The sequence below is a fragment of the Mauremys reevesii genome, linkage group 15 (genome assembly GCF_016161935.1).
Source record: "Mauremys reevesii isolate NIE-2019 linkage group 15, ASM1616193v1, whole genome shotgun sequence".
NCBI lineage: Eukaryota > Metazoa > Chordata > Testudines > Geoemydidae > Mauremys > Mauremys reevesii.
Window position 1 is genome coordinate 42187215 of NC_052637.1, and position 139089 is coordinate 42326303.

Here is a 139089-nt window from a genome sequence, read left to right on the forward strand (position 1 = left end):
GCACGGCAAGGCACCAGGGGCAGTCGGGAGGGTGGGGTTCATTGTGGCTCTGCCGCAGTGCGCTGCGGTCACACTAGTGAGGGGTGTGACCCCACAAAGCTCCCGTAACGGTTTCCACCACCCAGCTGACTGATCCGGGAGCTTCCTGGGCTGCATATTTGCCCTGGTGGGGAGGAAGTGAAGGGCATAATGGGGGCCCTATTGAGTACTCCCCATTGCATGCCCGCCCTGTGCACCACTGAGCTGCCTGCAGAGCGTGCACCCTGCCAGCAGGCAGGGTTGTGGGGGGAAGGGCAGCTGCGGAGAGTCCTCCCCCTAGCTAGGAAGCCGAGGGCACTGTGCCCAGCTGGCAGGTCTCCCCCTTGCCCAGCCTGTTGCCCTTGTGAGTGAGGCTGGCTCTGTCCTGCTAGGAGCTCCTTGGCTTGCGCTGGCTTTCTGGGGGCTCCGGCTGGGCCAAGGACGTGCTGCCGCCCAGGTGCTGGCTGAGCCCTGGGTCACGGCTTGCCACCGTGAGTCCCCCTGGTCTGTGGCACTGAGGGCCCCTCGCAGGCTCCGAGGGGGTCTCTGCACCATCTGCCCGTGGACCCGGCCCTTCTGCACCCGCCTCCATTGCTCTCCCCGGAGCACCCTGCTGGTTCCCCAGCTCCGGGAGCAGCCACTGGATCCCAGGCAGTGCCCTGCCCTGCGGGGGGCTGGCGCGGGGCTGCCTTCGCCCCAGGAGCACGTGCTAGTCCCGGGGCTCCCTGGCACTGCCCGCGCCCCCTGGAGGACGGCGGCTCCCCCGGACCAGCCTGCGGGGAGGGAAGGGTTAACTGCACCAGGGTGGCGAGAACAAAAGGGAGCCCCGCTGGCCAATGGGCGCGCAGAGCTGCGTTTTGACACTCTCTGGTTGGCTGCCGCGGGGCCAATGGCAGGCGGGCGCTGGCCGCCCGTCCTGCCCCACGTGGGGGAAGGAGCCGCGAGTCGGGTCTCCATTGGCTGGCTAGGGGCCCGTCCATCGCTCAGCCCTGCGCACGTCACCTCGCGTCAATGAGCCGCGTGCGCGATGGCGGGACCCCGTGGGCGGGGCCCGATGCCCCGGGGATGGGCGGGGCAGGGCCGGGAGGCCGGTCCCCAGCTGGGCCCTGGGCGCGGGATCCCCGCCCCCCCATGCGCTGGTGGGGAAACTGAGGCAGGGAAGGGCGCGTCGCAGGAGGCGGGTTCCCGAGCCTGGCCGGGGCGTTCCCGGCTCAGCGCCTCCCGCCTGCGGGTGGGAACGGGGAGAGCCGGGGGGCACGGGCCGCCGCCCCGGGGCTCGGGGGTCTTGTTTAACCCCTTGGCTGCTGGAGGAGGCCCGGCTGCACTCACCCTTCCTGCGCCCAGGGCAGCAGCTGGAGGGAGCCCCCGGACACGGGCCCCCAGTGCAGTATGTGGGGGGTGGCTGCAGCCTTGCGTGTGGGGCTCTGCTCAGGCCCGAGCCAGCCGCTCACGGGGTGGGGTGGGGATGGGCAGCGTCTGCCCTGGCCCCATCTCCCAGCTGCTCCGAGGCCTGCAGCTAAACGTGCTTGAGAAACTCTTCCCTGCGCTGGTGTTGGGCTCCTCCGGCCCTCGCCCCTGGGGGTCTGCAGGCCCCGGCTTGCCCCTCAGCACAGCATGGCAAAGCTGGCGCTGCCAGGCTCTGGGGATGGCCTGCTGATTGCGGGTCTGTCCCTGGGGAGTCCCAGGTGCCAGCGCTCTGGTCTGCCCCAGCTGCCCACAAGGTGGGATTTCCTCTCGCCCTTGGTTGGCTCCGAATCTGCAGGTTTGCCCCAGCCTGGTCCTCAAGCTATACCGCACTGCTGGGGGGCTGTGCTTTCCCTGCCCCCACCCTGGCCCTCCGGGGCCACCTCCTCCCCAGCTCAACCCATGGTGCCCCCGCCCTGGCGGCTGCACTGGTAGCAGCTGTGGGGTAGTCCACAGAGCAGGGGCCCAAGCTCTGGGGAAGGGGGATCTGTGGGTTCCTGGTTCAGGAGTCCCCCCGGAGCGGCTCAGCCTGGTGAATTCCTCTCCCCTCTGAGGCCTGGTGAGCTCTTCATCTGAGCGCAGACAACGAGGCTCTTTAATCTAAAATCCCCTGTAGCTTCTCGCTGCCTTCACTTTTGATCCTATAAGCGAAACCAGCCTGGATCTGCTCTCCAGGCCCCTCCAAGCTGCTGGCAGCTCCCCCTGCTTGGAGGGGGCTTTGTAGGGGTCACTTCCCGCTCCTGCTGGCCCCTGACCCAGCTTCTCAGATGGCTCCGTGATCAGACCCCGAAGGCAGCGCTTCTTCCTGGTCTGCAAGCCGGCCTTCCTCAGCGCAGGCTGGAGCAACCCCCCCCCCCCACACACACACACCTTGTGCCATTGGATCATTATGGCTTTGACTCAAGGAAGGTGACACTGGGGGGGTTGTGGGTCAGGACAGAGGGGCCATGGCAGAGATGTGGGGAGGGGGGAGCCCATGGCTAGTCTAGCAGGGGGCTGCAGGTTGGGGTTGAGGGGCACCGGCAGAGCTGGGGAGGGGCAGGCCTGGGCTAAGCAGGGGCTGCGGGTTGGGGTTGAGGGGCACCGGCAGAGCTTGGGAGGGCGGGGCAGGGCTGGGTTAGCAGGGGCTGCAGGATGGGAGTGAGGGGCACCGGCAGAGCTGGGGCGGGGCTAGCAGGGGCTGTGGGTCGGGGTTGAGGGGCACCGGCAGAGCTGGGGGCTAGGCCTGGACTAGCAGGGGCTGTGGGTCGGGGTTGAGGGGCACTGGCAGAGCTGGGGGCAGGGTGGGGCTAGCAGGGGCTGCGGGTCGGGGTTGAGGGGCACCGGCAGAGCTGGGGCAGGGCGGGGCTAGCAGGGGCTGCAGGTCGGGGTTGAGGGGCACCGGCAGAGCTGGGGGCAGGGTGGGGCTAGCAGGGGTCTGCGGGTCGCGGTTGAGGGGCACCGGCAGAGCTGGGGGCAGGGGGCTAGCAGGGGCTGCGGGTCGCGGTTGAGGGGCACCGCAGAGCTGGGGGCAGGGCGGGGCTAGCAGGGGCTGTGGGTCGGGGTTGAGGGGCACCGGCAGAGCTGGGGCAGGGGGCTAGCAGGGGCTGCGGGTCGGGGTTGAGGGGCACCGGCAGAGCTGGGGGCAGGGTGGGGCTAGCAGGGGCTGCGGGTCGGGGTTGAGGGGCACCGGCAGAGCTGGGGGGGGCAGGGCGGGGCTAGCAGGGGCGGCGGGTCGGGAGTGGGGGGCACCGGCAGAGCTGGGGTGGGGGCGGGGCTGGCTGGGGATGCGGGTCGGGGGTGAGGGGCACCGGCAGAGCTGGGGGGGCAGGGCGGGGCTAGCAGGGGGCTGCGGGTCGGGGTTGAGGGGCACCGGCAGGCTTGTTGGAGTTGAAACGCGCACAGCGATGCTGGACTAACCCCTTGCTCTGAGCCCCAGCGCGTTCTCTGCCGGTTGGGGCTGGGTCCCAGCTGCCTGGAGTCACCCGGCTCTGTCCTGCTGAAGGAGCAGGGGGAGGTGAAGGGCTAAGGCTGGAGTTTGCTGTGGTTCCCCTCCACGAGTGGGTTCCTGGGGGCGCCTGTGACCCCTGAGCCAGGCCTGTGAGGGGGGAAGGGGGCTGGGTGCCCTGGGGGAGGGAGGAGCGAGGCTGCCACCCAGTGCTGTCCCCAGAGCCAGGCCTGCCCAGGCACCTGGGGGGGGGAGGGGGATCCCAGCCCCAGCCCTTGGCCATAGCTTGTGGTGCCAACACTCCAGCATGTTTAAGGGCCATGGTGGGCTGCCCGGTGCTGGCCATTCCAGGGGAGCCCAGCCAGACCCATGAGGGAGGGGTGGGGGAGCCCTGCCATCCCCGTGACACTGGGCGATTTTTGGCAGGTTCCAGGGCCGGTTAAATAAATATAATATCTGGAGCTAGACCTGTCTCAGAGCTGGAAGGGATCCTGTAAGGTCATTGAGTCCAGCCCCTGCCTTCACTAGCAGGACCAAGTACTGATTTTGCCCCAGATCCCTAAGTGGCTCCCTCAAGGATTGAACTCACAACCCTGGGTTTAGCAGGCTGGTACTCAAACCACTGAGCTCTCTCTTCCCCTGCTGGTATCCCCCACTGGCATCCCTGCTCTGTGCCGGCACATCCCACCACCCCACCCCACCAGGTCGGTGGACAGGGAGATGTTCAGGGCTGACTCGTTCCTTTGCAGGTCCCAGGCCTGTCTCTCTCCGGTTTGCAGCAGCCTTCTTCAGCCCTCCCCAGAGCAGAGGGGCCCTGGCCGGTCTCTGCCTGAGCCCCTCTGTGGGTGGGCGGGAGATGGATCAGGGTCTCCTGGGAAAGGGGTTTTGGGCCTCAGGCCTCATCCCAGCTCCAAGCTGTTGGCCGGGGCTCTGTTTGCAGCACCCCGGGCATCGTGCACCAGAGCTTGCCCAGTGTGGAGCCCCATTAACGGCTGAGGGAATGGCACAGCCTGGCTCCCCCAGCGGCCCTGGCCTGTGCGCCAGCCAGCCCTGCTGTGGCTGATTCAGTGTTACGGGGCACAAGCGAGAAATCCACTGGGGCTGAGGCAGGCTGGGGGGCTGCAGTGGGACCTTGGGGGGGTCCTGTGTGGAGAGCTCCCAGCGGTGCAGCCCCTTGATCTTCCCCAGTCTGCGTGCAGACACCAGAGCCAGCGGCTGGCCTGTGCCCCGTTTGGGGGAGCCGCTCAGTGAAAGGGGTAAGCTAGGCTGGGAACCAGAGACACCTTCCCTCTGCTGCTACAGGCAGGGTTGTCTGTGTCTGTCTCCAGCTGTAGCCTGTTGCCCTACTGGGGGCAGAGAGGGAGACCCCCCCCCCCCAGGGCCCAATCCACTTCACTGGGCTGTGCGGAGAACAGGAGCTGGACCATAGCATGGGGTCAGCCCAGCCCAGCCAGTGGGGTGGGGAGCAACAGCTCTCCTGGGTCCCTGTGAGAGTGGGAATTTTCTGTAATATTTTTAATCCTGCGTGCCTCAGTTTCCCCTGGGCTGTATTGTTACCCAGTGGGCTGTTTGCTCTGAGGTGGCCTCAGACCTGAGATCAATAGAGCATCTCTGAAGACCGCGGCAAAGCCAGTCACCAGGATGTGGACACCTACCAGCGGATGCCCCAGGGAGCTGGATTTCCCTGCGTCTGCTTACGGCTGAGCGAGGATCCCCCGCTCGAGCGCAGAGGACGGAGGGGACGAGCTGGCTGCTGCAAGGAGTCGGGGTCTCCCCTGGGGTCTGGCCAGGCAGAGATGGAGCCAGAACACGGGTTCACTGCCCCTTAGTCGGGCTCTGGGCTGAGCAGGAGGGTCTGTGCTTTCACCGTTCTCTGTGCCACCCTGGGGGTTTCCTGGGCGGTGCCAAGTGACTAATAAACTGACTTCTGCCAAGGCCGTGTGTCGCTGCTGTTCCGGGTGAGGGGCGTTAGTCCTGCAGAGGGGCCAGGTCTCACCCGGGGCCTGCACTCGCTGTAGGGAGCGCAGGGGGGACAGCGGACCCCGAGGTGCTAGCTGAGGAGTGAGACCCAGAGGGGCTCTGCTCACTGAAGGGCTCCTTCCTCCTAGAGGCTGTTCCAAGGCTGGGTCCATCGCCCCGTGACGGACCCTAAACAGACCCGTCCGGCCGGGCCCTAGCGTCCGTGCTCACGTCAGTGGGGGTGCGATAGCGCCGGCCGGAGCGATGCAAGCTTCCCTGATGCCCCTCAGTCCTGACCCGCAGCCCCCTGCTAGCCCAGCCCTGCCCCCCAGCCCTGAGAGGCTAGTCCCGGTTGGGCTGCTGGGCCAGCTCCCGCCATCCTGCACCGCTGCTCCTTGGCACGCCCCGGCCCCCGGGTGGGAGGAGCAGCCCCTCAACGTGCTCGCTGGGTCTTTCCTGTAGAGCAGCTCTGCTGCTGATGCCTCCAGCCAACCCCTGGCACTGTGCCCGGGAGGTGCCTGCAGCCAGGCCTGGCCAGCCACAGTCACCCTTTGCTCTGACTCCCCTGGCCATGGCCGGCAGCCCTTCCCCTTCGGCTCCTGGTGCCCTTCAGGGCCCTCTGCTCGCTGGCCTGGCTCGGGGGGCCTCTGGCAGGGTCTCCTGGGCAACTGGCTCGGGTTTGGTGCCAGGCCGTGGTCACAGGGAGCTGCTGCCCCTGCCTCAGGCCCCTGCTCCCAGGAGTGTCCCCTACCCTGAGCTGGCTGCATGGGGCCTGCTCCCAGGTGCCCGGGAAGCCAGAAGTGCCTGCGGGACTCCCCTCTGAGCTGCTGGGAGCCTGGGGCTAGCCGTGGGTCCGAAGGGATCGCGCCCCCTTCCCGGGACAGCCCCAGCCTGGCCTAGAGCAAGGGAGGCAGGAGGGGCCCCATGGGCGCGCAGAGCTCTGCAGAACATTGCTCACCGTGGTTCTAGATGGGGCATCACCCCTTGTGGGGCCCCCGGCGCGCTGGGGGTGGAAGCCAGGAATCCCGGCTCCCTGCCCTGTGGCTGCAGCCGGTGCTGCGGGGGTCCCGCGCCCCGGGGAGAGCTTGTGGCCAGTTCCTGCCCCATGGAGTGAACCTCTTGGTGCTGCCTCCTGGGGCCTCTGATGGCTGCTCGGCGCCGTCTCGGCTGAGCGTGGCTGGGGTTTAACCCCCGTCCCTCGGCTGCCCCAGAGCCAGCTGGGCTGCAGCAGGGCCTTCCCCTACTCTAGCCTCACAGCTCCTTGGAGCAGGGCCCCCCCCCCGCCTGGCAGCACCTGCACCAGCTCCTGGTGGAACATGATGCCCTCTGGGGGCCAGGCGGCCAAGGGAGTTAGGAGCCTAAAGGTGCAGACAGGCACCAAGGGTGATTTTCAAATGTGCCTGGCAGTCTCTGTAGCTTGGGGGCCTAATTCCCTTGGACAAGCTGGACCCTGGTGCCTGCTGCCCGCGCTGGGACTTTCAGGCTCTTTGTCTCCAGAATAAAACCACACTCTGCTCTCCCCTCCCCCTCTCGTGCCTCTTCATGTCCCATCCCCCCCTCTGTGCCCCCCCACCAGGCTTAGCATCGCCCCTCGCCCCCCCCACCTGACCCGGAGGAAGGGTGGCCACTGGGGTCCATTAGAGCTAGTCCTGGCAGGGCCGGGCCCGTTGCCTTTGTCCCCGTGGGGGTGGCCCGGGAAGGGGCCGCTTGCCCTGGGGGTGCAGGGGCCGCAATGGCGGTTGTGGGGCGCTGGGGCAGCAGCTGGCATGTGACAAGAGGGTCTGGGTGCATGGGGCTGCCAGCCCCCGAACGGGATTGGCGCCGGCCTTGCCAGCCAGAGGGGACGGGGGCAGAGAGGAGATGTGGGTGGCTTCATCAGCCTGTGCTCGTCATGGGCTGGGGGTGGGGCGGCTCCTGCTGTGCCCATCAGCTCCCCTGGGAGACGCTCTGTCCATCAGCCAAGATGCCTCCCAAGGGATCCCCAGACCAGCTCTGGCATCCCTGTGTGCCCCCCTCCCGTGGCTGTGGGGCACCGGCCAGGGGTGCCTGCTGCTCTCTGGCCCGGCCCCCGCAGCTCCCTAGGAGAGGCCAGTGCTTGGCGGATGAATAATTAACGTGCACTCGTCCCTGATTGGTTTGTGGTATTAAAAACGAATTGCGCCCGGCCCGGCTTCTCATCGCTCCCTGCGCCAACGTCCCATTTATTGATCAAAGTCACCCAGGGCCACCATTTATCTCGCTGTGGTGGGGCCCACAGCGCCTCCTTTGTCTGGGTCACAGGCCAGGTGCTTCGTTTTAACCCCGTGTGTGCTGGGCGCTGCCCCCCGACACAGCACGGGCCCTGCTCTGGGGCCCTTCCGGGGGGGGGGGGGGTGTCACCTGGCCATGGCGGGTGGGGAAAGGAATTTGCTCCTGTGGTACCTGGGATGGGGGCAGTAGGGCTGGAGACCTCAAGCCCTGCCCCCCGGGGGCTGGGGGCCCTGGCTGGGATGGGGGCGCATGGGAGAGGTGACGCGGTCCCTGGAGCTGGCTGGCCCCGTGCCTGCTCTAGGCTGCTGAGGCAGTGGCCGGCTGCCCCTGGAGGTCTCTGCCGGGGGGGCTGCACGGCCCCTTGTGCCCACCTGTGATGGGGGCGGCTCGCCCCGGGGGGCCTGTCCCCCGTAACAGAATCCCACCCCCAGCCTGCGGCTGGGCGGCTCCGCGCCAGGCCGGCTCCTGTTTAATTTCGTCTCTTCGGCTGGGCAGAACTAAGCCAGGCCGGCTGTCAGGGCGGAGGCGCTGGCGTGGGGCCTGCCGCTGACCTCCCTCGGGGGGGCTCACTTGCCACACAGCGCGGAGAGACACGAAGCACCGACCTGGAGCAGCTGGGCCAGTACCGGGGTGTGGGGGAAGGGGAGGGCGAGGCATTTGGGGCGCTCTGGCTGCGAGGAGACAGAACGTTGGCCCCCTGCCCCAGCAACATGGCCCCACGTCTGGGTGGTGCTTGCTGCCCTGGGGACTGGTAATCAATGGTCGTGCTGGGGCCTGGGGGACAGCCAGGGCTCCCTGGGGGGTTGAGTGTGGGACTGGCAGTTAGGGCTCCTGGGAGCTGTGACTGGTCTGCCACTGAAGTGTGACCATGGGAAGTCAGGTCCCAGCTAGATGCCTCAGTTTCCCTGTCTGGAGAATGGGGGTTGGACCTGAGAGCACCCCAACATTTCACCTGTGCCCCCCTTTGCCTGTCGTCAGTGCACCCATTAATCTCACTGCGCCAGCCAGTGTCTCGATTTATCCAAGCCCCGTGTCTGTTTGTTGAGCCCGGGGGAGCAGACGTGTTTGCCATGGCTGCTGCAGGAGGACTAGGGCCAGCAAAACCCTGCTTGCCCTGGGCATCTGGACCACCCTGTGCCAGCAGCCGCTCCAGCGCCCTTCCTGAGCGTGGCACTGGAGCCGGGCCCGGCGGGCAGTAATTGCATTGGCTGCTAATTACACCTCTCTGTCTGCGCTTGGGAGGAGGGCAATAAAATTGTGAATTAAGATATAAAACAAAGTCATTAGCCAGCAGCTGCGGGGGGGCCGCGCTGGGATTTACAGCCCCCTCCCCGTGCTGCGAGTGGCTCGGCTGGGAGGGGGCCTGGCCCGCAGTCAGGCCATGGGGTGACCCTGACCCCACACTGCTGGAGAACGGGGTGGGCTGCACCAGGCCAGCCAGAGTCTGAACCCAGAGAGCGCTCAGCCTTCCTGGCTCTGCCAAGGATCTCAAAGCACAGCCCCGCGTGAGTCCCAGACTCTCCCCTGGGGAGGCCACTGAGACCCCTCAGGCAGAAGGGGAAACTGAGGCACAGAGCCACCCACCCCTCCACAAGGGATTTGTCTGAAGCAGCAGAGGGCATCAGTGGCAGAACTGGGGACTAGAACCTAAGTGCTCTGGTGGCCTGTTCTGAGAAGTGCTAAGGCAAAGCGGGTCACATGGAGACGTGTCCTGGCTCCAGCTTTCCCCAGTGCCACACTTAGCCCTTGGGTGCACAACACCCCCAATCCTCCCCTCTGATCCTCACCCAACACCCCTCAAAGGCAGGGCACCCCCCAGTCCTCCCCTCTGAGCCTCACCCAACACCCCTCAAAGGCAGGGCACCCCCAATCCTCCCCTCTGATCCTCACCCAACACCCCTCAAAGGCAGGGCACCCCCAGTCCTCCCCTCTGAGCCTCACCCAACACCCCTCAAAGGCAGGGCACCCCCAGTCCTCCCCTCTGAGCCTCACCCAACACCCCTCAAAGGCAGGGCACCCCCAGTCCTCCCCTCTGATCCTCACCCAACACCCCTCAAAGGCAGGGCACCCCCACTCCACCCCACTGATCCTCACCCCACACCCCACAAAGGCAGGGCACCCCCAGTCCTCCCCTCTGATCCTCACCCAACACCCCTCAAAGGCAGGACACCCCCAATCCTCCCCTCTGATCCTCACCCCAACACCCCTCAAAGGCAGGACACCCCCAGTCCTCTCCTCTGATCCTCACCCCAACACCCCTCAAAGGCAGGACACCCCCAGTCCTCCCCTCTGATCCTCACCCCAACACCCCTCAAAGGCAGGACACCCCCAATCCTCTCCTCTGATCCTCATCCCAACACCCCTCAAAGGCAGGGCACCCCCAGTCCTCCCCTCTGATCCTCACCCAACACCCCTCAAAGGCAGGACACCCCCAATCCTCTCCTCTGATCCTCATCCCAACACCCCTCAAAGGCAGGACACCCCCAATCCTCTCCTCTGATCCTCACCCAACACCCCTCAAAGGCAGGGCACCCCCAATCCTCTCCTCTGATCCTCACCCCAACACCCCTCAAAGGCAGGGCACCCCCAATCCTCTCCTCTGATCCTCATCCCAACACCCCTCAAAGGCAGGGCACCCCCAGTCCTCCCCTCTGATCCTCACCCAACACCCCTCAAAGGCCGGGCACCCCCCGTCCGCCCCTCTGATCCTCACCCAACACCCCTCAAAGGCAGGACACCCCCAGTCCTCCCCTCTGATCCTCACCCAACACCCCTCAAAGGCAGGGCACCCCCAATCCTCCCTCTGATGCCCCCCCCCGTTCCCTGGACGGCCCCCCCCCAAGGCTTGGCACCCGCAGTACATAGGCCAGAGCCCTGGCCCGGTGCCTGTCTGCCCCGAGGGGCTGGTTCCATGCCACATCCCACGAGGGACTGAACACCCACTGCCCAGCAAGGTTTCATATATTTATTCATAAGCCAAGTTATCGATAGAAAAGTTCCATACTAAAAGGCCTTTACATCGTCTGCTGTTCAGAAAACCGGGGTTTTGCCCCCTTTTTTTGTTGTAGTTTTTTAGTGTTTACATTGAAAAAACCCCTCCCCTCGGCGCAGAACGTCCCTTTACACATTTACAGCATAGCGCGGCCACGGGGAGGGGGGGCACGGCCGCTCGGGGGGGGGCTGGGGGGCGTCTCGCGCGCTCATCAGGAATCTGGGTTACTCTGAGACCACCGGGGGGGAGGGGAGGCTCCTTTCTCTTCTATCTAGAGCTTTGCGGGGGCTGGGACGGGCCAGCGTCCCCCTGCCCCAGTGAGGGCGTGGGCAGAAACCACAGATAGCAAAGTACTGGGCGTGTGGGGGCTGCGGGGGCACCTCCGAACACATTACATCAGCCCCTGCTGCGGCCCTGGGAGCTGGGGCGACTGCCAGGGCCTGGGGCAGCACGGGGGCTTGGGGACGTCTGGTCCATGGGTGGGGGTGCCCGCTCAGTGGGGCCATGCTATGCCGAGCCCAGTGTTGTGCCCAGCGGGTGCCACCTCCCTGTGGGGCAGGGCTGTCAGACGTGCTGGGATGTCACCCCCACAGAGCAGGTGCAGGGGCCGGCCAGGGCAGGGCCTGCTCCCGCGTGTCCCTGCTGGTTCCCCACACAGCCCCCGGGGGGGCGGGAGCAGGGGGGATGGTGCTTTGGTTTGTCTGCAGAAAGCCACCCACTGCCCCTCTGGCAATGGGATCTAAGCACTTTGTCCTTTCAGCGCCTGTGCACCCCTCCGCGTGCCCATGTCCACCTGCGAATGCCCCCCCCCCCCGTCTGCACGAATCCACCCACGTCCTTTAACTGGGGTCCTGGTGCGGCTGGGAGCCACAGGGAGACGCCCAGCCTGGCCCTGTCTCCTGCTTGTGCGGGGCGTGGGTGCATGCAGGAGCGGCAGGGCTGCGCGTAGCAGGCGTTTGGTTCCTGCGGGAAGCTGGCTCTGGCTGCGTGCTCCCTGCCCTAGTTTATAATAATATATATACTCTCTCTCTTCCCCCGTCCCAGGGCACGTGCCCCCCGACAGAGCGCGGGGTCACTAGCATCAGAATAATAATAATAATAATAATACACCGAAGGACCGAGGGAGCGCGCCGCGGGGGTCTATATTACACAGCCGGCCAGGCGGGCGCCGTCCCGTCAGCGGGGTGAGCGCGCCAGGGGCCCTCCCTGCTCCCTCCCTATGTACAGAAAACCCCAGCTGTCCTCGGCTGCAGCCAGGCTGAGGGCAAACAGTGCATTGCAACCCCCCCTCCCCCCATTTGTCTGTCGGCTTCTCTGTTTCCATAAAACTTCCCGGAAGAAATACAATATTTACACGAGAAATAAATAGAATAATACACCTGATTTCTGCTTTACCTGCTGGCAAACAGTCCGAGGTACTAGGGACAGTATGGCTTGAATTCAAATCTCTCCACGCCTGCCAACGGGAAGGAGAGCTCTGTGTGCGGGTCTCCGGCAAGCCAGGCTGGCTCTGCCCCGTGGCCGGCATCTGGGCCGCTGCTCCGCGGGAGCCGCCGGGGTTGTGCCGCCGGGCGGGGTTTGCATAATTACCGGGCCTGGCTCCAACCGGCAGAGATGGTGCTGCTGGGGGAGCTGCCCCGGTGTCAGCACAGCCCCTTCGTCGGCCAGCCCACCCAGAGAGAGGCAAAAGGCCCCAGGGTGCCCGGCCATTCCCTGCCCCGGTTCCCAGCGTGTTTGCCGGTGGGTGGCCGGGGGTGGGTGGTTCGCCCCTGGCAGGGTCAGCACAGGATGGGGACGCCGTCGGCAGTCACCAGCCGGCCCGTGGTGGGGTCGTAGGTCCCCGCTAGGTAATAGAGGTCCTGGCGGTCCTGGTACTTCTTGTTCCTGGTCAGTTGCTCGTAGTGCTCCCGCCCCACCACCTGGCACTTGTGCGAGATGGTCTGCACGTCGTTCTCGTCCTCGTGGCACGACTGGTACAGCGCGTTCTGTGGGCAGAAGGCAGGTGAGGGTCCCCGGCAGGCTCCACTGGACGGGCTGCCCGCCTGGCCCAATGCAGACACTGGGCCCTCCGTGGCCATCCTGCTCGGAGCGCAGCCCGTGGGCTCTCCTGGGCTTGGGAAAGGGGCCATCTCGTGCCTGGCTGCCCAGTGCCCCTCCGCCCAGCACCCCCGTTCTGTGCCCATCTGCCCAGTGCCCCGTCCCACGCCCGGCAGCCCAATGCCCCATCCCATGACCATCCACCCAGCACCCCTGTTCTGTGCCCATCTGCCCAGTGCCCCATCCCGTGCCCCTCCGCCCAGTGCCCCCATCTTGTGCCCCTCCGCCCAGCACCCCTGTCCTGTGCCCATCTGCCCAGCACCCCTGTTCTGTGCCCATCTGCCCAGTGCCCCATCCCACGCCCGGCAGCCCAATGCCCCATCCCGTGACCATCCGCCCAATGCCCCCATCCTGTGCCCCTCTGCCCAGTGCCCCCATCTTGTGCCCCTCCGCCCAGCACCCCTGTCCTGTGCCCCTCTGCCCAGCACCCCTGTCCTGTGCCCATCTGCCCAGTGCCCCTGTCCTGTGCCCATCTGCCCAGTGCCCCCATCTTGTGCCCCTCCACCCAGCACCCCTGCCCTGTGCCCCTCTGCCCAGCACCCCTGTTCTGTGCCCATCTGCCCAGTGCCCCGTTCTGTGCCCGTGTGCCCAGCAACCCCCATCTCACACCTGTCACCCCCATCCCAGGTCTCTCCGCCCGGCCACCCCTGTCCTGCCCCCGTCTGCCCCCTTCCACGGTCCACGCCCAGCCGCCCACCCCCTCACCTTGCCGTCGCTCTGCCGCTTGCCCAGCTTGGTCTCCTCGGGGTGGTAGAACCACTTCACCTTCACCACCATGTTGCTGCCCCAGGACTCCCACATGCTCTCGATGCGCCCGATGTAGGGCAGGTTGGGCCGGCCGGCCGAGAGGAACACGGCGCAGTCGCCGACGCGCAGCGTCTCCTTGCCCCGCACAATGGCCTTGTAGAACAACTTCCGGGCCTTGCCTTTCATGCCCCTTCTCTGCGGGGGGTGGAGATGCCGTCAGGGCCCAGCTCGCGACCCTCCAGCCCCACACTGGGCTGTCCTGCTGGGCTTGGGGGTGGGGGGTGGTCGCGAGGCAGCGGTTCCAGGCCCCCTCAGCGAGTCCATGGGCTCCCAGAAGGACAGGGCAGGCCCAGGGCTAGCGGCCGGGCCGGGGTGCCCCTGGCGGGGGTGGGGAGGTTCTGCCTGGATCGGAGCTAAGGGGGACCAAGAACTGCAAACCATGGAGGGAATGGGCTGGGGGAGACCCTTGATGTGCCAAGCCGGTGCCCCCTCGGGCAGTGACTGTGCCTCCATGGCAGGGGGCTGCTTGTGGAGGTGCCGGCATCTCCCCGACCCAAGACATCCCTGTTAAGGGCCTGCCCTGCCCTGCCCCTCATCCCATCTGCTGGCAGGGCCCAACCAAGCTGACAAGCCAGGGACAATCACATGGGAGGCCTCTACCTGCCCTGCCCCGAGGCTCCCCGGGGGCGGGGCTGCACGTACCTGCGTGGGGTTCCCCGACCACTTCCAGAGCTGCCGCGCGGGCAGGAAAGCGGAGATCTTTGGCCGATTTTCCACCGACGGCAGCCGCTGCCTCCGGGAGAACTCTTTGGCTTTGGAAAAGCTCAGGGCCTCCTTGCGCTTCAGCTTGGCCTTGGCGCTGGCGGCGGCGGCCTTGGCGATGAAGCACCTCTGCGGGGCGCTGCTCTTGGAGCGCAGGGCCTGGGACTGTGCCAGCAGGGTGGGCACGGGGTGGGTGAGGCAGGTCTGCAGCAGCAGGGTGGAGTCCTCGTCGTCGGAGCTGTAGGAGGAGTCCTCGTTGTCGGAGGAGCACAGGCTGGAGGTGGAGATGGAGCCGGAGGAGGAGGAGGTGGAGGAGCCGGAGGAGGAGGAGGAGACCGAGAGGCGCGTCATGAAGCGCGAGGGCACGTTGGCACCCAGCCCGCCGGCCCCCTCGTCCTCGTCCATGTCGGAGTAGGAGCTGTGGCAGTCGCTGTCACAGGTCAGGGCGTAGTCGGCCTGGCCCGAGTACTTGCGCAGCGCCAGCCCCATGGGCAGCTGGTGCATGGGGGCCCGCCCCTTTTTGTCCTTGCCCAGCAGAGCTGGGTGGGCGTAGCCATGGCTGGGCAGGGGCCTCTCCAGCTTGGGCCCAAAGCTCTTGTCGCTCATCAGCAGGGCCTTGCAGGTCTTGTTCTTGGGGGACGTCACGCCCTCGTGGTCCAGCTTGACCAGGTACTCGCTGCCCGACTTCCTCCTGCCCCCCTTGCCCACCTCCGCCTCCAGCCTCTCCACCTTCTTGGCCCGCAGGAGCTTCTGGGCGCCGGGCAGCACCAGGCCGGCGCCGGCGCCGAAGGAGGCGTACGAGCTGGCGATCCTGCTGAAGGAGTCGGCACCGAAGCCGTTGCCGAAGATGGGGGCGGCCACGCTGTGCACGGGGAAGAGCGCCTCTTTGGCCCGCAGTTTCTTGCTGCTGCCGTTGAGCTGGAAGAGGTTCTGCAGCACGGCCGGGTTCTTGCTGGCTGCCTTCCGCTTGGTCTGGGCCACCGCTGACCAGCTCAGCAGGGGGCTGCCACGCCGGGCCAGGAAGTGATCGGCCGGCGGCAGCGCCTTGGCACCCAGGGCCAGCACATCGGCTTTACCTGTCGGGGAGGGAACCAGCCGAGTCAGGGCGACGGCTGTGGCTGGGACACCTCCGGGCTCCGCCAGGCTCCTGCTCCACAGCCAGAGCCTCCCAGCTGTGCCCCCGCACACGTGGGTCCCCAGGCACGGCTGTGCTAGTTCAGCGCTCGAGTCGGGCACCAATGCGCTGGCTGGAGAGGAGCACAATGCCAGCCCCCCGCTACCCAACCCTGGGCTCCACCACCCTCCCTCCTGACCTGCAGCCCCCCGCTAGGTCAGTCCCAGGCCCCTGTGGAGTTTCCCCTCCAGGGAAGGGCACAGCTCTGCTGGCTGGCTGCAGCCGCGCCGGGGAGGGACCCTTGGCCTATTGGGAGGCTAATTCTACCTACCGGCTTTCTCTTTGCTAGTGGCCTTCCTGCTGGCGTTCTTGGCTGGCTCGGCGCTGTCGCGCCCATCCACACACAGGCTGGGGAGCGCCTCGCTGGGCGGGGGGGCATCGCTGGAGGACCGCTTCGTCCGCCGGCATGTGCTGGATACCAGCAGGGCGGGGGAGGGCTCCGTGCCTGTAACCACAGCGAGCGTCAGGGCAGGGGAGGAGACTCGTGCCCATAGCCAGATGGGCCGGCAGACCTGGCTGAGTCCCGGCCCGGCCCCCCAGCAGTGCGAGGCCAGTACTCTGGCCCTGGCCCTGCACACCCAATCTGTGCCTCTGTGCGGGGCTCCCCCTCAGCCCCAGGCAGGGCACGGCCCCCCGCTCCCCGCCCCCCGCCGGGCGGCTCACACTGGATCTGGTAGTCCGGTGGCAGCAAGCGGATGTTGGACACCGAGATGTGGCCTGTGTCCCCGTCGTCAAACTCCACCACCACCGAGTCCAGCTCCTCCTCCTCCTCCTCCTCCTCGCTGGAGGGACCTGGGGGGACATGCTGTCAGTGCGCACAGAGGGGGGGAGTGAGGGGGCCACCCCACTGCCAGCGCAGGGCGTCCCTGAGGAGAAGACCCTGAGCAGGTGAGGCTGCGCCAGAGCCAGCCGGCCGGGGAGGGACGCGCTGATGGCAGGGGCATCTCTGGGCCACAGTCGCATGCGCATGCGGCAGAATGAGAGTCCTCTTCCAGCCAGGCCCATCCCCAGCTCCCCCGCCCTGCACTCACTCTGCGCGCCCGTCTGCCCAGGCCTGCCAGCAGGGCAGTGTGCCAGGGAGGTGCCAGCCCTGCTGCCCGGGGACCCCTGCCTGGCACCTGAGCACCAGCCTCAGTTCTGCAGCCCAGCGGTGCTCACGCTGCCCCACGGCCCGAATCACCCTGCAGGCTCCTCACCGCGCACAACGTTCCCCGGGTAGAGGCAGCGGGACTTCTGGCTCCAGTACGCGCACACCCTGGCGCCTGGCGGGAGGTGGTGGCTGGACTGGGGTCTGATGTCCAGCACCTGGAAGGAGACAAGAGCATGGGTCACCGGAGGCTCCTCGGCAGGGCTGGGGCCTCTGCCCCCAAGGGAGGGGGGTGTCTGTCGCAGCCACGTGGGGGGAGCTCTGCCTGGGAAGTGCACAGAGGGCGGGAACCAGTGGGGTTCTGGGTCAGCTAGTCCTTCTGGTGTGCTCCAGCCGCTGCCCGGGGTGCTGTGACGCTGGCCTGGCCTGGCTCCTGGCCCCAGCCCATTGTGCGCGTCTGGCCTTGTTTGCCTTGGCTGGGTGCTTGCCAGCCCCTCCCTTCCTGCCCGCGCTTTGAAGGCTGCCCTGCCTGCCCTGCACAGATGGCTGGGACCTTCCGATTGTCTGAGGCAGGTTGTTTCCCTCCCGGGGCGCCGGGCCAAGCTCTGTGTTTACCCAGGGTGAGCAGAGCACTCACGGCTTCCTGCAGGAGCTGCTCCAGGGAGTAGATCCGCTGGCGGTTTCCTCTCTCCCCCTCGATCACAACGCTGTAGCTGCATGGGGGATTGAGCGAACAAAGGGTCAGGCCAGCGCCACGGGAGGAAGGGGCCCCTCTGCTTTCGGAGCTCCCCCAGAAGGGGGAAGGTGGGATGTCCGGCCCAGTGAGGGGCTCTGCTGGATGGCAGTCAGTGGGCACAGGGGCAGCCCGCAGCCCAGCGCTGCCGGGAGAGGGGAAGGCCAGGGTGCAGGGGGATGGGCAGAGACAGGACTCCCAAGAGCGGTCCCAGAGAGCCAGCGCTTTCATTGGCCTCTCCAGGGGAGAACGGCTGGGAAATCCAAAGGGGCCAACCCACCCTCATGCCCGGGGGCATCAGGGTAGCTCCTCCGTGCTGGGGTTGTCTGTCCATCTAGCCGTCTCCTTCCTTGTGGGTCCCCCCGCCCCTCGTCTCTCCCCCACCCCAGCGTGGCCCTTACATGTCCGGAGGCTGCAGGGTCTTGACGCTGGCGGCGTACAGCAGACTGTCCTCCTTGGGGATGAGCACCCGCAGGCCGTCCCGCAGGTCCTCCTTGCGGATAGTACAGGAGTGCGCTGGGGGAGAAGCTGGGGCATGAGTCCCCCAGGGGCCAGCACCTGCCCCCCTGCCCACACCGTGCCCGCACCACGGGTCGCTCGCATGCCTCACAGCCCGTCCCGTGGCTTAGGGATCCCGGAGCTTAGGGATCCGGGATGCTGGCTCTCGTTACCGAGCATTGAAACGAGCCGTGGGGTGCGCTGTGCCCCCTGGGATCCTGCCCCGCCACTCTGTGGCCCCACCTCGCTCCAGGGATCCCAAAGTGCTGCAAGACGTGACTGGATTGAGCCCCACAGCCCCACTCTTGAGAGCCCCATGGGGAAACTGAGGCACAGAATGGGGCAGTCACACACAAAGCCAGGCGAGGACCCAGGGGTCCTGACTCTGGTGCCTTAGCACCGACTCCTCTGCCCTGGACCCCCCTGATGTGTCCATTGGTCCCATTCCCCAGTGGCCTGGCAGCCCTGGCTCTGCCTGGGGGGCGGAGCTCACCGTGGGCTGCGCCCTGCTCAGCCCCCAGCCGAGGACTCTCCTCCTCTTCTGAGAAGCTGCTGTTGTCATCAAACTCAAAGTCGTCCTCCACGGTGAAGCTCTCCAGCAGCTTGCTGACTGCCCGCCCCTTGCACTGTGGGGACAGAGTGCCGGCCGGCCGGGGGCAGTGAGCAGCCAGCCCCTTGTGGGCTGGGGGCCGCCAGGGAGCCCCTCACCCAGCCCCCGGCCAGGCCTTGAACCCGGGTCTCTCCCGACAGCACCAGCGGCCTGGCCAGCGAACGTCTAGGGGGCCCGGGGACGCCTGGGAGCGTCTGGAGGGAGGAATGGCCCCACCAGGGACAGATTCCTGCTACTCCTCCCAACCCCCACCGCCCCCTGGCTGGGACTCCAGCCCCCCGTGCGCAGGTCTCTCCAGGCGGCTCTGCGCCCACAGGCCCCTGGCCAGCCCCTTAGCTCTGGACGGTGGCTGTGATTAGTCAGGGGGCCGCTGGCCTCAGCGTCTCTTTCCAGCTGGGGCAGGTGGGGCAGGGTGTGGTTCAGGGCTCGGCTCCTGTGCCACAGACTAGGGGCCATGGGGGCTGCTGCCATGGGTGGAGGGGGGACAGATGGCACAGGTGGGGGAGGGGTTGCTGCAGCGGGGCGGGGGCAGGGGCAGGGGCAGGACTGGTGGGGAGGGGTTGCAGCAGGGGCAGGGGCAGGGCTGGCAGAGGTGGGGAGGGGTTGCAGCAGGGGCGGGGCAGGGCTGGCGGAGGTGGGGAGGGGTTGCAGCAGGGGCAGGGGCAGGGCTGGCGGAGGTGGGGAGGGGTTGCTGCAGCGGGGCAGGGGCAGGGCTGGTGGAGGTGGGGAGGGGTTGCAGCGGGGCGGGGCAGGGCTGGTGGAGGTGGGGAGGGGTTGCAGCAGGGGCGGGGCAGGGCTGGCGGAGGTGGGGGAGGGGTGGCAGCTGGGGCGGGGGCCGGGCGGGCGGAGGTGGGGGAGGGGTTGCAGCAGGGGCAGGGCTGGTGGAGGTGGGGAGGGGTTGTTGCAGCAGGGCGGGGCAGGGCTGGCGGAGGTGGGGAGGGGTTGCAGCAGGGGCGGGGCAGGGCTGGCGGAGGTGGGGAGGGTTGCAGCGGGGCGGGGCAGGGCTGGCAGAGGTGGGGAGGGGTTGCAGCAGGGGCGGGGGCAGGGCTGGCGGAGGTGGGGAGGTTGCAGCGGGGCGGGGCAGGGCTGGCAGAGGTGGGGAGGGGTTGCAGCAGGGGCGGGGCAGGGCTGGCGGAGGTGGGGGAGGGGTTGCAGCAGGGGCGGGGGCAGGGCTGGTGGAGGTGGGGGAGGGGTTGCAGCAGGGGCGGGGGCAGGGCTGGCGGAGGTGGGGGAGGGGTTGCAGCGGGGCGGGGCAGGGCTGGCAGAGGTGGGAGGAGTTGCAGCAGGGGCGGGGCAGGGCTGGCGGAGGTGGGGAGGGGTTGCAGCGGGGCGGGGCAGGGCTGGCGGAGGTGGGGGAGGGGTTGCAGCGGGGGCGGGGGCAGGGCTGCGAGGCTCCCTTACCTGTTTGGTGGCCACCTTGCTCTTGACCTTGCCCAGCTTCTTGCCTTTGCTGAGGATGGTCTTGGCAGTCCTGGGCGAGAGGGCCAGGGCCAGCGCCCCGTTCTTCCGCTGTCGGGGGGAGACCACTGGGGTTTGCCCACCGACCGTGCACGGCGCTGGCCTGGAGACCCCTCTGCCCTGCACCATGCAACACGTCCCCCCCAGGAGCCCCTGCCCCCAGCACTCGCCCGCACGAGCCCCCTACCCCCCCAGGAGCTCCTGCCCCCCAGCACTCGCCCGCACGAGCCCCCTACCCCCCCCGGTGACCCTGCCCCCCAGCACTCGCCCGCACGAGCCCCCTGCCCCCAGGTGACCCTGCCCCCAGCACTCACCCGCACGAGCCCCTACTCCCCAGGAGCCCTGCCCCCAGCACTCACCCCACGAGCCCCACCCCCCAGGTGACCCTGCCCCAGCACTCATCCGCACGAGCCCCTACCCCCAGGAGCCTCTGCCCCAGCACTCACCCCACGAGCCCCTACCCCCAGGTGACCCTGCCCCCCAGCACTCATCCGCACGAGCCCCTACCCCCCCCAGGAGCCTCTGCCCCCCAGCACTCACCCCACGAGCCCCCTACCCCCCAGGTGACCCTGCCCCAGCACTCATCCGCACGAGCCCCTACCCCCCAGGAGCCTCTGTCCCCAGCACGCCCCCGCACGAGCCCCCTACCCCCAGGTGACCCTGCCCCCAGCACTCACCCGCACGAGCCCCTACCCCCAGGTGACCCTGCCCCCAGCACTCACCCGCACGAGCCCCTGCCCCCAGGTGACCCTGCCCCCAGCACGAGCCCCCTACCCCCAGGAGCCCCTGCCCCCAGCACTCGCCCGCACGAGCCCCTGCCCCCAGGAGCCCCTGCCCCAGCACTCGCCCGCACGAGCCCCTACCCCCAGGAGCCCCTGCCCCAGCACTTGCCCGCACGAGCCTCCTGCCCCCCAGGTGACCCTGCCCCCCCAGCACTCACCCGCACGAGCCTCCTGCCCCCCAGGTGACCCTGCCCCCCCAGCACTCACCCGCAGGGCTGACTGCAGCACCTTGCTCTTGCGGGTGGCTTTCTTCAGGCGCTCGCTGGAGAGCTTGGCCCCCTCCTCCCTGGGCGCGCAGTGCCTGGCGGCGGGGCCGGGGAAGGGGCTGGGGCTGGCTGCCAGGCTGCCCGCGCCCGATTGCACCAGCTGCCGCAGGCTCTGCTTGGGCTTCCCCTTCAGCTTCTTCTTGGCGGCCCCCTGGCAGGCCCCCGCCTTCCTCCGGGCGGGCACCTTCTCCAGCGCCCCTGCGCCGGGCTTCCCCGGGCGCCGCTTGATCTTGACTTCGCCCTCTGGGCTGGAGATTCGACACGGCCCTGCAGGGAGAGAGGGGAGGGACGGGCTGCTTAGGCCAGGGGGCCTGGCGGCTGCCAGCCTGTGCCCGTCCTGAGCCCGCCACGTGGGCCAGCGGCCGGGGGTGCTCTCCCGGCACTGACTCTGAACCACGTTCCCACCAGGAGCAAAGCGTCTGGCTTCGCCGGGTGCCTCTGGAGCTGGGCGGACGGGGCCGGCGTGAGCCCCTCCAGCGTGCCGCCCCTGCGCCAGGCAAAGGCAGCTGTGCCTCCATGGCCTGCCCCCCGCTCAGGAGGGTGTGTGCCAGGGGCCCCCTGCCAATCCCCGGTACCCCCGGCCTGCCTTTCCCGTTACCTAGCAACCCCTGCCTTTCCTTTTTCTTCTTTGCCTTCTGATTGGCCTCCATCTTCACCACCGAGGATGGCGAGGGCCCGACCACGGCGGGGGGCACCGAGGGGGGCAGGGGCTCGTCGGGCGACAGGGCGGCACCGTCCTCGCTCTCGTAGTCTGCGTCTGCAGGGAGGCCAGGCCGGGAGGGGTGAGGAAGAGACGGGGGAGGTGGGCGTGAGGCTGAGCGCTGGCCGGAGAGCACGTGGGTGCAGGAGGGCCCGTTCCTACCTAGCCCCCTCTCCCCACACTGCCCTGCCCGGCCCTGGGGGCAGCCGCAGGGGACTCAGCATGTCCCACCTGTCCCAGCCCGAGAGTGGCTGGGGGGGGTCTCTGGAAGCCATCCTGGGGCTCGCTGGGGGATACCCCCACAAGGGCAGGGGGCAGGGCTGGGATCCCCCTTCTCTGGCCAGTTGGCAGGCAGGACCCCTCCTGCCGGGAGCAGAGCCAGGCTGTGCAGGGCCGGGCACCCGGGAGAGGTTTGCTGCAGCCAGACACGACCAGGGCCGGCACAAAGAGCCCTGGATTTCCTCGTCTTATCTGCCCTTCCCACTTCTCTGCCCCTTCACCCGGGGCACGGGGAGGGCGCTCCCCAGGGATGGCACCTCCTGCACCTTGGCAGCAAGCGCTTCCTGCTGCAGCTTCCTCCTTCCTGCCGCCTGCCCAGGCGGGCCCCTCTCTTTGTTCTGCCGGACCACAGGGCTTTTGGGGAGAGGAAGCTGAGGCTGTTTCCCAGTCTTGTGTGTCAGGGCCTGGCTGCCCGATAACCCTGCCCGGCAGCTGCGGGGTCGCCCCCGGGGCCTCAGGAACCAGCCCTGGGCCAGGCAGACAGAGCTATTTTTAAATTCCTTGTCCCACAGAGCTTTCTCCATCTGTCGGCCTCCCTTCCTCTCCCCCAGTAGCTGCAGCTAGCGCTCCCCTCTGCACAGCCCCCAGCCCTGGGGAACCCCCTGCCCCTCAATCGGAGCCGGCACCCCAGGGAGCCCGCAGGGAGCCTGGCAGAGCAGCAGCAGCAGCCAGGAACGGCTCGCTGCCAAGGCAGCCCTGCCCTGCCCGCTGCCCTGTGCCCAGGGACAGACGCCCCTTCCCTCTCCCGTGGAGCAGAGTCGTGCCCAGGCCTGCCTGGAGCAGCAAGGGCCTCCCTGCAGCAGTACGAAGGGGGGGCAGCCCTGGGGCCGGGGTACCATGGCTGTGCCGTGGCCCCACACCTTCGGCCCGCGCCCTCTCCCACTCCCATACCTGCGCCGGCTGCCCCCGGGCTGGGCGTGGCTTTGAAGTGAGCAGACTCCCGGCTGGCTGGGTCCTGCTGCGGGTACTTGGTGGAGGCCGCAGCTTTGGTGTTCTTGGCCCTGGAGAGTTTCTTCTGGATCCTGCTGCCGGGGCTGGGCTCTTTCCTGCGGAAGGGGCTGATGCCCGCCGGGAGCCCTTTGCTCTTCACCTTCTGCTTCAGCTGGGAGACCTTGTGAGCCGCCTTGGCGGCGAGTTTGCTCTGGGAGCTGCTTTTCTTGCACCGCACCTTGTCCTGTGTGGGCCGCAGACAGCACAGCCCTGAGCGGCCCCCAGCCACCCCAGCGCGCTCTGCCCTGCTGCCCGGCCCCGCAGCAATGGCTTCTCCCGCCCCCATTGCCAGAAGAGGAGCCGGGCTTCCCATCACGACCCCCACCCCCGCTCCTCCCAGCTGGGGCTGTCGGGTGGGGCCCATGTGTGGAACAGCCAAGGCCCCCCAGAGACCCCCGGGCACCGTGCCCTCACCCATCATCCAGCTGGAGGCTCCTCTCTGGGGCAGGGGGCGCGGCCGCTCCAGGCTCTGCACTGGGCTTGGCACCAGGTCGTCCCCTCGCCTCCCCCAGCCAGCCCGGCAGGGCCATTCCCGGCACGGGCACTCACCTGGGCGCCCTTGAGGCTGCTGTAGGCCACCTCGGCCATCCTGCTCCGCTTCGTCTTGGGCTCCCCGTCGCTCCGCAGCTCCGCGCACAGGAGAGACAGGCTGGTCTTCACGGCCCTACGAGCGGGGGAGAGCGGCCTTCAGTGCACCTGGCATGCGGAGCCTTATCCTGCTGCCAGCCTGCCTGCCCCGCCGTCAGCCCCAGCCTGCCAGGAACCCTGCCTGCCCTGCCGTCAGCCCCACCCTGCCACCAGCCCCACCCCAGGAACCCTGCCTGCCCCGCCACCAGCCCCACCCACCACCAGCCCCACCCCAGGAACCCTGCCTGCCCCGCCGTCAGCCCCACCGCGCCACCAGCCCCACCCCAGGAACCCTGCCTGCCCTGCCGTCAGCCCCAGCCTGCCAGGAACCCTGCCTACCCCGCCGTCAGCCCCACCGCGCCACCAGCCCCACCCCAGGAACCCAGCCTGCCCCACCCTGCCACGTCAGCCCCACCCCAGGAACCCTGCCTGCCCCGCCGTCAGCCCCACCCTGCCACCAGCCCCACCCCAGGAACCCTGCCTGCCCCGCCGTCAGCCCCAGCCTGCCAGGAACCCTGCCTGCCCTGCCGTCAGCCCCACCGCGCCACCAGCCCCACCCCAGGAACCCTGCCTGCCCCGCCGTCAGCCCCACCCCGGGAACCCTGCCTGCCCTGCCGTCAGCCCCACCCTGCCACCAGCCCCACCCCCGGAACCCTGCCTGCCCCGCCGTCAGCCCCACCCTGCCACCAGCCCCACCCCAGGAACCCTGCCTGCCCTGCCATCAGCCCCACCCGCCACCAGCCCCACCCCAGGAACCCTGCCTGCCCCGCCATCAGCCCCACCCACCACCAGCCCCACCCCAGGAACCTGTCCTGCCCTGCCGTCAGCCCCACCCACCACCAGCCCCACCCCAGGAACCTGTCCTGCCGCCCACTCGGCTGCCCCAGGAATCCCAGCCTGCTGCCAGCCTCCACGCCGATGTCAGCCCACTGCCAGAGCCTGATCCCCCAGCCAAGCACCCTCCCAGGGACGCTCCCAGCCCAGGAGCACCAGTCCCCACAGCCACTGAGCCCGGGGCCCTGAGCAGCACTGGGAACCGCACCCGGCACCGGGCAGCCTAGTGGGATCTTGCCCCCACCCGGCCCTTTGCCCAGAGCCATATTCCATGGAGCCAAGGCTGGTGACAAACAGGTGGGGATGAGCCAGGTCCATGCTGGAGCAGAGAACCAGAGTGGCTCCGAACTCCCACCCTAGCCTGGCGCTGGGTTCTTGCCCCAGCGATGTGACTGGGGGCAAGTTGCCAGATCGCCCCATGCCTCAGTTTCCCACTGTTTAAAATGGGGCCATTGAGACTTCTCTGCACCACTAGAGGGGAACTGGGAGGCAAAAATCCATTGTGGTGCTTTGAGATCCTTGGGGTAGAGGCTGCACAATGCAAAGAGTTACTGCCCTTCAGCCCCCCTGACACCGGCCCTGCGCCCCCTTCCTTCCCTGGCAGGTGTATTATGGGGGGGGGATGGGCTGCGTTGGGATCTCCCCACCCAACAATGGACACAATGCAGGACACAGCTGGGGCAGGCAGATCCCCCCCCCAACCCCCGCATCTGCTCCCTTGTGTGTGTGGGGGGGTCCTCTCCCTGGGACATTCCTGGGCTTTCCTGCCACATTCCTCCAGAGAGCCCGCGAGGCGGCTGCTGCTGGAGCTAATTACTACAGGGGGGGGTGGGGGGCGGGAACAGACCCGCTCCACGGACAATCGCCTCTTTCACCAAACATGAATAGCCAGCCCCAGCTGTCAGGGCGCTTTCTGGGCACAGGGCTGGCAGGGGAGGCAGCTCCCACGTGGGGCTGGCCTGTCCCGTCCGAGAGGAGGTCAGTGCTGCCACTGGCGAATGGGGGAGACACCCCCCCAGACTGAGGGGGATGCACAGGTGCTGCCCTCCGGGGCTGAGGGCAGTTATTACTGACTAATTGCTTTAGTCATTAGAGTGCAGAAAAACCCAGCAGCGCCTGGGAGTGGCAGCTGGGCCCAAGGGAGTGGGGGATGGGAGAGGGGGGTCCCCCACCCCAGCACTCAGATCACAGCACCTCGGGGAGCGGCGCACAGAGACGCTGTGGGTCAGAGTGCCAGAACCAGCCACGTCCCCCCATCCCCACTGTGCACCCAGCGGGGCACACCACCAGTGCCCGCCCTGGCACTTCCACAGCCCTGCCTGCGGCTCTGTGGGCACTGCCCGTGCATCTGGGCGCTCACCGGAGCAGCCACCCCACAGGGAGAATGCCCCCCCACCCCGGGCTCCCTGAAGGGGGCTCATTTACCCTCCCTGTTCATTCCTTCCCAGCACTGCTGCCCACCCCGAACCAGGGCATCTCACTGCTCCAAGGCCTGGCCGTGCCGGGAGCCCCTCCATGCCAGGAGCGCTGCTGCCCACCCCGAACCAGGGCATCTCACTGCTCCAAGGCCTGGCCGTGCCGGGAGCCCCTCCGTGCCGGGAGCGCTGCTGCCCACCCCGAACCAGGGCATCTCACTGCTCCAAGGCCTGGCCGTGCCGGGAGCCCCTCCGTGCCAGGAGCGCTGCTGCCCACCCCGAACCAGGGCATCTCACTGCTCCAAGGCCTGGCCGTGCCGGGAGCCCCTCCGTGCCGGGAGCGCTGCTGCCCACCCCAAACCAGGGCATCTCGCTGCTCCAAGGCCTGGCCCTGCCGGGAGCCCCTCCGTGCCGGGAGCGCTGCTGCCCACCCCGAACCAGGGCATCTCACTGCTCCAAGGCCTGGCCGTGCCGGGAGCCCCTCCGTGCCAGGAGCGCAGCTGCTCACCCCGAACCAGGGCATCTCACTGCTCCAAGGCCTGGCCGTGCCGGGAGCCCCTCCGTGCCAGGAGCGCTGCTGCCCACCCCGAACCAGGGCATCTCACTGCTCCAAGGCCTGGCCGTGCCGGGAGCCCCTCCGTGCCGGGAGCGCTGCTGAGCCCCAAGCTCCAGGGAAGCCGACTTTGCTCCCCTGCCCTGGAACTCCAGGCTGGGGTCTGAGGCTGCAAGGCAGGTCCCATTCACACCCCTCTGGCAGGGCCGGACGCTTTCACTCAACCTTTCGACCCGGCGCCCTTGGGCGACCCTGGCACCCAGTGTCAGCTTGGGGCGGCAGGGAGGGAATCCCTGGGTAACCAGAGAGCCAGGAGGGGAGGCAGGGAGGTTCCCAGCTCCCCAGGTCACCGGCCGGGGCCCTTGGGCCAGCCAGGGAGGACCGGGGCCCTGCGAGGAGATTCCATGGTCCAAGGCCACAGCTTTGCTCCAGGGGAGTGTCTGGCTTTGGGAGGCGTCTCTGCTCACACAGCTCCGCGCCCTTGGGGAGCTTGAGGAGGCAGGAATGTTAGTGATAGGACGGCAGCCAAAGGGCCGGAGCTGCAGCTGCTGGAGGAGCCTTTACCGCATGGCTGTGGCCAAGATCCAGCATGTGGCGCATGGGGAGGGGCAGGGCCTGCGTGTGGGGCTGCGGGCTCACAGCCTGGGGTGCAGGGCCAGGGCATGTGCTAAGACGTGTGTGCGCACAGGGTCACAAGCAGTGTGTGTGTCAGCACGATGGATGCAGGGGTGTGAGCACGGGGAGCCTGCCGGCTGTGTGCAGCGGGCGGGTCAGGCCAAGTGGAGGGCTGTGTGGTGGTGCATTTGTGTGTGGACTGGAGCACAGACGTATCCGTGCGAGGATAAGCGCATGCATGGATATGCATTGGAGCACACGTACATGAGTGTGCTGGTCTGTGTGGCTGCATCTGTGGAGGAAGGTATGTGCATGAGCACACGTGTGCACCAGCATGGCTGCGTGATTGCATGTGCACACGAGCAGCAGGAACACGCCTTAGTCTGGCCACCGCCCGGGTAAATGGCACAGACCCACCCGAGGTTCTTGTTGGGTCCTTTATCAGCAACGCCAGGAAAGCAGAAGCTCCAGTGACTCTGACCCACGCACCATGGGGGGAAGTGGCCAGATCTGGAGCTGGGAAGGAATTTCCAGGTATGCCAGTCCCCTGGCCTGGGCCCCACCATGGCATTTTCTGCCCCTCCTTCCCCACCAGAGAGCTGGCAGCTCGGGCAGCCCTGGCCTGGCTCCTCACGCGAGGGTGGTTGTCTGCGGAGGAGCCTGGAAGCCCTTTTCTCAGTCACTAGAGGAGCCAGACCTGCTCCGGGCAGTGGAGGGCAGCGCAGGGTGTCTCTGGGTGGGACTCTCCTCCCGGGGACAGGGGCTGTTTTGCTGAGGGCTGCAGAGCTTTGAGGATGGGGGTGGGGGAGGTTTCTCCTCTTTCCCCTGGACTGGGGGGAGGGAGAAAAACCAGTTGTCCCAATAGCCCAGGAGAATTCCCACCAGCCATATGGTCGAGCCACGTTGCAGCCCTAAGCCAACACTAACCGCTTTTTTTTTAACTCTAACCTTCACTCCATTTGCTAATGTTTTGTGACATAAAACCTCGAGATTAATTTTTTTCCTCTGTCTTAATTGAAGGAACCATTTAGTACAGATTTAACTATTATTACCAAATCATCAGGATTGATGCACTGCGCACACACACTCCAATCATGTTTGGACTAGCTCGGAGGATTTATGCAAATGGGCCTGCCGGGAGAGGCAATTTGTAGCAGAGAAGGACAATTATACAGGGCCCGTGAGTGCGAGAATGACTGCGCCGGGCGGCTAATGGATAATAATAAAGCGCCGGCAGCAATGAACAGCACTGCAGCGTGACCAATGACTTTATACAGCACAGATAAAGAGGCTTTTATGCAATGCTGCCTTCCCCTTCGGGGGGGGGAGGGGGCTCCCCGAACAGAGCAGGCAAGTCGGAACCGCTCGACGATGGGCTGGGGAGGGAGCACGCTGTACCGAGAGGCAGGAGGAAGCCAGCGTTGCAGCCAGCCGGCCCTTTCTCCAGCCCCATGTGGAGCCTGGCGTGCTCTGCCGCTTGCACACGGGGACTGCGTCTCCTGCCCCCGACATGCCGCCGGTTCTGGGGCAGGGGAGCCGTGAGGCGGGCTGTGCCACGCAGAAGCAGGAAGCAGAGCAAGGACACCAGGACATGCTCCTGTAATCGGCTTGCCAAGTGCAGGGGGCTGCAGGTTTCCAGTCCCAGCTGAGGCCCAGTGCCCCGGCGTGCCACCCGCCGGGCCCTGAAGGGCTCTCTGCCCTGTGGGCTTGAGCCGGGGCCTGCTAGGACAGCCAAGCAGGGGCGCCCGGAGTGCCGGGGATGGGGAATGAGCCCCCACCCTCCCATGCCGCAAGGCAATGTATGCAGCACACCCCTGGAGCCGGAGCACGGGCCTTCCTGGGGCCAAGCGACCTCCCAGCTGCTGGCCTAGCGCCCCAATGCACCACACGCAGCGTCACTCACTTGACTTTCCTGCTGTCAGCCCTGCTGAGCGCGTTGTTCTGCCGCAGGGTGCTGAGCATGCTGGAGTGCTTCCGTTTCCTCGGCCGCCCCGGGCCGCGCCGCGCCGGACTCCGCGAGCTCTCGTCGTGCCTGCAGGCACCAGCCCCAACAAAACCAGAGTGACGCCAGGAGACCCCCTGGGAACTCGCCCCCCACCTGCCCTCTGCCCTGGGCTCCTGCGTCTTCTCCACTGACTGGCTCAGTGCGTGAACTAGGCTGAGATCGGCCTCAGACTCAGCACACCAGTGACTTTTCACCTGCCTTGTTTTTCTCCCTGGGGCTCTGACCCCTCCTGGGACACTGGGCAGAGACCTCGGGGGGCTCCCTCCTCTTTCCTTTGTGGCAGTTCTCCCCCACCTACCCCCCACTCCATCCCTCCGTCCCCTGCCCCTTTCACAGACTGGCTGCCTGCCCCATGCCCTGTGTGTGTGTGTGTGGGGGGGCTCCGAAAGGCCAATGGGCAGGGGTGCGTCGAGGGGGACGTACTCATGGTCATGCCGTCGCTGCAGTTTCACCAGCTCCCGCTGCTTCTCCTTGTAGCGGCGCTGCAGCTCTGCCAGCCGCAGCCGCATCTCCACCTCCTGCGTGTCCAGCTGCTCAATGGCGGCCTTCAGGGGGCAGACCTGGGGGGGCAGGCCCAGGGTCAGCGTGAGGGAGCAGAGCCAAGGGCCTGCACGCTGGGCTGCCGAGCACTGTGTCCTCAGCTGCTCCCTTCATTGGCGTCACCAGCCTGGCCCCCCTTCTCTGCCTGAACTGGCCTTTGGAGCCCAGCAAAGGGCAGCGGCAGCCTGGGCGCAGGCCCCTTCCGGCTGGGACGGCCCCTCTCTCCAGGATCCCAGGTGCAATGGGGGATCCATCTGTCGGGAACGGGCCACCCCACCCAGCCACCAGGTCCCCACGGCTCCAGTTCCCATTGTCCCAACAGGGCGAGGCATCCGGGCCCCTTGGGGAGCTGCCCGATGGATGACCCTGGCGAGACGGGAGTGGCCTGGAGTCCCCATGTGCCAGGGAATGCGCTTAGCTCTGGGGTGTGGCAGGAGCCAGGCAGGGCCCTGGGCAACCCACACACTAAAGTTGGGGTGGGCTCAGGGCTCCCGAGGCCAAAGGGGGAGAGAGCATGGGGCTCCCAGGAGTGGCGAGAGATGCCGCCATGGGGCCCTGGGGCTCAGGGTTGGAATCCAGGCCGGCGGGTGGCTGGGGGAGCGCGCAGGCAGGGCGGCGAGGCTGGCACTCACAGGTTTGGTTTTGGGGGTCCAGGTGTATTTCCGTCGCAGGCCCCGTGCGCGGGGAGCCAGGGGGGGCACCATGGGGCTGAGGCAGGGTGGGCTGCTCTCTTCGCTGGCTGCCTCCAGCAGGGCAGCGATGGTCGCCAGGTTCCGCAGGTTAACGGCCACCAAGTCTTCATCCTCCGCTGTGGGGAGCAGAGAGGTCAGGGGAGGCAGAGCTGCCCCCAGCCCCCCCATCTCAGAGGCACTCAGCTCATTAGCTAACGACCCCCCAGCCTTGTCTCACAGCACCAAGCGGGGAAGAGCACAGACGGGGGGCCAGCCCCCGAGGGCCTTTTGTAGCCCCGAATGCCAGCGCCCGCTGGCAGGCCCAGCCACTTGGTACAGATGGGTGCTGGGCCGGGGCAGCAGGCTCCAGAACCCCTGCCGTGGGCATCGGCTTCCTCCCCTCCCACAGCTGCCCCCTGCCTAGCTCCCTGCCCCAGCCACGCCCGGCACTTGGCGCCTGTTTATTTCTGGCATGTCGAGCAGCAACCCGGCCCAGGGGCATTTACAGGGACACCAAACACCTTGTCCTGAGGGTCCTGGCAGCCACCGGAGTGGGGGTGGGGCTCTTCCAGGCAGGGGTCAGGGCTGGCTATGGGAGGGAGAGGGGGAGGCAGAATGAGGGGGAGAGCAGCCAGCCCAGGCCTCATCCAGGACAGGCTCCGGGGGCAGGATCCCATGGGGGTGGCTGGGGGGGCTTGGGGGCTCCGGCTCTTCCGTGGCACTGAAGGACCCGCTGCCGAAATGCCGCCCAAGCCCCGGAGCGAGTGAAGGACCCGCCGCCGAAATGCCGCCCAAGCCCCGGAGCGAGTGAAGGACCCACTGCTGAAATGCCGCCGAAGCCCCGGAGCGAGTGAAGGACCCACCGCTGAAATGCCGCCCAAGCCCCGGAGCGAGTGAAGGACCCACCGCTGAAATGCCACCCAAGCCCCAGAACGAGTGAAGGACCCACCGCTGAAATGCCGCCCAAGCCCCAGAACGAGTGAAAGACCCACCACTGAAATGCCACCCAAGCCCCAGAACGAGTGAAGGACCCACCACTGAAATGCCGCCGAAGCCCCGGAGCGAGTGAAGGACCCACCGCTGAAATGCCACCCAAGCCCCAGAACGAGTGAAGGACCCACCACTGAAATGCCGCCGAAGCCCCGGAGCGAGTGAAGGACCCACCGCTGAAATGCCGCCCAAGTCCAGGAGCAAGTGAAGGACCCGCTGCAGAAATGCCGCCCAAGCCCCGGAGCGAGTGAAGGACCCACCGCTGAAATGCCGCCCAAGCCCCGGAGCGAGTGAAGGCCCCACCGCTGAAATGCCGCCGAAGCCCCGGAGCGAGTGAAGGAGCGAGTGAAGGACCCACCGCTGAAATGCCACCCAAGCCCCAGAACGAGTGAAGGACCCACCACTGAAATGCCGCCGAAGCCCCGGAGCGAGTGAAGGACCCACCGCTGAAATGCCACCCAAGACCTGGAGCGAGTGAAGGACCCGCTGCCGAAATGCCGCCCAAGCCCCGGAGCGAGTGAAGGACCCACCGCTGAAATGCCGCCCAAGCCCCGGAGCGAGTGAAGGACCCACCGCCGAAATGCCGCCCAAGCCCCGGAGCGAGTGAAGGACCCACCGCTGAAATGCCGCCCAAGCCCCGGAGCGAGTGAAGGACCCACCGCTGAAATGCCGCCCAAGCCCCGGAGCGAGTGAAGGACCCGCCGCCGAAATGCCGCCGAAGCCCCGGACCGCCGCCGGGTGAGTACAAATTAAAAAGTTAGGCTCTTCTTTAGGGTGCGGGGCCCGATGGGGGAATCGGCCTAAAGCCGGCCCTGCCCGGGTCCCCGTGCTGGTCCGTCATGGCTCACCGGAACAACAAGGCCCCGGGATGGTGTGATGCCGGAGGGAGGGGGCTCAGCACCAGGATCCGGCCCATGGACCGGGCTCAGCAGCCAGGCTCAGTGAGAACAGCTGCGCACATGCGTGTGCTTGGCATGTGCTGTGTACGAGAGAGGCGAGTGCACACACGGCTGGCAGCACGGGTGAAGCTGTGCGCTCAGTGCATGGCTGGACGAGCGACGCTGGCTTTGGCCATGCCTGTGTAAGGCGTGTACTGCCGAGGGCCCGTGCACACGTGTGCAGGGGTTTGCTGGCCTGGCACGCTGGGCACGCGGCGGCGTGGGCTTGTCGGGGGAGGGCGCGTGTGCATGGCGTGGCAGTGGCGGCGGGCAGGAATGCCTGCGTGTGGTTTCCGTTTCGTTGCGGGTTCTGGGACGCTCAGATGGTTACTTTGCTTGGCCGAAGGCCTGCGGGGGCAGGAGAACCGTCAGGGTGCAGCAGGGGGTTGTTGGGCGAGGAGGGCCCGTGGCGTGTGAGCGGGACGACGGGGCCAGGCTGGCTGGGGGGCCATGTCAGGGTGTGGAGCCCCCAGTGACCTCAGCCGCTGGCGGCACCCAAAGCCCTGGGGTGGGGATCTGGTGACCCAGGCCTGGCCCACCTGCGCTCTCCGGGAATCCTGTGTGGAGCAGGGCCGGGCCAGACCCGGCTGGGGGGAGGGGGCAGGGGAAGTGGGGGCGATGCCGGGTGGCTGCTTTTCCAGGGTGCAGCAATAAATCAGCTGGGGGATTTTCTGCCTCTAGAATTTAAGGAAATAAACAACTCGATCCCGGAGACAAAGTCCCGGCAAGTTTCTGCACCCTGAGCGCTGCGCCCCGCGGCCAAGCCCCCGTGTGCTGGGCCAGGCCCCGGGCAGGAGTGTGCCCATTTCCTGCCCTCCGATGCCCCTTCCCTGCCCTCCGACGCCCCATTTCCGGCCCTCAGCCCCCCATTCCCTGCCCTCCGATGCCCCATTCCCACTCCAGTGCCCCATTCCCTGCCCTCCGACGCCCCTTCCCTGCCCTCCGACGCCCCATTCCCTGCCCTCCGACGCCCCATGTCCTGCCCTCCGACGCCCCGTTCCCTGCCCTCCGACGCCCATTCCCTGCCCTCCGACGCCCCATTCCCTGCCCTCCGATGCCCCATTTCCTGCCCTCCAACGCCCCTTCCCTGCCCTCCGATGCCCCATTTCCTGCCCTCCAACGCCCATTCCCTGCCCTCCGACGCCCCATTCCCTGCCCTCCGACGCCCATTCCCTGCCCTCCGACGCCCCATTCCCTGCCCTCCGCTCCCCATTCCCTCTCCAGTGCCCATTCCCTGACCCGGCTCTTGCTGCAGTGGGGTTTTGGGTTTCCTTGTTCCTGCCAGGACACCCTGGTCCCCCCAAAGAGCCCCAGCCCCCCCAGTCTGCTCCCTGGTGCTTGGAGATGGGAAGGGCTTTGGGGGGCCACCTGCTCCCTTTCCAGGGGCTTTTTTTCATGTAAATGGGGCTGTGCCCGGGGGGTTCCTCCCTCAGCTCAGAGCCGGGTGCCCCTCCTCAGCTCCTCCTCCCAGAGCCTGGCTCAGGAACCCCCCGGCCTCGCAGGAATCTCCGGTGTCGAGGGAGGAGGCAGGCTGGGCCCGAAGACTGGCACCCCACCACCTTCCCAACGCCTGCTCCCAGGAGACGTCCCCGGTGCGCCGCGCCTGTGCCCACTGCGAGCGGGGCGGGGTGAACTCCCCTTTCTGGTGGCTGGTGAGCGACCTGAGCGTTTGCCCGTCTCCAAACAGCCTGCAGCTCACCCGGGCCAGGCAGGCCCCACTCTGCAGGGGGGTTTCCTATGCACAGAGCCCCCTGGCATCTGGCAGGGCAACCACCCGCCTGCTCCGCTGCGGGCCCGAGGGGCATTCCCGGGACCCAGCCGCGTCCTGCCTGGGTGGGACATGGAGCCTCTCGGCCTGTCTGCACTGGGCCAGGGCACCCTGGTGGCCACCCTGATACCCCATGCAGCCGCCCCACCCGATGCCAACCCCACACTGCGGGGGGCGGGGCTCAGAGAGCAGAGGGGCTGCAATGGGGGGGCTCCCAGCCCAGCAAGGGGTCCGGTGTGAGGCCCAGGGGGAGGGTGGCAGCTCCTTACCTCCCACCGTCGCGTCGCACCTCTGCCGCTGGAGCTCCAGGTCGGCCAGTTCGCTGAGCAGGGTGATCCCTGAGCTGCACGGGCAGGGCGAGGGGACAGCCGCTGGGGGGGCCGCGCTGGGCGGGCTCAGGGCAGGGAGGTCTCCCAGGTCAATGCCTGCGATGATCAGTGCGTCCAGCCCACTCAGAGGGCCCTGGAGGCCGCTGCCCGCCCGCAGGAGGCTCAGGGAGTCACCTTCCTGCTCCTCTGCGCAGCCGACCTCCCGCCCTGCCGCCTGCTCCTCCCCGGCTGCGCCCTCCGAGGCCTTCAGGGGGGAGCCTGCCGGTGCCCCTGTGAGCTGCGCTGCCCCCGGCCGCTCCTCCAGGCCCCCGCTCTCCTCCGGAGCTCCCTGAGCCGAGGCCAAGCCGGGCCCCCCCAGCATTGGGCCATAGGGCGTCTCTCCCAGCTCCTCAGCCAGGTCCCGGCCCGTCGCGGCCCCCACCAGCTCCCCCGAGGCCTGCCCCAGGGGGAGGAGGAGGTGGTGGTGGTGGTGGAGATGCTGGCCCATGGCAGCCTGGGCCGTGGGCTCGGCCGTGGCACTCTGAGCCGCCCGCCCGGCCTCCTCCAGCACGGCCGCGGCGCTGGCACGGCACGGCTCCTCCGTGGGAGGGAACGTCCGGGACTGCTCGGGCTCGGCCGCCGGGGAGACGCTTTGCATAGTGTCGGGGTCGGCCGGCTCGGCGGCGTGCACGGCCAGCGGCGAGGAGTAGCCCATGCTGACGGCGGGGTAGCTGTATCCAGGCGGCAGGTCTGCGGGGCAAGGCAGCGCAGTCAGTGAGGGCAGGGGAGGGGACCATGCGCCCCACGGCACCAGGGGCCAGCCCCAACCCTACCCCCTGACGCTCTCCAGGAGGGGGCTCTGACCTCTGCTACCCTACTCAGTGTCTGGGGGTCTCCCTCCCTTGTTCTCCCCGGCCTCTCCCAGGAGCCTCGTGGGCCTGCCAGCTGGTCAGAGGCGCCTGGTGTCTGCCCGCCTGGGGATCCCCAGCCCCGAGCCAGCAGGGGCCCAGGGGACGTGTCTAACTGGCCCACGCGTTTGCCAGGTCTGTGCCTCCCCGGCTGGGACAAGGGGGGTGCGTGGGATGACTCCCAGGCGGGCCAGGCCACCCCCTGCTCAGCCTGCCCCCCCCATCCTCCGGCTCGGCAGGCAGGCCTTAGCTGGTGCTGGGGAAGGGGAGCTGGCTCGGCACAGGCACCGTGCCCCATTAACCCTGCTGGCGGGCATCCCCGTGGCAACCCTGGGACCAGATGCTACGTCCAACACATGGTTCCAATGTAAACGCTGGCGGCGATGCCAGCGGAGTTAAATGCCCTTGACTGAGGGCTGGCAGGGCCAGCGGGCAGCTCGGCTGGCACAGGGAGGAGCTCAGGCAGTGGGACGCGCATACGGCCCCACAAGCGCCTGGTGGATTCCTGGAGCCAGATCCCCAGCGGATGCCTATTGGCTCCAGCCCCTGTGCCTGCCCTGGCACTGGGTCACCCCATGGCAGGCCGCACGGGACAGGGAGGCTCTGGCCTCGCTGACGCCCCACGTGCCCCCTTCGGCTTCTCTCCCACAAACAGGGCTGACTGCCAACCCTCCCCCCCAATCCCAGCATGGAGAGCCAGGGCCACCCAGGCGCCTCAACCTGCCCCCGGTGGCCCTGAGCTCCCCTCAGCCCACTGGCCTCGTCACCACGGTGCCCAGCTGCTGTCCTGGCAAGGCTGGATCCTTCTGCCCAGGGCTGGGGCAGGCCCTCAGCATGGCCTCCCGCCGCCCCACAGCCAGAGACCCCAGCTCCCCACCCCACAGGACCGCCCTGAGACACACGAATGGGGGGCTGGCCCCACGGTCTGTCTCAGGGCTCAGGCCCCGGCACTCCTATGGCTCCCATCCAGCCCAGCCCCGGCGCGATCCCCACCTGGCTCCAGCGACTTGGGGTAGCCCCGGGGCGGCTGCCCCTCCACCCGCTTGTCTTCGGCTTCGTTGCCCTTGGAGCTGGGCGAGGGGCTGGGGCTGGCGGGCGGGGAGCGCGGGGCAATGGCCGAGCTGGGCGCCGGGCAGACGGGTAAAGTGCAGGGGGTGGCAGGATGCGCCGAGGGGCATTTGGATGGGTGCCGCAGGGCGGGCGAGTGGCAGCAGGGTGAGAGCTTGGCAGGGCAGGGGGCCGGCGAGGAGAGGCCCTTGGTGGGGGGCGTTAAGGCAACTGGTTTGTGGGACGGCTTGAGGGGCTTCTCGGGGCCTGGCTCCTCCAGCTCGGCAGGCTGCTCCTCCGCCTTCCGCTGTGGGGCAAGGACACAGACAGGTCAGCCCCACGGCCCAGCCCTGGACAGGTCACCCAGGGCCCAGCCCCACGCCCCAGACAGATCAGCCCCAGGGCCCAGCCCCAGACAGATCAGCCCCAGGGCCCTGCCCCACACCCCAGACAGGTCAGCTTCAGGGCCCTGCCCCACACCCCAGACAGGTCAGCCCCACGGCCCTGCCCCATACCCCAGACAGGTCAGCCCCACGGCCCTGCCCCATACCCCAGACAGGTCAGCCCCACGGCCCAGCCCCACACCCCGGAGAGGTCAGCCCCCAGGGCCCTGCCCCACACCCCAGACAGGTCAGCCCCATGGCCCAACCCCAGAGAGGTCAGCCCCCAGGGCCCTGCCCCACACCCCAGAGAGGTCAGCCCCAGGGCCCAGCCCCACACCCCAGACAAACTGGCCTCATGCCCTAGCCCGACACCCACCGTGGAGAGACCGGATGGCCCCAGCCCGGCTTGCCCAGTGCCGGCGCCCCAGGTGTGAGGCTGCCAGGGGCTAGGAGAGGCCGTGTACCGGCACCACCCTCCTCTGAACCCCCCCTTGCCCCCGGCCCCCTGCCCCTGACCTGGATCTGCGACTGCCTCTGCAGCTCCAGCGCCTGGGCCGCCCGCTGCTGCTGCTGCAGGGCGTAGAGCTCCTGCTGCCGGAGGAACTGCGAGCGCGAGTAGACGGGGAGCTGGCCCGTGTGCTGCAGGTGGGAGCTGGGACCCCGGCCCGGGTACATGGGCGGCCACAGCGAGGCCTGGTCCATAACATCAGCTGCCGAAGAGAGAGCAGGGGGTCAGCTCAGCAGCCGCAGCCCCTCGCCCGGGGCCATGCCCCCCTCCCTGACAAGCCTTTGCCGAGGGAATCCAGGCGAGAGGGACAAAGCCAGCCAGGGGGCCAGGCGCTGGGCCCACCCTCCGCAGGGGGCAGCGTCTCCCCTGGCAGCTGCCCTTACCCAGCGTGTGCGGGGCGCCGTGGGCTGACGGCTCCGTGGGCAGGATGACGAGCTGCGCTGGGGGGTCCTGGGGAAGGGGGAACACGGACTGCATGGTGCTGGGCATGGACGCTGGGAAGCCGGGCGGCAGGTTCTGATGCAAGGCCGGGTGGCTGATGCCTGCGGAGGGAACAAACACACAAGGGTCACGGGGGCTGGCGTCGCCGGAGGCACCTTCCCAGCACTGGCTCCGTGGCCAGACCCAGGGACTTGTCAGTGACAGAGCCGGGCTGGGCAGCGAGCCCACGGGCCACGCGCCAGGCTTCGTGCAGCAGCTGGGACGCCCAGACCACGGCTGCTGGGAGCAGAGTTAAGAGCAGCAGCCGGAGGAGTCTGGAGGCGTCTAACCCCAGCGAGCCCTGGCGCCGATCCACAGTGCCTGAGTACGGGAGGCCAGGGCGGGTGCAGTAGGGGACTGAGGGGCTCCACCAGAGGTGCGTGGCTGGCAGCATGCCCAGCCCCTGTGATGCCCGGGCCCAGACGGGCCCAATCCTGTTCATAGATTCACCCAAAGAGCTGGAGCGAAGCCCGGGGCCGGCCGCCGCAGCAGCTGGAGCTGTGATTTCCTGGGGCCCCGTCTCCCCAGCAGCAGCCAGCCGGCCACACCCTGCACTGACCGTAAGAGTGCCCCCCCATCCAGATGGAGGGGCTGCGCGTCCGGGGCAGCCAGTGCGCGTGGGCTGGGTGTGCGTGGGCTGCGGGGTCCCCTCCCAACTGGCCGGCCTGGAGGGAGGAGCCGCCTGCGATCATGAGGTGGGGGGTGAGGTCACCCGGGCAGCCACTGGATGGGTGGATCCTGGCAAAGTCCACGAGGTCCTTGTTCTCCCTGCAAAGCGAAGGGGAGACGCAGATCAGGGTGAGCCGTCTCTACTGACCGTGCCCATTGCTCCCCACCTCTGCCCACCGCTGGAAACAGCGACAAGGTGCCTGGTGACAACGCGGGCACCTGGCTGCCCCCAGGCCTGGTTCCAGGCACACACCACAGCGGCCACTTCTCCAGCCGGCTCTGGGCTCCCTCCGCCTCGTCAGCCAGGCCGGGCCCAGCTGGGCCCTGAGCCAGGGGCATGCGCTGGGCTCCATGCACATCCCAGGGAGGGGCCACCCCACCCCCACTCTACAGGTGGGATATGGGGGGACCGACAGATGCCTGCCCAGGGCCACACCCATGGCAGAGCTGGGACAGAACCCAGGTGTCCTGGTGCCCTGCGCTGCCCGGCCCTGGAGCTGCAGGATCTGGGAGTGACAGGGTTTGCGTCCAGCTCCAAGATTGCTGCCTCCTCCCCTTGTTCCTCGGAGCTGCGACCGGGCCCAATCCTGGGGGGCTGGGCACCCTTGGGCCCCAGCAAGAGCTGCCAGCGCTCTGCACCATTCAGAATTGGGCCTGAGGTTTGTCGAATGACGCTAGACTTTGGTGCAGCCTGGCCCCCCTCCGGCACCCACCCAGCCCATTATTGGCCCCGCTCCAGCCAGGACCCGGAGGCCTCGGGGGCCCGTTTAAGACCCAGGGCAGAGAAATACCGGGGACGTGGGATCCGGGCAGCCCCGGAGGGGGTGGGGGAGGCCAGCCAGCCTGACTCTCCTGCCGGCGTGTGCCAGAGCGCGCTGGCTCCTTACTGGAGAAGAAGCTCTCGGCCCGTGATCCCCAGCCGCTCCTCGCACAGGCGGCTCCGCTCCTCCTCCGCCTCCAGGTCGATGACGTGCATGGGTCGTGCTGAGCCGGCTACAGGACGCCCCGCGGGAGGGAGACGAGAGAGAGAGACGTGAGGGACGGGATCCCGAATCTCCCCACTCATGGGGGCGGGCCGGGCACCCGCCTGTCGCCCTGGGCTCCCAGGTTCATCCCGTGGGTCTCAGCCTGCCCCAGCCTGTGCCCATCTCACCCCCCAGCTGGGGCTGATGTGCGCTCTCCACAGGACACTGCACAGGGCTGGGAAACTGAGGGTGGGGCTGAAGGATGGGACTGAGGGGCACCGGCAGCGCTGTGGGGGGCAGCGCTGGGCTAGCAGGGCTGTGGGTCAGGACCGAGGGGCACTGGCAGGGCTGTGGGGGGCAGCGCTGGGCTAGCAGGGCTGTGGGTCGGGACCGAGGGGCACTGGCAGGGCTGTGGGTCGGGACCGAGGGGCACTGGCAGGGCTGTGGGTCGGGATGGCGGGGCACTGGCCGGGCTGTGGGTCGGGACCGAGGGGCACTGGCAGGGCTGTGGGGGGCAGGGCTGGGATGGGGGTGCTGCGGGTTGGGACAGAGGGGCACCGGCAGAGTTGGGGGGCAGGCAGGGCTGTGGGGGCAGCGCTAGCAGGGCTGTGGGTGGGGTCCGCGGGGGTCTGGCAGGGCTGTGGGTCGGGACCGAGGGGCACTGGCAGGGCTGTGGGGGGCAGGGCTGGGCTGGGGTGCTGCGGGTTGGGACAGAGGGGCACCGGCAGAGTTGGGGGGCAGGCAGGGCTGTGGGGGCCAGCGCTGGGCTAGCAGGGCTGTGGGTCGGGACCGAGGGGCACTGGCAGGGCTGTGGGTCGGGACCGAGGGGCACTGGCAGGGCTGTGGGGGCAGGGCTGGGATGGGGTGCTGCGGGTTGGGACAGAGGGGCACCGGCAGAGTTGGGGGGCAGGCAGGGCTGTCGGGGGCAGCGCTGGGCTAGCAGGGCTGTGGGTCGGGACCGAGGGGCACCGGCAGGGCTGTGGGTCGGGACCGAGGGGCACTGGCAGGGCTGTGGGGGGCAGGGCTGGGATGGGGGTGCTGCGGGTTGGGACAGAGGGGCACCGGCAGAGTTGGGGGGCAGGCAGGGCTGTGGGTCGGGGTTGAGGGGCACTGGCAGGGCTGTGGGGGGCAGGGCTGGGCTGGCAGGGCTGTGGGTCGGGACCGAGGGGCACCGGCAGGGCTGTGGGTCGGGACCGAGGGGCACTGGCAGGGCTGTGGGGGGCAGCGCTGGGATGGGGGTGCTGCGGGTTGGGACAGAGGGGCACCGGCAGAGTTGGGGGGCAGGCAGGGCTGTGGGTGGCATCGCTGGGCTAGCGGGGCTGTGGGTGGGGACCGAGTGGGACCGGCAGGGCTGTGGGTCGGGACCGAGGGCACCGGCAGGGCTGTGGGTCGGGACCGAGGGGCACCGGCAGGGCTGTGGGTCGGGACCGAGGGGCACTGGAGGGGCTGGGGGGGGCAGGGGTGGGCTGGCAGGGCTGGGGGTCGGGACCGAGGGGCACCGGCAGGGCTGTGGGTCGGGACCGAGGGGCACTGGCTGGGCTGTGGGTCGGGTCGGCGGGGCTCTGGCTGGGCTGGGGGGGGCCGCGCTGGGATGGGGGTGCTGCGGGTTGGGACAGAGGGGCACCGGCAGAGTTGGGGGGCAGGCCGGGCGGTGGGGGGCAGCGCTGGGCTAGCAGGGCTGTGGGTGGGGCCCGAGGGGCACCGGCAGGGCTGTGGGTCGGGACCGAGGGGCACTGGCAGGGCTGTGGGGGGCAGGGCTGGGATGGGGGTGGCTGGGACAGAGGGGCACCGCAGAGTTGGGGGCAGGCAGGGCTGTGGGTCGGGGTTGAGGGGCACTGGCAGGGCTGTGGGGGGCAGGGCTGGGCTCGCAGGGCTGTGGGTCGGGACCGAGGGGCACTGGCAGGGCTGTGGGTCGGGACCGTGGGGCACTGGCAGGGCTGTGGGGGGCAGCGCTGGGGTGGGGTGCGGGCTGGGACAGAGGGCACCGGCAGAGTTGGGGGGCAGGCAGGGCTGTGGGGGGCAGCGCTGGGCTAGCAGGGCTGTGGGTTGGGACCGAGAGGCACCGGCAGGGCTGTGGGTCGGGACCGAGGGGCACCGGCAGGGCTGTGGGTCGGGACCGAGGGGCACCGGCAGGGCTGTGGGTCAGGACCGAGGGGCACTGGCAGGGCTGTGGGGGGCAGGGCTGGGCTAGCAGGGCTGTGGGTCGGGACCGAGGGGCACCGGCAGGGCTGTGGGTCGGGACCGAGGGGCACTGGCAGGGCTGTGGGTCGGGACCGAGGGGCACTGGCAGGGCTGTGGGGGGCAGGGCTGGGCTGGCAGGGCTGTGGGTCGGGACCGAGAGGCACCGGCAGGGCTGTGGGTCGGGACCGAGGGGCACTGGCAGGGCTGTGGGTCGGGACCGAGGGGCACCGGCAGGGCTGTGGGTCGGGACGGAGGGGCACCGGCAGGGCTGTGGGTCGGGACGGAGGGGCACGCACTGACTGGCAGAGCTGTGGTGGGTAGGGCTCAGGATGGAATAGCGCTCAGGAGGGAAGCCTACAGAGAGGGGCTGATGGGTGGGGCCCAGGGGACGGTGCAGCCCGTGGGGGGCAGCAGACGTGAGTGTGGGGTTCCCTGGCCGGTCAGTGCTTTCCCCCAGGGCCGGCCGCGCCCCTCTCCAGCGGGGCTCCGGGCAGAGGCACTGGGGCCGTGATGCCGGCTGGCCATGAGACCCGGACGCTCGTGGGTTCTGGGAAGCGCCCTCCCCCCGCCAGCCCTGCGGACGCCACCCACCGCTGCTGCTCCGCCCGGGCACGGGGCTGCCCATCCCCACAGACGCCTCCTGCCCGGGGTGGCGCGGCCGGCCTGGCCCCGTTACCTTTCAGGCCCATGGTCGCCCGGCTCTGCCGGCTGGAGTTGGGGCCGTACGAGGGCTCCGGCCGGCTCAGCGTGTCCTTCTGTCGCGCCACTGCCACGGCGATTCCCACGGGCGGCTGCCGCACCTCGCCCTCCCCGTGGGCCAGCTCGTGGTCTCTGCTGCGGGCGCAGTCCGGCCGCTCCAGCTCCTGCTGCCCTTTGCCTGCCTGGAACTTGCCGTCCTGCTGGGCGCAGCTGCCCTTGATGGCGCCGAGCCCCACGAAGGGGGCCTTCTGGCCCACGATAAGTGCTTGGTTGCTGTATTTCAGCAGGTTCTTCATGGCCGACACCTCGTCGGGGGGGCTCTGCATGTCCTGGCTCAAAACCGAGCCCTGAGTCATCAGCGCAGCCTGCTGCAAACTGGTGCTGAAGGGGTCGAGGTAGGAGCTCTTCCTCTCCTCGCCCATGGGCATGGGGGCACCCTGCCCCTGCACGCCCCAGGGGGCCAGGGGGGCTCCATTGTAGCCCATCGCCTTCCTCCTCGCCTCGGAGCCGCTCCCCGCCAGTTCCAGCTCTGCGGGGACGTGCTGCTGGTGCCGTATCCGCGCCACCTTCTGCCCGCTCTGGCCCTGGCACTCCTTGGAGCCCTTGTCTAAAGTGCAGCAGGACTGGCTGAGTTTGACGCACAGGGCGTCCTGGTGGCTGGCACGGGAGCAGTCCTGGGATGGCGCCATCTCGAAGTAGCTGCCCTTCTCCAGGCCGCCCTTGGGCGCCGGGGGCAGGCTGGGGAAGGGGGCCTCGGAGCCGGCACTGTTCAGGTACTCCAGGCCTTTCAGCCGGGCGTTGCAGCTCTGCGCCCACTCCAGCCTCCGCTCCGCCTTGCCCTCCGCCTTGAGCTGGTGGAAGGAGTTCCCGTAGGCAGCCGTGTGCTCCGAGCCCATCTCCTGCCTTTCCTTGGCCTCGCCGCGCTCCAGGCTGCAGGCCTCGGACGCCACCTGGAACGACCTGCTCTTGTCAGTCAGGTGTCCCACCGACGGCACGAACGTGGCCCCGCTGAGCTTCAGCTCCCGCCCGGCTTTGTCCTGCAAGGGGCACAGCCCGTCGGGGCTGGAGTGGAGCTGCAGGCAGGGGAAGGTGGCGGCCGAGGTGCTGAGCGGGGGCGGGATGGCGGGCAGGCTGGACGGGACAGTGTAGGAGACCGAGTGGTGCAGCATCTGGCGCCGCTCCAGGCACTCGCTGTAGGGCTGGGGCGACTCGTGGGGAGCCAGCTCCCGCTCCGCCCGCAGCATGTCCTTGGGGCAGCGGCTCTGGGCCATGCCGGCGTGGCGGGGCAGGGCGCCACCCGTGCAGCTGGGCAGCACGGCCTTGTGGGCGTCGCCATTGAGCATTTTGGAGTTCAGCAGGCAGGAGTTGAGGTGCTTGACCCGGTTCTCGCACGAGCTCCTCTGGTGGACCCCGTCCTTGCAGTGCCCCTCGGGCGTCATGGGCAGCACCAGCTTGTGACGCTCCTTCACGTCCTCCTCCGCCGGCCTCTCCCTGGCCTCCCCCTTGCCCGCCTTCTCCTTGGCCAGCAGGTAGCGGTCGTACTCCTTGTGGCTCTTCTGCGCGTGGCTGGCCTCGCGGTCACGGCTGCAGGACCCGATGGGGTGGCCGGGGGCGGCCCGGGCAATGGTGGGGAAGTTGTGGTTGGCTGACAGCAGGGTGGGCTGGGCCGGCAGGTTCCGCAGGTAGAAGTTATCTGGGGGGGCAAACGCAGCCGGTGAGCGCGGGGCCTTCTGCAGCGACGGGCGCCTGCCTCCCCGCAGGGCCCGGGACACGGCCCCGGCTGGGCCGGACGCTGGCTCCCTCCCCAGCACTCGCCCACCACCAGGCCCTGCTGACCCTGCTCTGCGCACCAGCCCCCGGCGTCGCCCACGGGAGGCACCTGACGTCTCAGCGCCATGACAGTCGCCTCAGGAATGCTACAGCCCACTGCGGCAGCACCCCCGTTCCGCAGCCTCCTGTCCCCCGTCCCCCTGATCCCAGCCCCCCAATCCTCCCCGCCCCAGGACCCTTCATCCCAGACCCCCAGTCCTCCCTATTCCAGTCCCCCTGATCCCAGCCCCCCAATCCTCCCCGCCCCAGGACCCTTCATCCCAGACCCCCAGTCCTCCCTATTCCAGTCCCCCTGATCCCAGCCCCCCAATCCTCCCCGCCCCAGGACCCTTCATCCCAGACCCCCAGTCCTCCCTATTCCAGTCCCCCTGATCCCAGCCCCCAGCCCTTCCTTTGCCACGTGGCGGGGCAGGCCTCTCCAGACGGACCGGGGGCGTCTCCCCATCAGCTGGGGTAACCAGCCCCACTCCACCGTTGTCAACAGCCCAAATCCCCAGCAGGAAGCTCTCGCGGGGCACAGGTTTGTGCCAAGAACTGCAGGTGGCTTCCTGCCTCTTCCCTCCTGGGCTCGGCTGCTCCCCTCCCCGCCCATTGCCTTGGGGGCCAGGAGCCCGGCCGCTGGGGTGCAGACTCCAGGCTGGGGGCCCTGCCCCAGCCCCTCCTGGTACCTGCTTTCTGGCTTTCGTAGAACCGATGCTGGCCGTAGAGGACGTTGCTGTTTCCATGGTGATCCAAATGGCTCATGGGCAGGAAGGTGGAGGCCAGACTCCCCGAGAACCTGGGGTACCCCGGAGCTGGAGAGAGAGAGGGAGCGAGTGAGCCGGCCCCACGGGGGGGCAGACGCACAGGCAGATCACGAGCACAGCACAGGTGCCAGGTAAATGGTACCACCCCCCCGCACACAGGGGCACTCTTCTGTGGAAAGGCTTCATAGAATCTCAGGGCTGGAAGGGACCTCAAGAGACCATCTAGTCCAACCCCCTGCTCAAAGCAGGACCACTCCCCAAATGGCCCCGCAAGGATTGAACTCGCAACCCTGGGTTTAGCAGGCCAATGCTCAAACCACTGAGCTATCCCTCCCCCTACGACCCGGCTGCCCATCCCCCTAGCCTCTGGGCACCTCCCCCAGCCAGGCCACAGGAACACCAAAGCCTGCATGGACAAGCCAGGCTCCTGGCCCTTCTCCCTTGGCAGGTTGCTGCTGTCTGGGCTCTGAACGGGGGGCCCAGAGCCAGCAGTCAGACAGCCCCTCCCCACCCAGCTTCGCGCTCCGGTGCCATGAGGCCCTTCCCCGCCATTCGCACCTGGGCCCCTGCGTGCGAACCCCTGTCCCCACGGGGGGTTCACCCCACTGTGCGCAGGCGCTGGGGTGACACAGGGGCAAGGCAGGAGTAGCGGAGAGGACACAGCCCCATTGTGTTTCAATCAACCCCCCACACACCAGTCTTGCAGCGAGGGCAGATCTGGTCAGCGCACCTGCAATGGCACAATGCCCCCCTGCGCCAGCCTGTCCGATCCCCCCGGCAGCCCTCACAAGAGGGGGCGTGAGCCGGCCTGGCACGTGAGTGCTCAGCTCGCTGGCTTCTGTGCGCTTGCCCCTGCAAGCACCAACTGAGGTGCACCTCCCCCGTGCTCTCAAGGGGCCAGCATGGGGCACCTGGTATTTCTCCATGCACCAGGACCTGTGCCCACCACTCAAGCCCTGCCATAGCCCTCAGCTGGCCCTGGCACGGGGGCTGTCTGATCTGCCAAGGCATCTGGGCAGTTCTCGTTAGACTTTGGGCACACAGCAGGGCTCACTGCTAGGCCAGGAGCACCCCCTCTCCCCGCGTGGTGACAGCCCCATTGCCCAGGGAGGAACGGGGATCTCAGCCGTTACACCCCGAGAGCAGCGGCTGGCTAGCCCGGCCCGCACCCAGACCTGGGCAGCGCAGAGCCAAACGGCAATGGAAGGGCTGCCCAGCCTGCACAGGGCGCGAACGGCGACGCTGCTTTTCTGCGGCGCGGCTCCAGCCTGAGGCCTGTGAGCCCCTGGCTGACCCCCGGCCGCTCTTCCCTTTGGCCCCCGTCAGACCAGAACGACCCTCGATAGCATCCAGTACTGCGTGGTCAGCGACACTCTTCTGCCCGCTGCGATGGCACCTTCCCCCTGCGCTGCACCCGCGGTGCCGTGGGGCTGTGCACAGGGCGGGGCGGGGCGGGGCACACCGGCAGCTGAACCTCTGTCATCAGCACCTGGTAGAAGTTTTACTGGCCCTCATTTCAGTCACAGAAGTCTGTAAATTCCTGCTGTCACCCCACGTCTCTCCCCACCCCAGCAGTCCGGCCAAGCTTCTGTGCTGTGTCAGGCCCTGAATCTCTGCATCCCCCAGGGATGCCCTGCTGCAATGGGGGAGGGGGCACCAGCTCTGGCCAGGTCTGCCCCCCACGCTGGCCGGGTCCGTCCCCCACGCTGGCCGGGTCTGTCCCCCACCCTGGCCAGGTCTGCCCCCCACGCTGGCCGGGTCTGCCCCCCACTGGCCAGGTCTGTCCCCACGCTGGCTGGGTCCGTCCCCCACGCTGGCCGGGTCTGCCCCCCACACTGGCCGGGTCTGCCCCCCACTGGCCAGGTCTGTCCCCACGCTGGCTGGGTCCGTCCCCCACGCTGGCCGGGTCTGCCCCCCACACTGGCCGGGTCCATCCCCCACACTGGCCAGGTCTGCCCCCCACGCTGGCCGGGTCTGCCCCCCACTGGCCAGGTCTGTCCCCCACGCTGGCCGGGTCCGTCCCCCACACTCTCCCGGGAGGCAGGCAGGGGAGCGGCTGAGGTGGCAGGTGCAGCGGTGAGGGAGGGGGTCTGGGGTCTGAGCTCCGGCTCACCAAGCCCCACGGGGCCTCAGCCAGGCACTCTCCAGTTACCCAGAATCCCTTGCTGCTGGCAGCAGTGCCTGTCTCGGGACACCTGTGCGCCCATCTCTGCCCACAGGTGAAGGGGGCACTGGGGCAGTCGAGGAACCAGGAGATCCAGACAGAGCTTCTGCCAGCCTGGCCCAGCCCAGCCTCAGCCAGTTGACTCCTGCACTGGGCACTGAGGGGTCAAATCCAGCCCTCCCCCCCAGTCACACTTTCCAGCCCCAGCGAGTGGCCCAGGGCAGCACCCCAGGCTGGGCTGCAGCTCAGAGGGGCCGTGGGTGTGAGTGGCAGAGGTCTTGGCTCAGGCTGGGGGGGAGGGGGCAGCACACACACAACTGCGGGGGAGGGGAGGGGTTTCCCTGCAGCATGCAGCTCAGAGCTCCCATCTTTGGCACCTGCTTCAAAGGCGGCCGAGGTATGAACCGAAACCTGAGCGCGCAGCCCTGCCAGGGAGCTCCCCCAGCTGCGCGTGGCACCGGGGGCACCGCAGCAAGTGTGGAAACATGCCTAAAAGCACACGCGTGAGCACACCCTCGCACAGAGATTTACACGCACGAGCACACAGGCATATGCACAGTCGTGCAGCCCACACCCAGCCATGGCCGAGCACACGAGGATGGACACGGACACGTGTACAGACACACAGTGATGTGAGCACAGCCACAATCCACACACATCAGCCTGGCACCGCCCAGCAGCCCGGGCACGGGAACTTCCCTGCTCCTGCTTGCCCTGCCCAGGAGCTCCTGGCGTGCGAGGGGAGCCCCGGGCACTGCTCACACTGGGCTGGGGCTGAGACGCTGCTGCAGGCCTGGAGGGGCCCAGCCTGTCCTCACCAGGCTGCCAGGCGAGCGGGGCTGAGTGAGCCAGTGTCTGGCAAAGGGCCCAGAGACGCAGACCCAAGCCCTGGGCACAGAGGGGGACTGGGAGGCACAATGCACACTGGCCCCAAGCCCTCGGCTGGGACGCTGAGCTGTGCAGGGTCGTCCCTCCCAGGGGCAGCAAACCAGGAAGCCTGAGGTCATTCAACCTCCACCTGAGCCAAGGAGTCAGATCCCAGCGGGGCAATTCCATCCTGCTGCCCCAAGCTCACCCGCAGCTTCAGCTCCCTCACTCCTTGTCCTGGCTGTGTTGCTGTGAGCGGTTAAACAGCAGCTGCGTGGCAGCCCAGAAGTGGCTGCATTTCAGTGGCAGGTGAGGCAATTTCCCTGTACAGTCGTAAAGCGCTTCAGCAAATGTCTGACAGTGGCAGCAGGGCCCCGGGTGATTCCCCTGCCTCTGGTGGGATGAGGAGCTGGTGTGGGGGCTGCCAGGTTACGGATGGCTCCTAACAGGCAGTTGTAGTGGGAGCGGGGGGCAGATGATGCCAGCACTAGATCCCGGGGCTCTCTGTGCAGAGGGTGCCCCGCTGGGGCAACACCCTAGAATGGGGCTCCCCCTCCCCCTGCCCCCCCAGCTCTGCACTCTGAGCCAGAGACCAGGCTGCTTTCCCTTTAAGAACTGACCCCCCCGTCCCAGGCCCCCGCCCGTCCCCCGAACACGCTGGGTTGGGGGCAATGCAGACAGCCCCCCACACAGCCTGCTGTGGGGCAGGGCAGCTGCTGCTGCTCAGGTGCCCCTCACCCCCTTCCAGCCCCCAGGGACCCAGAGCTGCTGATGGGGCTGGACCCAGTGAATTTGCTGCATTCCCTCCCCGGGCGGCTGACCCCTCCCGTCCGAATGGAGCACCCGCCAACCAGCCAACAAGTGACATGAACTGCCAAGGTCTCAGCTTCCGGCTCTTGGTAACAACCGCGCTCGACACCCAGGGGTCTGAGTGGGACAGGGCACTGCCCGTGGGAGTGCAGCCTGCAGCCTCACGGGGACGAGGTGTCCTGAGCCCGAACCCCGAGGGCAGGTCAGTGTCCCCATCCCAGGCCCCCAGCACACAGCACGGAGCAGGAGCTCTGGCCCGGCCCCCACCTGGACCCCTCCCCCCACCTTTTTAGATGTTTCCTATGGGGTGTCCTGTGGACTCACTCTTACCCTTGGGGTCACCAGCCCCACCTGCCTCCGCCGGGGGCGGGCATCCGGCACACACCCTGGCCAGCCCATCATCTCCCCATTACTGCTGCTGGTGGCTCCCCGGCTCCACACCCCACCCCTCTAGCCCAGGGCTCGGGGCCTTCCAGGGAAGCTGGCGCAGTGGGGCCCAGCAGGGGGGTCTGGGCCCAGGCCCAGGTCTGTGCGGAGCAGGAAATTCCCACAAGCCGGGGCTGGGATGCAGCGCTCAGCCGAGATCCAGGGGCCCCATCCTGCCCCTGGGGCTGCCGAGAGAGAACGACCGATGCCAGCCCCATCGCACACCTCCGCCCACACCCCGCTACCACGCCCCACCCCAATGGGCCCCACGCTGAGACCCGCCAGGCTTGTTTCACTGGTGAACAAAGCCGGTGAGATGCCAGGGCTTTACCCACGGTGCCCGCAGCCCCCAGGACACTGTGAGCTTCCCTCTAGCGCAACAGGGCGGACGGCAGCCGGGGGCCCGGCGAGCCTGGCGCAGGCACCCTCCCGGAAGGCTGAGTTATGAGCCCCACGCCGCGCCCGGCCCCTTTCAGCTTCATTAGCCACCGGTGCTCGGCCAGGCTGCCCGTCAACAAGGCCTCTCGTGATCCTGCTCAGGCAGCCGTGCGCTGCCCCCCCGCCCCCCCCATCGACGCGCTGAGCAAGCCCCGGCATGCCGGAAGCCAGCTGGCACCAGTTCAAACTAGCAGCCGGGCTCGGTGCCAGGGCACCCTGCCAATACCACCTCGCTCCTCGCTCCTTAACTCTGCATCTCCCTCGCTTCCCGGCGCTGACCCAGCTCATTGGACAGGGATCAGGTGGGGACACCGCAGACTCAGCACCAAACCCAGGCAGGGGGGAGGGCAACAAAGGGCTGCGGGTTGGGAGTGAGGGGCACCGTCAGCGCTGGAAGGGCAGGGCTGAGATACCAGGGGGCTGCGGGTCGGGAGTGAGGGGCACCAGCAGAGTTTAGGGGGCAGGGCTGGGATACCAGGGGGCTGCGGGTCGGGAGTGAGGGGCACCAGCAGAGTTTAGGGGGCAGGGCTGGGATACCAGGGGGCTGTGGGTCAGGAGTGGGCGGCACCAGCAGAGGTTAGGGGGCAGGGCTGGGATACCAGGGGGCTGCGGGTCGGGAGTGGGGGGCACCAGCAGAGCTGGAGGGCAGCGCAGGGCTGGGATACCAGGGGGCTGCGGGTCGGGAGTGGGGGGCACCAGCAGAGGTTAGGGGGCAGGGCTGGGATACCAGGGGCTGTGGGTCAGGAGTGGGCGGCACCAGCAGAGGTTAGGGGGCAGGGCTGGGATACCAGGGGGCTGCGGGTCGGGAGTGGGGGGCACCAGCAGAGGTTCGGGGGCAGGGCTGGGATACCAGGGGGCTGCGGGTCGGGAGTGGGGGGCACCAGCAGAGCTGGAGGGCAGCGCAGGGCTGGGGTAGCAGGGGGCTGCGGATCGGGATTGAGAGGCACCGAAGGAGCTGGTGGGGCACAGGGAGAGGCTGGAGAAGGGAGCCAGCTCTCCAGTGGGGTACAACGGGGGGCTGAGAGGAGTGGTTCTTCGGGGGAGGGGGTGGCAGGCTGCGGTAAGGGAGTGAGCCGGGATGGGACGTGGCTTCTGGGGGTTGGCCCAGCCCAGGGTGGGCACTGGGGGTGCTGCTTCCCACCAGTGAGTGAACCAGTTCCCTGGGGCCAGTGGGGGGGGCAGGCAGGCTGAATCTCCCCAGCACAACCCCCATGATGCAGAGCAGCGTGGCTGGGGGGCTGAGCCAGGAGCCCCCCCCAGTCTGCGGTAGCAGGAGCCCCCTCCCCCCGGCCGTTAGTGGCACAGGAAGCCGGGGTGTCGCCGGTTTCACCACAGAGGCTCTGTGCTGATGAGCAGGCGATGGGGGGCAGGGATGAGCGCCAGCCCCCAAGTGGGCGACAGCCTGGGGGCCTGGGGCAGTGACTCCGGCTGGGCTAGGTGAGGGGCGAAAGGCCGGGGTCACCCCTGCACCCTGGGCTGCTTCTGGAAGGGGGGAGGGGACATTCACTCCTCTGCCCACCAAGGCCCCTCTCCCTTCCCCTGGAGCCCCTGCTGCTTATCGCCGAGATCGGGCCCCTGGCACCTGCAGCTCAGGGCCTGGCGTCGGTTATGCCGGCTGCTCCCCGCGCTGCTTCCTGGCACCTGCCCGCCCCCCCCCCCCCCGAGATGGTCTGCGCCCCAGGGAGCTGCTAGCCAAAGTTCCGGTTTGCGCAGGCCCAGCTCACGCTGCAGCACGGCACCCGTGCTGGCCTCCTGCCTGGGACGCCCCGGAGGGTGCCCCGCACAGCGAGCTGCTAAAGCAGGTTCCACATCCCAATGGTCACAAGTGGCATGAGTCAGACTGGCCTCAGCCCAGTCCGTCTTTGTGCACATCACACAAGCCATGGTGGGAGCTTGCACTGCCAGGCACTGTCGGGGGCGGGGCAAAGCGTGGCCTGGCACAGCTGTACTGGGCTCTCGCTAGCACTTTTCAGTCCTGAGCAGTCAGGTGCCCCTCCAAGCCCCGTCACGCCAACCCCCCAGAGACACACAGAGACACACAGGCCCCGGGAGGGTGAGAGGGCTGCAGGGAGCACGGCCCCCCAGCCCTGCCTGCCTCATCGCCTCTCTAAACACTTGATCTGCAGGAACCGGCGCGTTACAGCGCAGCCAGGTGCCAGCGGCACAGAGCCCGCCACTCACTCACGCTGCCAACTGCAATTACCTCTCCACATGCCAGCCGTGCCGAGAGCCAGGCCTGCAAAACCTTAACTCCTTCGGCGCCACCCCGCCCTCCGGACGCGCTCAGCCCTGGGATGGGAACCAGAGGTGGGGCTACCAAAAGCACCTGGCTGGGGCCAGTAAAGTCACCCTCGTCCTTCTCCTAAGCACAGCTATCCCAGCCGAGGGGCAGGGCCACACAGCCAGCCGGGCAGAGAGACATACCTGGCACACCTGGGGACACACGACCCTGGGGGCAGCCGGCACATCTGGGGACGTGCAGCCGGGGGGGCAGCCGGCACATCTGGGAACACGCAGCTGGGGGGGCAGCCGGCACATTTGGGGACGCGCAGCCGTGGGGGCAGCCAGCACATCTGGGGACGTGCAGCCGGGGGGGCAGCCGGCACATCTGGGGACACGCAGCCGGCACATCTGGAGACACGCAGCCGGGGGGCAGCCGGCACATCTGGGGACGTGCAGCCGGGGGGCCGGCGGCACGTCGGGGGACACACAGCCGGGGGCAGCCGGCACATCTGGGGATGCACAGCCGGGGGGGCAGCCGGCACATCTGGGGACGCACAGCCGGGGGGGCAGCCAGCACACAGATTTATAGATTCCAAGGCCAGACGGGACCGTTGCAATCATCTCATCTGACTTCCTCTGTAACGCAGGCCAGACTCAGAGACCTGCCCCACAACAATCCCTAGGGAAGAGCTTTGAGGAACACATCCCAGCTTCATTGCAAAATTGCCCATGATGACGAATCCACCAGGCCCCTTGGGGAATTGTTCCCGTGGTTAGTTACCCTCAGTGTTAAAAATGTTCCACCTTATTCCCAGGCTGACTGTGTCTAGCTTCAGCGTCCAGCTGGTGGATGGAGTGAGACCTTCCTCTGCTAGACTGAAGAGCCCGTTATCAAAGTTCCCCAGCTCGGTGCTTCCAGACTGGGATCCAGTCCCCCCTGAACCGTCTCTGTGTTACGCGAAATAGACTGAGCTCCTTGAGTCCGTCACTACAAGGCAGGTTTTCTAACCCTCTGATCATTCTCGTGGCTCTTCTCTGACCCGTCTCTGATTTATCCACATCCCTCTTGAATCGTGGCACCAGGACTGGACACAGGATCCCAGCAGCGGTCAGACCAGTGCCCAGTACAGCGGTGAAATAACCTCTCTGCTCCTCCTCCAGATTCCCGTTTGTGCATCCCACGATTCCATCGGTGCTTTTGGCCAGTGGTGCACCGGGAGCTCACGTTCGGCTGAATTCCACCCCCCACCCCCCAAAAATCTTTTACAGTCGCTGCTCCCCTGGGCAGAGCCCCCAGCCTGGCAGCATGGCCAGCGTTCTGTTCCTAGATGTTTACAGTTACAATTCTCCTTATTAAACCACCCATCGTTTGCTTGCGCCCAGGTTACCAAGCGATACCAGCTGGCTCTGTCTCAGTGACGTGGCCTCTGCTTTATTTCCCACTCCCCCATGTTTGTGTCATCGGTAAATTCATCAGTGATGAGTTTCTGTTTTCTTCCAGGTCATTGATAAAGATGTTAACTAGTGAAGGGCCAAGAACTGATTCCTGCGGGACCCCACCAGTAAGACGCCCGCTCCATGGTGATTCCCCGCTTACAGGTACATTTTGAGATCTACCAGTTAGCCAGTTTTTAATCTATTTCATGTGCGCCAGGGTAATTTTATCTCATTCTCGTGTTTTAATCAAAATGTCGTGTGGTACCAGGACAAAGGCCTTAGAGACGTCTGAGTGTGTATATGTGGGGACACGTGGCCTGGGGCAGCGGGACACGACTGGCACATCTGGGGACACATGGCCCTGGGCAGCGGGACATGCCTGAGACATCTGGGGACACATGGCCCTGGGCAACGGGACACGCCTGGCACATCTGGGGACACATGGCCCTGGGCAGCGGGACACGCCTGGCACGTCTGGGGACACGTGGCCCTGGGCAGCGGGACACGCCTGGCACGTCTGGGGACACGTGGCCCTGGGCAACGGGACACGCCTGGCACATCTGGGGACACATGGCCCTGGGCAGCGGGACACGCCTGGCACGTCTGGGGACACGTGGCCCTGGGCAGCAGGCCGCACCTGACACATGTGGCCCGGGGGCGGGCAGACAGCTCACTGCCATTGGTTCACTGGCCAAATCCCCGTTGTCTGCCAGGAGGAGCAATGAGCCAAGGCTGGGCGGCTGCTGGGACTCCGCGTGTCCCCACTGTCTCCTCTGCCCCGCTCCCTCCTCGGTTCACGCCGAGCCCTTACCTTCGTGGGAGTGCGAGAACCAGATCTGGGAGGTGCCGGAGTGTGGGCCCCGGTAGGCCGGCTCCGAGGGGGACGAGGCGGGGCCCGTGGGATGCGTGGGGGCGGCCGAGCCCAGGCTGCTGGTGAGGAAGCTGCCCATGAAGGATGAGGCGGGCGTGTTCCCCATCAATCCACTCCCTGCTGTGAACACAAGAAAGGACCATCAGTTCCACCCGCATGGGCACCCGGGCACCCATGTGCTCTGAGCCCCGTTCACACTCCCCCACGAAAGGAGGGCCCACGTGCCCGGGCGTGCACACACCCACTCACACCCGCGTCTGGTGGGAAGTTCACCCTCGGCTCCATGATGTCCCTGTGGGGTGGCCGTGCGGAGCCGCTGGGCCATCGGGGAAACGTGGGGAAATCTGCCCCTTCCGATTGGCACTCTGAGCCCGGGGCTCTCACTTGGGGGGCTGCATGCGTCTGGCCGTTCCGGCGCGTGCACATGGCTGGGAGCCGACAGTGCCTCTCTGCGCGCCCAGATGTGGCAGCGGGCTCCCGCTGCTCGTTCTGATCGGGGGGAGCAGGCAGCTCGCTCTCCCCTCAGCAGGACCACGGAGCCGTTGGTCTCCAGGGACATCTCCCCCAGGCAGCCCCAGCAGGACTCCCTCCATGGTGCCCCGCCCAGCACAGCTCCCCTCCCCCAGCCAAGGAGCCGCACACGCGTGTCATCACGGAGGGCAGCCCAGGGAGCGCTGCACCCTTCGCTCGGTACAGCCCCCCCCTCACTCCCCAGGCGGCTGCCAAGCGGTGTGGGGGCCCGGCCTCCTGGCCACACACAGCGAACATCCCTGAGGGGCCCCACTGCAGGCCCTGCTCACGCTGCCACGAGAGCCGAAGGGCAGCTCGGCGCCCCCCTTCGTCCCCACGCCTGTCGGCTGCCCCCGGGCAGTCAGCGCTGGCACCGCCCTGGGCTGGGCCCAGCGCACAAGGCGGAAAGGCTGCGTAGGTGCGTGCGAGCGAGCGCGTCAGGCGGGGTGCGAGCGCGCGTGGGCCACGGGGCAGCCTGTGCGCACAGAGTGCAGCCCCGTCCAGGCCGCTCCGGCTCTGGATTAGGAGCGGGCAGCGCCCCAGGGCACAGCAGGTGTCCAGCCCCACTGGCCCCCAGCCTGTGAGACACCAGGTGCCGCTGGGGTGGGGCAGGGAGCAGGCGCAGTGACCCCCGAGCTCAGACACACCCACCCTACGGCAGGCAGCTGTCTCCTGTAGCACACGCAGCCCCTACGCCTCAAGGCCTGGCCGGGGGCTGGCAGCCCCAGCAGAGACCACTCGCCCCGGATCGGCCTGCAGGAGAGGGGCGGGCTCGGGGGAGGAGGTGAGCGTGGAAGACCGGCCTGTGAGATCATGTTGGAAACATCGCAGCCAGTAGCCAAGGGCCGGGCGGGCTGGCCCCGGTCCTCTCCCCGCCCCAGCACATGTGTTTGCAGCCGGGGGCGCGGCCGAGGAGCGGGTCATTCCCCGATGGGAAGCCAAGCGGGGCCCACGGAGCCTGGCCGGACGCCCACACGGGGAGGAAGTGAGCTCTGCTCTCTAAGCCGGCCCACGCTCCTGAGCTAATCCCCGGGATGCCTCGGGGATGAGTGTCGGGATGTGGTTACACTCGCCCCGGCCTTCCCGTTCGCAGAGCCAGGGGCTGGGGCTGGGCACGGCCGAGCAGGCGGGGCGAGGCCGCGCCCAGCAGCTGGGCCGGGGGCGGGTGCCCGGACCACGGCTCAGTGCGTGTCTCCGGGGGAGCCGAGCAGCCAGCGGGGCTGGGATGCCAGGGCCCGGCTCCAAGGCGGAGAAGGATTTTCCAGGCTGCGGCTCTGAGAACAGGGAGCCTGGGCCCTCCCACACGCAGTGATGGGGGATTCCCAGCGGAGCAGGGGGGCCTGGGAACGAGGGGAGGCCCGTCCCCAAGCTAAGGAGCTGGGAGCCCAGGACCCCCGAGCCTGCGGTGGCAACCGTGGGGCAGGCGATGGCCTCAAGGCAGGGCCCACACCCCCGACCTCACAGCCCCTGGCCCCCCAGAGCAGTGTTCGGCACCCATGGACCCGCGTTGCCAAGGAGCGCCCGCCCACAGCTGCAATGAGGCAGGGATGGGATGGCAAAGACAGGCCCCCCTGTGCCTGCAGCCAGCCTGGCTCTGCCTCGAACCCTGGGAGCCACCCCTCTGCCTGGCAGGGGCCAGCCATGTGGGTGCAGAAGGGGCTGGCGCCCCCAAGCCCTTGGCACTCACCAGTCCCAGGGACCTCACCAGGCAGCTGCCCCCTATGGCCACTCCCAGCTCAACCCTCTGTCCCCAGCTGGCAGGGCTGGGCTCAGCTCCCTGCTCTCCACCCCGCAGCCCACATGCCAACTTGGCGCATTTGGGCATCTCTTGGGGCACCCGCAGCTAGGCCCAGAACAGAGCAAAACCAGCTGGAAATAACCTCCTGGGGTCCTCCGTCCCGAAGCCCCGCTGCTCCCCTCGGGATTCCCCCCCACCCCGGAAATCTCCCTCCTCCCCTGCCCCCCACAACGCCCCGCAGTCCCCGGCCTGCTCGCCTCTCTGTTAGCCAGGGCTCCTGCCCATAGCCGTGGGTTCACACAGGGGTTGGCTGGGCCGGGGAAGCAGCCGGCAGGGGTGGGGTGTTTCCAAACTCCCGGCCTTTTATAATTAATTGGCACTGGCTCCTGATTTGCACCCAAACCGCCCCGGAGTGGCAGGCGGCCCCTGGCTCCGGCTGGGACCCCGCTGCGCCCGCCAAACCATTTCCCATCCCCGGGGCGTCACAGAGCCAGACAATGATTCTTCCTGCTCCATTTGGGGCCGGAGACTCTGGCGTTCGCTCCCTTTCTCCCCGGCCCAGCCCCACGCTCAGGGCAGCCAAGGGAGAGGAGCGTCGCGGGCCAAGGGCACCCCGTGGGGGGAGGCCAAGGGGCCAGGACGTGGGAGTGGGGGAGACAGCCCATGGGAGAGGAGATCTCAGCTAATGAAGAGATGGCGCTCGGCTGATGCTCCCTGCCTGGGGTCTCTGCCTCACCCTCCCTCTCCCCAGTTCCAACATGCTCTTGTTCTGCAGACATCTCTCCATGTCACCCCTGTCGGCAGGCCCTGCCCCCCAGCCTGTCCCAGCAAAGCCCCAACCACGGCTCCTCATGGCTCAAGCCGGAGGACGGTCCCAATGACCAATCTCTCCCATGCTCGGCCCCCCAGCCCTCCCCACAAACAGCCCCCCCCAGCACTCACTGAGCCCTGGCAAACTGCCCCCGAACACACGCTGCCGGCCAGCGCTCACCCCAATGTCTGCCCCATCTCTCCCCGAGTGCTAGGCAAGCCCCCAGGAGCCCCCCGTGCCCCGGAAAGCCCAGCCTGGTTAGACGCACTCTCAGCTTGATTTAAATCAGATGCGATGAGGCAAAGTGTTTCCATGCGAACGCGGCTCCAGCCAGGAGCCAGGCCGCATTATAGGGCCCGGGCAAGCAGACAGCTCGGGAGAGGCAGCGAGGGGCTGGATTCCAAACCCAGGAACCACTGAGTCACCGAGAGGGGAGGGGGAGTGCTCTGCGCTCGAGGGAGAGGTGCCAGCCTGGCCCCCCAGAGCCAGATGTGCCCCCTGTCCAGAGCAGGTGCCAGGCGGGCACTGCCATCCCACCCTGCCATGTACCCCATTCAGCCTGGGAGCTCACCCGGGGGGGGGCGTGTCCCAGAGATGGGGGATGAAGGGGGGTAGGATGTCCCAGGCAGGAGGAGAGGAGGGATGTGGGTGTCCTGGGGTGGGAGCAGAGGGGGGGCAGGAGGAGAGGTTGGTGTGGCGTCCTGGGGAGGGTGAGAGGGCTGTGTGGCGTCCCGGAAGGGATGGGGGTGTCCCGGGGGGAATGAGAGGGTGTGGTGTCCCGGGGAAGGTGACAGGGGTGTGGCATCCGGAGGAGATGAGAGGGGTGTGGTGTCCCGGGGGGGGAAGGTGACAGGGGTGTGTGGCATCCGGAGGGGAGATGAGAGGGGGTGTGGTGTCCCGGGGGGGGGAAGGTGACAGGGGGTGTGGTGTCCCGGGGGGGGAAGGTGACGGGGGGGCGTGGCATCCGGAGGGGAGATGAGAGGGGGTGTGGCGTCCCGGGCAGGGTGAGAGGGGAGTGTGGTGTCTGGGGGGGAGGGGGAATGAGAAGCGGGTGCTGTCAGGAAGTGTAGGGGAGTCCGGCCCTGCACCCCCGGGCTCCCTGCCGATTCACCAGGACTCTCAGCCAGCCGGGAAAGCAGAAGGTTTATTTAGCCGACAGGAACACAGTCCAACACAGGGTCTTGCAGGCACAGATAACAGGATCCCCCCGGTTAGGTCCATCTTGGGACCCCATAACCCCCATCGGGGATCAGAGCCCTCTCTCCCTGCCTCCCCTCTGTTCCCAGCCAGCTCCAGTCTGCCCAGCCCCCTCCGGCCCCTCCTCTCTGCTCAGCTTCTTCCCCGGGCCAGGAGGTCGCCTGACCCCTTTGGCTCCAACACCTTTAGATGCACCTTTGCAGGGAGGGGCCCGGCCATCAGTTGCTAGGAGACAGAGCGTCAGGCATTTGCTGCATGGCCTTTTGCTGCTAGATACTTAGGATCTGTACCCAGCCCCCAGTGCGAACAGTCCCACTTCGTCACAGGTGCGGTGTCCCGGGACGGGGTGAGGGGGGGTGTGGCATCCTGGGGGCGGTATGGGGGGAGGTGTCCCGAGGGGGAGGTGACGGGGGTGTGGCGTCCCGGGGGAAGGGTAACGGGAGTGTGGCGTCCCGGGGAGGGTGACAGGGGTGTGGCGTCCCGGGGGGAGGTGACGGGGTGGCGTCCCGGGGAGGGTGACAGGGGTGGCATCCAGGGGAGGGTGACGGGGTGTGTGGCATCCCGGGAGGGAGATGACGGGGTGTGTGGTGTCCCGGGGAGGGTGACGGGGTGGCATCCGGGGAGGGTGATGGGGTGTGTGGCATCCGGGGAGAGGTGACAGGGTGTGTGGCGTCCCAGGGAGGGTGACAGGGGTGTGGCATCCCAGGGGAGAGAGATGACAGGGTGTGGCGTCCCGGGAGGGTGACAGGGGTGTGGCGTCCCGGGAGGGTGACGGGGGTGGCGTCCCAGGGGGAGAGAGGTGACAGGGGTGTGGCGTCCCGGGAGAGGTGATGGGGGTGGCGTCCCGGGGAGAGAGGTGACAGGGGTGTGGCGTCACGGGGAGGAGATGACAGGGTGTGTGGCGTCCCGGGGGGAGAGAGGTGACAGTGGGGTGTGGCATCCCGGGGGGAGAGAGGTGACAGGGGGGTGGCGTCCGGGGGGAGGATGACAGGGGGGTGTGGCATCGCGGGGGGAGGTGACAGGGGTGTATGGCGTCCCGGGCGGGTGTGGCGTCGGGTTGGGGCCAGGTGACACCTTTGCCCGGGAAACTGGACAAAGGCTGGGGGTGGGGGGGGCTGCTGGAGGGAGTTTCAGTTTGGAGCTGGCTGGGAAAATGGAGGGAGGGCCCAGAAGGGGCTCTGCTCTTCCTCCCTCCCCAAGACGGACCCGGCTGAGGGGTCCTGTTTCCTGCACCTACCCGCTCTGTTTTAGCCCATGCTCCTGTCGTCTAATAAACCTCTGTGTTCCCGGCTGGCGGAGAGTCACGTCTCACTGCGCCGTGGGGGGCAGGACCCTGTGGCCCCCCCGCCTGGGCAGACTCGCTGGGGGAAGCGCACGGAGGGGCAGGGGAGGCTGAATGCTCCAAGGAGAGACCCAGGGGGTGAAGTCGTGGGAGCGTCTCGCCCTGGAGCCAGGCTGCTCCGAGGGAGAGGAGGCTCCCAGAGTCCTGCCTGGCTTGGTGGGGAGCAGCTCCAGAGCAGCGCCCGGGGACCCCGGGACAGGGGCCGACGATCACGCTCTGGCCAAGGCTCGTGGCCAAGCTGCCCCATCCCGGCGCCCCGGGACGCCCCATGCCCCGAGCCGCACCCTCGGGGTGAACACGGGGTCTCTAACGGAGCAATCTGATTGGCTGAGCCAGGTTCAGAGTCTAACTTTCCCCCCAGTCTAGCTCCTCAGTGCAGGGGGGGGGGACTTTACCCAGCCTCCCCCAGGGAGCATCGGGGCTGGGCAGCAGGAGGAGCCGGGCAGCGGGGCCAGAGCTGCCATGTGCTCGGCAGGGCAGGGCGAGGGTCCGGGCCCAGCCTGTTCTGGAAGCTGGGAAGCAGGCGGCAAAGCGACCCAGGCTCTGCGCTCCCTGAGAACAGGGCCCCCCCGGCTGCTCTCACACTCCCCCCCCCATTTCCGACCAGCTGACTCACAGGCCGCTGGCACCGGCTCTGCTCCCCAGGCTCTGGGTCTGGCTGCCGAGCCCTGCGGCCAGGTTCCCACCCCCCTCCTTTCACACACTCCCAAGCCAGCCCCCCGCTCCCGCCTCCCCGCCAGAGCTCTCTGCTCCCACAGCCCTGCCAAGTGCTGAGGAGACGCACGTTTCCCTCATTCCAGCCCCCGGCCCTGCGCTGCAGAGCAACACTACAAACCCAGCAACGAACCCGGCACCGCCAGAGGGAGCCCCAGGCGCGGCCCCGGCGGGGGTGGGGAGCCCCAGGCGCGGCCCCGGGTGGGGGTGGGGAGGGAGCCCCAGGGGTGGCCCCAGCGGGGGGAGGGAGCCCCAGGGGCGCGGGCGGGGGGAGAGCCCCAGGGCGGCCCCGGGCGGGGGTGGGAGGAGCCCCAGGCGCGGCCCCGGCAGGGGGAGGAGCCCAGGGGCCCCGGGCGGGGTGGGGAGGAGCCCCAGGTGCGGCCCCAGGCGGGGAGGGAGGAGCCCCAGGCGCGGCCCGGCGGGGAGGGAGGAGCCCCAGGCGGCCCCGGGCGGGGTGGGAGGGGAGCCCCAGGGCGGCCCCAGCGGGGGGGAGAAGCCCCAGGCGGCCTCGGGCGGGGGAGGGAGGAGCCCCAGGCGCGGCCCGGCGGGGGTGGGGAGCCCCAGGCGCGGCCCCAGGTGGGGGGAGGGAAGGAGCCCCAGGCGCGGCCCCGGCGGGGGTGGGGAGCCCCAGGCGCGGCCCCGGCGAGGGGAGGGAGGGAGCCCCAGGCGCGGCATCTTACACATCTCGCCAGCCGGGCAGGGGCAGCAGCCGGGCAGGGTGTCCCAGCCCCCTGCCCCCCACACGCTGCTGGCTGACGAGTTCCCATCCCAGCACCAGATTGCAGCCGGCTGGGGTATCCTGGCTCCTTAGGGGAAAGGCCCAGAGCAGGGGCAGGGTGTGTCCTTCCCACAGCCGGGGCCTGGTTCTCACTGGATCCACAGCGCAGCTACGCTGGCCCTCGGGGGCTCCTGCAGGGCAGGGGCACGGCCACACCCCTGCGTGGCTACTGACTGCACAGGGCTGGCCACTGAGGCCACCCACCACCAGCATGTCCAGGGGCCACCGGGCGAGTGCCGGACCTGCCCCGGGGGGAGCAGGGGGCTGACAGGGTGACGGATCCATGCGCTCATGGAAACAGCACTCGCCAGAGCCAAAGCACCTCCCCAGCTACCCCCCAGCTCTGCCAGTGCCCCTCAACCCCGACCCACAGCCCCCTGCTAGACCAGCCCTGGACTCTCCCCACTCCAGCTCTGCCAGTGCCCCTCAACCCCGACCCGCAGCCCCCTGCTAGACCAGCCCTGGACTCTCCCCACTCCAGCTCTGCCGGTGCCCCTCAACCCCGACCCACAGTCCCTGCTAGCCCAGCCCTGGACTCTCCCCACTCCAGCTCTGCCAGTGCCCCTCAACCCCGCCCCACAGCCCCGGCTAACCCCGCCCCACCCCCCCAGCTCTGCCAGTGCCGCTCAACCCCGACCCGCAGCCCCCTGCTAGACCAGCCCTTCCCCCATCTCTCCAGCTCAGCCAGTGCCCCTCACTCCTGGCCCACAGTCCCCTGATTCTCCATTGCACCAAAGTCACTAGGAATGAGTTAGTTTTTTGATGGGGAGAACGGGGGCTAGACCGAGTCACTTTCCCTTGAGAGAAGAGGCTGGATTTGAATTTGGGGCAGCCGACGGAGCAGCTCCCAACCCTGCACACGCGGTCACAAGCCATCGGCACCCATGAGTTGACCTTGATCCAGCACAACTCAAGAGAGGCTTCCTCGGAGGGCCCCCCCCACCCCCCGCCGTGACGAGATCCCCCCACTTGCCCCCAAAGAATTGATCCGAACACACTCCCTGCCCCTGCAGTGGAGAAGGTCTCCCCCAGGGCTAGTGAGAGTCCACAAGTTGGACTGAGCAGCACCCAGTGCCCCCACCCTTTTATCCACCCTTGTGACACCAGCGATATCATGGGGGGCCTTGGCACGGCATACACTGCCCAGCCTCCCCCCAGGCCTGCTGGGGTCCTGGCTACGCGGGCCCGAGCCCCAGGGAACGGGGCAAAAGGGAGACTCAGCGGCAGGCAGACCCTGCTCCTACCCCCGAGCCTGGCCAGCCGCTCTGCGCCGCGTGGCTTGGGCACTAGCCACGCTGGAGCCACAGCAGAACTGGAGCAGAACCACTGGCATGAGGCAAACTCAAATCCCCCGGGACTGACCGAGCGCCTCCCCCCCATCCCCACCTACAGCACGAGCAGAGCAGGCCACCGCCACCGCCTCCTGCTCAAGGGCCCTGACTTGGGCAGGGCCGTTCCTGGGGCACAAGGCAGCACCGATGGCCTCCTGCATCTCCGGAGATTCATGCTCCAGGCCACAAACCTTCCCGAGTCCTCCCCATGAGACTCCCCCCAGGGACGCTGGGGCACTGGGTCATTCACACACGTGTACACATGCACATATACACATGTTCATTCTCACATGTTCTCACACATATACACACTCACACGTGTGTGCACACATGCACATATTCTCACACGTGTACACCTGCACATACACACACACAAGTTCTCACACGTTCACATTCGCACACGCACACGCACGTGTACACATGCACACATGCACATACACACGTTCTCACACATACGTGTACACACGCACATACACACACACACAAATTGACTTCACAACTTTTTAGAGGAAACACATGAAACTCTGGGTGCAGGAAAGAGTTAAAACAAAACCTTGGGAACCAAGTTTAGACTCGTTCTCCTCACCTGCCAAGAATGTGGGGGAGGGGCGGGGGCTGGGAAGCCCTGGGGGAGGCTTGGGGGCTTTTCGCTTGGCAGACCCTGGTGTGAAGTGAGCCCGGCAGCTCTCAGCACAGCCCCCCAACACTGTAAACACGACCGACCAGCGCCGCTGAGCCTGGGCCTGAGAAATGGAACAGCACTAAGGGGCACCGGCAGAGCTGGGGAGCCCAGGGCTGGCAAAGCAGGGGGCTGCAGGTCAGGAGTGAGGGGCACCGGCAGAGCTGGGGAGCCCAGGGCTGGCAAAGCAGGGGGCTGCGGGTCGGGAGTGAGGGGCACCGGCAGAGCTGGGGAGCCCAGGGCTGGCAAAGCAGGGGGCTGCAGGTCAGGAGTGAGGGGCACCGGGAGAGCTGGGGAGCCCAGGGCTGGCAAAGCAGGGGGCTGCGGGTCGGGAGTGAGGGGCACCGGCAGAGCTGGGGAGCCCAGGGCTGGCAAAGCAGGGGGCTGCGGGTCGGGAGTGAGGGGCACCAGCAGAGCTGGGGAGCCCAGGGCTGGGCTAGCAGGGGGCCACGGATCGGGAGTGAGGGGCACTGGCAGAGCTGGGGAGCCCAGGGCTGGGCTAGCAGGGGGCCACGGATCGGGAGTGAGGGGCACTGGCAGAGCTGGGGAGCCCAGGGCTGGGCTAGCAGGGGGCTACGGGTCGGGAGTGAGGGGCACAGGCAGAGCAGTGGCCTGGGGAAGTTTGCACCATGCCTTCCTGCATCCTCCGTAGGGTTATCTCCTCCCTTTCGAGAGCACCGAATTCTCACACTCACACAAACGCGCTGGGCGGATGGAAAGTTCTGCTCGTCCATTCAGCTGGGCTGGGACTGCGGGTCAGGGCTTGGCCTCTTCTCCAAACCCCCTCGCTGGGGAGGCCTCGCCCTGGCCGCAGACTCCAGGGGCCACACGGGAAATATGGAGGCAACATCTGTTTTGCGACTGAGCAGGTTTCTGGCCAGTGGCTGAGAGCCTCCGAGTTCCAGCGAAGCAATAGGAGCCAGACGAGCGCTGCCAGGAAAGGAAGGGGGCATGGAGCCCAGCTCCGAAATAACCTTCCCCTCCGGGCAGAGCCTGCCCCTGCGCTCGTAAATACCAACCCCGGGTCCCCACTTCGTCCCACACGCCCCCATCCCTCCCCGGCACCATCCCCCCCTCCCCCCGTGCAAGTCAGACACGGGGCAGCTCCAGCCTCGCTGACCCCCCTCGGCAGCTTTCGCCCCTCCCTGCCTGAGAGCAGCGACACCGCGTGAGGCCAGCGCCCCTGTGGGGAGGCGTTCACAGTGCGGGGCGGCCGGGGGAGCAGCCCCCTGCCCCCTGGCTCGGGTGGCTGATGGGGAAAGAGTCACGGGAGCAGAGCACAAGGGCGGGCCAGCCCCCCAGGCAGGAGACGAGCAGCACCAGGCTCTCCCTAGTGCCCACCACCCTGGGGGCTCCCCAGAAATCCCGGCTGGAGGGAGCTGTTTCACTCCCTTCTACAGGCAGGGCAGGCTGGGAGCTGGCTGGGTGCCGGGAGCCCAGACCCACAGGCCTCACTAGCCAGCTGGCAAGGCCACAGCCCCTCCTCCACACAGGCTCCTTCGCTGCCCCGGGGTCTCAGCTCGCACCAGGGCAGAGGCTGTAGCACCATGAGGAACACAGGCGGCTGGGAGACTGCCCCCCCGTCATGCATCGGGGAGGAAGCGTTGATTAGTTTCTTGCTGATACTGCTTAGCACAGCCTTTCGCAAGCAGCTCCTCCACCTGCAGGCTCCTGAGCAGGGCTGGCGTCCCTAACTCCCTGCAACAGGAAAGGGAAACCGAGGTAAAAGGTAGGGCAGGGACTTGCCCAAGGAGGCCCCACCACCCAGTGGCACAGCCCGGATTAGGCCTTGGCAATTTCTGGCTCCCAGTCCCACGCGCGGGCTGCTGGCCGGGTCCTCCCTGCCGGGGACGCCGTGGCTGGGTTGCTGCCCGAGCGTGACTCAAACCCCAGCAGGGAAGCGGGGGGAGCAGCGAGTTACTCCTTTGTCTGTTTCAGGTTTAGAACATTGGGAGCAGGGCCGGGGTCCCCGGAGCCGACAGGGAGCAGCCCGTGTTCTCTCCTGGGCCGCCCTGTCCGACGCTGGCCAGTGCTCTCAGCCCCTCGCGCTCTGCCCACCCCAAATCCTGCCCTGGGTGCTGCGTGGACCCCCTGGGATCGCCACCCCCGACGGGCTCGGGTGCGATACTGACACGTCTCTGCACACGCGTAGGTACAAACATACTGGCATGACACTGATGTGCCTGCGTGCACACGGATACTGAGGTGTGTGAGAACATACGAACATGCACTGGCATAACACTGATGTGTGTGACCGGCGCAGTCCTGGTGCTAACGTGTGGGTCTATGCACGTGTGAACACGTGCTAACCTCAGCCCAACAGGCATGTGCCTATGAACACATGTTGACACAACACGGATTATTCCCGCCAGGCCCTGCCTCCTTTGCCGATGCCCCAGGCTCTGGATTCCCCGGTAAACCCGCGGCCCAGCCGGACGGCAGTGGGGGAGAGAGCAGGGCGCAAACACTAAAGTAAAGAGCCTTCAGCTGGCCTGAACGACGGGCTAGAAACGCTCCCTGGATCCGCGTACACTGGCCAAACGCCCGCGTGCCACTTCGCCGGGTGCACTGCAGATTCCTCCCAGCCACAGCAAGAGTCTTCAAGACAAGGCCCAGCGTGCGGCCTGGCGGTTTCCCCTCCTACCTTAGAAACACCCCCCCCCCCCGGGGACGCACCCCCGTTCGCCCCCAAAGCCACTCACCCTGGGGAGCTGGCCCCTACCAGCCCGTCCTCCTGGAGAGCATCCGCCCCACGGCCCTTCCATCCTGCCCCTTCCCCGCGGGTCGGGGGGAGCCAGCAGGGGGAATCCTGGCCATGATACCAGCCCCTCCCCAGCACCAGCCAAGGCGTAAGCCCTGCACCTCGACCCTCCTTGCCACCCACCCCCGCCCCAGCAATACCTCCCCCCTTCTGCCCCAGCACAGGCCCCACCCGACTCTAGCGCCCTGTCGCCCCCAGCCAGAGCAGCTCCCAGCACCACAGGGGAGGGAACGTTCCCTTCCGCTGGGGCAGGCTGCTGGCCGGGCTCGGCTGGCCTCACTCCCTGCTGCGGGAGCGGGGCCTTGGCCGGCTGGAGAAAGCTTCCATAGGCGGAGGAGGCTGACTCCCCTTGGCCAGGCAGTCCCCAGGGGCTCCCCCTAGCCTTGCTGTCCTCCCTCAGGTCCCCCCGGAGAACTCCCGGGTGCCACCACGCCCACAGAACCCACGGCCACAGGGTGCTTGCTGGCACTGCCCGTGACACCGCCAGCTCTGCCCTACTGTCTCCTTGGGCTCCCTCGCCTGCCCCCAGCTTGTCTCCTGCCCTAGATGCAGCACGTCAGCTCGCTGGGGCAGGGACCGACTCCGCTCTGGGCTTGTACAGCGCCTTGCACAGTGGCCAATGCCAGGTGTCCCAGAGGGAGTGAACCTAACAGGCAATGATCAAGTGATCACTCTCCTGCCATCCATCTCCATCCTCTGACGAACAGAGGCTAGGGACACCATTCCTTACCCATCCTGGCTAATAGCCATTTATGGACTTAGCCACCATGAATTTATCCAGTCCCCTTTTAAACATTGTTATAGTCCTAGCCTTCACAACCTCCTCAGGTAAGGAGTTCCACAAGTTGACTGTGCGCTGCGTGAAGAAGAACTTCCTTTGATTTGTTTTAAACCTGCTGCCTATTAATTTCATTTGGTGACCCCTAGTTCTTGTATTATGGGAATAAGTAAATAACTTTTCCTTATCCACTTTCTCAACATCACTCATGATTTTATATACCTCTATCATGTCCCCCCTTAGTCTTCTCTTTTCCAAACTGAAGAGACCTAGCCTCTTTAATCTTTCCTCGTATGGGACCCTCTCCAAACCCCTAATCATTTTAGTTGCCCTTTTCTGAACCTTTTCTAGTGCTAGAATATCTTTTTTGAGGTGAGAAGACCACATCTGTTCACAGTATTCGAGATGTGGGCGTACCATGGATTTATATAAGGGCAATAATATATTCTCAGTCTTATTCTCTATCCCCTTTTTAATGATTCCTAACATCCTGTTTGCTTTTTTGACCGCCTCTGCACACTGCGTGGACATCTTCAGAGAACTATCCACGATGACGCCAAGATCTTTTTCCTGACTCGTAGCTAAATTAGCCCCCATCATGTTGTATGTATAGTTGGGGTTATTTTTTCCAATGTGCATTACTTTACATTTATTCACATTAAATTTCATTTGCCATTTGGTTGCCCAATCACTTAGTTTTGTGAGATCTTTTTGAAGTTCTTCACAATCTGCTTTGGTCTTAACTATCTTGAGCAGTTTAGTATCATCTGCAAACGTTGCCACCTCACTGTTTACCCCTTTCTCCAGATCATTTATGAATAAATTGAATAGGATCATTTATGAATAAAACAGGCAGCCCCGTGTGGGCCCCACTGTCCTCGTCACAGCTGTTCCCATGCGCTGGGGCCCAGCTCTGGGGCAGAGATGGAGTCCAGTAGATGTGCACCATCCCCTGCTCCCCAGTGCGCCCCTGGTTTTCATACCACACAACTGGCCTGGCCAAGCGGGACGGCTGGGCAGGAGGGCAGGACACAAGGGAGTAGTTAACAATGCCAGACAAGGAATCTCTCTTATTGGGCCAGTTTCTGCTGGTGAGCGAGACGAGCTCTCCAGGCCCTGGCGAAGCTGGAAAGCGAGTCTCTCTCTCACCACCAGCAGTGGGTCCAACAAAAGCTAATACCGCCCCCCACTTCATCTCTCTCCTCCCCTGGGACCAGCCCAGCTGCACCAACGCCGCATACAGCACCAGAGTTAAATGCTCACGCGCCGGTTCCAGCCAATCAGTGCCTGGGGCCGTTCACACCTCCCCGAGCCCTGGTGGCAGGCTCTCTGCAGACACAGGCAGCCATCGATCGCTGTGTTGCTTGCATTCACTTCGTGGCTTTTCAGGGCTCTCTTCGCCATGGGGAGGGCTGGAAATATTTTTCAGACTGAAATTAGGCAGCATCTGGAAGCTCCCAGGGCCCCCGCGCTCCTGGCTCCGTGCCGAGAAGCAGCATGTCAGAGACACCTGGCCTGGGCTTCCTCCAGCTTTTAAAGGGGAAATAACTGACAGGGCCTGTGCTGGCTGGGCTCTGCACAGGGATGCAGTAGGACCTGCATGGAGGGGGCCCTTTCGAACCAGCTCAAGGCCCTGGAGGGGACCGTGCTGCCTGCCCAGGATGACGGGCGGGACGACCCCCGCTCTCTCCCTGCCCAAGCTCAAAGCTGGGCTGCCGCAGGGGACAAGCCGAGGGGCGCACAGACGTTATTCCTGCAGGAGACTCCGGCTGCGGCGGGGTCCTTCCCTGCAGCCGCAGGGCAGCCACTCCACATTGCTCACACGCAGGATTTCGCACTAATCCGAGCAAGGGGCTGCCCCACGTGTAAGGAGCACAGGGAATCTGGAGACAGTGGAGGGAAGGGGGAGGATGAAACAGCACTTTTCCATCCGACTCCCACTATTCTCTTGAAATCTGCCAGTGCGACCTCTCACCTGCCCCTGCAACCCGATATCCGTTCCTCCTTTACGGCTGCCACCCTCACACGCAGGCTACTGATCCTGACGTGCCAGAGGCAGGAGACAGAGGGAGACGGGCTACCTGCGAGCCAGGAGCACCTGGGGGCCACCTCTCCCCTGGTCGATCCTCGTTTACTGATACCCAGGTCACTGAGTTCTAATCTGAGCTCTAACACTAACTCCCACAGTGGGCCTCAGTGAGCCACAGCCCTGCTCTGTGCCTCAGTTTCCCCATATTTCAGGGATAATACAGCTTATTTCCCACACAAGCAGCTGGTGCACCCGGTGTTACTCTAACGAGAAGATGCTCTCAGAAAATATTTGAGGTTCAGTTTGCTGTTAAAATGCTATAGTCTAGAGATATATTGTTACCAGTAAAACACTGGTAGATTACATTGGAAATAGGGAAAAACAAACAAAGAAAACGCAATTAATTCCCCTTCCACTGCAAAAGAAAACACCCGAGAAAGGCAGAGCCGGGGGAGACGCCTGCCACCGAAGGCAGGAGCTGGTGTTCCAAGTTGACAATGTTACATTTTATGGAGACCGTTTTGTTAAAGTTTTGGCCCTGAAAACGTGTGAAAATGGCTCTGGCGAACCCAGCAATCTGTCTGTTCATTTGCAAGCCGTTTAGCAAGTTTCCTAACCAGAACGGAAAGCCGAGGGATGCAAATTAGCACCCAAGTAGCACTGCAACACCCCCCCCACCAATGTGCAGCCCCCCCTCCCACCCTGGCTGGTCCTCACAAGTATCAGAAACCTGCCCCTTCCAATCTAATCTTTCCCCATCTTCCTCATCAATCAATTTGTCCCATAAAGCTCCCTGACATGCTGAAATATCGGCTAAACAGCCACTCCATCCGTTTATGCAAATTGAATAAATCCATCCCGGCTTCTCTAAATATTGATTATGCTTCTTAATTTATAGCAAAATAATAATAATAATAAAATGAAAAGTTGGGAGCGGGACTGGGGAGAGACGGGGGCAGTTTGTGACTGGAAAATAAATGGCAGCTAACATGGAAGAGGTGGAGCTGGCTGTGTGGCAGGGACGGGGGGAGAAACTCCCGGCCAATGCTGTTCATTTTTGTCCCCAGCATGGGGCAGGTGCCGCAGTATTTTCACTGGGGCAATGGTGCGAGGGATGACCGAGGCTTGGCCTAGCTCTGAGCATTCAGTGGGACCTGCCTTCCAGACCCTGGATCTCTCCAAACCTCCAGCCCTTTACACCGGTACGGAGCAGGCTTGGAGTCAGGACTCGTGGGTTCTGCTCCCGGCTCTTGTGTGCCCTCGGGCAGCCATGGCCCTACTCCGTGCCTCAGTTTCCAGCCACCCAAACAGGAGGCTAATAGCACCAACTCCGCCCACCCCCAGCTCCATAAAGTGCTTTGAGAGCCATTGCTCAAAGCCCTATAGAAACAAAGCCTTGCGTAACCGTTTGTCCAGCCCCAGCACAGCAGCAGCACGTGCTCCCAGCCAGCTGGGGGCTGTGCACGACGGGCCAGGAGAGCAGGTTCCTCCCAGGCTCTAGGCGCCAGGAGGGAACGGCCCTGCAGGCGCTGGACTGTGCTGCAAGGGGAGGAGCGTCACTACAGCTCGTGAACTGGCGCTGGGGCCAGGTTGTGGGCTCTGGGCGGATGGTGCTGCTCTCCCCACCTCGCCTCCGACAGCCCTGACCCCACCGTGCCCGCTGCAGCCAGAGCGGGCAGGGCCGCACCCAGGAGGCAGGGAGGGCAGAACACTCCACCCATCAGCCACGGCACAGGGTGCCGGCCCTCGCGGTGCTCTCCAGTGACCCCGGGTGGCCACCCGCTCAGTCCCCACCATGGGGCGGGGGGCTTGGCACAGCAGACTGGGGCCGACGCTGCCTGCAGAATCCCTGGGGCTCTGGGAAAGCCACGGCCAGTGCTCTGCCTGCAGGACGCCCCAGCGCCGGGGCCAGGAGCACCTCACACACTGGTTCCAGCGATAGAGGGGGAACTCAGGAATGGCGCCCACCTTCCCTGCCCATCGGAGCCATCCAGGCACTAGCATCCTGGCTACTTCTCCCCTGGAGAGATTCCAGGGGGGCAGCCCTGGGGAATCCGCTTTATTTATCCACAGGCAGAGGCAAAGCAAGTCTCAGCTCCCCCCATGCACGGCGCCACCACCAGCACCTGCGCAGCACAGTCCTGACCTGCAGAAACCCTCCTCCCCGAGCCCCTGGCCTGGCAGCACAGGGACCAATTAGCACCTCTGCCCCTGGTGTTTCTGTGATCTGGGCACCTGCCCCCTGGGGAAAGGGCTGAAGCCAGCAGCTCATTTCACACCAGGGCCATCAAACAGCTGTGGGGTGGGGACCAGCCGGGTGGCTGTCGAACACATTCACGCTGGGGGGCCTGAGCTCACTCCCTCGGCTCCCCTGTGCCTTCCACTCAGAGCGCTGGGTATCTGTCAAACACGGAGTATCCCACTACCTGGAAATGCAGCAGTCTCCCTCCTTCACAGGCTGCAACATCTGTGCCCGGCTCGCCCCTCGGAGTTGTGCAGAGGACTGGATGGATTTTCAGTCCTGTTTCGTGGGGTCAGTTCACGGGGGACAGGGTGCGTATCTCCACAAACGCTAACCCTGGCTTCCGAAAAGAAGCTCCAGGAAAGGAAACATACCCAGAAAAGGAGCTGGGGAATGCAGTTCTGCACCCACGCCCACATGCAGACACACCCCTTCTCTCCTCACCGCTGGGCAGTGCCCATTGCTCCAGCAAAGACAGGAGAGAAGTAAAGAGAAGCTGCTCCCCCTCCCCCCCCATATCGCTACTTGGGCACTTGCCCCTCGGCTGCAGCCACGTTCACACTGACATGAGAGTGAGCCATGAACACCGAGGAGGGGAAAGAGGACTCCCTCCATCCCCTGCCCGCTCTTAGAACCAAACCTTTGGACTGAGAAATACCGGATTTGTCACTCAAAGCTGCTCAAGCTCCACTCGGCCCCAGCCCCAGCCATTTACACCAGGGTTTATTTGAAAAGATTTGCCCCCCCCCCAAAAAAACCAAAAAACAAAGACTGTCGTCAAGAGAAATCAACAATCACCTGATTTTATTATTTTTTTAATAACAATGAAACCCAGTTCGCATCTCCAGTTAACCCCCAACCCTTTTGCAGTAACTGCTCCCTGCCCCATGCAGCACCGAGCACCGACCCTAGTTAGGAAGTAAGAGCTGGATAACTCCGCCTCAAAGGCCGGAAATGCAAAGGGAACCAACAAACAGCACCAATAACGACAGTCTTTTCAAGTCCTTCCCTTGCACTAATGTAAAGCCTTATCCCAGACCCGGCACATGAGTTTCCTTTGTTTTTCCCTTCAGATAACGAGATTTTTAACCTAACGCTGCCCCTTTAAATATTTGGCAAATAGGAAATAAGTGTAATATAATTTCCTCAGTGTTATAATTTAAGATTAATCCATATTGTTATGGCACTAAATAAATGCTGTAATATTGAAATGCAGTTCAAATTAGCTTGACAGAGTGCCAGACGCACAATTAAAATGTTATCCAATGGGTAATCACAAGCTACTTTCTACGTTGTAAGTGCCACTTGCAATCTGTCGCCTTTTGCCTAAGAGAGAGAACGGAGGAGCGGTTCTGATCAGCGCCACTTCACGTCCCAGTGCTTAGAAAGCCAGACAAACACAGGCACCAGAGCAAACCCCTCCAGAGCTCCCCCTGCCAAGTTCAGCTCCCCCATCATCACACTGTACCACTCTGAATGCGCTCCAGCGCCAGCAGAAAGGTGCCAGTGGGAAGCAACATTACACAAGCTGCTGCGGATGTGGGTCTACACTGAGCAATGATCCACTGGTCACACCCCTCTCCCCTCCCCTGGCCGCAATCGCAGCACCAGTGATCCCATTAGCCTGGGACTTGGCAGACTCTGGTTCAAATCCCTGCTCTGCCCGAGTGCCAATGGGACCTTAATCTCTAAATTCTCTGGCCTGGCTGCATGGGGAGGAGGAATCCGTCAAGACAGTGAGGTGCTTGGATATCTCCATAATGGGGTCAGGAAGCAGCTGTGCTGGACGGCCAGGGGCAGGTGCACCCCGGGAGTGGGGGGATGCACAGCTCTCCCTGGCTGCAAGGGAGTGCAGGGTGCCTGGAACAGACAGCATACCTGGCCGGCTGGAACAGGGCAGCTCAGGGATCTCTTGGGTGCTGCCTCCACTAGCCCCTGGGCTACTCACAAAGCCTGGTGCTACTTGAATAGTCATCGCAGCCAAGAAACCCTGGGAACTTCTTGGGCACCTGGCCCCATATGCGAATCTTCCATCGCTGCTTTGGCTCTGAGCCTGAGCCCTTGTGTCACCATTCGTCCCACACGCAGGGGGCAAACGCGCAGTTCTGAGCTGAGCGGCTTCACACCCGCTTTGGCCAGGTGCGAAGGAGAGTGGGCACAGCCGGGCGGGGAGAATCACACCTGGAGCTTCTCGCATCCAAACCGGGGCTGGAAATCGCTCCCGCCAGCCTGCTTGGCTCCCTGCGTTTCTGGAACACAAGCAGGAGGCTGCGCGTTGCACCCTGGGTAAATCCAAAGGGCCTTTGACGACGAGCTGCTGTCTGCAGGGCTGAGAACCAGCCCCTGGAATTGCTCCATTCAGTTCTCAGAGTGTTTCAAATACATAAAATCCCCACCAAGGGCAAGAAGGCAGAGCAGGCCCAGAGCAAACCAACACCACCAAAATTCCCAAACCAGAGTGTGAGCAACAAAGCACAATGTGTCGGGAGCCCAGCGCCAAGCCCCACTAACATAAATATTGGTTTTACTCGGTGAATCCCACTCCAGCTTCAAGAGCAGAGCTTCTTCACCCTGCTATCTGATGACGTATTTCTGAGTTACCCTAGAAAGAAAGAAATTTAACAGCCGGGCCACACACACGTGCTGGGATTTGGCTAAGTCTGGTTGCTTCCGAGAGGGGGTTCTGATAACGTGCGGCTCAGCTTGCATGGCGCGTGGCCTGATGCCCGCTGGCGTCTCTGTCCATCTCAGAGGAGGCTGGAAGAGGTGTGCGTGGTACTTTTTATCTGTAGTCTCAAAGGAAGCTGAGTTTTATCATCCTCACTTTAGAGACGGGGAAACAGCGGCTCTGAGAGGGGAAGTGACTTGACCATGGTGTCACAGCCAGGCATTGGCAGAGCTGGGAATAAGAACACAGGTCTCCTGGCTGCACTGCACCTCCCACTAGCTGGGCCTGTCCCTGGAGCTGCCGGCTCTCAGCTGCAGAGGCCTCGGCTCTTGCGGGAGGGGCGTTGGCCTGGTCTGTGGAAAGAGTCTTTGTTTATCGAGCCAGCTCCCCATGGTGTTTCCCTCCCGGCTGCCCCTGGAGATTTGTTCTTTTACACAGCTGTGGTCCTGCCTCAGCCAGAGTGCTGAGCCCCGACTCCCTGCCAGCGGGGCGAGCTCACCAGCGTGGGTACGGTTGCAATTCACCCGCCTGCAGAGAGCATGCAGCAGGCCTGCCACACTGCAGCATGGGGACCCCAAATCGCTCTGCCCAGGGAAGGGATTGGGGACCTATCCCCAATAAGGGGGAAGGGGAAGGGGACACAGGCTCTAGACCCTGAAGGGGCATCTCAGCTGTCTGGTGGGAGGGAGGGGTCTGTCCCCTGCCAGCCCCCTGCACCCACCTTCCCAGGTGTGGAGGAGGAGGCCTGAAGGGAGAACACCTGATCCCAGTGAAGTCAATGGCCCACTGGCCTCGAAGCTGTACCACCGCCCAGCTGCACCTGGGCTCAGTACGTTTCCCCTCAGTGGTTTCTCTCTCAGGCCCGCGAGCGACGGGCCCTGCCTGGGCCCCAACAGCTGCTTCTCCCTTGGAACTCCTGCTAGCTTGTGAGGGGCTCCCCAGCCTCCCCCAGTGTCGCCCCCATGCTCCCTGGCTGCGCGCGTCCCCCAACCAGCAGCCAGATTAACACAAGGCCCAGCCTCCACCTCCGGGCACTGAGGCAGGTTAAGAAATCTGGGCGCAAGGAGAGACCAGCCAGGAGTTCAGGTGGGTCCCCAAAACTTGGGCCAAGCTGCTTTTGTCCGACCCAGGGGCTGGATGTCTCCCCAGGGCCGTTCGTGGGACCCCCCCCTGCTTCCAGTCCCAGCCTGAGGGACCACACGGGCCTGGGAGGGCTAGAGGTGGGTCAAGGCCCAGGCAGGGGAGAGTGGGGGTGGGGAGAGACAGGAGGTTCCCACCCTTGGTCTGATGAGCTGTGACGGGGAGAACCGGTCTGAGGCCCCAGAAGGGAACGAAGGGGAAATCGGGGGTTTGAGCTCCTGGGATCGGCTCTTCTCCAGTCCCCACGTCCCGACCTGGGAGTACAGTGCAGCCAGGGCAGAAGGGAGCTGAGTTCGCAACTCTGGGCCCATCTGTTTTATTGTATTTTACAGAGTGGATGAAAGAGAACCCAGCCCCATAGTCCCATTCTTGGAGGCTGGTGTATTCGCACACACGCGCTCAACGCGGGGGGGCGCTCGCCCTTCGAAGCCCGTGTGAATCTTTGCAGAGACACCTAGTAGCCAAATCCTGCTATTTTAACGCTTTGCTGCCATTACCAGACTCGCTGTCACTTTCCGTAGCCATCAGCGCACGGCCCCGGCCTTCGGAGACGCTACCGCTGGTGCCACCCTCCCTCCCGCTGGACGCTGAGATGCAGGCCAGCGCAGCGCTCGCATGTAGCTTTGCTGTCAGACGCCCTGTGCGTTTCGCACTCTGGTTAGGCTGGATGCAGCTTGCTGACTTGTCTCTGTTGACTCCCCGAGGCTCCGTAAGGGCTGCGGTACCCCGAGGAGAACATGAGATGCACTGGGGAGCAGAGAACCCCACATTCATCACGCTGGTATTACTGCCCTTGCTGCTGGCTGGAGGTACCTTGCTCAGCTCCCAGCAGCACCTGAGTAGCGCGTTCCCAAACGGGTCTGGGCGCCGCGATCTCGGCATTCCTGTGCCCTCCACATCGGCTCTGCATGGGGAGCTCTGTCTGAGGCAGGGCACCTGCCTGCCCAGAGACCTCGCAAGATACTGGGGAGGGGGCTTGGGGCGATTCCCTTGCCAGTGATGGAGCCAGCGCCTCCCTCCATATCTGATATGGGAGGAGTTGGACCAGGGCTCGCAAACCCGCCGTGGAAGAGCCCTGGTTTTAAAAACGCTTCCTAATCCCAAGGTTTGTAACGAGGTTTCCCGGGATTCCGCGCGCTGGTCTCGCTCACACGTTCTGCCCGCGCTGTGCGCTCCGCCGGGCTTCCAAACAACCCATCAGCATTTACAGGAAGCGCATTTAACACAAGTTCATTTGCCCAGCCCGGCCCTGTCTCCTCCCCTGGCTCCATTCTGAAGCTGCCTGTTTAAACTCCGGTGCTCACAGCTCCAGATTCCCCTTCCCCTACATGCACCCCTGGGACACCGGGTTGGTCAGGTGAAGGGGACATTTGTTCAGATCTCAACACCATGGGGTCCCTGGGAACAGAGATCAGTGACTTGCACGGTACATTTTTCTCCCCCTAATATACACTTCCCCCTTCCCTGCAGGATCTCTCTCTCTCGCTCTCTCTCATGCCCAGACACACACAATCACTCACAGGATCTCCCTCTGACATCACCGGCAGCTGGAATATTTATGTCTCTTTCACCATGATGAATAACAAATTTATACCCCCCCCCCCCAAAAAAAATCCCTCAGTACATCAAAGAGATTCACGTCCCTGAAACAGGACTCCAGTTCCATGTTACAGCGTGGCCGCTCTGGCACCCCGGTGTCAAGCATTCATTTCCATATTTTGGGGCAATCATAACAGTATTTATTAGAGACACTTAGTGTCCACAGGTGAGATCATAAAATGTGCCGTACAGTTAGTCTAGCCCCAGCCTATCTGTCTCTGCCCAGATCCAAATAATAACTAATGAACAGATGAAACCACTCAAGTGTAATTCCACAAGATTTTGGTTTCTTAGTATTCTGCTTTTTTTCTCCCTGACACATGTGCATTTACCTCCCGCCTCCCTCCCTCAGTAATCTTCAGCAGGAGTGTCACTAATAAGGAGTAGACAAGTTAATCTCAAAATCTGTTTTAACTTTGACACCTACTTTTTAAAATGCAATGCATGTTCCAGAGAGGCTGGGCTGGCACAGGCGATACGGAGGGGCGGAAGAAAAGGCTCCGTTTAGGATGATGGATAGTTAACTGATCCCTGCAGCTCCACATCCTCACGCCTGCTCAGGCTATGCCTGGAGAAGATGGAAGGCTATCGTCTTCCACGGCGCCCAAGCGGTGTGACTGGGGCTGATGTATACACGGCCCCCCCATCCACACACACACACTTTAAATGAGTCAGATTTAATCTTAAAGCAATTAAAAGACAGTTGTGAGGTGGTTTGCCTCAAGATCCATTCTTCATTCTCGCTCCCACCCAGCATTGTTTTTGTTGCTTCTCTCACGCTCGGCGGATTGCTGCTGAAGACACACACAGCTGCACATGTATGTGTGCGTGCGACCAAGGGCTCCTGGATCCCAATTCACCAGCCTCCGGTGACGTGGATTCGGCTGCTTTCAAGGTCTTAGGAAATTAGAGAAACAATCTCCAGTCCATTTAAAAAAGAAAACACAGCCCCACCTGTTTCTGACCCATCCCTTTCTCGGGAACGCCGGAATAAAAAATTAAGTGTTTGGACCGATCCCAGCCAGGAATTTAATCCACCGAGACAGCTGCAGTGAGAACAAACTAGAGCAGGAGATGCTGGCAACTTGGGCCCTGAGGGCTCGTATCTGACACACGATGGGGCCTGATTGAAAACCAGAAATCACCAGGATCACGTCACAGCGGGGCTCCGGGGCTCCCTCAGCTACCCAGCAATGTTTGGCCTGGGCAAAACTCCTGCTCCCGCCTTATGTAAAATCCCTTCCAGGCTGCTGCTCGCAGGGTACAGTATTATTATATATTGCAACGAATAGAGAGCTTTGCTGCAGTGACAAATAGCACTACATGAGCTAACCTATATATTAACCTATAAAAATGTCACAAGGGCAAAAATTTAGACTCCGTGTAAAGTATCGAGTTCACAGAACCTCTTTGTTGAAGTTTTCCACTTCTTCTTTCCCTTATTTCATTTATTTATGGGCATTTCCACCCTGGTGTCTGAGCACCACGTGAGATTCAAGGTCCCGGGCCAAGAGCCACCCGACTGCTAGACCAGTGTGAAGTTGCAGATTTACACCAGGATAACTTTGATGAGGCTAGTTTGCTACGAAGGCAGGACTCTTTCCCAGACCATGATGGGCTCTGGCAGGCTTTTCATATCGATTCAGCGATAATCTTTCAGTTCCTTCGTAGGCTTTTAATTGTGGAACAAAGTGACTTTTATAGAAAATCTGTTCTATATTCCAGGGTATGTTCCATGAGGGATTTTCAGTGATTTTAATGGGAGGTAGGCAGGAAAATTAAAATATGCCCCTATAGGTTCCGAAGGACAAAATCTATTCTGTTCTGTTTGGTTCTCTCTATAATTGCATCAGAAATAAGAAATGTCAGGCATCCAAACTCTGACGTATCAGAAGTCACACAGGCAACTTCCCAGAACACAATGCTGCACTTATCATGCATAAATAATACTTTGCTCTTGTTTAGTAACTTGCACTGGAGAATTTCAGCACCCTTTACAAAGGAGGGTAAGTGGTCTCCATATTGTACAGGTGAAGAAACTGAGGCACAGAAAGCAAGGAAGTGAGAAAGCTGGAAATGGAGCCGGGGGTCATGATTCCCAGTCCTGTGCGCCAGCGCTGGAGAACATTCTCTGACATATTCATTTGCATGATCTTTGCGCCAAAACCAGATGCAAAGCGAAGCATTTGGCTGTTCTAACTGCCCAGCTTTGAACGATGGGTTTAATAAAATAACAAAACCTTTTTATCCTATATGCTGCGCATCCTCCAAGTTACCCACAACCTTGGAGCCAGCCATCTGCAAGGTATTCTGGGATGTGTAGTCCCACGCTTGAAGGGGCAGCAGGGGAGGGAGCCATGTTACAGACAGACAACCACACATGCCCTGTGAATTGCACTTTGGAGAACCCTGACCGAGAGGCAGCCGGTACCAAAGCAAAGGAAAAAACAGATGTGGGCAAGACATGGGTCTTCTCCTCACCGTGTGTAAGTCTGGGCAGCTTCCCTGCCTTCAGGGGAGTTACGCTGATTTGCACCAGTTGGGGATCCGGCCCAATGCTGTAATTACCGTTCTGCGCCTGTCTTTCCACCTTTTCGGTTTACTGCAGCCAACCCACTATATTGTTTGGTTATTTATCGGGGAGAGTAATTATTACTCATAGTTCATTACCGTTAGCCACGTTTCCAAAGCACTCAGCGCCAGGCCATGGAACAGCAGCGAGAAAAGAATGAAATTAGGTTAACAGCTAAATAAGTAACCGTACAATATTCTAAAAGAGCTGCGATGTCTCTTTCCTGCAACCAACTGGGCTACTTCTCTCTCCCTTCCAAATTACAGACCCAGCCACAACTAGCAGGAGTGGTTACACCCAGCTTTCCCGAGATCACATTTGGTGGCTCCATTATCCTTAATGTGTTTCTATTTTGAAGGCTCTCTGCTGGCAGCAGCTACAAGAGGAGTGTGTCCTAAAGCGGGGGGGGGGGGGGCGTGCTCTCAGACGTCCCCCCCCAATTTGAAGGGAGGTGAGAGGGCTCTTTTGTGGGTATCAAGCAGAGGAGTGGAGGGTAGTCAGAGGAGCTCTGTCTTCCCATTATTTATGCTCACAGCCTGCACTAATGACATAGGTAAGTTGACAGCATACATCCTATGCGCCTGCTGGAGTGCATCTTGATTGTTCACACATACTCTAAAAGGTGTCCAATCATTTATCATATTTAAATGACCGATTTGCGTTCCAAAGGCCCAGAGCATCCAAATTGCATCCTCACTTCCTGGCAGCCCCTTCCCAAAACCCCACCACTGCACAGGCCGCAGGGCAAGTCCCCTTGTCCTGCCTGTGCCCAGAAATACGGCATTTCATGATTCTGCCTTTTTTCATTCTCTGCCGTGTCACAAACTCCAATACAAATCTACTAATCCAGCAGGAAATGATGGACTCCAGAAGCCCAACCAATTAAATTTAGACTCATGAAAAGCTCGGTGGCTAGTAAATTATAATTTTTATTAGCTTGAACAATGTTCCCGTAAGAGAAAGTGGAGACTCTCCCATGAATGGCTCTTGTATAATTTATTTAACTTCATGGGCCTTGCCAAAGCCCGGAATATTTTTAGATCTTTCTGTTGTTGGGTTTGGCTTTTTTTTTAAAGTGAGTTTCTGGAGAGGTATTTTTAGACTCCTACATGTTATTTTAACAGACTTCTTTGCATTTGGACTTCCATATGTCACACAGCCTCTCCCACCAGGCTGGGCAGGTTTCTAAGAATTGCTGGAGTCAATTTCTTAGGATGCGCTATTTGCACCAAGGCTCTGCCTGCCACTAAATTAGCGTCACCCAGCATGGATAGTCCTATAGAAAAATTCCACTTCTTATAGGAATAATTAGACATGATGGTGTAGCAATTCCCAGTGGAAAAATGCACATTCCAAACCTGAGCTTTAATTTCCCAGTGTGTGTGTTAACCGCAGCTGCCTTGCATAACAATGTACATCGTACAGTTCTTGTGCAAAAGATCAGCCCTGGCAGTTCCTAGCTGTTAGCTGTGCATTGCCTTTGATGTCTCATGCTACTTGTCATTTATAAGTAAAGATGGTTAGAGTCTTTAGAACATGTCTTTGAACAGTAACTCTTTTAGCACCTATTTAATGCTGGTAACTGTGTTGCAAAAACACTCACTGGTGTCATGCAGTTAATGAGGTATTTACTAAAATGTATTTTCTTTTAAAAAAAGAAGAACACGAAAGGCAGTGGGGGGAAACCCCTTTACAGGGTTTGTCTCACCAGGAAATTACTGGATTTAATGATAACTAAATCTATACACTGATCTATTATTCCTTGCAAGTTTCAGGGCTTGGACGGTGGTAGAGTAAAAGATGGACGTACTCCACCAGAAATTCTCGGCTTGCAGCCCTTTATGGTCCCTGCTAGAGACGGCTGCCGTTCCTGATTACTATTAATCTTTATTAATTAGTCTGATGATTATATTTGTGTTTCTAGCTGCAGCAGTTCACAGATTATTTCTTATTGTCATTTCCATTCAAGCTAAACCGTTGAAAGATGCAGCTACCTTGGAGGGGCGGCAGGGGAGAGAGAGACAATGTTTCTATTTGGAGGTTTTCCGAAAAGATAAAAATGTCTCTCTTACTAAATAAGAGTCTACAGCAATGTTGAAATTTCAGCAGCTTGAGGCAGCAGGACTGCTAAATAACCCTGCTCCTCTCTCTCCTCTCTCAACTTTCACAGCTTTGACTTCGGACCATCTGCATTAGAGACAAAAAAATCTACCACTGCACTAAAAATAACGCTACAAAACATTTTAATTGCACCTTTTGTGACAAGGTTACTATAACAGCACTTTACCATAAAATTTCTACAGCCGGATTATAAAACTATCAGCACTCCGTTTTAAGAAAAACACTTTGTGAAACATTAAAAGCTAACTTCAAAATCAAGGTCTTTGCAGCTGACTAAAAAAAAAAAAGTACAGTTTGAGGGGGGAGAGGGAAGCTTTCCGTGGGGAGAGAATTCCACAGCAACGGGAGTGTTACAATAAATGCTCGATCAACTATGTGCGCCTTCTGGAATTTTGCCTGACTGGAAGAATGACTGGACATAAAACCAACGCTCATTCTGAGCAGCGCTTTTCTTATTAGAACCAATAGACCCCCAATGGCACTGTCTCATCTGGGGGCCTTCTGAGCCGTACATTTCAATTTTTATCCAAATCGCAACCTGAAAATTGAAGGAGTCAAAACAATTCCGTCAGGACAGGTTTTGCTCGTCGTCTTTCCTGAGCCATCCCGTGTGTGTATGTTTAAAGGCTGAGAGCAGGGGGTTAAGAGACATTAATAACCTTTTTCAGATTAAAAAAAAATTGGCAAAGCTCCATCCAGTCTAGTCGGTATATTCCTACTCAGTGGCCTCTGGTCCTTGTGAGGTCGTTCCCTGTATTATAATTAAATACTCAGTGTCAAGATACCATCAATAATTTATTCTACAGGAATCAGCAATTTGCTTACCTGCAAATTTCCTCATCTCCCCCGAATTCCCCAATGAGACTTAAACACAACACTGAGGACTTTAGAAAGCGGGTTTCTCTGAGCTACATGAGTGACGAATGGACCAAACCTTCTCTGAAGCAGGATGGGGCACTGTCTGAACTAGGGGCACTACCCCGGGAATACAGAAGAAACACCATTTAAACACAAATCTGACTATTTGCCCTGTTTGTCCAGCTTTATATTTTAAAATAAACCTTGGTGTCATTTGGGAGCAACTGTTTCTGAAAGGCTGAACTGCAATTAGCATAGTGCCATTTTTTTTTAAGAAAAGGAAGGGGAAGGGAGAAAATAGTAAGAGGAAATACACATTTCATCCAGGGAAAATTCTACAAATCTATGATGTAATTATTTCAAATACAGCACATTTAAGAATAAGTATGTCTAGATCATTGTGTTTGTTAGTGGCACTTTTCTTCATCTCATCATGCTAAAAGCCCATTAGTAATTATGCAATTTTTGTGTGTCATTTTTTTCTTTTTAGGAAATTTACAGTTGTCTTTTGACTGCGCTCCCAGATGACAATTCTCCATTCTAGTCCATCTCATGCCGTCCTTCTTAATCCACGCACTAATTGTAATCCCATTAAAGCAGATATAATTTTATTAGTATTCACAGTTCATCAAGCTAGCAATAATAACTCTTACTGCTGAGTTTCAAAAAACTGCAAAACATTTACTCTGATGTTTAAAGCAAACTGTAAACAAATCGAGCCAGCTATGTGCTTGTGCGGGAGGAGCATTACATCCATACATCCATAAATATATCTCACACATATACACACTGCACACAGCTTCCCACAGCCCTTCCTTCTTGTCACTAAAGAACAGCTAACAGCTTTCAAATCCAGCAGTCTGGGCACAAAAACTTTTGAGGACAAAAATATATTCACTTGTGGGTTAATAGGGAGGCAGCTGAGGGAAGCCCATCAGAATCCCACCATTCCCACTTGCAAATACGTTTGCAGAGTAAATCCGGAGGAAATCAGATTTCTAACTCCAATCCTTCATTTCGCACACAGCAGAAGCTCACTTTAAAATCCAGGCCCACCGTGGATCAACCCTCTGGAAACCGGAGGAGCCCACAGAACTCAGAAGAAAGGCAAACTGTGAGGGCCAGATCCTGAAGCCTCCCTTCCTCCTTTCTCAGGCTGAGAACACACTAGAGCGGGGACTGACCCTCGCCCTTATACGCCAGCGCTGAAGACCAGGAACCGCACCTCACCTCCACAGAACCCCTGAGCGGCTCATGCCTATAACTGACCGGGTGATCGTTTTGCTTGTGTTTTGTTTAATCCTAAGCATGTAGCTAGTCGGTACCTGGTAGATTTCCCCGCACCCCTCTCTGGCTGCAGCGGCTCTGAAGCGTTAGTTGATTAAAAGGGCGCTGCAGATGATCTCCCAAGACCCTATTGCATCTAACTGGGTCTATTTTTCTTGCCGCACTTCGTGTGCCCTGAGCAGGATCCCGGGGGCACTTGTTAAAGCTACTCCGCGCCCTGCAAACCCATTCGCACCCTGACACTTCAGGGCTTTATACAGAAACAGGATTTTCTAGTCCTACCCACCAGCCCGCTGAACGCGGCCCGGCACACGCCGGCCACTGCCCCTCACAGCCCCCCGGAGCAGGCTTTTCCTTCAGCGCCTCCCGGGCTTTCTCCGGGCAGCGAAGGCTTGTGGCCGGGGGTTTTCCCCTCTCGCTGCGGTGAGAAGGGGCAGATCCGCGTCTCGCCCCCGGCTGCAAAGCTCAGCTCCCGCCCCAGCCCCCCGCCGCGGAGCCGGGCCCCACTGACCTGTGTGCGCCGCCATGGAGATGGGCGCGGGGAAGAATTTGCCCGGCGGGAAGTGGCCCGGGTGCTGCCCGGGGCTGTGGCCGGACGCGGCCAGGCGGCCGGCGCTGCTGCGGTGACCCACGCTGCCGCGCTCGGCGAGGAGGTGAGGCGGGGGCGCGAACTCGCGGCCGTCCATGCCGGGGCCCGCTGCACGCAGCCCGGAGGCGGCTCCTCAGCGGGGCAGCGCTCCTCCTTCGGGGCTCCGGCGGGCTCGGGCCCCGCGTCTGCTCCTGGCGTCCCGGCTCATCCTCTGCAGAGGGGAGAGAGAGCGTGAGCCCGGCTGCAGCCCGCCCGGGGGCCGGGAGAAATCCCCGCCCGCGCTGGGTACCGAGCCGCTGCCTTGATGGGGGCACGGGGGGGTTTTAAAAATACAGAACCCGCGCAGGCCCCCCGCGCGCAGGCCCCCCAAGGCAGAGCTGCATTTCATCCGAAACGTGAATTGCGTCTGCGAGCGAGAGACAAAACCTGCCCCCGACCTGCAAATCCCCCCCCCCCCCCCGGCCAGGCCTTTGACCGGTTGTAACAAAATTCTCCCCCGCTTCGGGAAGAAGCGATTTCTCGGAGCTCCTGCCTCCGTGGCCAAGCCAGCGCCAGCTCTGCGCGGGGCCGCTCGGCGGGCGCAGGGAGCCGGGGCCACTTCTCCCGGCTCTGCCTTCGGGCAGCGCCCGGGGCGGGGGTCAGTTCCCTGCCGCAGGAGCCGGGCCTGCTTCCCCCACCCGCCGATCCGGGCTGCCAGCGGAGAGAGAAGTTGCGCTATTGTCTCCAATGGCGCCCCGGGAAAGCCAGGGCGGAATCGGTGACACTGGCCCCGAAATCCGTCTCTGCCTCCGGCCACCTCGGTGGGCAAGGCCGGGGCTTTACACCCTTCTCGACACGGGGCCCAGCCCAGCCCAGTTACGGAAGGTGCGTCCCGGGCATTCGCTCCGTTTGCCCACGGGGCTGCTAGGCCGGGCCCAGCCTATAGCATCAGGCCGAAGGGGGGGGGGGCTTGCTTCATAAATGTGGGCAAAGCAAAGGACTCGGTAGCATCTAAGCATCCCCCCAGCTCCCTGCTCCGGCATCGTGCGTGCGGGGATGAACAAATACACACAAAGCACCGGCACGGCCGGGGCACGGAGAGGAAACCGCATCTCTTCTGCTGCGGCCCCGCAATTCCTGCCCGTTCGAGTTCCAGCCCCCCCAACCCAGGTGCAGGGCTCCCGGACCCTCGGGTTTGCATGTCTCATCTTCTCCTGCAATCGGTCTCGTTTTAACGTTTCATCTCCCCCCCAGCCCACGGAGAGAGGAGCCTCCTAGAGTCGCCACCCTTAATTGTTAACATTACAGGGGGGAGAAAGTCTATTTTTTTAACCCGGATCATAACAACCAAGCAATTAAGATGTTTTTCATTTAGCGAACACCATTTGCAATTGCTGTATTTAATGCCTCCAGTCCTGCAGTGTCGTATTTGCAGACTATTTTGTGTTTGATTTAATCTATAACCGAAAACACAATGTATTAAGTGAACACATATTTGCACAGCTGATAAGTATTTTATATATATATTTAGATGGGGAGCTTTTGCATTGTAAATAAATTGGAAGTAACACAATGAGCTCTCTTTGCCTTACAACTTAATACAAAGGGGGGGTGGGTTTTTTCTCCCCCTATTGAGATCATAATCTATCTCTTTGAGCCTAACGAATATTTCCTACTTTGCAATTACAGGGAATTATTGGAAGGATCCTGCGCTTTGCAAGAATCTTACGGAAGGGGTTTTTTTCTCAGCAGTCAGCCGAAATCACCTAAAAAGCAGCGGAAATGGGCCTGGGAGAGAATATAGGAAAACACCCACTTCAAAGCAATATCTAGATATGAAATTCACAGGAGGAAAAATTGCAGCCTGCAAGACAAAGCTCAGTTCGCAGTTCCAGCAGCCTGGCGGGGTGAATGGCTTCACATAGCAACGCGGAGGGGAAAGATTCCCACTCTCTGATTCATCTCGGGGTCAGATTTTTTACAAATGAATCCAGGGCTGAGAATCCGGCCGGGGCCTGGCTGAGCAGGAAAGTCCCGGGATCAGTTACAAGCGCGGGGGCTGGACACCCCGCCCCGCGGTCCGCTCACGGCTTCGTTTGCACAATGGAATTATGATTTTTATTATTGTTTGTAGGGATCGTGTCCTGTTTGCAGGCCAGGGTGGAGCGGGCGGCGGCCGAGGGTTACACGCCTCTATTCCCAGCCGCTGTTCCTCTGCCGGAGACCGGCGGGGTCTCGGTAAATCCCCCCCCCCACACACACAAACAGGCCCCAATCTCCAAACCCCAGGCCCCAAATCCCCTCCCCCAGCCCCCAAATCTCTCCTTCCGCCTGTCTCCCCGCAGCCGCGGGCCGGCGGGCCCCGCTCCGAGCGCGCCGCGGCTGGAACAATGCGAGGAAGGAACACGGAGCGGGAAGCGCTGAAAAATAAACCGCCGGGAGAAGCAAAGACTCCGCCGCAAGCGGCCCCGAGGTCCGCCCTGGCCCAGCCCCGCTCGCCTCGGCCGTGCAGCGCCCGGGCTGCCGCCCTCCCGCACCCGGCCGGGATCGGCTCCCCGGCCTCCTCCCGTCCGCTCGCCATCCGGAGAAGCGGGGATCGGCCTCGCGGCTGCCCCAGCCCAGCCGCGATCGCTCTCCGCCGGCAGCCGCCGGGGAGCTGCGGGGATCGGCCTCGCGGCAAGCTCAGCGAGGGCCGCGGTTGGGGCCGGCTGGCCGCGGAGCGAGTGTTTTCCTCCCCACCCCAAGGCTTTCCCCGGCTTTCTAGCGGAGCTTTGCACCCCTCTTTGCACCGAGAGGGAAGCCCAGCTCCTCGGAAAAGAGGCGCAGCCTCGAGCCGTGCATCCTTCCATTGTGCTTTTGTCCAACAAAAACCTCCCCCGGGCCCCAGCCGCTCGCGTTTCCAAACGAAAATTAAACAAACAAACAAAAAGCAGCTTCCCGGTTAGAGGAGACACCCCAGGACCCGGGGAAGAGAGGAGACAACAACCGCCACGGCCATCAACTGCAGGCAGATTTGCAACGAGCCGGCGGCCTCCCTGCGACCAACAACAAAACCTACCGAGCCCGAAGGTTTAAAAAAAGCTGGATTTTCTCCCCCGTTCTCCAACTCAATCTTCATTTAAAATCTGCTAATTAACATGCAAAGTCCGTGTGACCATAACAAAAATCAACAGCCTCAAGTTGCACCTTCCCCCAAACCTAATTTTGTTTTGGTTGGGTTTTTCCTTTGGATTTTTTTTCCCAATTCAGATTTGTCCTCTATTCAAATTTAACAAATGTGCTGGGGGAGAAAGAAAGGACTCCTCGGCGTTCGATGCAAAGCTAAACCTCTCCTCCAACCACCTATTATTTAATTTTTAAAACAGAAAGGGTGCAAATTTGCATCCATTGCCTTTTTTAAAGTGCTACAATGGCTCTGTTTGTTTTTCCTTGCAAAGCACCATTCATGGCTGCATTTTAAAAACCTTAGAATTGCATTAGGAAATTTGCAAACAATTGTGTTTTTGTTGGTGCTACCCGGCGCTAGGTACAAATTTCCAGGGGTATAGAGAGCAATTTACTGTAACCATTAAAAATGCCCTGTAGCATTTCTTTTCATTGGAGGTGCTAAGTGTAGCGTATTCCAACATGTCTTTTTTAGTATTATTATTATTTTCAATTGATATGTGTTATAAACAGTTCCAAGCAAAACACTGCTATTAAAATTTTTACAGATGTAACATTACACAGAACTACAGAATGTTCTCAAAAGAAAAATAGCAACATGGTATTTTCAACCACCAAAAGTTCTCACTATGCACAAAAAAAAATTTACAATCCTGAATTTTATTTTAATTCTAAAAAAAATAAAGCATTTTTTTAAAAAGCAAACAAAAATATAATTGCAGTTACTTACTGGAGGTATGTTCCTTGCACACAGTGACTGCAATACAATTAAATCAGTAAATGGGACTTTGTATTGTATTGCTATTGGTATTTGCACTGTGCTGACTGTTGCACTGTAACTGCACCGGCTGCTCTTGCAGAAGGGAAAGGACCCTACAGTGGGTTCCTTCCAGCCTCAGCAGCTCCCCAGCCCGCAGCTCAATCCTACAAGCAACTCTCCCTGCATACTAATAAGCTCGTGCCACTCACCCAGGGTGAGCACGCCGCTGATTGGACGCCTGGCCCTCCACGGTAATAAGCTCGTGCCACTCTCCCTGCGTAAACAGGCCTCCCAATAGGCTGGCCCGGGGCCAGCGAGCTGCCAATCAGAGAGCAGCAGGGCTACTACTCAGCCCAATGGCGCCTAATTCAAGCCTTGCAGCTGCGCAGCTGCCCTTGCGCAGCTCCCGTCCCTGCTTGCTTGTGAATGGGGATGCACGGCAAGGGGGGGCGGGGAGGCCGCTGCAGCCCGCACACACTCCGAGCAGCTGGGCAGGGAGTTTTATTTTCTCCTTCGCTCTGCTGGACTGGACCGCGCCTGGGGTGACCGCGCCAGACGGCGCTGGGCGCTCTGGTGCAAAGGGCGGCACGGAGCTCTGGCGCAGTCTGATATGGGGGGTTGTGGACTGGGCTGGGGACGTGGGCGTTGCACCAAGCCGAGCATCCCTTCTGAGGGGCCCCTTGCAGGCTGTGGCTCCGGGCCTGGATTGGAGGCGGACTGGACAGCACGGGAACGGCTGCAGAACTGGGACAGCGACCTGCCAACTCTCTTCCCCGGCGCTTGCATCCTGCCCGATCTCTGAACAGGCCCCTGCTGGGCTTTTTTTTCTGGAGAAGCCGCAGGAGACTTTTATTCGCTCCCAGGCGTTCTCTCTCGCCCCCTTCCCCAGCCACACGAAACCCTGCCAGCCCTGGGCCAGAGGGGGGATTACACTCGCGTCAGACAGACCCCCCCACCCCCGCGATCCTTGTGAGGATCTTGCGCCCTTGGCCTGTTGCTGGGAAGGCCCCGCGTTGTTTGTAAAGCGCCAGACGCCCCGCGCCCGCCCGACAAGGGACGAACCGGAGCGAAGGCAGACACCAGTCACCGCGTTCCCGGGATAAACACTGCGGTGGCGACCACTCTGGGGACGTGCTGTCCACCCAGCGCCCTGCCACAGCCCCACCGGCAGCTCCCAGCCTCCGCCCTGCCCCTCGGGAGAGGTTTGAGGCGCTAACAAGACACGAAAATGCAGATTCTCCCTTGCTCGATTGTCCTTTGGCAACGCAGGGGTTAAACCCATAGCGTTCAGTCTTCCCCCCCCCTTGTGTTCACTCCCCCCTCCCTCCACCGGATGGCTACGATTGGTTGGCAGCCTGCCAGCCCGCTGTCAATCACCCAGTGTAAACAAGGCGCTGATTGGCTGTTAGCCAGTCCGCACTGGGCTGCCTGAAAAAAGCAATTACTGGCCCCGCGGTTTCAAGGCGGCCCGGGGCTGCTGGATGAAAGGAGATAAGATGGGGACTGTTTCCAGGAGGCCCCTAGGCAGACCCCACTGGCCCCGGAGCCAAGAGGAGCAAAGAGTGAGAGGATCAAAGGGACAGAGACAGGGCAGTGGACTGCGCCACTCAGTGATTCCCCAAACAATGCAGGTTTGGCGCACGGGGGCAGCCCCCTCCCCTTGCAGGGGGCGCGCGGGAGGCGGGGGAGGGGGGAATCCGCCGGTGCATCCGGAAAGTTTGCAGCGTGCAGGGCCGGGCTGGGTGTGGGGAGCAGCCGCAAGCCCCGGGCAGCGGAGCGCGGGGTGCACGGGGATGGCTGCTCCGCGGTGTAACTAGGTAAGAGGGGCGAGGGGGGAGGTCCTGCCACGGCTGCGCTGGGGAAAGGAGGGTCGGAGCTATCGATTCCAACCGTGGGAGCCTGGGCAGCTGGGAGGGGGCGATCCGTGCAGGGACCCCCCATTTCCAAAGCCGGCACCCAGCGCTCCCAGACATTTCAGCCCAATTATCAGCCGCGGGGGCTAATGAGATTAGGCGCGTCAGTTTGTTTCCCTGCCAGAGCGCTGGGTTGGGATATTCCCAGCCGCAGGATCCGGGGGGGCGCCAGGATACCCGGACAGAAACCAGCCAATGTCACCGCTAGCAGGCTGGGGAGGGGTGGCGAATGGCCGGGGCGATTCCCTGGAAGGGCGATTAAAATTATTTTTTAAAAACGCCAGGCTGTAATTGATTGAAAACGCCGAATAAATCAGAATAACTCGTACGGGAGATTCGATTACCAGGGAGCTATTCATTACGCGAAGGAGCAAATTGAATTAGGAACAAGACCGAGGCGCAGACCGGCTGCGCGGGAGAGCAGATCGGAGAGGCCAGAAATCCCGATCCCTCCCGAGCGCAGAGCCGGGGCGCCTCGCAGAGCCCGGCCGGATCCAGGCAGACTTCCCCGGTCGACAAAATGCGGCAAAGCCCAGGGGTCGGCGCGGCTGCGGCGCTGCGAAGCGGTTCCGTGGTGAAAGGGGGCCCGAGCCGGGCAGAGACACCGGCACACGCGGAGATCCGAAGCGGCTGCCTCCCCCAAGCACTGCAGGGCTGCGCGGGGATACAAGCGAGATTTGCGGGCCGGGGGCCGGCGTGCTGCTGCGGCTAACACCGCTGTAAGAAACCGGAATGAAAAGCCCAGCCGGAAAGGAGAAAACCCGAGTCCGAACAGGGCAGAGCCGGGAGAGCGCGGGGCTGGCGGGTGGCTGAGCTCGGAAGCGAGCTCAGGCTCTCGGGCCTCTTCGCAAAGCTACCCAGGGGCAGGGTTTTAAAGGGAGAAAACAGGCAGCTGCTAAGCAGGCCAGTGTCCCGCTCTGTGCTGTGTGGGACCCAGCAGCTACGATGCGCGCCGCGTTCCAGGGGTGAATTCTCCAACCGCTGCGAAATAACAGCTCATGGGGACAGGCTGCTCTCTGGTGCTCTTCCCACGGGCTGGCTCCCAGCACTTCCCACCGTGTCGCTTACATGTCAGCTCCGCCAAAGTTCTGTGTATTTCACCCTTCCCTGCGCCTCCCGCAGCCGGCTCCCCGGGGCTCCGGCGGGGCTGAGCTTGTCTTTGCTTTCGCTGGAGATCACTGCCTGAAATCCACACGCACGTCCCGCTGCACGAGAAATGGCCTTTGGTTACTTCCAAGTTGTCTTTTTTTTTTTTTAAGGAGCTCCTAGTTTTGAAAGCGAGACCTCAAATCAGCCTTCCTAGTTCCTATGGAAAAACACTGTTTCCAACGCATTGACTGGCTCCGGCTGTGTGTGTCTTGATCTGGCGCTCAGGATATTATATCACCGGTTAAATTAGCAGCACAAGCCTGTAACTTCCAGGCGGTTCCTAGCAGAGTGAGTTAGAGGCAATGTACTGAGAGAGCCGTTTAAACCAACACAAACAACCCGGTTGAACATTATCAAATACACATTCTGGCTGGCTGCTGTCGCTTCTACACTGCTGTGCTATGGGGCGGAGGGGGGGAGACGTTAGCAGGGCTGAGACGCTCTCGGGGCTGCCTGCGGGAGTGAGGGATTTGAAGACCTAAAGTCCTTTTCCTTTCTGGACTCTTTGTTTTTGGGGCGGGGGGGGGATTGCTCCATTCTTTCAGGTGGTGCCATGTCATGAATGTGCCAGGTCTCTGAGCAGCGGCGGTTGCCCTGCCGTGGGGAATGGATGGAAGGGTAATTAATGCAGAGTGACTGATTGCTCTTGAGGAAGGCCAGTCCTGCAAAGAGGATTGTCCCTGATCACTGAAGCGTTTCTGATTGACACTTCCCTTCTATCTTCTACCCAAAGGCAACTAGCAGAGCGGGGCATTTGTCACCGGCTTAGGCCGAGGGTTGCAAAATCCCTCAGCTCTGAAAAGGTTGGGCTATTTACTGGACCAGTAAGGGAGGGGTTTTGTTTTAAAGGGTCAGTTGTGTTTGACCAGGGGCACAATCCCAACGAACAATGCACAAACCCGACTGGAAATGCAGCTGCGCTTGGCCCGCGGAAATGTACCAGGCGGGAACCTCCAGGGCCCTTCTTCCGTTTCTGGTCCTGATCCCCAACATCGCTGGGTTGATTTTGCTCTTAACCCGGCTGGATTTTGCCCCCGCCTATAAAACAGGCCCTTTGTTTTAATCATCGATTCACCAATAGATTTTTCTATCGTTTTTTCAATCCCTTCCCCGCAGTTGTGACACCCAATAGCCGCAGCCAGGACGGGGGGCAAAGCCGGGCTCTGTCGGCGAAGGGGGGGGGGGGATAGATCCGTGTTTTCGGCACGAGGGGAAGGAGGCTGCTGGGGGTGGGCGGGGAGTAGCTGCGCCGGGGCAGGCTTCCCGGATGGCCGAGTCTGTAACTGCCCAGACCTAGCAAATGTTTTCATTGACCAGGAACCAAGCGCTGGGATCTTACGCTTCCTCTAGACAAGAGCGAGCGCAGATAATGCACCAGAGCTAAATATTTACCCTGCTCGGAGAGCGGCCTTCCACTGAGCTTTGCAAACCGCCCCCCCCCCGGTGTTTTGCAAATGGATCCTGGCGCCCCGGAGCCCCTCTGCTGGTCACCGCGCTGGGTAAAGTCCGACGGGGAAAGGGCTGCAATCACCGGGCTTTGTCGACACTCGCCGCCCCGCGATTGGAAATCTGTGGCACGGCCCCAGCCTCCGAGCGCTGCCCCAGGCTTGGCAGGACATTGAAAGTCAGACTCGTCCCTTCGCTCTGCAGCGAACCTGTCTGCACAGGGCCTGGTCCGCAGCCCCGTTCTCCTGCATGGGGGAGGGGGTCGGGGTTGGAGCTGGGTGTGCTGGAAAATGGACCCTTCCTCCCCTGCGAACCCCCAGAGCGGGACCGTAGCAGGGGTGCGAGGAGCCCTCGCCATGACCCCTGGGTCGCCGCGCAGCGCGCACCTAAGCCAACCGGAGTGGCGGGCGAGTGGCTTTTCGCAAAGCAGCTTCCTTTCCTGTCCAAATGAATCTGCGATCACTGGCAATTCTCAGCCCTCCGCCAACCTCCCCGCTCTGGGGAAACGGGTTAAAATATTGCAATTGAATATCGCTCCATCTGGCAACGGAACGGGAAAGGGCCCCGGTACGTTAAATAATATTGTAGATTAACCCAGCACACTAAATAATTGCCTAATAGGGCTGCAAGATGCAAATCTCTGCATTTGGGTAATTGCATGTTGGGCGCCTCTGAGTAATGCAATTGTTTGGGGCCGGCTCATTGTTCCAAGTGCCATTAGTCAAAGAGCAAATTAGAAACAATTTCTTGACTACAAAAAATGACTCTTAATTCTTCAAACCCAAACGCTCCTGGCACCGGGGGGGGGGGGGCAGCGGCCTTTGCAGCAGTCCCTCCCCCAGGGCCCAGATCCAGCGCTTTGGAAAAACCGAAATTCCCCGCCCCTCCCCCCTGGAAAAAAACCCTCGTGCTCCGATCAAAACGCAAACAATCAAATAACTCAGCTCCTCCATCACGGCCGGGTTTATTTGCTCGAACCCAGAGATCTCGGTAAACACAGGAGCCGGCTCGCGAGCTTTACATATTTTTTTCGGGGGTGGGGGGGAGTCAGCACGTGCTGTGACTTGCTGCCAATCTCCCTGAAAATAAGCTCTGTTTTGCATTACTTGTTACAAAAACAGGCTACCGGGGCGGGGGGAGCACAAACCCACAGAGGGAACGAGTCAGGGCGTTTTGCTGGGGGTCGCTGCCTCCGCACAGAGCACAAGCACCGACCCACCCCTGTCCTGCCCCTCCATCTCCAGCCCCACAACACGCACTGCCCACCTTAGCCAGATCGCTGCCCAGGGGCAGTGGGGACCAGTGCTAGGGATTTAAAACAAAACAACACGTGGTCGGAGCCCGCTGGGGAAAGACCCATCCCACTCCAGACTTCACAGGGGCTGGCCTATGGATCTGGGAGACCGTGTCCCTCGGTGAGGGTCTCATCTAGCCCGGCCCAAAAGCCAGGCCAAACTCCGCACAAGGTAAAAGCCACAGGGCAAGCTGCCCTCTGACTGTGGCAGAGGGTCTCTGGACCCTAGAAGCACCAGATACCCCACGGGGCCGGGAGGGGTTGCCCAGGGAGCTACTAACCCCCCAGTGCCTCCCTCCCTGCCCCCTATCCTTGGGAGCTGGGAGGGCAGGCGATGGCCCAAGCTCCAGTCTCCCCAGAGCAGACAGGAGGAGACACAAGCCCCAGCATGCTGCACCCCAGGAAAAGACCTCCAAGCAAAACAGGGCTGTACCTTGTTTCCACCTGTCCCTCAGGCCAGTGTCTCTGCCCCTCCTTTCGGGAGCTGGCACCTGCCTTCGCCTGTTCCCTACCCAAAGCGCCTCAGCCAGGGCCAGGTGAATCAACCAACTGGGTGGCCTGAGTCATCTGCCTAGTCATTCCCCCCCCCCCCAGGGCTGGGTGTCCCCTCCCCGGACAGGCCAACAGAAGGAAGATTGGGCTAGCCCCAAAGTGCTGCATGGGGTTATTCCCGTCCACGCCCATGTCCTGGGGACCCTGGGACAAGGAGCAGGAGCTTCCCCCACCCCTTTGCTAAACGCCAACAGACACAAGCCTGAAGACCTTGTGCAGGGGCGTTATTTATGGTGTCTGGTTGCCATTGAGACTGAGAGCCGGGGAGGGGACCTGGGGCTTGGAGCGGTTGATAAAAACGCAAAATATCCAGGGTAGAAACAGGTCCTTTTGGGGGTGGAACCCCGCCCCGGCTGCATAGATCAAGTGGGCTCGGCCTGGAGAGAACAGCAGCGAGGAGAAGGCAGAGAGCATCCCGACACCCCTCCCAGCCAAACCAGTTCGGGCTATTTATTGGCCAATCGCCTATAAACATCAATAGCCAAGGCAATAATACATCCCTCTGGCCTCCCCAGAGCTAACCAGGAGCCCTGGCCTCCCTCTTTGTACAGGAGACTGACAAATTTGTTAATGGAATATATCTACCTAGCTCAAGTGTCTGGAGACAGACAAACAGATAGACAGACACTGCACTGAAGCCAGCAACACATTTTTAATCTCCAAAGAAACCTGGCCGCTGCCTCACAAGCTTTTTGCATTGTAGGAAGGGATTGAAACACAACTGAGGGGCATATTTGCTTAAATGCAATGAACCTTTATAACCCAAACAGGATTTCAGTGCGTACACACACGAATATATACAGTCATGTGCAGTGTTATATATCCAGATACACACACACATCATAAATGGTGCCCTTGTTTACTATAGCTGGGGGGGGGGAGCTTGGAGTGGAGAGAATCCTCCCCACCCCCCATTGAGATGAAGGCCTGGAGTCCAATCAGCCCAGAGCAGAGGTTTTTAGGTTAGGAGCTCAGAGCTTTTCCACTTCCAAACGCTTAGTTAATGCCCTGTTAAATGCAGCATCCTAATGTGTAGCTAAATCTATCCCGGTGCATTCACCCCCCCAACGCACCACTCCATGTGTTTGTTGTGTGAGGGTCTCAATGAAGCGACCATCTGGGGTAAATTCAAGCAAGTTTAATACCCGGCGCCAAGGCCAAGGCTTTCCCCTCACTCCGGAGTTTGGGAATTATTATGAAAAGGCAGGAGACGCAGGCACTGGAGGGGCAGGGGGGCATTAAGGGAAGGAAGGGGGTGAAGTGAAAGAGGGTGGCAAACGCAGCAGAGCCAGTGGAATCTTCCATGGGGAGAAAGCCCCCAGCACATGGGGGCTGGATTTTAGATGCAAAGTGACAATAAATAATCCCAGTGACAGGCTCCCAGATCCACCTTGTCCCTACGGAACCTGGAAACCCCTTTGCAGGGCAGCCCGGGGACCCCCAGTCCTGGCTACCTGCACACCCAGCCCCCCTCCCGCAGCACAGAGAAGGGAACCCACGCTGGGGGAGGGAGGGGGACACCACGTTCTGCGCAAATATGTTATGACATGTCAAAAGGGGGCATGTTTTGATAAACACGCAATTAGTGCCAGAATCCTGCAGCTGGCAGCCAGGCCCACGAACGGCATTTGCAAAAGCAACCTTAAGTGATCATTAGGGCCTGTGTTTGACGTGTGTGTGTGCGCGCGTGCACTGGGCCTGCGGGATGGAATAACTCAGGCCCTTGGGAAAGGGAGTCTGGCTCTGGGGGTTGGCTGAGGAGGGCCCGGGGTGCAGGGCCCAAGTGCTGGGGCTTTTCCTTTGGTTTCCAATGGGAGACCGTCTGGCTGGCTGAGGTTTGACTTTTTGTATTGTTGTGTAAAGGGCAGGGGTGGGTGTGTGTGCGAGAGAGCGCGCGAGCTCTGGGCAGTGTGTGTGTGTGTGTGCGAGAGCGCGAGAGCTCTGGGCAGTGTGTGTGTGTGTGTGCGAGAGAGCGCGCGAGCTCTGGGCAGTGTGTGTGTGTGTGTGCATGCGAGAGAGCGCGCGAGTTCTGGGCAGTGTGTGTGTGTGCGAGAGCGAGCGAGCTCTGGGCAGTGTGTGTGTGTGTGTGTGCATGCGAGAGAGAGCGCGACTTCTGGGCAGTGTGTGTGTGTGCGAGAGCGCGCGAGCTCTGGGCAGTGTGTGTGTGTGTGTGCATGCGAGAGAGCGCGCGAGTTCTGGGCAGTGTGTGTGTGTGCGAGAGCGCGCGAGCTCTGGGCAGTGTGTGTGTGCGAGAGCGAGCGAGCTCTGGGCAGTGTGTGTGTGTGTGCGAGAGCGAGCGAGCTCTGGGCAGTGTGTGTGTGTGTGTGTGTGCGAGAGCGCGCGAGCTCTGGGCAGTGTGTGTGTGTGCGAGAGCGAGCGAGCTCTGGGCAGTGTGTGTGTTCCTGGTGGCACAAAGCAAATCCAGTGTGGACTCCCGGATCCTGCACTTGGGGGTTCACATTCTTCGGCCCAACAGGCCCTGTTCTTCCCCCCGGGAGGGGATTCACAGCTGCCCCCACCGCCTCAAGTCCAGCACAAAGTCATCAAGAAAAAGGACCTGGAGCCCCCACCCTCCACCCCCATTTTTGCCCAGTGTTTCTCGCTAAGGTGGTTGCAGGGAGTTAACGCTGCCTCCTGCTCCATCTCCCACTGCAAGTGGGAGCAAAGAGAGAGGCCAGGATCCAGAATCCCCATTGAAAAGCCAGAGAGGGCCCGAGAGGGGTGGGGGCTAGCGAGCAGCCTATCCCCTCAATGCAAACCAGACCTAGGCAGCCCAGGGCTGGGAAGCCTTGATGGACTTACAGCCCAGAGAAGGGCCGGAGCTCCCTGCTCCTCTTTAAATGCTTTTGTTTTGGACTTTTAGCGGCCCCCCCAGGCCGGTGGGGGGGGGGAAATACAGGCAGGGCTTGGGGGGGAGCCAGGACTAGGAAGCCCCCTCCTGACCTATCTGCTCACACACCATTGGAAAGTGTGTGTGTGGGGGGGGTGTAACTGTGTGTGTGTAACAGTGACTCTGTGTGTGTGTCTGTGTAACAGCAACTGTGTGTGTGTCTCTGTGTGTGTAACAGCGACTCTGTGTGTGTGTGTGTCTGTGTAACAGCGACTGTGTGTGTGTAAAAAAACCAGGAGTACTTGTGGCACCTTAAAGACTAACAAATTTATTTTAGCATGAGCTTTCGTGAGCTGCAGCTCACTTCTTCGGATGCATCTCAGGAAAGCTCATGCTTAAATAAATTTGTTAGTCTTTAAGGTGCCACAAGTACTCCTGTTTTTTTTGCGGATACAGACTAACACTGCTGCTACTCTGAAATCTGTGTCTGTGTGTGTGTCTGTGTGTGTGTAACAGTGGCTCTGTGTGTGTGTCTGTGTAACAGTGGCTCTGTGTGTGTGTCTGTGTAACAGCGACTGTGTGTGTGTGTCACAGTGACTCTGTGTGTGTGTCTGTGTAACAGCGACTGTGTGTGTGTAACAGTGACTCTGTGTGTGTGTCTGTGTAACAGCGACTGTGTGTGTGTGTCACAGCGGCTCTGATTTGCACGGCCTGGTGAAAAGGCTAAGAGCTGGCGGGACAGACACACACGCCCGCACCCAGCGGCCGCGCGGGGGGCCAGGCTGCGCATCAATTATGAATGGCTTTTTAAAACCACAACCAAGAGGAAGAAATGCTTTTAGGGAAGCCGAGCGCGGCTGCTCTCTCGCTTGAGCCTCCTTCTCCCCCCAGCCCTGCCCGCCCGGGCCCCGCTGCTAGCACGGGCAGGCTCGCCCAGGGGAGCTTTGCCTTGGCTTGTTTCTGTCACAGCCCCGAAAACTGGGGCCGGGAGAATCACCCCCCCCCAGCGAGCTCTGCGCATCCCCAAGCGGGTTCCTGCCCCTCTGGCAGCCCGGGAGCTCCTCGCGGAGCCTGGCGCTGCGCTTTCCGCGCCCCGCTGGAGCCTCCTCCGAGCCCCGCGTTTTGTTGGGAAACTTGCAAGGAACCGCGCGGGCCAGGCCGGAGCCGTGTCGGCTGCAGGCGCCACTTCCTCTCCGGCCGCGGAGCCGCTTCCCCGGCGAGGCAGAACCAGGGACCCCCGGCTCGCTGCCCTCGCCCCGCCGGCCATCTTCCCTGCCCGTCCCCGCTCTGCCCCGGCCTCCTCCGTCCTCCTCCTCCCCGCTCCATTTCCGGGCCTTCCCACCCGCAGCGCAAAGGGGCTGCGAGCCGGGGCTCGGGTTCCCCCGGCACAGAAACCCCGCGTTGGGTCCGTTAGTCCAGAGGCACCCGCCGGGCCTGGCCCGGCCTGAACCAGCCCCCAGCCCCTCGGTGCTTTTCTAAACGCCCTCAAATGTCATGTCTCGTTTCTCGGCTTAAAACCACCAAAAAAACCCCAAACCAAAACAACAACAAAGGCCCAGAGAACCGAGCCTGCCGCGTGTTTCTTAACCAGCCGGGGCCGAGTCTCCTTCCCTCGCTTTGCAACCGAATTGCACCGAACAAAGGGGGAGAAACAAACGCTAAAAATACCGAGTCTAACCGACCCCTCTCGAAATGCACCAGCCGCCGCTCGAGGAAGAGGCGGCGGGTGTGTGAATCAAGCCGGGGTCGCTTCCCGTGAGCCGAACCCGGAGCTTTCACTACCGCTTTTGTTAACAGAAAAGTCGATCACTTTAATTAAAAATCGTTACATGAATCCATTGTTTACTAGCACAAATATACTTTCTACACTGAATTTGCAGGACATCGATATAAACTTTCGTGGCAGATTCCAGCGATCAGTTTCCTTCAAGAAAACAGAAACAAAAGACGGGGGAGTTGGGGCGGGATTTTTAGGGCGCCCAGGAAAGCAGAATCATCCTATTTTACTTCTTCCTTTTTCTAAGTAATGTTAGTCCCGCCTGGACGGTAAGTTTATGTTATGTTAAAAGCGCAAATAATTGTATTTATTTGTAATTCGCTTTCCAGTGTTGGACAGAAGCAAAGCTGGGTTTTTCCTTGGCTATAAAGCAGCTATTTAGCCAGTACATTTGGAGCTTAAAAAGAGCGGTGCAAAGATTGCTACATTTAAACTGCAGATTGTACAGGTCCAGTGTAGAGTTGTGTTTGTGTGACGCCGGGTTTAACCCGTCCTGGCTGTTTTCGAGTGCAACCATTAAATACAATCTGTAGCACTAGCCGTGCCTCCCTCGTGTTTTCCTTGTTCGCTGTAAATCTATTTGCAAAGGAAACCTGGAGACACGATCTATTTTGCTCTATCGATTTATTTTTGCAAAGTCTTGTTGGGCTTTTAAAAGTACAAAGACGAAAATAATTATTTAAAAAAATAATCAAATGGAGAATTAAAAATCCGAGCCAGGAATTTTATTTGCAGAAGAAGAAAAAAAATTCTCTCGTCTCTTAACAAAAAATGTCCGCGGTGAGTTTTGCTGTAAGCCCAGCCTGCACCTTGCAAACGAGACTCTCTAGGCCAGACTGCAGGGCTAAAAACCCCAAATGTCAACTGCGTTCTACAGACAAAGGTTAGGTTGGGCCCAGGCTCGTTCGGCGGCTGAACCGTTGCGGTTTTCTGAAAGCAGAAGCGATTTATTTGTGAGCCGCTGGACCCGAGAGCCACGGGCCGGCTCGGCCTGGCCCTGAGCTGCAATGGATCGGATTCTGGCTGCACTTATGCCGCTCGGCCGAACGCAAAGTTAGTAAACAACACACCGCTCCGCTCCCTGACTACACGGGGGGACGCAGCCGAGCAAGCGGGGTGGGTTTAACCCCCTTTGTTGTGTGCTCGGGGGGGGGGTGGAATTGCCATGAAAGCTCCTTGAATTGCACCGGGAGGGGGGTGGATGCAGAACAGACCAGGGCGAGGAGGCCAGTTTCCCTCTGGAATTAAAGCTCCGTTCGCTGAGGAATTAATGGAGGGGGGGGGAGGGAAAATCCGGGGAAAAGACTGAAAAACATAAGACTGAAAAAGGCAAACAAGCCCGAAGCACCTACCGCCAGGCCGCCGCCTCCCGGGCCGGAGCTGCGGGACAAGCCCGAATCCAGTGCAGGGCAGAGACCGGGGCTCCCGGAGACCCCGAAGCCAGTGTGCCGCGCGGGCCGCTGGAACACGCCTCGGATGCGGGGTAATGGGGGGGTCTGTTGCTTTAACGCGTCCTCTCGCTCTCCCGAAAGCGGAAACTGCTGCTGTTGGGGGGGTTGTGTCGGATCCCGGATTTTTCCACCGCGGAGCTGGACGCTGCGTTCTGGGGCCGGCTGCGCTTGCGATTATTTTATGATTTTGCTCCGGTGCCAGGGTCCCCGACCTGCCTGCGTGGAGTGAAGCCGGTCAGTTAGCGCGCCCGGGGGGCTGGAGCCTCCAGCAGCACCGGTTTATGGCGGGGGACGCGCCCCGCTCCCCCACAATGGAGCCGGGGGCCGTTCAACAGAAAATGGATGAGAGCGAAGCGGGATCGACCCCCCCCCCCGCCATTGTCGCTGCCTTTGCTGGGGCTGGGGGGGGGGCAGGGTGCTACCGCACCCCCCCCCATGCAAAGCTGAGCGGGACTTTTCATTCATTGCCACCTCCCCCCGCCCGGACACCCGCGCACGGCGCTGCGCACGGGACTCACCTGACGGGCTCTGGATTGTCTAGTGCCGAGTCGCATGTTCCTCCTGCCCCGGGAGAGAAGCGGAGCCGCCCGCTCCTGGGCCCTGCCTCGCCCGCTGCGCGGACAAACGGGGCTCCCTTTTCTTCCTGCGCCTCTGCCTTTGCCAATGCCAATGGGGAGGCTGCTACGTGCATGGCCCCGGCTACATGCCCCTCGGCTCCCCAGGCCGGAGCTGGCGCCCTCGCACTCGGAGCGGGCAGGAGCTGCTGGGATCCAGACAGAGTAACGTCCTTGCTGCAGCTGCACCAGCCGAGCGGGCTGGGGGAGGGGAGAGGAAATCCCTACATTGCACCGCGCAAAACAAGAGGAGGAAACAGAGATTTGCTGCTCGGACTCTTGCACACACAAAAAGAAGAAGCGAAGGCGGCAGCCGGGACCCCCCCGCGCGCGGCTCAGCACAGTCCTCCCCGCCCCGGTTCCCCTCGGGGCAGGCGGGCGCTGGCTTTGCACCGGCGGCTCTTTCCCTGCTCTCGGGGGGCGGCTGGGTTTTCCCCTTCCTTCCCTCGCAGCGATCTCCAGCGGTGCCCTGAGCCCGGCGGGCTTGGCGGCTCCGGGCTCGCTTCGCGCCTCGGCCTCCCGGGGCTTCCTTAGGCTGCTCCTCCTGGCAGGGCACTGCGGAGGCCACGGCCCCTCTGGGGCGGTGACCCCCAGCCGCCCGAGCCAGCCCTGCCAGGGTCTCCCTCTCCCCTCCTGGACTGAGGGCAGCCGGCCCTGTAGCACCTAGAGGCCGCGGCCAGATCGGGTGGTGCTGGGCGCTGCACATACATGGAGGCAGATACAACGGCCCCACCCCCACCACTTAGCTATGCCAGGCCCAGGGAAGAGAGCTTCAGGCTGCGGCACACAGCCCCTGCCCACAAAGGCCTGACGCCCCATCCTGCCATAGCTTCAGCGACCCAGGGCCCTCCACTAACCCCCCTGGAGGCCCAGGAGTCATTTGCAGGAGCAGGGCCTAGACAAGGCAGGTACATGGTGGGAGATGGGCAGCATTATCCCCTTGAGTGGATGGGCAATCCAGGTGCAGGGAGTCTAAGGGACTTCCCCAAGTGCACACAGGAAGTCTGTGCCAGGGCCAAGAATCCAACTGAGTCCCAGCTGGGTGCCTTTCCCACAGGCACCACAGCCTTCCTCTCCCCCCTGCTTGTACAGAAAGCTGCCTCGGACCCCTCTGTGCAACTTCAACAGTGCAAACTTTTCCCCTGTGGGGCCCGTTTCTATGGGACTTCCTGCTAGACACCCCGGGGCCAATTTTATTGTTTATCTATCAAGTGCTGGCCCTACACTGGGTGCCGTCTGAGACACAAGTAAACACGTTGAAAAGACAGACAAGGTCATACAGGGAATCTTTTGGTGCCAATCCTGCAAACAGACCCAGGAGGGCAGCCCCCTGTGCCTACATAGATGCATCTGGCAGTTTATTAATTGATGATAAGTAATTATATTACAATTCTATTCTATTTATATATTAATAAATTATCTGGCAGATTAAATATATTTTCCTTTTGTGGCATCACAGTAAAAGTGAGATCTGGATTCTGATTTCACTTACAGGGCTCTAAACAAGGAGTAACTTGAAGACAGTGAAGTGAGAGTGTGTGAAAGCAGCTTGAGCTAAGAATCAGGCCCTGAGTCTTTAGGGGGGTTGTTTACTGTCATTGCAGGGACACTGAGAGACATTTAGTTAGAGTACAATTGCTTTGGGGCAGAGACCTCCTCTTTGTACTCCCTTGTAAAGCATCCAGCGCGCAGCCCAGGCAGAGCTATAGAAATAACAATAAGCACAACCAAACCTTTCTAATTCTCACTTGGCTGATCCACAAGCCCCAAGGAATTCTCACAAAACATCCCAGCCAGTCACCCTGCTTCTCAGCAAGGATTTCACAGAGTTAGGCCAAGTCACCAGGAAAGGATCCAGAGCAGAATCCAAATGTGCCCGTCTCAGAACTCCAAGCATTTTATCTGACTCGCTAGCCCTCTCCTCTTGATAGTAGTGAGGCCTGGTATTACTCAGCGTGGGTGACTTTTATTCTGAGGTTGGGATGCAGTATCCTGGGTTATTTTATTGTAGGCTTTTTAAATTATTCTCATTGTGCTTACTGGCCAATTTGCAAATCTGCTGGTCTGCAACACTGAGTGAGTTTCTGCTCTGGATGTTTCCTCAGTTTTCCACCACCAGGGTTTAGTCCAGGGGTAGGCAACCTATGGCACAGGTGCCAAAGGCAGCACGTGAGCTGATTTTCAGTGGCACTCACACTGCCCAGGTCCTGGCCACTGGTCCGGGGGGCTCTGCATTTTAATTTAGTTTTAAATGAAGCTTCTTAAACATTTTAAAAACCTTATTTACTTTACATACAACAATAGTTTAGTTCTATATTATAGACTTATAGAAAGAGACCTTCTAAAAACGTTAAAATGTATGACTGGCACGCGAAACCTTAAATTAGAGTGAATAAATGAAGACTCGGCACAGCTCTTCTGATAGGTTGCCGACCCCTGGTTTAGTCTCTTTCAAAGGTGATAGGAAACGTCTCCTTCCCCCGGGGCCTCACCGGAGCCCTGGCCACTAGTCTAAGAAGGGAGGCTCAGAAGAAGGTGTCATAGAAAGGGGAAGCTGAGGACATTGAAACTCAGGGGCAGAGGGGTGGGGTAGAAGAGAGCAAGAATGCCAAGGTGCAGTTTCATGGGCCTCTCCAAAAAGCAATGAGTCCCCTCAGCCAGTAGTGCAAGGCCAGCCAGGCCAGGGGTGTGGTAAGCAATCAGCCTCTCGTTTGCACAGCGCCTGGAAGGGCAGGGCAGGTCTCCTGGCGTTCAGGCTTCCCACTAATTTCAGCTTCACAGAATGAAGGAGTTTTATCTCTGTGCCCAGGGCTATGTGTGATCAAGGGTCCTATTGACCCTTCACGGGACTGGAGGCCATGGTGAGTCCTGAGCACAATGCTGCTCCCTGGGGCTGTTGAGCAGGTGATTAGAGTGACAGTAACTAGTTGCAAGTAATCAGATTAGTATTCAAAATATGTAACCCGGTGACACACTCTGATCCCTTCACCCACCCAAGGGGAGTGTGGATTCCTCTCCATTCCTCTGTCCTGCCCCACACCGAGGGGGTCTGTGGTCATCATTGATCAATGCACTTAGTATGGAAGACTGTAGTCTCACTGTGCAGCATGGGCGTGTCACGCCTTCCTGGCCCTGCACATCTCCCCTCAGCCAACATTTCAGACCTCACCTTCCATCGCATCCCCTCCACCACCCTGTCATGCCCATCGCTGTGTTTTCCTCAAGGCAGCCCCCGTGCATGGAATGGCCTCTATTCTGCTCCACTCTAGTGTAGCAAAGTTATCTATCTATCTGTCTAGCTCAGGGATTCTCAAACTGGGGGTCATGACCCCTCAGGGGGTCGCGAGGTTATTACAGGGGGGGGGTCACGAGCTGTCAGCCTCCACCCCAAACCCCACTTCACCTCCAGCATTTATAATGGTGTTAAATATATAAAAACGTGTTTTAAATTTATAAGGGGGAGTTGTACTCAGAGGCTTTCGGTGTGAAAGGGGTGACCAGTGCAAAAGTTTAAGAACCACTGATCTATCTCTCGCTTTATCCCCACTACACAGGTACATACCCCATGTAGATCTCTACATGTACAATACTGCGACCAAGCCACGTATATTCTGCCATCTCTCAGGTGCAGGGTGGGCGGGAAGTGGACAAAACAGCCCCACATTTGGAGGAGGGGAGTTTGAGTCAAGGACACCAGGGACCTGCTGCAGAATCTTTGACGTCCATGCACAAGAGACAGGGCCTGGTTGTAAGGCCTTCCCCCAACGCCCTCACTGAGTGAGCTGTGTGCTCCTTGATGTAGTCCCTGAAGAAAGAAGGAGGGGTGAGCAGACCCTAGGTTTGGACCTATGCTTCTAGAGAATCCTGTAGGCTGGTGCTCATCTGACTAAGCCACCCTCTCTAGGATGCGTTTTCCATCCGGGCTGACAAAGATCAGGAGGGAGCCCATGAGGAGCAATAGAGGACGCGTGTTCTGGTGTTGAAAGCACATGGCTGGGAATCAGGAGGGCTGGTTTCTAATCCTGGATCTACAGCTTTCTCAGCTGTGGTGATATCCCAGGTGGGGACACACGAGAGACATTTTCCCTTTCTTTCCAGGGAGGTGATGTCTCTCATTACGCAGCTCAGAGCTGCAATGGCCTAGTTGTTTTGTTGACAAATCACATTGCAACGACATGTCTAATTTGCTGTCCTCTTTCCCCCCAAGATCTCTCTCTTTCTCAGTTTCCCCCTCTTACGTACACACACATCTAAGGCATCAGGTGCAATCCAATGCATTCCAAAGGCCAATGAAAGACTCACCCTGGTAGCCAGGGGCGGCTCTAGGCATTTTGCCGCCCCAAGCACGGCAGGCAGGCTGCCTTCGGTGGCTTGCCTGCAGAGGGTCCGCTGGTCCCACGGATTTGGCAGCACGCCTGCGGGAGGTCCTCCAAAGCCACGGGACCAGCGGACCCTCTGCAGGCAAGCCGCCGAAGGCAGCCTGCCTGCCGTCCTCGCGGCGACTGGCAGAGCGCCCCCCGTGGCTTGCCGCCCCAAGCACGTGCTTGGCGTGCTGGGGCCTGGAGCCGCCCCTGCTGGTAGCTGTGACTGAGTAGATCCAGGAAAGCTGCATGAAACTCATGAAAGGCAAGAGAACGCCGGCCCCCCCCCCCCCCGCCACCTTCTACAGTTCCAATACTGCGTGAGAAAGTGAGATGTGTATCGATGGTTATCGATGCTCTGCCACCCTGCATTGAGTTCACTGGTTAGCCCAGGGAGGGGCTGCAGGAAAGCAACCCGAACCTGTTGCATGTGGTGTGTGCACTGGCAATCCAGTGTGTTGTACATAACACAAGTGACCTGTCACTCAGCCGTCTCTGGAACAGCAAAACGTCCCTGCTGCTGCTGCTGCTGCGAATACTCACACCCCGGGACCTGAGCCAGTGCCCACAGAAGTGAAGGGGAATTTTTCTCTTGACCAACTTTGGATCAGGCCCCCAATCTCCTAACTGTCCATAAACATTTCCAGATGGCTGCCTGCTTCCCATGGCTTGTAGCATCCATTCTGGCTGGGTCTGGGGTTTGGGTGGTGGGTATTTTTCTTTTGGGGAGAGGTGAAGGGGAGAGACACAGCTCAACCGCTCAGGCTGTAGTCCTGAGAAAAAAGCAACCAACTTAACTCCTATGAGCCCTTTCCATTGTATCAGATGTGTTAATAATCGGTTTTGCTAATGCAATTGCTACTATGATGCGAAAATCCTACTGGAAAATGTATTAGAGCAATTATCCTTCTTACTGCCGCAGCCTGGTGTAGTATTAATATTCAATTTTGATGTGGAAGTCCTATTATGTTAATGACTTTTGTGACAAAAGTCGTTAACGTGAGACTTTTTCTATGGTGCTGTATTAGCCGGGGTTGAATAGGCATGTGACGCCAAGTACGTCTAACAAGATCAAACAGAAACTTGTGGCAATGCCACACAGTCCCGTCACATATCCCGAGCGCATTCGCGAGAGCTGCCATTGCTGGGCTCCGACGGGAAAGGAGATGCACTGCAAAGGCAATTATACGACAAGCCGGAGCCCTTTCTAGCAACAGACCTCGTGCTTCAGAACCACAGCCTGTTATTAGAATCTAAACTAAATTCTAATGGTTGGTCGTAGCACTGTGATTATAGAAATCGCCCAGCCAGATGTACCGGAGAGCAGCTAATGCAATGTTCTCTGGAACAGACTTCACCACCCCCTCCCTCATGACAAGGCAGATCACTCATTTTAGACCCAAATTTGCCCGTGTCCCGTGTAAAGCTGCAGCTGTCTCACTGGACATGACTATAAATTACACATGGCAGAAATGCTGAATCAGGAAAGCAGGTTATAGAAAAGTTTCTAGCCATTAAAGCAGCAACGCTGGCGTCATGGCCAGCTCTCTCCTCTGCTCTCCTCCCAGGCCATTTTTTGGTTGTGTCCCTTGCAGTGCGTCTCCATCAGACATCGGAAAGGTCAGAGTTGCCCCAGCAGGTCTCGGAAGGTTGAGTGCTGCGCTGCGGAGTGAGGCTAATGTCCCTGATTCCTGCTCAGGCCCTTTTCATTTCGAAACTGAGCCACGTTCCCCTTCCGAAGGAGCAGAGCAGATACATGAGGTTGGGAAGATAAAGTGCTATCTGCTAATGTCTCCGCATGAACTGCACTGACTCAGCCCAAAGGGCTAAGCGGAAACACAGAGCTGAAGATGCTTGAAAGCCAGGACTACAAATGAGTTCAAGAGACACCTCCATTTGTTTCTGGGGGTGAGGGTAGATCAAAGGCACCTGGTGAGAAAGCAGGAGGGCTGGATTGCAGTGCATTGTAAAGGGTCGGAACATTCAGCCCGTGGCATTTCCTCTTCCTGACATGCATGTTCTTCCTTCACTCTTAAAGGATCCAAAGTAGCAACAATGCTGCTGCTGTGACCCGTCGGAGCTGACGGCTCTCTCTGTCTGTCACATTTCCAAAGTGCCGAACGCCCACCGCATCTCTTCTCTGTACACAAATCTCCATGCACAGTGCGATCTGGGCAGGTCCCCGTCTCACTGCCTGGCGTAGCTGTTGGGGCTTCCCTCTGCTCCGAGGACTTTGGGGGTGGCTGGCAAACAGGTGGCAGGGAGGAATGGATGTGTGTCATCGCCTGGCAGCCCCTGCTCTGACAAAGGAAAGAAAACACAAAGCCTGTTCTCAAATCCTCTTTCCACAGGCGCTGAGCTGCACTCATTTCTGCTGGGTGACCTTGGCCTAGGCACCCTGTGCTGTGCTGGGAGAAGGAAAACCCGGAGCTGATCTGCAGCCCCAATCTCTGTAGCCTCTCGGCTCCGGAGCAGGGCCATGGCGGGGATCAAAAGGAAACTAATGTAACTAACACAAAAGATACACATCAAAACAACACAAGTAGATCTCTGCAGTAAACAGCAGGGTTCCCCGAAGTGACACCCTCTCCTGTTGCTTACTGCCTTCTCTCCCCACCCCCAGCCTCTTCTCATTGGTTGTATCCCCTTTATGATAGAGGCTTCCTTCCCAGAGGCTAAAGTGAAGGGGGTTGAAGATGTTTTCAGAATCGCCCTCTTCCCAATCGGATTGCCTTCACCAGGGCCTCACCCCACACATCCCTATTTACATCTGTGCAAATCAGTGCACCCACTTTGCATTCCATTTCCCCAGGTGTGAGCGATGAGGGAGGGTGCCGGGCGCAAGACTCAGCCCCTGGACCATGTGCATCTGACGCCGTGTGCACGCACATGAGACTGTCTGCATAACGACAAATAATGTTTTCTGGAAGGAAAATGCCTTTTTGGGGCGGGAAGGGGAAACGTACCTAATTATGCACAAAGTTCCCAAGTCTGAGTGGGGGATAAAGGCCAGTCAGTGAAATGAAACATGTTCAGACCTTCATTTGCAAAGGAAGAATTTGGCAGTGCAAACAACCAGCACTTTTTGTTTGTGGGGCGGAGGGGTGGGATGGAAGGTAGAAAGACACAGGAACGCTTTCTCAAGGAGGGGTTTTGCAAAGGCTCCTGGCGAAGGGTAGTGTTAAAGCCATGGGAAGGGGAAAGTCTATTCCATAACTAGGGCCCTACCAAATTCATGGCCATGAAAAACATGTCACGGACTGTGAAATCTGGTCTCCCCCCGTGAAATCTGGTATTTTGTGGGCTTTTACTCTATACTATACAGATTTCACGGGGGGAGACCAGAGTCCTGACCCAAAAGGGAGTTGCAGGGGGGCACAAGGTTATTTTAGGCAGGTCATGGTATTGCCACCCTTACTGAGCTGGGCAGTCGGAGAGCAGCGGCTGTTGGCCGGGTGCCCAGCTCTGAAGGCAGCACCCCACCAGCAGCAGCACAGAAGGAAGGCTGACAACACCATACCACACCACTCTGAATTCTGCGCTGCTGCCTTCAGAGCTGGGTGGCCGGAGAGTGGTGGCTGCTGACTGAGGGCCCAGCTCTGCAGGCAGCAATGCAGAAGTAAAGGTGGCAATACCATACCAGGCCATCCTTACTTCTGCCCTGCTGTTGCTGGCAGCAGCTCTGCCTTCAGAGCTGGGCTCCTGGCCAGCAGCCACCGCTCTCCAGCTGCCCATGTCTACAGGCAGTGCCGCCGGCAGCAGTAGCACAGAAGTAAGGGTAGCAGTATTACACCCCCCCTACAATAATCTTGCACCCCCCCCCAACTCCTTTCTGAGTCAGGATCCCTACAATTACAACACTGTGAAATTTCAGATTTAAATAGCTGAAATCATGAAATTGATTATTTTTAAAGTCCTATGACCATGAAACTGACCAAAATGGACAGTGAATTTGGTAGGGTCATAGCCATAAGTTGGTTTTTCATTTGCTAGCAGGGCTCAGGTTCTACCTTCTTTCATTGATTGGTGGATTCAGAAAAAGTTAATCGGGGGCCCTGATCAAAATAAAAAGAAGAGCAGCCAGTGCCGCAGGGAAGCAGCACCATTCTGGCCAGGTGCTCAAAGCTCCCCTGGTAAGAGCCTGGTGAGTTAGATATTATCAGAATCCCAAAGGGTAGAGGGGGGATCCAAGACACAGGCGGGTGAAGAGACATACCCAAGATTGCTGAGTGCCCAATTTCACCCATCCGTACTCAGGTTGAGTGGTATGTTACTCCTCCCAAAGGGATGGTGCAAGGACAGAACTGGTCCCAGAGCTAGGACTAGCACCCAGGCATCCTGCTCTGACATCCTCTCCCATTGCACGGGGGTAACTGTTTGGCATTCTGCCTATAGCATTTCTTCTATTCTAGTTTCCTGCCATCCAGCAATTTTGTAGTTACATCAGGGTTAATTGTGCTAGACTCAGGAAATTCGTTAGGTCTCAGCACCAAGATTTCTGTCTTTCTCCCGATGAGTTTGTGTTGTTGAGCCTGACACTGCATTTTGCACGTGCTGCGATATTCCAGCCATGTGAGGATGGATCCCTTGAATCCAGTGGGAGTTTTTATTTTGGCAAGTTCTTTGCTATTTGTACTGATTTTTTTTGCTAACCCATTTGACTGTGCACAGTCAGGAGGGCTCAGCCTCACATTCCAGAACCGAAATATCAAAGCGAATTACCACAATGAGCCACTCATTAATTGTGAGCCATTATCAGTTACTAACTCACCTGGAATTCCCTGGCCAGCAAAACGCGACTGACAGTGTCTTACCCAGCTACTTGATGTGTTGTGCAACAGCTCCGACAAAAAGCCCAGTAAGACAGTAACACGCTAACGAGAGTTCATCTTCCCACCAGCTCATCGGCATTGATTATGATTCTTGTTCCCCTGGCACCTGCAGCTCCCAACCAAGGTCAGGGCCCCATTGCGCTAGGGGATGCATAAAGACATAGTCAGAACCCTGAAGAACTCACCGTCTAAATAACGGAGCGCTGCTCCTATCAGGGGGCCTCATTCAGATCTCTTGGCGCTATACAAGTCCTTCTGCTATTGCTTTCGTCACAGTCACCATCCTGCTAACCCAGTTGCCTGGTACCTGAATTCACTGAAGAGCATCTGCCATCTGGTCAGGTTCAGCTGTTAGTGATGGAGGAGAACTCTGGGCTATCGTGGTAGGCAAATGAGCCTGCATTTGGGGCAGTCTCTCCAGACACAGGCATGCTGAGCTCTGGGGCTGCCAGAGACGACCAAACACCGACCCGGCATAAGTGGACACAACAATGCTGATGTCAGCAGTGTAGCCGCCTCTTGTGGGTCTAGCCCAGAGCCCCCTTGTCCATTTCTGACGTTTAAGGCAGAGGCAGGTCTGAACGTAGCGGGGTGATATCGGGAGGCATGTGGGATTTGGGGACTAATGATTAATTCTCTGCACTGCCCTGGGGGAGGGAGACCCTGGAGCTGCAGGGGGAAGAAAGCACTGAGGAGATCTGTCCCTCCCTCCCTGAGGAGGGGGAGAAGACAGGGCTGGCTCCAGGGTTTTTGCCGCCCCAAGCAGAAAAAAAAAAAAAGGAAGCAACAGTATCACAAGGAAATCTAGAGACCCCAGTGCGCTGCCCCATCCCACAGTGCTGTGCTCAGACTCACTCCACCTGGTTGAAACCTTCGCGGGGGGGAGGCTTGGCGGCCTGTCTTGATGGCCCTGGCTGGGAGGGTGCTACCCAGTGGGGAGGCCTCAAAGATTGGGGTGCGTGCTGTGGAGAAGAAGGTCTCAGAGAGTCAGGGACCCTTTCCCACAGGGATAGTGAGATGCAGGTATGAGAATCCCAAAGTTAAACCCAGGGGCAGGGCCGTGTAACCTGGGGAGATGCATGATCTGGAACCAGAGCGTGAAAGGATCCAGTGGAGCACTGCAGGGATCTGCAGCTCTGCAGGCACAGACAGGTCCGCGGGTGGGTGGGCGGGCGGGTGATGGGATCCCTGCAAGGAAAGCCAGGTGACAGAAGAATGGAGGTGGAGAAGGTGCTGTCTTCTAGCAGTAGCTCTGATGGGCCAGGGGAGCCTGACTCTTCAGTGCTGGACCTTGAAATCTCTATATCTACGTCGTGATTTATCACCAGCTCAGACAATATGACATTAATTATATTCTGCAACATCAAAAGGTTTTCACTTGTAGAGCCACGAAACAGAGGGGCTTTTCTTCCCAATGCCACGGGGCAATTTTTCCCATCAGTGTCAATTTCAGTTTTGCCCCTGAGTTAAATGCAAACTGCTGACTCTGGGATTTTTTGCTACATCTCTTTTTGTGTCTCCTGTCCCTCTCGCTCCTTCCGCCTCCTCTTGCACTGCAGCTTGCATCCCCCAGGCAGGCACTCCCACCTGCAGGCTTCAGCGGCAGTTCATACAGACAAAGACCAGGGGCACAATTCTGGCCCCATTCGAATGAATGGCACAACATCCAGTGGACTCCCAGGGGGGCAGGATTCCACCTCACTCTGCTCAGGGCCTGAGCTTGTGGTCATGAGCCAGGCAGGGTGTAAAATCTTTCCTACCACGTCCCCTGCCTGCTACAGGTCACCAGGGGCTGGGGGGTTCCACACTTGCCTTTCCTAAGGCTCCAGGCCCTCAGCCCCATGCCAGACATCTCCCAAGCCAGGTGCTGCACCCTGGAGACTGAGCCGGTAGCAGCTTAGGGGAGAGGGGAGTTCCGCATCCTGATTCCTGGGGGATAATTCAGGACCCAGTGAGCACCTGACTCTCTCCTGGTTGGGGATCTTATCAGGAAAGAATTTACACACTTTAGTCCTTCTGATGCCACCTTGATTAGCTACTGTGGCAAGGCTACAGCACCCAGTGTTGTCACCACAGCCCTGCCTTGCGCCAAGACTCCTTGACCAATTCCCCAGTGGACGTATCTCTCCTTCTCTCACACACACAAACACACAGGTGAAGGCGCTCCGTCGATTTGCTGCTTCTGTCATTCAGCACCTGCAAGAGGCTGTTTGTTGAATTCATGTATTGATCTGATTGCAGCTCTTCCTGCCCTGTATCCCCACACCTGCACTCTGGGCGGTGGCGTCAGGTGACCTCAGAAGCATGTGCTAGAAATCCCCTGTACACTGGTGGCTGCACTTCAAACCCAGAATGGCTCGTAGTGCATTACCAGGCTACGCTTCCATCCCGGGGCCCTGACCAGAGGACGCCACGTGTCACCTTAGGCCTGGTTTCGCTGCGGTGATTTTGCAGCGTGCGGGTGAATTCCATGCGCTTTAAAGCGACTCGCTGGGCAAGCTGCCTCCAGGCTTTCCTGGCCTAGTCTTCATGCGGCCCCATGGCAGCGGTACAGGCACCAATGGTCATGAACGCTTTTACCTCTGTGCTGTCTAGCCCTGATCAGAGCAGGGGGAGGCAACATGATGGGAACCAATCCCGAGTCCTGCTACATTCATTGGCATAGTAGTGAGATATTCAGAATAACCCCCCCATGCATGGACACAGGCATTCTGTAGAAAGGCAGGCAGGGAGCTCTCTTGTCATTCCGAGTGGGGCTGTCGTGACACTTCTCCGGGCTTGGATTAGGAGAAAGGGAGGCCCCCGCAGATCAGCAAACAATGTCTCACCACTTGCAGATTTGCATACATGAATGGGAATGCCTTGCTGGCCCTCGGCGCAGAATGAGGTGTAGGCCTGGCTTTGACACCGACCATTCTAGAGCGCTGAAGGGGATTTGAAAAGTCAAACACAGGAGTCAGGCTTCGCCCATAGTGGTAAAAATTACATTGACCTTCACCTTTTTAGCAACGGGCTCATTTCAAAGAGCAGTAATTTACAGACGCGATCCTAGGGAGCATTAGCTTTGCCTGGGCCATACAAGTGCCCTAGGCAGCCATGCGTGGCATGCGCTCACTCAATGTGTCTTGATAATGTTCTAGCTGTTTGGGAAGCAGTAAATTTCAGCCTGCTCCAGTGAGGCATACCACCCCTAGCCAAGAGCCGTTGCAATCAGAGGTGACTCATAATTTGGGGTGTCTCACTTTCAAAGAGCTCGTTTGGGACGCCTGAAAAGAGCCTGGTTTCCGGAGGTCCATGCTCAGCACTTTCTGAAAATTGGGTCCCTTTGAAAGGTCTCAAGAGGAGGCCCCAGGAATGGAGGCCTCTGCAGTCCTCAGTCACTCCTGAGAATCTTGCCCCAGGAAAATATTTGATTCCTTAACTCTGCAAGGAATGCAAAGCGAAATACCTCCTGTTCCCTAGCACTGCCTGGAGTCTGGGTGCTGGCTGGAGCTGTTCCTTAGCAGCAATTTGCAGCACAAAAGCCATGAAACAAGAGGATGTTTAGAAGTATCCTCAAGAGCAAAACACCCTGGACACTTATTTTAAACACAGAGGGCCTGCTTCTGGCCCACTCCCCTCAATAAGGTCTCAGTCCAATTTCCCCTCCCGGAGCACACCTGGAGGGGTTTGAGTGGGACCTAATTGATGCCTAGGCCTCTGCCCAAGTGGAGTTTTGCCCACAGTGCATGAACTAAGCACAAGCTCATTTTCAGTTGTATGCTCAGGTCTCTGTTTGCACCTGGAATTGCTCACTGCAAACCAGGTTCTGACTCTGAACATTTAGCACGAAAGGACTTTTCCCGACAGAGACGCTACTAAAAACCAGTAGCGAGACGTGGGCTGCCTTAGCTTGCAAAGTCATTCCACCGAGACCCTCACAGCGTTCCAGCCGCTCCAGAAAGGGGCCACCCTGTGTAGGCGTGACGTGCAGCAGGGAGATGGGCAACCACCTTGCAGATCTCCCACCCTACAATGCGCCCAGCCAAAGAACAGCTTTCCGAACTGAGGTCATTTTAAAACTCGGACCAGACTTTGAGCCAGAGCCCAGGGCCCTTAACCAGTGCACAGATCAAGTCCGTCCTTTGGCAAACTCCTAGTGCAGTCAGGGACCAAGGGTCCTGCAATGAACTCTGCCGTCGCAGACCCCGCAGCGCTCACTGACCTTGATGGGCCCAGTACAGCGGCGCTCCCTGCAGGATTAGGCTTTAGCAAGAATTTGGCCTTCCCAATTTAACTCTCATTCCTGTCATCAGGGCCGGCTCCAGACCCCAGCGCGCCAAGCAGGCGCGTGGGGCAGCATTGTCCCTGCAGGGCGGCATTTGGCTCCGGCGGACCTGCCGCAGTCATGCCTGCGGGAGGTCCACCGGAGCCCCGGGATGAGCGGACCTGCCGCAGGCATGACTGCGGAGGATCCCCTCTTCCCGCGGCTCCGCTTGCACTCCCGCAGGCATGACTGCGGCGGGTGCGCTGGTCCCGCGGCTCGGACGGAGCTCCCACAGGCATGCCTGCGGATGCTCCACCGGAGCCGCGGAACCAGCGCACCCGCCGCAGACACTTCTGCCCCGGCCGCGGGACCGGGGAAGGGCGGCGAGCGCGCCGCCCTGCTTGGGGCAGCGTAATTTCTAGAGCCGCCCCTGCCTGTCATGTAGGGAGCAGCTCACTGTGGGGTGAAGGACCCCTTGTGACATTGGATTGACCCAGCTGATCAGACTGCAGCTGACTTTAATTCACTGCCTTTATATTGGTTAGACCCCCAGGATGTCACCGTGACGAGGCACCATCTCCTGAAGATGCCACAGCCAGGAAATTTGTTTCCCTCCCGCTGCCTCTATCTGGCCAAAAATGTGATCTTCCTAAAACTGAGCTTTCTGGGCCTCTAAGGCCGACGGCTGGGTGGGGGCCCAGCCCAAGTGGGGGGATCTCACAGAGCAGACGAAACAGACAAAAGTCACCCAGCCAGTGAGATCTCTTCTTCTGGCTGGATTCCCTTCCCCAGCCGCTCGCTCCAGCGGAGGCTGCGGTGCAAGTTCTGCGCTTTGCTCGCCCTCCATAGCCGACAGTTCCTCATGAAGCCCTGGCTGGCTGGGACACACATCACATTTATGCCATAGTCTATACTGACTGCCAGGTCATTGCTCCAGGAGAACATTGCTCTAGGACTACCATTTTTTTTTAATTACAGCAAGTAAAGGCCATCGATACAGAACTGGACAGATACGTTTTTAATGAGATGCGACCTCCTGTTGGTTCAGAGGTCGCCTCCTTGGGGGCTGACCCGGGAAGGCTGGGTTTCATTGTCAGACATGTCAGAGATGTGTCACGGGTTTAACCTTCTGAGCCACAGGGTCACATTTCCAGCCTTGCTACGGGGCTGCCGGTCACCGAACCGGCACCGCTGTCAGCTTGTCTGGCTGCCAGAGGCAGGGACTTTCCTTGGCGGCACTGAGCTGTTCCTCTACCGGGGAGCCTCAGTTACGTTCTTTATGGAGTGGTGAGTGGAGGCGAGCCCCCCGCCCCTCACTCGGCTCCCCGGCTCGGCCCCGTGATTAACGCTGACGCACATTCCAAAGGGAGCTGCAAACATCTTGAGGGTGTAATAAAGAGTGTCCGAGGCAGGCAGGGCAGGGTGAGGGGCTGAGCCGTCCCCTTCTGGCCTCGTTTTCCTTGGCTCGGCTCGGCTGGGCACCAAGCTGCCTTGTTAAACGCTTTCTGCTCCTAGACCTCAGCCGAGAGACCCGACCAACCTCTTGGGGCAGATGCACCAGGCTCAGAGCTCAGTTGTGCCAGCTGTGCCCATTCGGCTGCACCGGGTAGCCTGGACTCCTCCAGACTTCAGCCTCACAATCGATAGAGCAGCCTGGGCTATGCACTAGGCCAGCGCCGCACGTAGTGAAACGGGAGGCGAGTGGGAGCGTGGCACGAAGGCCCAGAGCACAGAGCTGATTCCACTCCAGTTTAACCTGGTGTGAAACTGGAGCGACTCCTCTGAAGCCGCCAGGGTTACCCTGTCTACTGCCAGGTTCTCGCCCACTGATGAAAAGTGCTCAATAAGAGCTAAGTATTTATTCTAATGATAATTACTGCCCTGGTGTGGAGCAGAGCGACATGCCGCTAGTGCCAGGCCTGGGACCCTGAGCCGTGACTGCGAAGCCCTGACTTAGCCAGGCCCTGCGAGCTATTCTGCAGGGCAGAACCTGTATGTCTGCCCAGACCCTCCCTGAAATCCAGGCAGCTCCAGCCAGGGAGTTAACAGCTGGCAGGATCGGGACCCGCAGTCCCAAACACTGAACTGAATTCCCTTCTCACCCTGTTCCCACTTCCACCTCCTCCCACAGAAAAGAAACTAAGCAGCTCAGTCACCCCGCAGCTGATACAGGGCATTAGCTACCAAGAGATCTGTGTATGGGATTCAGGAGAAGCAAAAAGTCATTTCTGTGCAGTTGTCGAACGCTCCCATTCCCAGATGACTCTGTGTCATGTGGAACGTGCCACGATTCCAGCTGGGCTGTGGGGAGGGGCTGCGGTGGTGTTGAAGCCGGTGCAGCGGGTGAGGCTGCAGCAGGCACTGGACTGAGGTGGTCTGGATGTCGTGGTAGTCGGTGGGTTCTGGGTGTTGTGGTGGTTGTGATGCTGTGGTGGTTGCACGGCAGGTGGGGTTGAGGCGGCTGTGATGTGGTGGTGGGTTGTGGGGCTGCCGGCTGTTGTCTCTGTCTCTCTCCAGTGGAACACTGAAGGATCTGTCGGCAGTGCCGGTGGAAACAAGCGATTCATTCTTTTGCCGGGCTGTCAGCTTTCCGAGAGATCGATGAAAATGCTGCTGTACAAGTGGAGTGGAAGGGTCGGCGTGTCGCGCCAGCCACTGTAAATCTCCGCTCCGCTTGTTCCATCGGCGGTGTGGTGCTTCGGGCCGGAGCCGGAGACACAGAGAATCGATGCAGATACACACACCGTCCATACGCCTCGGCACATGCTTCCTGGGCCCCCTCGGAACCTGGTCTTGTCCTTTGCAGGCCTCAGAAATTCACCAGCCTGCTGCCAGCAGAGTGGGGCTTTCCCCACACGCATCGCCTGACCCCATCAGCCCTGTCCTGGTTCATCCGCTGCTGCTGTCTGTAACAGGGCTGTTAATTCCTCGAGGTGAGCCCAAGCTGGAAAGGTCAGACCCAGCGTGGGGGGGGGGGGGGAGGGGGGAGGGGAGTTTAGATTGGAGCCTAGTCTGAGTCCCTCCTTCTGGGAGCCAGCCCTGCTTGTGTTAATGCAAACGCTACATCCCTCCCCCTGCGTCTCCTCCTGTCTGACTCTGCCAAGAAGCCACCAAGCTGCCTCTGTAGCACGACAATCGTGTCACTGAGGATCACGGCTTCCTGGCAGGGTCGCAGCGCTGGAGCGACTGAGGCTGGGGAGGAGCCCTCTGGATCAAACACGTCTTTGTTGGCAGTTGGCAAGTTCCTCTTTAGTCCAAGTGACACAGAAACCCCCATAACCCCCCACAGCCCTGGAATAAAGAGGAATTTGGATGGTGACCTCGCTTCTCTTTGCACCGGCCCATGACTGCATCCTTTTAAAGCAAGGAGACAGATTATTAGGCATTAATAATGAATGATCAATTACTTACCTTTGTTACTGTCGCTATTAACACCAATGCTTAGCAGACACACTGGGCTTCGCCTGCTCCGAGCAGCCCTGCCCCAGCCAGCTGGTCTGCACAGCACCCCGGGCAGGGAGAGACTTCTCGCTTTACAGCGCTCGAGCGGAACATGGCCATGTCTGGGTGCCCAGAGCGAGGCCCCTACATCCAGGATCGGGGCCCTCTCGGAGGTCTCAGCACCCACGACCCCTGCTGAACTGGGCTCTCTCTGAAAACCAGGCCACGGAGTTCAGGGCCAGATGCCGAGCGCGGAAGTGTTACCCTCGGCCAGGCTTCGTCTGCCTGCAAACCCCAGGCATGGGCTGGCTGAGTTGCAGCCTCACTGGAGGAGCCCGCGAGCCAGGGCGACTTGGCAGAGGCTGCTCAGGACAGAGCCAGGAGCTCTTGGAGACATGTCCTGTGTTCAGCCCCCTCGCCCTTTCCCAGGCTGCCTCTCCCAGTGAAATCTCTTTGGGGGATTCTCCTTCTCTTGCTAAGAGGGGCTGCAAGCAGCCAGCCTGTTGTGATCCCTACGGAGCCCACTGGGGGCCACGAAATCCATGACAGGGCCACAGCGGGGGCTAGAAGTGACCGGATGAGCACCGAGGGCCAGGGAGGGGAAAGTGGAAGGAGGAGAGACTGTGGGGAAGGGAAGGGGGGATATGCAGAGAAAGGGAGGATGAGAACCAGCAGAGAGAGAAACCCTTGGCTCTGTTTCCTCGGCGCTGACCCTCTTTGCATTATGTCATATGCCAGCCATGCAATTCGCAGCAGCATGTGCTGGGGCTCCAGAGTCGCTGCTCATCCAGGCATTTCCCGTGACTCCTTGGGCAGGAGGTTTGACCCTCAAATAAACAGCTGCGCAGCTGCCCCCATCCCTGTCGCCACCTTGCCCCGCGGTGAGCTCCCGGGCAGAGCGCCTGCACATGCCACCACCTTTTCATTTTCTCTCTCCTGCTGGGGGGTGAAATTTCATTGCAAGAAGGGATGTCCCAGCAACTCCTGGTTCCCCGCTGGCTGCTTCCCCAAACCTGCATGCGCTGGGAGCTGGACTGGAGCATGACAGGCAGGGGGTGGAGGGTTCCCCCGTCTAGCAGCCCAGCGAGGTCCCCGCTCTGCACGGACAGCGGAGGCAGCAGACAGCTGGGGGATCTCACTCCCTGACTCACTTTCAGCAGCCACTTTCGGAAGCTCCCTGAAGCCAGGAAACAGTGAGCTCTATCTGATATACCCCGATCTCCAGCTCCCTGCAACAGCGTCGGAAATCCCCCACCAGGGATCCACAGGGAGGTTGCAGGGAGACCTCCCTGGGCTGCCTTACAGATGCTTGCTGCTGGACGCTCAGTGAACCTGCCTGTGGCTGTTTTGGCAATGGGGCTGGAACAGGAAGTTCTATTATAAACGAGGGGCCCTTTCAAGTTCTGACAAATTCATCAACCAAGCGAGGCTGTGCACACGCTGGCGAGGGAGAGGCTTTGCTTGCCGAGCCTGGAGGGGATCCCGGCCTGCTGAGATCCCGTCTATTCGGGCCTGGCAGACGCACAGGTGTGAAGCTGTTCCTGCTTCTCTCCCTTCCCACGCCCTCCGCCAGAGTCGTCCGGCTGCATCAGCCCGAAGCCAGCAGACAGCAACGTGGAACAAGCTGGGCTGCTGCCGTCTTGGGGCCTGTCCTGACCGAGCAGGGGGTGGCTGCGCTCCAGTGTGCACCTCCTGCTCCGGCAGTGACAGACGGATTCAGGAGCCTGGCTGCAGAGAGCTTCTCAGCTGGGCTGCGTTCTCCATGGAGCCCAACACAGGGCTACAGGATACCAGGGTCACTGTGAGGGGCCACATCCCCCCCACACCTCAGCAAGGGGCCCAGCAGGAGGCCCCCCTGACTCCGACCCAGCCTGGAACTTGGGGGTCCCCTCCCAGCCAGGGGTCAGAGGCACCAGTAGCTGGGAGCTGTTTGGGTGCAGCTGAGCCAGGCGACCCCCAGAGCAGAGGGCACAAGGGGAGCGTGACCAGATGTCCTGGTTTTACAGGGACAGTCCCGAAACTGGGGGCTTTGTCTTATATAGGTGCAAATTACCCCCCACCCCCATCCCGATTTGTCACACGTGCTGTCTGGTCACCCCACACAAGGGGGCAGGGGCGTGAGCACAGGACAGGGCAGGCTGGCGCTGGGGGCAGGTAGGATCATTGATCTGTATTTTGGACTTTACCGCTTGTAAATCTGCAGGGTAGAAGGTGTAGCTGGAGACGTTAGCCAAGGTGGCCTCACTCTGGGTTGAGCCTGGGCCCTGCCTGTAAATCCTAGGCTAGAGGGGGGGCTGTACCCCCAGAGAATTGCTCTCTCCTAGCAGTCTGCCCTGCTCGGCCCAGCCCTGCTGCACGTGCACGGCCCAGGGGCAGCACCAGGGGCTGCGCAGACGCGTAGCCGTTAACCGGCCCAGCTCCCGGGGAGGTAAATCGGGGGGGGGGGGAGTGATGCACCCAAGGCCGCTGAGGCAGCAGTGTCAGTGCCGGGGTAGGACTCGGGAACTCTGGGCCCAGCCCTGCTACCATCTCCTGCCAGACATGCCTCTTTTGGAGGCTCAGGAAAGAGGCAGAAGAGGAACTACCGGGATTTCCCTGGGCTCTCCCTGCCACAGATCCACGTGTAGCAGGCCCGGAGGCTGCCTGCCCCCCCCCAGCCAAGTCCAGAGATCTCGGTAGCTGGGACGGGGGAGCGGCTGAGCTGGCGCCCCTGGGATAGCACCGGAGAGCCCCATGGCCCAAACTCCCTGCCCCTCCCCTTCCTGTTTCTCAGCCAGCCTCTGGCTCCGACCTACCTGCAGCCTCTGCCAGAAGCTCGCTAATGGGAACCCGGGGAGAGGGTGCAGGACGGAGGAGCCCACATCTGCTGTGCGGCTCTTATCTCCAACGCCCTTTATGCTCCAACTGCTTCCAGCTGTTGCGCCCCCGTCACGCTGCAGTTCCTGCCGCCGGCCCTGCTTGCACTCGGCAGTTTGAACCCGGGTCACACGCGTTCCCCCAATCACCCTCCCAGGCACTGGGAGCCAGCGAAGCAGTGGGGTGCGGAGCGGGAGAGCCCACAGCCTGCGATGCCATCCCCACAGCGTCCAGACGGACAGGCAGTGCGGCCAATGCCGCGTGGGACGGCAGGGGTGGGTTGATCCTTTCTGGGCTGAGAACAAAACACTCCCCACACCCAGGCCTGCACCACTGAAAAGCAAGAAGTGAGGAACTTGTCCCGTCCACACACACCCCACCACACACACACCTTGGAGTCTTCCTGGGGTCTGGTGCCGAATGCAGCAAACAGGCAAAGCTGCCGAGACGAACCTGGACACACATGGCACATCCTCGGCTTCCCTGCTGCTCTGCCCCGTTTCTGACGTGGACCTGGATGGCCCCGTCACTGCAGCATCTGTGCTGAGGCGGTGGGAGGTTGCTAGGCTTATGCCCCGGTGAGGAAAGCTCTGAGATCTGGAGCGGCCAGGCCCGTGTGCAGTGAGCTGCTGGCCTCCCACTGGTTCCTAGCAAGCACCACCAGCACGGACGGTCTGGCTGTGACAAGAGACCATGGGCTGAACAGGTCATGGGGAGCCAGAGACGGACACTGATGGTCCCATTCTGTGAATATAGGATTTCAGTCCCCCGAGCAGTTACTCTAGTGCCCTTTGCCACACAGCAATGAGGACCCCATAAATCCTGGGACAGACCGACTGATGGACAGACAGGGGAGATGGCCCCAATTTCACTGTCTATAAAACTAGAAGGGTGAGGCCAGGGGGGACCCCCCAGCTCCGCGGCCCGGCAGTGCTCTCTGCCGTGGGCTGGAAGCTGGAGAGCCAGGAGTGGAAAGACGCCTGCTGGGTGCAAAGCAGAGAGCATTGCAATGGCAAAGGCCACGGAGCAGCTGACAGCAGTGGGAAGAGGAGGTGGAATGTGGACACTGGACAGCGCTGCGGGAATGAGACCAGAGGAGAGGAGAGAGGATGAGACGGGCTCCCCAGAGCTGATCTGGCAAATTGTGGTGCTCCCAGGACCATCCCTGGGCCAGGACAGAGCGGCTCTGCCACAGGGAACCTGCTGCTCTGCGTGAGCGAAGGAGGCTGGGAGGAGAGCTGCGGCCACCATGCAGGGAGGACAGTTGTATCCAGGCCTGGCCTGGAGCTCCCAGGGCAGATCCCAGCAGCTCCACAGACGCCTGCTCCAAGTGGGCTGGAGACCAGGAAGGCTTTGCAGCCCCAGCACAGCGAGAGGAAGAGCCTCTGGCACAGGCGGCGAGTTACAGGTGCCCGTGGTGCCCGGGCTCCAGCAATATTCAGGAACATGGGCCCGGCTCCACCAACATTTGGGCTTATATTTTCAGAGCCGTCCAGTCCACAGGACGGACCAGGGCAACTGCCCCAGGGCCCCGTGACTCCCCCCCCCCAAGTGCCTCATGGGGACGTGGGGTCCAGGGCGGCCTGCGGGGCTAGCAGGGGGGCCTGACACCGGCAGCAGCGAACGACCCAGCCCCATCCCGCCCCGTCCCTGCCCTGCCTCTTCCCGCCCCTGTTCTGCCTCACCCCTACCCCCACTCCACCCCTTCCCCCAAGTTCCTGCCCCTGCCCCGCCTCTCCCTGCCCCCTGCTCTGCCCCCTCCTGCTCCCATTCCACCCCACGCCCGCGTCCTACCTCTTTCCGGCTTCCACCGAGCGACACCGGCAGGGTGGGGCTGGGTCACTTGCTGCTGCTGGCGCCAGGCCCCCCAGTAGCTCCCCAGGCTGCCCTAGACCCTGCATCCCCCTGAAGCGCGGGGTCCCCCAAAACGCGAGGCCCTGTGGATGGCAGGTCTCTGCTTGGACCCGTTCTGGGCACCACCAAACATTATACAGCCTGGCACCCAGGCCCTCTGGCTTAGGTGGGTTTTTCCCTGGCCGTGTTCCGTTGGTGGCCTAAAGAAATCAGGGCTTGTTCCCATCCAAGCGTTCAGGGCTGGCCCCAAGGAGGATCTCATTGGAGGCCAATTCAGCTCAGCCCCGCAGCCCGGCCCTCCCAGGCCTGCTGCTTGGTAGCCTAGCAATGGGGGTTATTTGTCAGGGCACAGGGCACAGAAAGAAGCAAGACTTTCCTGGAGAAGCTGAGATCGGGGTGAGATGATTTTTCCTCCCCTTCTATTTGGTGTCTGAAAGCTCCCGATTGTTTGCAAGGGCAACAAGAGATGGGCCCCAGCTCATGGGGGAGGGGGAAGGAAGGGGCAGGAAATGGGAGGACAAAGAGATGACTGTGTGACAGCTGACTTCATACGGAAAACCAGGGTGGATCGTTCCCCTCCTTCCAGAACATGTTTTTATCTTATCATTATTATTTGTACTACAATAGCATTTACGGTCCCAGCCAAGAGCTGGGCCCCGTCGTGCCAGGTGCTGCACAGACCCCGACTGAGATCAGGGCCCCGTCGTGCCGGGCGCTGCCCAGACCCCGGCCGAGATCAGGGCCCCGTCGTGCCGGGCGCTGCCCAGACCCCGGCCAAGATCAGGGCCCCATCATGCCGGGCGCTGCCCAGACCCCGGCCGAGATCAGGGCCCCATCGTGCCAGGCGCTGCCCAGACCCTGACTGAGATCAGGGCCCCGTCGTGCCAGGCGCTGCCCAGACCCCGACTGAGATCAGGGCCCCGTCGTGCCGGGCGCTGCCCAGACCCCGGCCGAGATCAGGGCCCCGTCGTGCCGGGCGCTGCCCAGACCCCGACTGAGATCAGGGCCCCGTCGTGCCAGGCGCTGCAGACACGGTGCAAGAGACCCTGTTCCAAAGAGCTCCCAGGCTAACTAGAGAAGACAGACGCGGAGAGGGCGGGATCCCCATTTCCCAGAGGGGGAACTAGGCCAGGGAGGCCATGTGACTTGCCCTTCATCACCCCGGGAGCTGTGGCAGAGCCAGGAATTGATCCCAGGTGTCCTGAGTCCCACCCCGCCTTCTGAACAGTGTGTGCCCCATTTACGCCCCAAGAGAGACTGTTCTAGTTAGCGCTCTGTGCATTCAGCACGGGCGAGACGCTGAGTGCCCACAGCTCCTAGGCACGCCTCTGCAGCCCAAGGGACTTAGGCACCTTGCCAAGTAGGGTGCTGTCTGCTCTGGTCCAGTCACTCTCTTACTCTGACGTTTGCTAACCTGCCCCCATCTCCCCACAGCACTGGGACCTGCCATGAGAGGTTGCTCTCCCTGTGGCCTCTCTGTACCCTCTGCTAGTGTATAACCTCTGACAGCAGCTAGCTCTGACCTCTTGCCAGAGAAGTGCCTGGGGGGGACTACTTTCCCTTTTTGTTCGCTGGCGGAAGTACACCGGCCTTTGCAAAGACCTTGGTCTTTTGTTGCTACCGAATCCAAGGGCTCCGGTGGCTCTTAAAGACCCGGCACATGGTTCTTCAATAACAACCCTTCTGAACCTCAAAGTGGAGCCCCCCACAGAGCAGGGAACTCTTGGGAGGGGCTCCCCCGCCCTGGACAGCCCAGCCAGCAAAGACCCGGAGCCCGGGCCTTGTTTTCAGCTGTCAATCCAGAGAACTAGGCACTTTCTTGGTGAGCGAGCAGCAGCACCAGGCTGCAAAGGTCCCCCGGCACGGAAGGCGTTATCCTGGCTGCCGCCCCAGTTGCTTGCCAGGCAGTGCAGGGCATGGAATGCGCCCGCAGCCAGCTCCAGCTAATGGGGCCTGCGGCTCTCCTGCCATCCATCAGGGCCGGGGACCACGGGACGGCCAGGGCTAATAATGCCAAGGCTCTGCTCATTTGGGAAAATTGCTCTGCTTTTCCCAGGTGATTAACGAGAGCTGGAAAAGGGAGGCTCCGAGGCTGGGCTCCCATTCGTGTGCCAGCCCCGCTCCAGCACTCTGCACCGCCCGAGGTGAGACAGGCCCCCTGGGAGCCACAGAGCAGTTTGGCAATGTCTGTGGAAAGGCCTTGGCCCGAGTGGCAGGACTGGGCACCACGTTGCTGAGCCGAGAGCTGCCCTAAGAGCTACAGGAGGGCGACCCCTGAGGAATCAGGGAAGCTGCTGCAGGAAGCATCAGTCCCAGGAAGCCAGGAAAACAAAGGGAACGAGGCCTCAAGGGGCTGGGGGAAGGAAAGGCCTGCGGAGCCACTGCATGTGTGGGAAAGGGATGCTGAAGCCAGGCCGGGGACTGAGCCTCCCTGCTAGCCACAAGGCACAGCCAGCTGTGACAGACTCGAGAGCCAGGCCAACCGGTGGCTCCGACATCAAAGTGTGCTGCCAAAAGAGGGGGTAGAGCGTCCCTCTGGGGAAGCTCTGCCAATGGCGGGGGCCACTCACTGCCCCAGGCAGAACAACGAGAAGATATGTGGTCCCGGATCCCGGCTCCATCCGCCATTCGTAGCCGGTAATGAACACAAGGCTCTGCCATGAGGCAGCTCAGAACTGGCCAGGCAGACAGTGCACCTGTCTTTCCAAACAAGCATCAGGTTTCCATGGACCCAGCAGAGCGCAAAAGCCAAACCCACCTGCTCCTACTCCACTCTCCACAGCGTGTTCGGTCCCTGGGCCCACTACTCATTGCTGCCAGCTGGGAAAGGGGTTACCATGATCTGGACAGGGACCCAGCAGCTCATCTCACACCAGGGCTGTCAGTCAGCTGTCTGACGGTGACAACTCTTCTCTGTTACTGAGCTGAGCTGGCAACCTAGAGATGAATGGCTCTCCCTCCCCCGATCCACCCTGTACCCCCAAAGAGCGAGAATTCGGGCCATTGCCCACGCCAGGTTGGAAAGATGGATGCAGCAGGCTTTTCTATTCCCTAGTGTCAGAGAGATGCTCCCAGCTGAAGCCACCAACAGCCGCTGCAGCCCACCTCGGGTTATGGCAAAGGTCCAGCTCTGGCATTCCCTCCCTTCACCCGTCTCCCAGAGACAATAGCCACAGATAAATTGAGAAGGGAAGGAGAAAACAAGAGAAGTCACCTTTTTCCAACCCAAAACAGCTGCGCAGGTCCCTGCCCTCTCCCTCCTTTTCCGTGTGTACAGGTATCTCCACCCATCTACAGATCCATCTCTGTTTCCATCTGTCCCTCTGTCAGAAACTAATTGTGCCTGTGTTTCCTCAGCAGCCCGGGAGCCGCGCGGCTGATGTCTCCTTTCATGGTACCCGTCAGCTTGCCAAAGGATTTACACTCCTAATGATATGCATTCTTCTGCTCTATAGAAACTCCTCTAAGACGGAACCTTCTGACTGAAATACATTTGCTGATTGGGATCACATGAGCCGTCAATAGACAATGTTAGGGATACAGGGTCTTTTCTCCAACTTGTGTGAAGAAATTAACATTGATGTGTTTAAAGCCAGTTATAACCCCTCTGTTAATGATGTGCGGCTCTTTTTTCCAAGCCGGATGTAGGCTTAGCATCACCCCTGCTTCCATTTAACTCCGAGTGCAGCCCCCTAAGCGCGCCACACTCCACCATCTTTATTTACCACCCAGTGTAAACTACCCCCAACAAGATTAAATTCTGCTTCAAATAGATTGGAACCTTCCTTCCAAGGGGTGGGGGACGTCGCCCTGAGCAACGGGAGTCCCTGGTGCTGCGTTTGGAAGGAGATGAACTATTGCAATATCATTGCTTCTGAGGACAGGAGGCCCCTGGGTCGGTGGTGAAGGGAAATACAGCCCAGGCGTTGACGAGCGAATACCCAGCCGTGGGAAGGAACCGGATCAGAAGGAAGTCTTTCCCCCTTGACTCATGACTTATTTCTGCCTTGTCTGCTGCATGCTGGGTCAAGAGGGCCAAGGTCCAGCCATGCACACCCTGAAGCGTCTTATCAGTATTAGTTCTGATGCTTCATCTTCAAGTTTCAAAATACAATGTTGGGGTGGAGGGTTTGTGTCTCATGTCCCGCCGCTCTGGAGCGTCGTCCTCGGCAGAAAACTAAGGGCATAGACTAGGGAAGGGCGGGAGAAATACTTCGTCTTTGCCCCTCCACCAGTTTGACTCTCTGTAGTGGAGTATTTTACAATCCTTTCTCCCTTTGGTTCCCAGATTCCCTGGACTCGGCTGCCCACTCAAAGATCAGCTACTGCTTCCTTCACAGTCTGCGGCCTGATGGTGAGTTAGTAATGGCCAAAGTGCCACAATATGCCACTGGCTAGACAGCCGGACCTGCTCCCCTCCACTCCCCTCTCCTTCCCCCGTCCAGAGTGGCTGGGATAGTTTTCCACTTAAGAAGCTGAACTCAGCTCCCACGTTCACTTTCTAGAATGAACTGTCCCTGTATAGAGCTGCCCTGCCACCTCTCAGGGGGATGGCTGGGAAGGAGCCGTGATTTCCATGTGCTGCTGCTAGGGGACAGCAAGTTCCTGGGCACCCAGCTGTTGGTAGAGGCCCCTGGAAACAGATGCATTACTCCTCCCATTTACAGTGCACTGTCTTTCACAGTGTAACTCCCAAATGCATTACACAATGGTAGCGTCTGGACTGGCACACTCTATGCCCCAAAGCCATCTTCTGATTTACCACCTTTCACGATATCATAACCACACACCCACTCAGTTATGTGCTTGGACCTGCACCCACTGGCCCCTATTCTCCACTGCTCTGCACCTTGGGTAATCGCTCACCCTCGTGCAAAGCGAGCGTGGAATGCTGCTAAGCCAGAATGGTAACAATTTGCACCCAATTTGGATTCACTGTGCATGGGTGTAAACAGCATGTTGGATTTGGTGCCCAACACAAAGCTGTGCTCACACTTTTTTCACCAGTGCAGTGAACCACCTAGCTGGCTCCAGTGATCCACCCCTGGGCAGACACACAGCTTGCCTTGCCTTGATTATGCCCTAGCCAGGTGGGCCCCTCATTGTGCTAGTTGATGTACAGACACATAATTCAACAGGAGAATAAACAACAGCAGTTATAAAACTATGTTCACTTTTTGTTTTAAGTCCAACTTTATTATAAACCATCTGCATCCCACTTCTACAACTGCTGGAGCCAGGGAATCCAGAACAGAGCAGAGGCTATCTGTATCAATAGTGGGATGGTCTATGCTGGTCAGTGGTCTGTATGCAGTTTAGTGGGTCTCAATCCAGTTCCTAGTGATCAGGAATCCATGTCACATGGAAACAGGGTGACCAGACAGCAAATGTGAAAAATCGGGATGGGGGTGGGGGAGGTAATAGGAGCCTATATAAGAAAAAGACCCCAAAATCGGGACTGTCCATATAAAATTGGGACAGCTGGTCACCCTACATGGAAACACCATCCCCACTGGTACCAGCTGACAAAGTTCCAGGCAATCTCAACAAAAGGAGACCAAGGACTGAGCAGGCCATGCAAACCGAATGCCTCTCTGGCTTGTGGAACTGGTTCCTGCAGGTCAGGGTAAGGCACTCTGGTGCAGCTGCTGCCTGCACTGTAACGGTTCTGTGAATTAATGGAAAACTTGAGTCTCGAGAGGCTGTCAGTCTATAAAATGCATTTATCCATAAATGCATAAAAAACAAGGCAGATCAGAGGGAAGCCTAGCAGTGCTGGAGAAGACAATAACCAATGAACTACTTAGTGCTTCAATATTGCCCTTCAGAGGGACTTGATAAGTAGTTTAGACACAAAAGTTAAGATTTGCTCAACAGTAATAATGATCACAGGTTTTTCAAAATGGGATAGTAATAGAAATGTTTAATGACATCTAAAATAAATGTCAATTAAAACAGTTTGATTGGTTTGGAAGTAACCTTTCCCCATGCCGTGTTTGCAACTGAGACATTGCAGCATTGTGCTAGTGCATGGGACCCAGAAATGAAATTGAGTAGAAACAAGAGAGAAAGTGGCTAAGCTATTGTAGGCCTTTGCTTTTTGCTAATTCACTCATCTTGGACAAACAGCATAAAGGCTGCAAAGTAAAGTGCAGTCATAAAATGCTCTCAGTTTTAATCATCCAAGGCTCTGTTAGTAATACCGACAATGATCTTTTATTTAAAGGGGCGCTGTCAACTTTAAAAACATGCTTCTGCATTGTGCCTTGCACTATTACAAGTGCAATCTAGGATGACAATCAAATTAAAAAAAGTTTTCCCCATTGACTCAGTTTGTTGACTTTGGGCCTTAGCCAGCACTTTGTGAGTGGTCGGTTTCACTTTTTCTCCTGTGACCTAGTAAAGCTCCTTTGTTTGTGTGGGTCTTTCACACAACACCCAGACAGAGAAAAGCCATTTACAAAAATAAGAAAATGTGTTTGTAAAACCACGAAAATTGGCAGGACTCCTCTTAGCTCAGTGTAAACAGTGACACCCCCCCCCCCGCCAGCTGGGGCGCGGGCTGTCCTTTAAATACAGAGCCACCTTCTGCTCCGATGCCGGGGCAGCGGCACTGGGCCAGGGGGCAGAGCTCAGTCCATACCATGTGTAACCCGCCCGTGCCCCGCAGCGTCTCGGCCCTTGGCCCTGCGAGCAGCCCAGGCTCGAGGCGTGTTCGGCCCGGGCTGGCGAGCGGAGTCCCAGGCCCGGCCACGCGGGCAGCGCCGGCTGGCTGAGCACATGGCGAGCCTGAGCCTGGGGCATCCCCAGCAGCGCGCACCCGCCTCTGCTGAGAGCCGCCTGCCCATTGGCCCGAGGGCCGCGGCCGCTGCGCCCCCCCGCCCGATTGGAGGACGCGCTCCCCACCGGCCCAGAGGGAATCATTCAGAGAACGGCAGCGCCTCTTCTGATTGGCGGAGACGGAAGAGCGCGCGGAGGGGGGCGGCGCGACGGATTTAAGGTGACCCGGTAACGCTCCGGGCTGCAGCGCTGCCCAGCTGGGGCGCGCTCGGTGCCGGCAGCCTCCTAGACACCCCCTGCCCGGGAGCGAGCCGAGCCCCGGCCGGTCTCCCGCCGCCCGGGAGCCTCTGCAGCGCCCGAGCAGCCGGTGCGGCCCGGCTGCCGCCGTCCCGCCTTAAAAGGGGCTGGGCCCGGGGATCCCGGTGACTCAGGCTGCCGGGGGGAGGGGGCGGCTCTTCCCCGCGGAGTCTCCCCCCTCCCCCGCCCCGCCCGGGGCGTCCTTCCCCGGGGCGAGCCCGGGAGCCGGTGCCCGGGAGCTGGGAGCCGGTGCCCGGAGGAGCCGCTGGGAATCGCTGCAGCCTGGCCAGGGGCCGCGCCCGAGAGAACTCGGCAGCCGGCGGGAGCCCGGGTCGCGGGCGCGGAGCTCGCACGTGCGGCGGGGCGGGGGGGCCGCCGGGCTCTCTCCGGGGTCCCCGAGGAAGAGCCGCGGGGGGGAGCACAGAGCCCCCCCCCCGGCCCCGGGGACGGGGCTGCCCGGGCTCTCGGCCGCTGGAGTTCGCACCCGGGTCGCTCCCAGCCGGCGGAGCCGAGTCTGCTGGATGGAGCCGCGAACGACGTGCGAACAGCAGGGCCCGGCCTGGGCGCGCCGAGCCGGAGACCCCGCTCGGGAGAGCGGCGGTGCGTGGCCCAGCTGCCCGGGGGGCGGGGCGGGGGCTCTGTCTGATCAGGGGCGATTCGGTCTGGGCGGCACCGCTTGTCCCTGGAGGGTCAGAGCGATCTGCTGGCCGGAGGCAGGATCCCGGCGTGAGGCCCAAGCCCGCTCCCGGCTTGCAGCGCCAATGGCTGCTGCGCCTGGCTCTCGACCGTGTTTACTTTCCAGCCGGCGGGAGGGCAGGGCCGGGCTGCAGACCCTGCCTTGTTGTGAATAGCTTCCCCCCCCGGACTCTTTTTCGGGGGGGGGGGAGAGGCTGGATTTCGGGATTGCCAGGTATGTGCTCGTCCCCCCTCCCCCCCAAAAATCAAGCGATGATTTTGGTGACTTGAAAAAATCATTTAGGGCAGGAAAAAAGTGCTGAGGCGAGGAGCTGGTTTCCTCAGGTTCAGGGAGCTGGATTCAAGCCGAGGGTTGTAATAAAACGTAGAACTGCAGCGGAACGGATCCTTCCAGCACGCGAGCGGGTGGCGGGGTCTGGGTTATTGCGGGATTCGTTCTTCCACGCAGCAAACAAATCTGTTCGGCAATTCAGCTTTTCCGCTGTCGCCTGGTCCACCTTAAAGAATGTTAGAAGAGTCCTTTGTTCTGGGTTATGGGGTCTTTGGGCTTTTGATTTTTTTTAAAGTGTTGTTGGTTTTGTATCTAGAGAGGGGGAAAGAGCTGAGTGCAATTTTTGAGCTAATAGTCGCCTGGAAAACAATAGGAAAATCCCATCAAAAATAAAAATCCCGGTTAGAAGTAAATCCTCTAAAGGAGACTTCGGTCTCTGCTTACTCGCTTATTTACTTTTTATCTCCAACAAAAATACCGCACGGGCCTCTGAACTAAAACGCAGAGAAATCATTTCACGGGTCTTTCTGAATCAGAGCAAATATTAAAAACTCGGGATGGGAAAACTCCTTAAACGGGGTAATAATAATTATAATTAATATTACTTTCGAAATGGAAGTAGGAAACCGGTTTAAAATAGAAAGCGAGGAGACTGGATTTGAATCTAGAAATCTCAGCTTCTCGGCGCTCATGCGGTTCCTTTTGAACTGACCTTATTTCCCCTGTAGCTACTTTCCAAGTGATTTTATTATTTTATTTTAATTCTCCGGGCGATCGGGCATAAATGTATTATTTAAAAAAATATTTTGGGAGAACAAGGAATGTATTTTCTGATCCGGGTGTGTGTGTGGGAGGGGGAACCCACGGAATAACAATGCTACATTGTGTATCTTTTAAAAAATAAGATAAATTGCATTTTAAAAAAATTCTTTGTAGATTAAAAAGGAAAAATCTAGCGGTTCCCCCCCTTTTTTTCTTCTTCTCTGGATATTTGGATTCGTGGAAAACAGTTCGGTTTTACGAGGCTTCCTCCAAAATGATTCCAAATTTCCCGGGTTTTTGTTTTTTGTTTTTTTTATTATTTTTGTGACCTCGCTAAAATAAAATAAAAATCTTCCCCTAACGACCCCCACGCCATGCAGGGTCCTGCCTCGGCTGGGAGGGGAGCGCAGTTTGGGGCGGGGGGCGGGTTGCATTGTTGCAAACCTGGAGAGCTCGAAGGTTCTCCCTGGCTCGGGCCAGACGCTGCAGCACGCGGGAATGGCTCGGTCCAGGGGGTCAGCGCCTCCCCAGACAGTGGCACAACCAGGGATCACTAACCGAAGCCGCTGGGCGGGATTCCTGCCGGTCAGGAAATACACGGAGCGAGTGTGGAATAGGGCACAATTATTTTCCCGCAAACCCGGGTGGGAGCGGTACCAGCCCGCTATTGAAGGGGTAAAATTCAAGCGATTCTTTCCAGGCGATTGGCTTTAAGTTATAAGAAGTTTTGGGCTCCCCCCCTTGAATTAACCCCCCCCCCCTTTATTGTAATGACCATGTCGGAGGACTGGTGTGTGTAAAGGGGGCAGAGCCGAGGGCGAGGCGAGCCCGATCCCAGCTTTGGTCAAACGTACGAAGCTTTTCGCTCTTTAAATAAAACTAAACAATCCATAAAAATATGATTTGATTGAAAAAGCCTCGGTAGATTTATGGGCTGGGGAATTCCCAGGCCTGCGATCAGTCCCGTTTCGGTTTGTTTAGGGATGTCAGACTTTCCCTCTTTTCCGTTTGAACGTTTTTTTAAAGAAGTCTCTTAATTCCGTTTGAAATCTCTTGTCACGGGTCACGCTGCTGCTTTTTCGGATTTGTTTTTCTCCAGGAAAACTCGCTTCTCCCGCCCTTTCCCCCCCCCCCCCACTCACTTTCGCCAGCTCCCAAACGGGCTGAATTTACTCTGAATTTTGCTTCGTTCTAATCGAGCCTCTAGTTTCATTTCTCTCTCCCTGCAAATGTATCGAATCGCTCCTGCTCTAAACACAAACTGCGTCCAGAACAAGAAACTGCCTTCAACAAACTGCAAAGAATAAAACAAACCCTGGCAACCAGTATTTTTTTTGCCTTTGGTGCATGGTTAGATGATTATTATTTATGCCATAGTAATATTTAGCTAATTATATTTATTTGCCTTGCAAACATTTAATTTAATTAGAAAGCAGGTCCCAAATCCACCCTCTTCCCCCTGCTCTGCTGCCATTTAATTATGTTCTTGTCCGCATGCCAAATATGTTGTCCCCTCCCCAGAAAAAAAGCATTTCGGGATCCGAACCGTGTCTGGAAGTGGATGGTTTCTCCTGCAGGGCTGCAGCTGGGGTTTATTGCGAGGCTTTTTGTCGCCAATAAACGCCCTAAAGTGTTGACCCCGGTGGTGGTTAGCCAGCGCTTTGCGGACTGTCTCGCTCCGGGGTGGAAGCTGTTCTGGGGGCTGCGTGGAAATTCCACGCCCCGCAGATTCTCCCGAGTATTTTAAAAATGTTGTCAGTGCAAGTTGCAGCTTTTTTTTCTCTTTCTCCCCCCCTCCCTCCTTTTAAGACACTAGGTTGCAAGTGGCAGAAAAAATAATTAGCTGGAAATCAACGCTTAGCCGAGGAAATCGGGTCGGGCTTTAGGCGGCTGGGGCAGTGGGGGCATTCGCCTTCCACAAGCTGGATCCTGCCCGTAACTCCCCTAAGCTCCAAACTTAGTGGGTCTGGTTTATGATGTTTTCCTCTGCCCCGTTCCTCAGGCTTTGTTCCCTGAACGCAGCCCTGGCAAGCAGCGCCCCCCCAGCGCGCACACACACACACTGGTTTGTGCCTAGTGTATCGCTTAATTTCTTCGGCAGGGTCATGTGCAATCAGCGAATCTGCGGGGCATTTCCCCTCTCGAGTCCCACGCAACGGCACGAAGCAGGACTGCGCTCGCACCATCTTTTTATCTTCTAAAAAATGGCCAGGCCGCGCGTTGCGGTGTGGAAAAGTGAACTGCAAAGCCAGGTACCCAGTTCTCTCGGCGAAGCCCTGCAGCCCTGCCCGGCCCCGGGTGCCCGGCGTGGGAGGTCCGACGCCCCGTTCCGGTTGTGCGGTTGCTGCCTGCCCGAGGAGCTGGGGGGACCCGCAGAGCCCCGCACCCCGCTCTGTGCAGGCCTCTCCAATGGACCCTCGCTTTCTGGGAACCGAATCGCACCCCCCGGACCGAGGTTGGGTGTTTCTGTCCCGTGTTGTTGCCGGTCTATGACCTGCTCGTGCTGTTAAAAGCGATGTCTTGCCACAGCTCATTCTTGTCCCAGTGAGATTGGGGGCGGGGGGGGGCGGCATTTGAAGTAATTTGATAAGCCACCAAGTAGCAAATCCGACAGGGGGTGGGGGGGCTGGTACAGGTACAGTTTTCTTTATAACCCGAATTTACAATGGCCGCGTTCTCCTTGATGGATATAATAGATTAGATTTCACAACTTACTGCCGCCGAATGGTACCGTTTAAGGAGCCCCGACTGATTTTTATTACACGCAGCCAAATTGGATGTTTGTGCTTTTAAAGGGAAACGATTGTGACATGAAGATATATAATTTTTAAAGTAAAAAGGCAGCGGATGGGGCTCGCCAGCCAGGCTAGGCAGCGCATTCACACAGACACCCCCCCACACAGACACCCCCCACACACAAACAACAACCCCCCCACACACACACACTTACACACACCCCAGTCTCACTCACACACACCGCACACGCAGAGCTACTGACGCTAAAAGTTTGCTGGGGGAGACTATTTGCAAGGACCTGCCTTTAGCAGAACCTGCCTCCCGCCCTTCCCGCTCTGTGTGACCCCCCCACACACACACACACGCGGGTGCTTTGTCCCCCGGTTCTTTGTGTAACGAGGGCTGCCGGGTCACCCGGCGAAGGGGGGCTGGGAAGCAGAGAGGTTTGTGCGGGTCAGTGAATTCCGGGCTCAGCGGAACCTCACCCCAGGGAGGCGGGGGCACGTTCTGCCGCCTCCGCTCCCCGCGGGGCGCTGGGCAGGAGGGGAGCAGCCCGGGGAACCTCGTTCGCCCCGGGGCGTTGAGGGGCGCAGGATCGGGGCACTTGGGGGATCTGCCAGTCGCTCAGCTCCGTGAAGCGGGGATTCCCCAGGCGTTGGGTAATTGCTCGCTAGTGACCCTGGGTCCAGGAGCGACCGGCCCCGGGGTCCCTGAGCTGGGGGAGGGGGGGGCGCTCCCAGAACCAGTGGAAGCGGTTTTCATAACTAGAGTTTGAAATGTTGAAACGATGGCCGGGGTCACGCGCCGAGCCCCAGCCCGAGCCCGAGCGAGCTGCCCGGCCGCTGGTTCCGGCCCGAACGCGCCTCCAGGGCCAGGGATCGCCGGGGGGGCTCCGCGGCTCTCGCCTTGACTGGTTCTTGGGACGCGGCTGGGTTCGAGCGAGCCTGCGGCGGGGCCGGGGCCGGGCCCGGGCCCGGGGGTTGCGCTGCGGGGTGGCTGCGGCTGCGGCTGTGCATTGCACGCGCGGTGCTAGTGTCCAGCCCCCGCTCTGTTCCTCGCGTCCTCCAGCGCGGCGCGCGGCCCGGCTCGTTGCAATGGGCCGCGTGGGCTGCAAAACCCGCGTGGGGAGGTGAATGTGCGCGGAGGCGCCTCTTGGCACACCGGTGGCCTGGGCAGACATTCCCGTTCCGGGGGTCTGGGCCTGCGACCTCTCCTGCCCCCGCCCCGTCCCCGCAGAGCTACCCGGACCCCTCAGTAACTCGTGTCTCCCACCCCAGCAGCTGGTCCCGTGTCTCCAAGCCCCAGTTCGCTGTCAGCCCTGGTTAAAGGCTCCCCGAGCTCTGATCAGGGGAAACGGCCCCTCCCCCACCTTGAGTGTCTGCTGCCTTGTTGAATGCAAATTTGGCCGCGCGGGGGCTGGGGCCTCTCCAGTGGGCAAAGGCAGGAGGCTCTGGGCACAAGGCCGCAGCCAAAGGGCCTCTGGTTTCCCCTTCATTTGTATCATCCCTGGTTATTGTGATTTAATCAGAACCATCCTGGCCCAGCCCCGGGCTCCAGCAGTACCCCCAGCCCCCTCTCACTGCAGCCCCTCAGCCCACCCCACAAATGGGCCCCCAGTTCCGCTGAGGGGGGAAGAAATGGGGAGGCCACAATGCGCAGGGCCAGCCCGGGGTCACTGCTCCTCTCCAGCCCTCTGAAACCTCCTGCCCGCCCTCCGCCAGTGGCACAGGGGTGAAGCAAAAGTCACATCGAACAACACAACCCTCCCTCCCCCCCCCGACATGAACCTCAGCTGCCTTGGCCAGCTCGTGCCCAGCCCAGGCCTGCAGGGCCGCATGCATGGGGGGCAGCACGGCTGGCCTGGGTTTGCAGTTGGCCTTGGCCTGCGTTTGGCCCTGGAAATGGCTGGATTTCCCTCTCACGCTGCACACCTGCTTTGTTTGTTAGTGTCACCTTTCCCCGGCTCCCCTTGGAGGGATGGAACAATAGCATCCCGCAGCCCTCACACCGCCCCATTGGCCCTTCGGGTTTTCACACTCACCAGCTCCCCATGTTGCTGTTGTTTGGGCTTTTCTCTTTCACCCGGGGCTTTGTTTGCAGCGGGTGGGGGGAGGGAAGAGGGGACTTGTTTCTCCCCCGCACTTGGGGGAGGAATACATGGAGAGTTTGCACCCTGGGCCCGGCGGGAGGATTTCTGGGGGCAATGCCCCCCTGACCAGACGGGGTTTGGCAGATTGCTAACCCACACGAGACATTGGGGCTGAATTTAATATGAAAAATGAGACATCAGATCACCCAGTAAGTGCAAAAAAATACAGCTTAGGGAAAGCAGCTTACAGCCACGCTGCCCTCCACTTAATCCACTCGCCACAGCGAATCGGGGGCCGGTCAGCCACATGGACACCCCTGAGGGAGCAGGGCCGAGGGGCACCCAACTTGGGCCAGACCCAAAAAGATGCCCCAAGGCAGCGCCACAGCAGCCTCTCCACAAACACAGCCCTGCGGAGGGCCTGCCTGGTGCCTTTGCACCTGGCTCTGAAGCTGGCCCCAGGGCTCTGTGGCTGGGGGTGCATTCTGGTGCTGGGGGGGCCCTGGAGGGGAAGCAGCGGCATTTCACGCTCACCTGCACTCGGGCTAGGGATGGTTGAATTCCCTCCCCCCGCCCAGCTGTTCACTGGAGAGACCAGTGGCACCTTGGTGTGTGTGTAATTGTGCTAGAGATCCTGGCCCAACAGGCTCCCCCCCAATCACCTTTCTACAGCCCCTTCCCAGCCCTTGGCTTTTTCCTTCCCTTCTGAGCCCCTAGAAAGCCAACCAGCTCTGGCAAATGACAGGCCCTGGGAGCTGGGCTCCTGAAGGCGCTGGCTGGGGGTGGGGGGAGGGGAGCTGCCCAGAGGAGCTCAGTGATTTGGAGAACATGACCAGAGGGGAGAAAAGGGCTGAGGCTGCAGAGACCCACAGATACACCCCCACACACACACCCCTGTGGAGCAGGGTTCAGTGATCTCCCCCCCCACACCCTGCGCGCGCACACACCCTGCAGGAGCTCAGAGATCGCAGCTCCTCTCCTACTAAAAGTGGGGCTGCCCTTCGCCTGTAGGGGATGCTAGGGCTCATGCCAGCTCCCTCGGCCCCTTTCATTTGGAGTTGGAGTCATGGCCCAGACCGACCTTCTCCCTCCCTCTCCCTCCGTCCCAAAGCTGGGGAGGGGGCTCAGGCTCTGCAACCTTTGGCATTCCTCACACTGAGTGACCCCGGAGTGTTCGCTGTTATGGGGCTGGAGGGGCAGAGGCAGCCTGCTCTGTCTATGGCATGTGACTGGCCCCCAGCTCAGCCCACCTGTCCCTCGGGGAGCGGGGTGTCTGCAGGACACAGGCGCCACCCCCAAGCTGCCAGCATGGCAGGACAATTCCATTTCTGGCGCAGAAAGTCTCCATGCTCGTTTGGTGTTTACTAAGAATCCCCAACACACCAACAACTGGAGTCATGTTAAAAATTAAACAGGCCAGGCCCTGGCTCCCAGCTGCACTGGGGTTCACAGATAACAGAGTTGAGCAGTTATCGGTCCTGGGGGCTGCACCTGCCTTTACAGCTGAACAAAAAAACCCAGGTCCCCTTTGTTCCGATGTTAAACATTACAGGAGTTTCCCACTGCTGAAACCTGCCCTGCCCCTAATGGCAACATGTTCCACAGTGGGGGGCAGGGAGGGTGTGTGGGGAGGATCTCTAAAGGGGAAACTAGTGTGGGGGGGGATTTAACAATTAGTTTTGGAACAGTGGAGCAGCCCCAGTAGCCTTTAGTTTTGCAGGTATTTTTTCCCTCCTGGGTGAATTGCATGCTAGGCAGTGAGCTCTGGCCTGAGTGGAGGCACTAGGGTGCAGGCTCAGGAGAGCCGGGGTTGGTTCCCAGCTTTGCCAGGTCTCTCTGTGCTGCAGTTCCCCATCTGTGCATGGGGGTGAAACTTCCCAGCCTCGCAGGGGTGTAAGTTCATTAAGATGGAGGCCACGCAGGCTAGATAGGTAGCATGGGGCCAGCTTAATGGTAGGGTTATTATAGCAGCTTTTGTTAATGTCTTTGCTTTTCTTATAGGGCCTCTTTATTCCTCTGCTATTTAACCTCCACGAGTTCTCTCTTATATAAATAGATTGGATAAATAAGGTCCCTCTCTTCCATTTTCCTAATAGTGACCATAAATTTATTTACATTTCTAATATGCCAGGTACGCTAACATGACACATTGCATCTTCCAGTGTGCACTAAAGATATGAATTGAACTTTAGTCTCCGAGCAATTAAGGCGTCTGAAACTGCACTTCATTAATGGTTGTTATGCAATAAAAACGATAAAACTGCCCTTATTTGCGATATAAAAACGCAATTTGTTTTAATTTATGTTTTTAAATACTTACTGAGTTTCTTTGCGGGCCCTGCCAGGCATCTGTCTCCAAGGCTGGGCGCGGAAGGCAAGGGGCAGAGAAAAGTCAGAGCTGCAGCAGACATTTTATGCATTTTTTGACGTCTCTTCATGGAAATGTTGTTCAGACCGAGATTTCTATAAACATCCCCACAGAGCAACGACTGCGAGGGGCCGGGGTGCACCATTTGGGGATGGGTGGGAGCTGCCAGTGTTAAAGTGAATGGAGCCTGGGTGATGAAAAATCTCCCCACCCTCTCCAACCACAACTCCTTCCTTCTCCCCACAGCCAGGGCAGAGGGCGGGGACCCTTCCTACCCCCATCTCCAGAGCGTTACCTTCCAAACCCACCGTGCTTGCGCCCCCAGGTGTGTCAGGGGAGTGAAGGCCTCCAGAGTTACTCACTGAATCCCCAACCCTTGCAGAAGGAACAGCTGACTGAGGGTCCTGTGTTTGGGGGAGTTCCCACGTGGACAGAGTCCTTTCGGAAGTGGGGTGATGGCAGGAAGAACCCCCACGAGGAGAGAGGAAAAGAAGCCCCCCATAACCTCAGACATGGTGCCCCTGTGCTGATACAGGCTTGGGCTGTCTGTCCCCCAGCCTTGCCTTGCCCCGAGTAGCAGACACTTGTCGCAACTCCTTGTGCAGAGCTGGGAGGACGCAGGGTCTCTTGCTTGGTTTGTGTCTTTCACGCTCTTGGGCCGAGCAGGGATTTGAATCTCCCTGCAAGTGCTGGCAGCGAGCAGAAAGTTTCTGCCATCTGGGCAGAAGGAGAGAAACATTTTTCCTCCCACTGAAATCACCCCTGCCCCGAGGAAAGGGTTTTCAGGGGCTCAGCGCATTGGTTCCCTTGGGGACCACGACATAAAAAGACCATGCCCTGAGCTCCTGTGGCAGAGGCCGGGGTATTCCCAGACCCTGCCATGTGGATTCTGCTTCAGCTGCTCTTCCAGGGCTGCGGGAGGGGGTTTACCCGGAGTTCCTCTTGCAGGGCTGAGGAGATGATCAAGAGTCAAACAGAGGGCTTGAGTCTGCTCTCATTTGTGCCATATGTACCCCAATGTGACCCCAGTGGAATCGCTCCTGATTTACACCAATGCAAGCGAGAGCTGAATCAGGCCCCACGACCTGCTGTTTGGCTTGTTTTGCAAGCAGAGGCC

General features: G+C 61.2%; 1 protein-coding gene across 5 annotated transcripts; it reads right to left on the minus strand.

Moving 5' to 3' along the window:
- Positions 1–10633: 10633 nt before the first annotated feature.
- On the minus strand, positions 10634–100667 carry BAHCC1 (BAH domain and coiled-coil containing 1). 5 transcript variants are annotated; one of them, XM_039501259.1, is made up of 29 exons: positions 100288–100667; positions 99671–99985; positions 83376–83664; positions 53650–53829; positions 44396–44521; positions 41875–43590; positions 38940–39045; positions 37943–38151; positions 37287–37445; positions 36912–37105; positions 35959–36319; positions 34019–34807; positions 30015–30190; positions 29266–29402; positions 28741–28869; positions 23343–23457; positions 22695–22977; positions 21423–21581; positions 20766–21091; positions 19720–19827; positions 18202–18334; positions 17612–17726; positions 17115–17190; positions 16587–16695; positions 16054–16182; positions 15662–15835; positions 14157–15292; positions 13413–13649; positions 10634–12595 (listed from the first exon to the last, which is right to left on the minus strand). In XM_039501259.1, exons 3-29 carry the CDS (start codon positions 83548–83550, stop codon positions 12389–12391), a joined length of 7764 nt encoding a protein of 2587 aa, XP_039357193.1. In that variant the 5' UTR covers positions 83551–83664; positions 99671–99985; positions 100288–100667; the 3' UTR covers positions 10634–12388. The 5 variants fall into 5 exon arrangements, with proteins under 5 accessions (XP_039357193.1, XP_039357194.1, XP_039357195.1 ...); XM_039501260.1 differs by lacking the exons at positions 99671–99985; positions 100288–100667 and adding an exon at positions 87328–87584; XM_039501261.1 differs by lacking the exons at positions 99671–99985; positions 100288–100667 and adding an exon at positions 84505–84561.
- Between the last annotated feature and the right edge of the window lie 38422 nt (positions 100668–139089).

Excerpts from the sequence above, each read along its gene's own strand:
- BAHCC1 (XM_039501259.1), bottom strand. The coding sequence starts at position 83,550 with ATGGACGGCCGCGAGTTCGCGCCCCCGCCTCACCTCCTCGCCGAGCGC. Across the intron at positions 17,191-17,611 it reads ACCCTGCAGCCTCCGGACAT|CTACAGCGTTGTGATCGAGG; the intron begins GTAAGGGCCACG and ends TCCCCCATGCAG. Across the intron at positions 16,696-17,114 it reads AGCAGCTCCTGCAGGAAGCC|GTGCTGGACATCAGACCCCA; the intron begins GTGAGTGCTCTG and ends GTCTCCTTCCAG.